The following is a 144,179-nucleotide window of genomic DNA, read 5'->3' as shown; positions in this document are numbered from 1 at the left end:
TTAGTAAGTGCTAAGGGATCCTACTTACCACAATTTCTTTATGCTTCAAATTTCAGGTTACGTTACTACTCTGTAGAAGTTTTATTTCTCCCTTTGTTTACTATAAGTAAACTTTACAATCTTTAACTAAGAATACAAGATATTCTCAAATCTGTCTGCAACCTATCTTCTGACAGTGCATTTTAGGGAACAGTATTTTTGCAAAACAGAGATTAGAGTCAGAGACCTCATTCCAAGTCACAATTATCCCTATGAATAAGTCTTGGTGATGTGTAGCATGGTAGAATAACATGAGTCCAAAGCAATGATTGCACAAACTTCAACATCTTCATCTGTAAACTGAAAGAGCTACATGCAACCTCAAAATATGTGAAGGTAAATTAGATAATGTAAGTCTTTATTCCAGTCCCTGGAACTTAATAATAATAATGATAACAACTACTACTATTGCCATGCCATTCTACTTATTGTATTTCTCTTACACTTCAGACAAATGAACGAGTGACCCAGAGGCTCTTGTTCCTTCTCATCATGAGTATAAATGGGCTCTTTCCCTGTCCTCTATCAAAATCAACTGTTCTTTGTAAGCTGAGCTCAATTTTCCTCACTTGAAGGTCTTCCCTGACCATCCCCTGGCCAAGACAATCAGTGCAACCTATTCTTTATACATTGCTGTTTCTTTCCTGGTGGTAATTATCACATATTTGTATGCACAAAATTACTGTTATAAAATAGTTTTTCTTCTTTTACTTCAACCTATTTATCCTAATGTACAATAATTTTCTCTTCATGTATGTTCTTAATGCTGTACCCTGCCTATTTGCTTAATCAGAGAAGGAAAACTCTGATTCCAAAAACCTCCGCTGCCTTGCGGCATACCTCTTCAGGGGAAAGGCTAAGGGAGTAAACCCCGACAGAAAATCTGGAGCCGGAGTCCCTAAGGCGGTTTGACGTTGTAGTCAACACCGGCAACTCCTGCGGCGCACCTGAAGCCAAGCTGTATTGACTCCGTCTTTCCCTTGGACCCTTCAGCTGCGAAGAGAGGGGGGGTCTGCTGCATGGGCAACAGCAGACCCTCCATATCACCCTGCCCAGGCTCTGTAGCTTCAGCTTCACTGGAGAGGACACTCCAGCGTCATCGCAAGATGTCGATTCAACACGGGAGGAGACAGATACCGTGTCACTCCCGAGTCGGACTGCACAGCCATTCTCGGCGGTGCAGATAGACTCTTAAGAAGCTACACCATCGTCTCTCGAGACGGACGGCTGCCGACGACCCTGCTCTCATCTCTGAGACTATTTGTTCCATGGGTAGGGATCATCATCTCACCACTGTATGACCTATATCCTAATCGAGTGACTCATGCATAATTACATCAGGCACTCAATAAACAATGAATACATAAATTTTAGGCTGTGTCTTACATTTTGTATCACTTGCAAAACTACCACAGAGAAAAGCATGTGACAGGCAAGATTATTCTTCTGCACACATACTCCAGTATGGAACAAAAATGTCAAAGAAAAACTCTGCAGTTAACAAGATACTTGTTTTGATAGGAGCACTGTATTATTTTCCTAGGGCTGCTATAACACAATACCACAATTGGGTGGCTAAAAAGATAAATATATTGTTTGAAAGTTCTGAAGGCTGGAAGTCTAAAATCAAGGTGTTGGCAGAGTTGGCTCCTTTTGAGGCTCTGAGAGAAGGATTTGTTCCATACCCCTACTCTACCTTCCAGTGACTTGTTGGCAATCATCAACATTCCCCAGCATGTAGAAGAATCACCCTGATCTTTGCATTCTTCTTCATAAGACATTCTCCTCTGTAAATATCAATGTCCACATGTCCCGTTTTTATAAGGCCACCAGTCATATTGGATTAGGGCTGACTCTAATAACCTTGTTTTAACTTGATTTCACCTGTAAAGACCCTCTCTCCAAATAAGGTCACATTCTGAAGAACTGGGGCAAGAACTTCAATATAAATTTAGAGGGCACACATTCAACATATAATAGGTACATAGAAGCATAGAAGTCACACTTTTTTAGTCACAGTCCAAATTTAAGAAAAGATTTGAGGTGGCTTACAAAAGATTCAGAAAGCACAACAGAGTGGAAAATATATAAGGACACAGAAAATATGTATTAAATTAGCCTGTTTTTCTAACATGATATAGAGCATAAAATGATTAACCAATAATAATTCTAAAATAATTCAAAGGAAGATACTAAATGCAGTTATATGAGAAGTTCCAGGTCATTCCTATTTTTGTCCAATGGGAGGAACTTTTTTATTTGAGATCTCCAAGAATAATATACTCTTTCTGTGAAGAGAACTAAATTTTACTATATTTATTAATCTTCTACACTTTTATAAAAGTTTACTTGAGCCAAACTGATGACATGCCAGGAAGCAAGTCTCAAATGATCCAAGAGAACTAAATTTTAAATAGTACAGGCAGAACAGTGTTCAACACACACAGGGAGAAACAGATACAGAGAAGAGAAAGATAGGTACACTGCACATACACATCAGGGTAACTATGATGCATTTTGAAAAGTATGGATGTACATGTATATGGTTAATTTCTTTTCAGTACAAGGGAATATCTGAATGAAGAAGCTTATGGTAAAGAAATAGACTATGAAGATATATAGAAGAGAATTTGCAGAGTTTAGGTCAAGCAATAAAGAAAAATACAACCAAACCAGAATAAAGATGAGTATCATAGCCACTATTGATTAAGGGATTACTAAAATAAAATTAAATATTTATACAAGGTAGGGCCCAAAGGCGATTGACTCCAGAGTGCACAATCCATATTGAGTACTATTCATGTAACAAGGGGAACTAAAATGTCTGGCTCTGACAGAATCCTGTCATTTATCATTGGTAATACATTGCTCTTAATGGCATTTAAATTAATAGTGTTAACAAACAAAAGAACTAAATAGAACAAAGAGCAGAATAGCAGTCAATAGGGGGGAGGGAGGAGGGAGAGAAGGGGGATAAGTAAGAGAAGGGTTTAGTCAAAGAACATGTATAAATGACTCATGGACACAGACAATGGGGAGGGATATGGTTGCAGGAGAAGGGGTGGACTGAGTGGGGGAGAGAAATGGGGGGAAATGGGGCAACTGTAATTGAAAAACCAAAAATAAAAAATTTAAAAAATTAATGGTGTTAAGAAGTACATAGGTTTTTTTTTTCCTTCAAAGGAAAGAAATTTTTAAATTAGTCTTGAGAAATCTTTGTGTTTCAAAGTCCTGAGTTATAGAACTCCATATTTGGGCTGTGACAACTCTTACTGTCAAAAATCTGGTACCCAGAATGTACAAACAAAAAGTAAGCAATACAAATAATAATAGCAGTGTCCTACCTGTTAAAATATGATCTAGCACAAACATCTATCCCACTTGCTTATTAATCCAAATTATTTTCCTGTGTGCAGGATTTTAATTGAATGATAAAGTTTACCTAGAATGACAAAATCCAGAAAGGGGTGTTTCTGTCAATAATACTCCATCTTCATGTAAAGAAATGTGTATTACCTCAATTCTTTTCAGTTGAAGGAAGGTTAAATAAAAACTTAAAAATGAGAAAACTACTCTGCCCTTTAAAATTTCTTGGATTCATAACACCATGTCCCCCCAGGACCACCTCTGAATGAAAGATATAACTCAGCTGTGTTACGTATCTAAATATACTGGTCTTGTAATGCCCAGGCTGTGGGTAGTACTTTTTTTTAGAAAAGATTTTACTTATTTATATTTAGAGAGAGGAGAAGGAGGGAGAAAGAGGGGGTGAGAAACATCAATCTGTGATTGCCTCTCTTATGCCCCCAACTGGGTACCTGGCCTGCAACCCATGAATGTGCCCTGACTGGGAATCGAACTGGCAACCCTTTGTTTCCCAGGCTGATGCTCGATCCACTGAGCCACACCAGCTCATTGGAAGTAAAACATCCAGCTGCTTAGACTTAAATGATAATAATAACAATAATAATAATAATAATGGCAGACTTCAACTGAATTATTGAATTTGACTATAAAAATTACATTTGTCTGGAATACTCTCTATTTATGCCTAAACACAAAGCACACTAATGATTGCATGTGTGGGAAAAGAACAAACTTTTCTCTACCCTCAAGTTTCTTCTGGCTGGTCTAATTAAGTAGACATGAGACAGATTAGCAACAGAAAAATAACCAAATGTAGTACATACATATATATGGGAATCCTGTTTACATGGAGAGTCAGAAACCCTCACATGCAGAAGTTCAGTGATAGAATGAAGGACTGAGGTATGTGAGACATCCTGAGCTAGGGATGAGGTAATGTACCTTGGGAGCTTCAAAGGGACATTGCAGGATGATAAGGCACATCTTTAGTAAATAGAACTGTCCCCTGCCCTATAGAGAAGTCAAAAGAAGTTATCTCTGATAATCTCTTATGGGTAAGGCCTATAATTCAAATTCTTCTAGATAACTTCTTGCCAAGATGGAGGCCTAAACAAACACACTGTGTCTCCTTCCACAACTAAGAAGGAATACAACCACCTCAAAACTAGAGACAACCAGAAGTTCCAGAAAATCAAGCTGCATGGAAGTCCAACAAACAAAGATATGAAGAAGAACTACTTGTCTAGACAGACCCCACCCCACATACAGTGCCACAATATAGTGAAACAGGTTGCCCTGTACTGATGAATACCTAAGGCTCCACCCCTTAGCTCTACCTAAGACACAGAGGCAAACAAACACAGAAGCATGTCAAGATGAGGAGACAGAGAAGTATGGCCCAAAAGAAGGAATGGATCAAGGTTCCAGTGAGAGAACTAAGCGATGTGGAGATAGCCAACCTAACAGATGTAGAGTTCAAAACACTGGTGATAAAGATGTTCACAGACTTGATAGATATGCTTAAGTATGACAAACACATAATGAAAGAAGTGAAGGCTATGCTAAGTGAAACAAAGGAATATCCACACAAAACCAATAGTGAAGGGAAGGAAACCAGGGTTCAACTCAATGATTTGGAACATAACAAAGGAAAAATCAGTCTACTAATACAGAATGAAGAAACAAGAATTGAAAAAAATAAGGAGAGGCTTAGGAACCTCTGGGACAACTTTAAACATGCCAACATCTGAATCATAGGGGTGCCAGAAGGAGAAGAGGAAGAGCAAGAAATTGAAAGCTTATGTGAAAAAATAATGAAGGGAAACTTCCCAAATTTGGTGAAGGAAATAGACATACAAGTCTAGGAAGCACAGAGAGTCCCAAACAAGCTAGACCCAAAAAGGACCACACTGAGACACATCATAGTTAAAACACCAAAGGTTAAAGATAAAGAGAGAATCTTATAAGCAGCAAGAGAAAAGCAGAGAGTTAACTACAAAGACTATCAGCTGATTTCTCAAAAGAAACTTTGCCAGCAGGAAGGGACTAACAAGAACTATTCAAAGTGATGAAAAGCAATGACTTGTACCTAAAATTACTCTATCCAGCAAAGCTGTCATTTAGAATGGAAGGGCAGATAAAGTGCTTCCCAGACAAGGCAAAGCTAAAGGAGTTCATCACCAAGCCATTACTATATGAAATGTGAAATGGACTTATTTAAGGAAAAGAAGATCAAAATTATGAACATTAAAATGACAACTCACAACTATCAACAACTGAATCTAAAAAGTAAAAACAAAATCCAATGAAGAAAACCAGAATAGGAACAGAATCATAGGTTTGGGGATCATTTGGAGGGTCACCAGCTCACCAGCTGGGAGGGGAAAAGGGAAGAAATGGGAAAATGGTGCAGAGATTAAGCAGCATAATTGGTTGGTACAAAATAGACAGGGGGAAGTTAAGAATTATATATGAAAAGGTGAAGCCGAAGAACTTATATGCACGACCCACGGACATGAACTAAGGGGGATGGGATTGCTGGAGGGAAGGTGGGTACTGGGCAGAGGGAAGCAAAGGAAAAAAATTGGGATTACTGTAACAACATAATCAATAAAATATACTTAAAATACAATAAAATAAAATACTAATAAACAAAACAATTTCTTCTAGGTAGTCAAAGGGGGTGGGGTGAGCAGAAGTTTCTCTTGAGCCTGCAGCTGAAGTTGCCTTTAGCTCAAAACAATCTGCATATCACTGAGGCACATCTTTGACTTTTTCTGGACCTCCACACATGTACACTATAACAGAGCAGGGGGACCCTCCCCAAAAGTCCCCACAGCTCCTGGTTTTGGGGATGGGGAAAGGAGATAATATAGCTTTTAAGGTACTTTGCATATCTATGGCAAGTTGGTAACTAGATAATAGCTGTGCTGCAGCCCAGGGAATATGGGCAGATGATAGGCTTAAAATACTAGCCTTTCCTGAAGGGAAGCTATGCTGCCCCTAGGTAAAAGAACAAATGATAGGCTTAAGATACTCTTCATAACAATGATGTATAGTGCTCAGGGTCAACATTTAAAATTAGGGAGAGCCATGAGGATAAAAGGAGAGAAGCCATGAAAAGGATGTAGACAGGAGTCAGCTAGGAGGCTGGTATGTACGAGAGGGAGCCATGATGTAGCAGCTAGGCAGCTTTGTAGGTCCACCATGGGACAGGGTCATGCAGGCAGAGTGAGTATAGAAGAGAAGAGGAGGAGTAGCCTTGAGGAAGGAGCCATGAGCCAGGAGGGTATTCAGCCATGCTGCTTGTGGAGAAGGAACATCTATGCAGTTTCTAGTCAGGATTTGGCCACACAGCCTGGGCTAGTAGGAAATTAGGCATGCTGCTGTTTTGATCTTGCCTGTTCCAGCTGACTTTGAAGCCACCAAGGACTCTCTGCCTTGCAGTCCAGGACTCTGTCTGAACTCTTGGATATACAGAGAGGATACTCTCTTAGGACTTGTTTCTTTCCTGGACTTCATTACAGTCCAGTGTAACATGGCACATTCTTTTCTGGACTATTATAAGGAGGCTGATGACAATGTACCCTAGATCCTGAAGGAGAGAGCTGATAGATAAGGAATGGGTAACTATTTGGCTTGGATGTGGTTTACAGCCTTTTGAGGATCGAGGAAAGTTCTGAGTCTCATGGGAAAACAGGGTTCTGAGCTGAAGTGCTCCAGCCCCGCCAAGGTTGGAATATTATAAATAAAGACCTGTTTCTTTCTACACTGATTGTTGGGTCATACACCAAGCCACCACGTGAATGAGCCTACTTTCCTCAGTAACAACACCACAGACAATTTTATTTTATATTTTGTTCTTTAACCAAACAAATTCTATTATATAAATCTACCCTCATAGTTTTTTGCTTACTTAATATTTCATTTATTTTCAACAGTCCATGTAAAGTATTTATCACAGTCCCAGACACATAGAAGATTCCTAATCTAGTGTACTTTTCATTAAACAGCAAAATCCAAGTAGAATAATATATGAGTAATACATGAAAAGACCCTGGCTGGTTTAGCTCAGTGGATTGAGCGTCGGCCTGCGAGCTAAGTGTCGCTGGTTCGATCTTCCAGTCAGGGTACATCAGAGAAGGAAAACTCTGACTCCAAAAAAAAAAACCTCCGCTGCCTTGCGGCATACCTCTTCAGGGGAAAGGCTAAGGGAGTAAACCCCGACAGAAAATCCGGAGCTGGAGTCCCTAAGGCGGTTTGACGTTGTAGTCAACACCGGCAACTCCTGCGGCGCACCTGAAGCCAAGCTGTATTGACTCCGTCTTTCCCTTGGACCCTTCAGCTGCGAAGAGAGGGGGGGCCTGCTGCATGGGCAACAGCAGACCCTCCATATCACCCTGCCCAGGCTCTGTAGCTTCAGCGTCATCGCAAGATGTCGATTCAACACAGGAGGAGACAGATACGATGTCACTCACGAGTCGGACTGCACAGCCATTCTCGGCGGTGCAGATAGACTCTTGGGAAGCTACACCATCGCCTCTCGAGACGGACGGCTGCCGACGACGACGAATACATGAAAAGAAGATAATACGTGTCAAATAACCAGACAGAAACACAGATGGAACTGGGCAGCTTTCCTAAGAAACAGGAATAAGAGTACAAAAGAAAAAGGAATGAGTTTCTAAGCAGAAGCTAAACTATGAAAGGGTATCTTGGCAGTCCATGGCACAAACCCATTGTCTTCTGGAAACTGAACTATGTTGCAACTATCATTTTTTCCTTACAGAGAGAGAGAGAGACTAAATCTGTCCCCTTCTGATTAGCAGCTGTTGGGAAATTTTTAGAATCATATCTCAAGGACTACGTTTTTTTGTTTATGGGCAGAAAGGTAAAGATTATTTTACAGAGAAACTCCTATCTTCGACTTCATAGCAACTTCCTTGTACTAGGCTTTCAAATAAGGATACTTCCCACTGGCTTGTTCCTTAGATATAAGCTGTTGTCTATTTACTTAGGCCTGAGATATCAAAACATTGCTTATTATGTCAGTCAAGCTGGAACAAAGCTGGAGTTTTTCTACCTAATTTATATTAAACAAGCATTTTTTTAAAAAGAAATAATTTAAAAACTGGAACAAAAAGACACAGAGAAAAAATTCTAATCCACATTTAACTCCATAATGTGTTTTGACGAGTTGGCATAATTCTTCAGAGTTTGTAGAGAATGTCACACCTTGAAACTCTCACTCTGAGGCTTTGTCATCCTTACCTCACAACTCTTTTCTCTCCTTTGACTTACCGCTATGAAGGGGAAGAAATGGAGCAAAAGAACAGATTAAGTCTGTCACCAGAAGGAGCAGTAAAAATGAACTGCATTATAAAGCCTATATGAATATCACTTCATATGCTTATGTCTGAGTCACAGGCAGACAGGCCAATCCTGAGGAACAGTGTCATTTTCCTACCTCTTCTGAAGGGTAAAGAAATCTTTCTCCCACAAACCTGTTCTAGCTAGTCACCTTATATTACACAAAGAGATTATTTGCATATTATTGGACAGTGGCTCACAAACCACCTTGTTTTAGTTCAGCTCTTAGAAGAAGAAAAGTTGGAAACTCATCAGAAATTTCTTAACCAAAATATTGGAAATAGACATAATCACAAAATAGGTGTTTCTGAGGAAAATAATAAAATATTCTAGAGCGGGACATCAAGTACCCCAATAAATCAGAAAATGTGTAATAGCTTACAAACAACCCTTTCTAATTGTCAAACAGTTGTTTAATAAACACCCACAACAAAAATCCTTATAAACCTAAATAAACAACTTGCATTAATAATATCTTTGGCAAGCAACCCTTTGGAAATACCCATTGGACTTGAAATAAAACCTAAAATCAGTCTAGATCAGGTCAAGATGGTGGCATAAGAAAACAAGGTTCACCTCCTCGCAAAACCACATCAAATTACAACTAAAATATAGAAAACCATCACTCAGAATCAACAGAAATCAAGTTAAATGGAAGCCTGACAACTATGGAATTAAAGAAACCACATCCATCCAGACTGATAGGAGGGGCAGAGATATGGAACAGGCTGGCCCCACATCCACGTGTGGTGGATAAAAAATTGGGGGGGGGGATATCTCAGGGGTAAGGAGTCTCAGCCCCACACTAGGCACCCAGCCAATGATTCCAGTGCCAGGAAGGGAACTCTCCACAACTTCAGGCTGCAAACCAGTGGGGCTTCAGTTGGTGGAAGAAACTTCTGGAGTCCCAAACAGTTCCTCTTGAAGAACCCGCATATAGACATACTCAGACTCACTATGAGCTCTAGCGCTGGCATAGCAGCTATAAATGTTCCAGTGGCATACAAAAAGAAACTGAAGTGTTTGGCATCAAGGTGAGAACTGGGGGAGAGCTTGCTCCCAGAAAGAAAGGTGGGCAGAGGCAATTGTCCTTTTCTGAACCCTACCCCAAAAGAGCCACAGAGCTGACAAGTTGGTGTCACATCAGAGAGACTCCATCACCTGGCTAAAACTGTTTGCCCATCCTGGAGAACCCCAGAGACTCCATCCCACCCAAGTTGCTTTTCCATATGAATGTCTGGTCTTGGCTCATGTTTCACAACTTCCTAAATTCTATCAAACAAGCAAAAGCCAGTTTCAGTGACCCCTGCCTCTCACACTGTACCTCTTGCTAAGTGGTCCCAGGCATGGCACTAGAAGCAGCCACTCTAGATTCACAGCTTGGCTTCACCTGGGAATCTCCAAGCCCAGCACAAGCAGCAGCCATCTCAGATTGTTTTATAGCTCATGCAGGGTGGACATGGGCAGAACACAGGTGAGGGCTGACCTTGGCCTACACCACCTGGGAAACACCAGATACTGCGCACCCAGTGGACAGCTACAGACCATATCATTACCTTGCCTATGCACAGCTAGTCCTCCATGGATGGTGGAAGTTGGTGGCCAGTGGACACTGCCAGTCCTTACAGCTGACTGGCCTGGGTAACTCCCTCCTATTGAGCTGCCAACAGCAATCAGCCCACACAAAGGGTGTACCTTGTGTACTCAGCTGGGATGATAGGGGAAGCTGTACATCTGGAACCTGCAGAACACCTACTACATTAGGCCACACTAACAAGATACAGAGTCAAAGCAGCTCTACCTAAAACATAGAAACAAACAGAGGGAGGCTGCCAAAATGAAGAGGCAAAGAAATATGGCCCAAGTGAAAGAACAGAACAAAACCCCAGAAGAAGAACTAAACAAAATGGAAATAAACAATCTATCAGATGCAGAGTTCAAAACATTGGTGATAAGGATGATCAAGGAACTTAGTGAGGATCTCAACAGCATAAATAAAATCCAGTCAGAAATGAAGGATGTACTTGAAATAAAAGTTTACAGGGAAACAGCAGTAGAGTGGATGAAGCTAAGACTCAAATCAATAATTGGGAACATAAGGAAGTAAAATACAATCAATCAGAACAATAAGAAGAAAAAAGAATCCAAACATTCCAACATTCCATCACTAGCATCATAAGGGTACCAGAAAGAGAAGAGAAAGAGCAAGAAATTGGAAGTCTATTTGAAAAAACAGTGAAAAAAAACTTCCCTAATTTGGTGAAGAAAATAGACATGCAAGTCCAAGAATCACAGAGAGTCCAAATTAAGATGGATGCAAAGAGGCCCACTCCAAGACAAATCATATTTAAAACGCCAAAGCTTAAAGATAAAGAGAAAAATTTAAAAGCAGCAAGAGAAAAGCAGCTAGTTACCTACAGGGGAATTTCCATAAGACTGTCAGCTGACATTTGAAAAGAAACTTTGTAGGCTAGAAGGGATTGGCAAGGAATGTTCAAAGTCATGAAAAGCAGGGGTCTACATCCAAGATTGTTCTATCCAGGAAAGCATCATTTAGAATTGAAGGGCAAGTAAAGCGCTTCCCAGAAAAGAAAAAACTAAAGAAGTTTGTCATCACCAAACTATTATTATATGAAATGTTAAAGGGATTTATTTAAGGAAAAGAAGAAGATGAAAACTATGAACAATAAAATGGCAATAAATACATATCTATCAACAATGAATCTACAAAACAAACTAAGCAAATAAGAAGAATGGAGACAGAATCACGGATATGGAGAGTGTTTTGATGGTTGCCAGATGAGAGAGGGTTGTAGGGAAAATGGTGAAGAGATGAGGAATTAAGAAGCACAAACAGGTAGTCACAAAATAGCCATGGGGATGTAAAGTACAGCATAGAAAATGGAGTAGCTAAAGAACTTAACTGTATGACTCATGGACATGAACAGTGGTGCGGAAATTGCGTGAGGGAGTAGGAGGTGCTAGGTGGAGAGAGAAAGGGGGGGAAGTTGGCACATGGTAATAGCATAATCAACAAAATATAATTAAAAAATAAAACAAATTCACAAACTGATAGATAAGCAGTGTTAAATAATTAAACCAGGAAGACATTAGAATAAGGTGGCCCTAATGTTATGGAAGTTTACATAAGCAAACCAAAATCTAAGCTTGTAAATGCCTTAAAGTTATGAAATCAAAATGATAGATACTCAATTACAAAAAGCCACCTATGCATTAAACTATGGCCAATCAATAATTTCCTTACTTTTCTTCCACCTTTTCTCTATAAATGCCTCTTCCCATGTTCCTGCCAGTGGACTATTCTTAACCACTTTCAGTTTTGTCCTTCTCAATTTGAATCAATTTTTTAATAGTTCAGATGTCAAAAGACGGAACCAAGAGAATTCCCCCACTACAACCCCCAGGAGCTAGGAGGATCCAAGCAAAGGTACCTGTTGAACCTCTTGACCCCATGGCTTTCTCACCACCTTCTGATAGGCGGTGAGTGAGTCCTTCTCAGATCCTAGCTCCACAGCTTTTGTGTTATAAGATGTCAGACTTTATTTGGGAATTAATTTTTCTGGATTGTGTCCAGAAACTGGTCAGAATTGGACTCACGTGGAAACCAGACTGGGTCTGTGGTTGAACTGGATCTGAAAACCAGATATCTGGTGTTCATACTGCTGTCACTACCAGAACCAATAAGTAGAGTCAAGGATTGAATCATTTTGGGCATTTTATTCAGTTGCTGGTGATCTCAGAAGACAGTGGGTTATGTACCCTCAAAAGCCATCTTAATATCTAATTTCAAGCTGACCTTTTTATAAGGAGAAGAAAGGGTGCTTAAGAGATTTGGATAAAGGTTAATTAAATAGAAGGGTAGTTAAGGAGTTTGAAATAAGGCTACCTGGATAAGAATTGCAGTCCTGCTGTGATTTCTCTAGTACTTCTTTATCTCTTCATTAACAATTCTTCATCTGCATCATGGGTGTTCCCTCCCTAAAACACAATGGGTCAAATACTTTCTCCATGGCTTGCAGACTTCCTAGGGTACAGAGGTTGAATTGCTTGTTATCCTCCTGGAGTCATGCATTCTAGTTCCTGGAATAACAGCTTTCCACATGCATTCATCTGTTAAGCCTATCAACTAAGACTAAAATTTTTAACTCTTGAGTTACAGATTTAATCACTTAAGTCTATCAATTGAAGCTAAAATCTTTCATTCTTGAATTCCCTTATCAGATTCATAGTCAAAGTGGGTTCATCATAGTTGGATTGGGTCCAGAGTGAGGCCTCCAGTGAACAAAATTTTGTTAAGACTGAATAAGCAGGTTAATATTACCAAAGATGATCTTGAAATGCAGTGGCCACTGTGAAGAAATTTAACCTAGATAAGCTTATTCATTTATGAGATGATCTAGAGAAAAAGGGGTCTCAGTCCAGCATTTACCATGAAGGGTAGAGGAAAAATTATTTTTTCTTCTCTATAGTTTTTGATGACTCAATGGGACCTGCTGCGACACTTTACTCATTCCAGAGTAGATGAAACCCTAAGAAATCTGGCAGAAGCTGGCAAAGGGTGAGAATTCTTACTAAAGTCAGCTCTCCCAGGTCTTTACCTGAGGTGCCTGGTCAAAAGAGGAAGTTAAATTTCACATTTTCTCTTCCTTTCCAGATTCATATTGGCAGGGGAAAATATTTGTAAAAATTAGGTCTTTGAGTTACTGAAATTGAGGGTCCTTCTGACTTTAAATTTAGCTTTTATTTATTTTTATTATTGTTTGTTTGTTTTTTAGGCAAAGTGGAAGGAAGGGAAAAAGAGAGAGAAACATTGATGTGAGAGAGAAAAACAGCCATCAGTTGCCTCTTGTACATGCCTGAACTGTGGATAGAACCCACAACCTAGGCAAGTGCCTCTCCCTCTCCCTCCCTCCCTTTTTCCATCTCTCTCTCTCCCCCTCATGGCCACCCCTTACACTCTCACCCTAATCTTTCCCCTTTCTACCTTCAGGCACGTACCTTTACTTTCTTTCTCCTAAGCTCCAAGGGCCCTTATTTTTCCTCTGTAACTTGTTTACTGAGTTCACACAGCCCGGGTGGCTCACTTCTTCTACTCCTGTGGCTGTTTAAATAAGCTTTAGCTTATATTTGAGATTTGGCTCTGAATTCTTAGCCAAACTCAAGGACTGGGGTTAATGTCTGGTGTCATTCACTGTTACTATACCAGATAGCTGGTAAAACATTATTTCTGGTTGCGTCTATGAACATGTCTCAGGAAGAGATTGGCACTGGATTCAGTAGACTGAATAAAGATCTGCCTTCACCAATGTGATTGGGACAGTAATAGAACAAAAAGATGAAGGGAAGGTGAATTCCTTCTCTCTCCTTGAGCTGGAATGTTCATCTCTTTCTGCCCTCTGATATTGGAGAAAGAGTTCTCAAAATTTGGGAATTTATACCAGAGAGTCCAAAATCCACATACATCCTTTCTCAGGTCTTTGGACTTGGACTAAATTATATCACTGGCTTTCCTAGTTCTTCAGCTTGCAGACAGTGGATTGTGAGACTTCTTGGGCTCCATAACCACCAATTCCTATACTACATCATATATATATAATTTCCAGTTGATTCTGTTTCTCTACAGGACCCGGACTAATACAGGTGAGTAACAGACTTCCAGGTGGAGAGCTCAATTAATAGTTCAGTATTTAATTCTGGATTTCAGGGGTGAAGTCTGGGCTGAGAGTAAACACACAAAAATGGAGGATTCTATCAAGAACAGTAATATTTAGTGACACTGTCTTCTATAACAAATAAATCCACTGGGTTAAAAATAGTTTATTTTTCACTTCTCTAAAATCCATCTGGGTGTTCTTGCTTACTGGTCACTCCTCCAAGCAATGATTCAGGAATTGATGTTCTTTCCATCTTGAGGCCATGCCATCCTCCAGGGCTTCTGATTCGTCTGCTAGATCCCATGCATTCAGCCAGTGATTGTGGTGAAAAGAAAGAGTGGAGGAAACAAAAAAATGTATTTGGTGAATTCCTAGCCAGTTTCTGCCAGAGATAGAATTTAAAATCTCTCAAACGATACTATAGAAAGAAGGAAGCACTGGGCCAAAGGAGAGCCTAGAGACATCCCATCATTTAAAGGACTAGTCAAGAAGGACCTGGCCAGGAGAATGAGAAGGAATGCCAGTCAGTATGAGAGGCATAGTATTGTGACAGAATAGTAAGAAGCAAGGAAAATACCCAGGCAAGTGGAATGGGAAACCAAGACAAAAAATTAAACAGAGCCAAACAGTTTGAGTAACTTACAGCCAGCTGGTGAATCACAACACCTTATCTCCCCTAACCTAGGACACTTGAGGGCAAATGGTTTAGACATTGCCTCCCTAAGGAGAGAATAGATAGCTTAGATCACCCTGGTCTGGGAACTTCCTTTGACACTTTTCCTTGCAGTTGGGAAATATCAGGGGTGTCTGGGGAAGATAGAAAGGCTAATGAAAATGGAGAGATAGCACCTGAACAGAGGGAGTGAGCTTGGGGAGAAGCTGTGCTACTCCCCATTCAGCTTTCTCACCCCTTACTCCCAAGCTGCCTCTAGGAATTTCCCCCTCCCAAATTCCCATGTGTCCTCTATATAAACTTGCTCTGGATGCTCAAGATAAGGTGGATATTAGGATTTTTACCCACCACATTCTCAGATTGCTGGTCTCTGATATTAATAAAAGGACAATTATAATACAATCCCTGTCTCTGCCTTTTGGTTAAATGGTGACAGACAGCACCAGTCCTAGTTTGGTTGCCCTCCAGTTTCAGTGTCATCTAGTCTAGAAGACAAAGTGTTAAGAGAAGAGTTATCTAATAAATATGCTAAATTCTCTGAATGTCTACATTGTGACACTTCTTTTTTTAAATGTCCTTGAATGTAGATTTTATTAGGAAAAACTATTCATGATTTTACTTTGATTTTTATAACCACTATTTGGTTGACTGACATTAGAATGTTAAATTATTCCTTAGCTTCTTTACCTTAGCATAGATATCTTATTCTATTTATAAATCTATCAAATTTTAACAATTACTATGGGAACTTTTATAATTTTGGTCTTATTTCACATTTAGTTAATTAAATACTGTTAAACATTTTAAACAGCACTTATACACTTAATTTATTCTATTAATTTTTAGGCACTTCAATTGGCTGTCTAACAAACCTTTTTAATATTTAAGATTAATTCTTATAAGTCTAATAAATTACTTGGAGGAAGATGGCGGAGGAGTGAGGGGAGGCTGCACTTTCAGGATTCCGAGACCCGTCTGCAGTTTGGGCTAATTGCAGACAGAACATCTCAGTGAGCAGCTGGACACTGGCAGGAGTCGAGCCTTGGCACTGCTGGATTACAGAAAATCCATCTGACAACAACCTGTTTAGTGAGGATAGCGGAGGAAAAGGGGACGAAATGGGATTCCTGACTGGGGCGGCTGCCCGAGCTGTGGCGGGAAGCACACAAAGGCTTTTTGGCGACCACAGGCTGCCCCGGAGAGGAGTCGGGAGGAGAGCGGATCTCTGCCCGCTGGCAGAGATGGGACTCGACCAAGTGGCATTGGCGCTAAAGGACAGGAGACAGCGTGCTGCCGGGCAAGTGAGAACATAGTTCTCCTTTATATTTTTCTCTAGTGGACGGTGGAGAGGAGAGGAAAGTTTGGGGGTGGTAGGCCGTTCTTGAGGAGCGCAGGCACAGAGGCGCGCTCGTCCACTCCCCAACCCTACCCTTGGGTCGTTGGGGCGCGCATAGGGAAGTGCTCTCATTCACTGGCCCAGGTGCGTGGGGCAGTGAATCCAGGCATCCCTCGGACACTCCCCAACGGACATAAGATCAGTGCCCCAATGGGCACAGGGAGGGCCCACTGAACACGCAGAGGACCATGCGCAGACACCCCTAGACAGCTCCCGTGGGCGCCGGGCCCCAGGCCGGAAAGCAGACCACTAGCGCAGACTGTTTGTGCCCACCCAGACGGGTGAGGGAAGGCGGGTGGCTGCTGCACGGGAACAGCGGGCGGCAGCGACTCACAGATGCTCACTTCCACTGTGCACAAGTGTCCTCAGCCCTGCCCTAAGAGGCGAGAGACCAACTCCTGGAGCTCGGCTCAGCGGGACTAAGGGCATGGACACGCGAGTGCGAAAACACCTCGGCCTGGCAACAATAGGCGCCAATCGCAGGGCAAGCTCTCGGGCCGCCCCGCCCGTGCAGGGGCGCATGCGCAAGGACACCTCAGCTGGCTCCAGCGGGCAGCAAGGGAGCGCGCAGTGCTGGCAACTGCGGGCGCACACCATTGCTGCAAGAAACAAGTACCTCTGAACCGCCACACTAGACCAGCTGTGGATGCAGAAAAAGAAGACGACACACCAAGGCTGAACTGAGTAAAAACATCCTTTTTTGTTTTTCACTTTTTTTTCTCTCTTTCTTCTTTCTTCTTTCTTTTCTTTCTTTCTTTCTTCTTTTCTTTCTTCTTTTTTCTTGTTGTTGTTGTCTTTCTTTTTTCCCCTTCCAAAAAGAAAAACAAACTATATCTCTAATGTGTTGCATATAACCTCTCCTTCTCATCCTTTCTCTTTAATAATTGTTTATTTGTTTGTGTGTCTAGTTTAGCCCCCCTATCACTCTAAATAATAGAATATAATTACTATATAAATCCAATACAATACAATCCCATTTTCTTACTATATTATGCACTTTTCCATCCTTTTCTTCTATTTTTATTAACATACAATGTAAATATTACCTACTGGCTTGCATAGTCTCAACTATTATTAATCTATCACCCCCTCTATCAAAAATTATATTTTTCCTCCCTAAAAACAACTCTTATCTATTCTTCTTATAGTATAAAAGCTCTAATCTCTTTACATTTATATTAATATGGGCTCGTTGGCTGACGATAGCGGGATAGAGGGTGGGGGATATTTTTTGAGAGTGTGGGTCTCCTGCCTGGGCTGTGCGTTTGTTTTTAACAGCATCTCCACAAAAGTACTCAAGACAAAGTGGATAGAGTGACTCTCAATCAACTGGCCAGAAGGAAGATCCTACCAAAGAACATCTGAAATATAACCAGACAGTATAAACAAACGACATAAAGGGTAACTCAAGAACATCAGGCTCAGGATATCAAAGAGACTGCATGACTGAAACCCCCAGATCTCCCATAAAGAATCTCACACCACAAAGGAGGGAAGTCAAAGCAGAACACCCCCCCCAAAAAAAACAAACAAATAAATAAATAAAAACAAACAAGAAGAATCCAACATGGTAAGATGCAAAAATAACCCCTCAATGAAAAGAAAAGAGGAGTCCTCAGAAAGAGAGATAGATGAAATAGACATAGCCCAAATGTCAGACATGGAATTCAAAACAATGGTGGTAAAGAAGATCAATATACTCTACATCCTTAAAAACAACTATGACAACCTCCAAGGAAGTTACCAGCAGCTCCAAGAAAATTACAGGGAACTTGCAGAGAACTACACCAGCATAAAAAAAGACATAGAAACTGTTAACAAGAACCAGGAAGAAATGAAGAATTCACTCTCTGAACTGAAAAACACAGTACAATCAGTCGAAAACAGACTAAACAAAGCAGAGGATCGGATTAGTGAGTTAGAAGATAATGTAGAGAAAAACTCCCAGACAATATAGCAAAATGAAAAAAAGATTAAAAAAATATGAACAAGATGTAAGGGAATTACAGGATGGCATAATAAGAAATAATATCAGGATCATCGGAATTAGAGAGGGAGAAGGAAAGGAGCATGGAATTGAAAAACTGATAAGAGAAATAGTGACAGAAAATTTTCCAAACCTGACGAGAGAAAAGGTTACACAAGTTCAGGAAGCACAGAGAGTTCCAATGAAGAGGAACCCCCCAAAACCCACTCCAAGGCACATCATAATTAAAATGGCAACATTTCAAGATGAAGAGAGAATCCTAAAAGCAGCAAGAGAAAAACAGCAAATAACATACAAGGGAGCTCCGATAAGGGTATCAACTGATTTCTCAGCAGAAACATTACAAGCCAGAAGGGGATGGTCAAAAATATTTCAAGCAATGAAAAACAAAGGCCTACAACCAAGAATACTCTACCCAGCAAGGCTCTCATTCAAAATGGAAGGTGAAATAAGGAGTTTCTCAGACAAAGGAAGACTAAAAGAATACATCTCCACCAAACCAGCATTGCAAGAGATGCTAAAGGGAGTGTTCTAAGAAAAAAGGAGGAAAAAAAAGAGAGAGAGAGGAGAGAAACAGAGGTACAAAGGGAAATGAATAAATACACGTCAATAATAACCTTAAATGTAAATGGATTAAATGCTCCAATTAAAAGACATAGGGTAACGGAATGGATAAGAAAACAGGACCCACATATTTGCTGTCTACAAGAAACACACCCCAAAACAAAAGATTTACACAGACTGAAAGTAAAGGGATATAAAAAAATCTTCCAAGCAAACAGATTGGGAAAAAAAAGCCGGGATAGCAGTCCTCATATCAGACAAAACGGATTTCAAAGCAAGGGCAATAAAAAGAGACGAAGAAGGATATTTCATAATACTTAAAGGAACAATCCATCAAGAAGATATGACATTGATAAACATATATGCACCCAACATAGGAGCACCCAAATACATAAAGCAAATACTAGAAGACCACAAGAAGGATATCAATAACAACACACTCATAGTAGGGGACTTCAACACTCCATTATCAACAATAGACAGATCATCAAAGCAAAGAAACACCAAGGATATACAGGCATTGAACAACACACTAAACCACATGGACTTAACTGATATATATAGAACTTTCCACCCCAAAGAAGCAAAATATACATTCTTTTCAAATGCACATGGGACATTTTCAAAGATAGACCACATGATAGGACACAAAACAAACCTCAACAAATTCAAGAAAATTTAAATCATATCAAGCATCTTTTCAGATCACAATACCTTGAAACTAGAAATCAATCTCAGAGAAAAAAATCAAAGACACCCAAATTCATGGAGATTGAATAGCATGCTATTAAATAATGAATGGATTAACAATGACATCAAAAAATAAATCTAGAAATTTCTAGAAATTAATGATAATGAGCACACAACAGCTCAAAACCTGTGGGACACAGCAAAAGCAGTTCCTGAGAGGGAAGTTCATAGCAATACAGGAATATCTGAAAAGGATAGAAGAATCTCAAATAAAAAACCTAACCATAAAGCTACAAGAACTAGAACAACAACAATAAACAAAGCCTAGGGCAAGAAGAAGGAACGAAATCATCAAGATCAGAGCAGAACTAAATGACATAGAGACTAAACAAACAATCCAAAAGATCAACAAAACTAGGAGCTGGTTCTTCAAAAAAATAAACAAAATCGGCAAGCCTCTAGCCAGTCTAATCAAGAAAAAAAGAGAGAAGACCCAAATAAATAAAATCAGAAATGAAAGAGGAGAAATCACGACTGATACCACAGAAATACAAATGATAGTTAGAAATTACTACAGACAACTGTATGGCAAGAAATTTGACAATCTAGAAAAAATGGACAAATTTCTAGAAACATACAACCTTCCAAAACTGAATCAAGATGAAGTAGAAAGTCTCAACAGACCAAAAACAAAGAAGGAAATTGAAACAGTAATCAAAAATCTCCCTGCACACAAAAGCCCCGGACTGGATGGCTTCACAGGCGAATTCTACAAAACATTCAGGTAAGAACTAACTCCTATCCTCCTCAAACTGTTCCGAAAAATCCAAGAAGAGGGAAAAATCCCAAACTCTTTCTATGAAGCCAGTATTATCCTAATCCCCAAACCAGGTCAAGACACAACAAAGAAAGAAAACTACAGGCCAATATCACTGATGAACATAGATGCTAAAATCCTCAATAAAATATTGGCAAACGGGATCCAGCAATACATCAAAAAGATCATACATCATGATCAAGTGGGCTTCATTCCAGGGATGCAAGGATGGTTTAATATTCGCAAATCAATAAATATAATACATCACCTAAACAAAATGAAAGGCAAAAATCACATGATCATATCAATAGATGTAGAAAAAGCATTTGATAAAGTACAACACCCATTTATGATGAAAACACTCAGCAAAATGGGAATAGAGGGAGCATACCTTAACATAATTAAGGTTATATATGAGAAGCCTGAAGCCAACATCATACTCAATGAACAAAAACTAAAAGCATTCCCCTTGAATTCAGGAACTAGACAAGGTTGTCCACTCTCTCCACTCCTATTCAACATAGTGTTGGAAGTCCTAGCCACAGCAATCAGACAAGAAAAAGAAATAAAAGGCACCCAAATTGGGAAAGAGGAAGTAAAACTATCATTATATGTAGAGGACATGATAGTATACCTAGAAAATCCTATAAACTCCACTAAAAGACTACTCGATATAATAAGTAAATTTGGCAAAATAGCAGGGTACAAAATAAATATACAGAAATCTAAGGCATTTCTGTACACCAACAATAAAATATCAGAGACAGAGGCAAAAAAGAAAATACCATTTACTATAGCAACAAGAAAAATAAAGTACCTAGGAGTAAACTTAACCAAAGAGATAAAAGACCTGTACTCTGAAAATTATGCAACATTGAAGAAAGAAATTAAGGAAGATACAAATTAATGGACGCAAATACCATGTTCTTGGATGGGAAGAATCAACATCATCAAAATGGCCATACTACCCAAAGCAATTTACAGATTCAATGCAATCCCTATTAAAATACCAATGACATATTTCACAGACCTAGAACAAATACTCCATAAATTCATATGGAACCAAAAAAGACCCTGAATAGCAAAAGCAATCTTGAAACATAAAGAACACAGCAGGAGGAATCACAACACCAGATATCAAACAATACTACAAAGCCACTGTGATCAAAACAGTATGGTACTGGCATAAGAACAGACATATAGATCAGTGGAACAGAATAGAGAGTCCAGAAATAAACCCAGGCCTCTATGGTCAACTAATATTTGATAAAGGAGGAAGGAACATAAAATGGAGTGAGAAGAGCCTCTTTAACAAATGGTGCTGGGAGAACTGGATAGGGACCTGCAAAAAAATGAAACTAGACCACCAACTTACACCACACACGAGAATAAACTCAAGATGGATCAAAGACTTAAATGTAAGCCATTACACCATAAAAGTCCTAGAGGAAAACATAGGCAAGAAAATATCAGATATCTCACGTACCAATTTCTTCACAGATACATCTCCTAAAGCAAGAGAAATAAAGGAAAAAATAAATAAATGGGATTACATCAAACTAAAGAGTTTCTGCTCAGCAAAAGAAAACATCAGCAAGATGAAAAGGAAACCAACCATATGGGAAAACATATTTGCCAATGACATCACAGACAGGGGACTGATTTCCAAAATATCGTCGGCAGCCTTCCGTCTCGAGAGACGATGGTGTAGCTTCTTAAGAGTCTATCTGCACCGCCGAGAATGGTTGTGCAGTCCGACTCGGGAGTGACACGGTATCTGTCTCCTCCCGTGTTGAATCGACATCTTGCGATGACACTCGTCCTCTCCAGTGAAGCTGAAGCTACAGAGCCTGGGCAGGGTGATATGGAGGGTCTGCTGTTGCCCATGCAGCAGACCCCCCCTCTCTTCGCAGCTGAAGGGTCCAAGGGAAAGACGGAGTCAATACAGCTTGGTTTCAGGTGCGCCGCAGGAGTTGCCGGTGTTGACTACAATGTCAAACCGCCTTAGGGACTCCGGCTCCGGATTTTCTGTCGGGGTTTACTCCCTTAGCCTTTCCCCTGAAGAGGTATGCCGCAAGGCAGCGGAGGGTTTTTTTTTTTTTGGAGTCAGAGTTTTCCTTCTCTGATGTGCCCTGACTGGAAGATCGAACCAGCGACACTTAGCTCGCAGGCCGACGCTCAATCCACTGAGCCAAACCAGTACAATTACCAAAATAAAGAGACTAACATTGGCACAATACTACTAAGGAAACTATAGCTTGTATGTGAATTTGACCATGTTTGCCGCTAATGGAGATACTATGTTTAGTTCTTTCTTGTATCTCCTTAGTCTCCTCCAATCAGTTAAAATTGCTCAAAATATATATATATATATATATATATATATATTTGGAATATATATATATATATTTGGAATATATATATATATATATATATTCCAAAATATATAAAGAGTTTATACCTCTCAACATCAAGAAAACAAACAACCCAATTAAAAAATGGACAAAGGACCTGACAAACACTTCTCCGAAGAGGACATACAGAAGGTCCATAGACACATGAAAAAATGCTCAACATCATTAGCCATCAGGGAGATGCAAATAAAAACCACAATGAGATACCATTTTACACCAGTCAGAATGGCCATCATCAACAAATCAACAAACAACAAGTGCTGGCGAGGATGTGGAGAAATGGGAACCCTGGTGCACTGTTGGTGGGAATGCAGACTGGTGCAGCCACTATGGAGAACAGTATGGAATTACCTCAAAAGATTAAAAATGGAACTGCCTTTTGAACCAGCGACTCCACTTCTAGGATTATACCTGAAGAATCTTGAAACACTAATTCAAAAGAACTTATGCACCCCTATGTTCATTGCAGCACTATTTACAATAGCTAAGTGCTGGAAACAACCTAAGTGCCCATCTGTAGATGAGTGGATCAAAAAACTGTGGTACATTTACACAATGGAATACTATGTAGCAGAAAGAAAGAAGGAACTCCTGCCATTTGCAACAACATGGATGGAACTAGAGAGAATTATGCTTAGTGAAATAAGCCAAGCAAAGAAAGAAAAATACCATATGATATCACCTAATACAGGAAACTAAAGAACAACACAAACAAAGGAACTAAATAGAACAAAGAGCATAATAGCAGTCAATAGGGGGGAGGGGAGAGGAAGAGAAAGGGGATAAGAAGGGAAGGATTTGGTCAAAGAACCTGTATAAATGACTCATGGACATGGACAACGGGGAGGGATATGATTGCGGGAGAGGGGGTGGGTTGGTTGGGAGAGAGAAATTGGGGGAAAAGGGGACAACTGTAATTGAAAAACCAAAAAATAAAAATAAATAAATAAATAAATAAATAAATAGATAGATAGATAGATAAATAAAATAAAAAATAAGTCTACTAAATTAAATTTATAATTATGGGGAACTTTACTTTTTTTACAAATTCCAGTCAAACTGTATATAAATACAGTAAGTAATTTCAATTTAAGACTCAAAAGATAAACTCAATTACTCAATTATACAGCTTACATTGGAGTAGAGCTACTTGAATAAGCTAAATTCTCCCAAGTATCAGACATTACATTTTTTGAAGTACTAACTATGCATAAATTTTTTACATTTAATGGATTCAGTTATCTATATATTTCTATGTTTAAATCTAAATATTCAATGATAAAAATATGCTTTCACACAAGGGAAACATTGGTGTCATCACAGAAATCTTCCAGGGCACTCTCTTAGATGTTTGAAATTTGTATTTTTACCTGAGATACTGACCAGGAATCCTGACAGTCATGCCTGTGACACAGTAACTATATCAACTCACTAAATAATCTTGTAGATTTTATAACCCATGTAGATTCCATGCTAGGGTTTAGAAACTACCTAATTTTCACAAGACTCTGCAGCCTTGCTCAGGTGGTTAGATCACTGGATTTGATTTTCTTTAGTTCTTATGTTATTTAAAATATCATCCTAGATTGGTCTAAATACTTCTGATCTTCATGGGAAATACACTTTCATCGTGTTTTTTTCTTTTTGGTAGGAATAGATGTTTTATGGGTCTAGATAACTCTCAAGGTTATACAATTTTATTAAGTTCAGTTATTTGAGAGAAAGAGAGAGAGAGAAAGAGAGAGCTAGCCACTGCCTTGAGAAGAAATTTCCTGTGGAGTATTAAAGATTATAAAAGTGGTAAAACTGAACAATGCACTTATAACTATGTATGTGAGTAACCGAGATAGATTTAAAACCAAGTATGTATGCTTTTAAAGTCACAACTTTGAGAAGATACACTTGTATATGTAAATCTTTATGTCTCTTCAATATTTGTTGTTGTTTGTTTTTATTAGGTGAATGCTCTCAATGAATCTAAGATTTAGCATTTTAGAAGCTAAATCTTTATTAATTTATTGTCTTGGTTATAATTTGTGGCTTTTAGGATCCTTTAGCTTTTAGAGTTGCAATCTACTCTTTTTATTGTAGTAAGAACATTTCATGTGAGAACTATTCTTTTAACAGATTTTTAAGTGTACAAAAAGTATTGTTATTTATACTGTATGATATTATCTATAGGCATAATGTATACCAGGTATCTAGAGTTTGTTTATCTTGCATAACTAAAATTTTATAGTCCTAATTAGCAACTCCCTGGTAACCACCATTCTATTCTTAGTTTCTGTGAGTTTGACTGTAAACTGAAGCCTGTAGTATATTTCCTCCTGTGACTGGCTTATTTCACTTAGCGTAATGTCCTCAAGGTTCATCTCGATGCTGTGTCACACATAGCAGGACTTCCTTCTTTTTTAAGGATAAACAATATTCCATTGGATGTATATACCACGTTGAGATGAACATTTAGTCTGTTCCCATATCCTGACTATTGTGGCCAGGGCTTCAATAAACATTGCAGTACTAATATCTCTTCGATATCCTGCTTTCAATTCTTTGGGATAAATAACTAGAAATGGAACTCCTGAATCATACGATAGTTCTTTTTAAGTCTTTGAGGTATCTTTACCATGTTTTTCATAGATGTTGTACCATTTTGCATTCCCCCAACAGTATACAAGGGTTCCAAATATTTTAAACAAACAACGATAGTCTAGCTTTCAGTTTCTAGTTTGAAGTAAACAATGAAAATGTCTTCAATTCATACTCCCCTTCCCCCGATAAAATTTATTTTATTGAAACTTCAGTTTACTGTTCTCTCAAGAGCTTTGAAGAAGATATTACTTTAGATATATTCCCTTCAGTTTAGTCCTTAATAGTATATTTTTCCTTCAATTCCCTTCAGTTTAGTTCTTAACAGTATATTTTTCTCAAAATTCCAATCAGGGACCTTCAAATCTATGACCTTTACTTATATTTTTTTCCACTCAGCTCTGGCTGAGTACTTACTTCTATAATGCAAACAAATCTCAACAGTTTTCACTTAACCCCTTACAAATCACAGCTGTCTTGCTTCTTACCACACTAAAATGATTAAAATTCTATGATTATTTTACTACATGGGGGATAAAAAGGCCCTTTCTGCTTCATCATGCCTTTTCATTTTTTAAGTTCTTAAGAGCCACTCTTTCCTTTTATATGTTTATTCATGACAAGATTTTCAGTGCTACTTTCCAGGACAGATTTCAGGTTTGCTTCAACATATTAAATTTTTCCCTGGCTGGTGTGGCTCAGTGGATTAAGAGTGCTGGCCTGCAAACCAGGGGGTTGCTGGTTCGGTTCCCAGCCAGGGCCCCTGCCTGGATTGCAGCCCAGGTCCCCAGTTGGGGGCGTGCAAGGGGCAACCACACATTGGTGTTTCTCTCTCTTTTTCCCTCCTTTCTCCTCTCTGTAAAAATAAATAAATAAAATCTTTAAAATTATGAAAATTCTATTTTTCACATTTATTCTTTAAAATACTTTACAGTAAAGCTACTAAAAATACTAAAGGTAATAACTTATGCAATGATATAAAGTCTTGATTATTGAGTAAACAAACACATTTTAAAATTTTAGGCATAAGTATATATGAAAATTTTTACAGAAATTAAAAAGCAGAATACACAGTTAAAAAATTGGACGAGACACTTGCACAGTCACTCTAAAAAAATAAAAGTAGAGACGGGCAGCAAACATGGGAAAATTTGCTCCATTTTACTGGCCATCAGAAAATAAAATTTAGTTGGCAAGAATATGAAGGAATTGGAATTTCACAAACACTGCTGGTAAGAGTGGTGCATAAAAAGTAGACCAGTGTTCTAAGGCTAAATATAAACATACTTGTGACTCCCAGATAAATACCCACAGAAAGAAATACACATCATCTCCAAGAGATATATGCACAAGAATCTTCACAGAAGCACGATTTCTAATAGCTAAGAATTGAAAACAATCTAGTTGTCTATCAAGAAGAGAATGTATAAATATTAATAAATTGTGGCATATTTGTACAATTGGTTAGTCCATAGTACTGAGAATAAATTGAATTATTGCTTCATGGAAAAATATGGTTCAGGGATTGAAGTGGGTGAGGCAGGAGAGAGCAACAGGGGGAAAATGGAACACCTGTAATAGAGCAACAATAAAAAAAAGAAATTAACTTAAAAAAAAGAAAGAAAACTATGGCCGAGTGGTATGTGGAAGCCTGCTCTACCAGGTTATAAGAGGCATCTATGGGCATCCCTTTCCAATGGCACATTCAGTTACATCATGTTGTTAGTCTGAAATCTGCCACAGTAAGAGTATTTGAATCATGGAAGTTAGGAAATGCTCTAAATGAGGGCTTTTCCCCTCCTTGGCAGAGTTGACTTATTAGCACACCACTGAAAGTATCTCACAAACATAATTCTGTGTGAACTAAGCCAAATACAAAAGTATGTGTACATATGTATACGTATACATATATATAGTTAATTTAACAATATAGTAATTGTTAATATAACAAGAACAGTTCATGTGACACCCACGTAACCTGGCAGCCAAGGTGAGTGGAGCGGAATTCCCATGCATGAACAATGACAACTTCAGTGTACTTGTCAGTGGGGGTGGTAGACGCCATTGAGTGAGCATGTGTCCTGTGTCGCCATTGCATTCAAAGTGACTGAGCGAGTAGAACAAATCTGCATCAAATTTTGTGTTAAGCATTCCTCTGTGAAAACTATTCAGATGACTCCAGTTTTCAGGGAAGATGCAATGAGGGCAGCACAAATAAAAGTGTGGCACAAACATTTCAAAGGTATTTGAGAATCTGTTGAAAGTGATGCATGTTCTGGTAAGCCTGGAACAAGCAGAATACCTGAGAATGTTGAACATACATGGGCTGCAATCAACAAAGATTGGCAACTGACAGTATGAGAACTAGAAGCTGATCTGAGGATTCCAAAACTGACTGTGTCCAAGATTTTAATGCAGGATCTTGGCATTAAACATGTCATGGCAAAATTCATTCAGTGGCTTCTGCTACCAGAGCAGAAGGAAAATCGTGCTCCAGTTGCTAATAACCACTACCAATGAACCAAATTTCCCAAAGAAGGTCATAACTGGAGCTGAATCATGGGTCTACGGCTATGAGTATGATACAGAAACAAAGGCCCAGTCATCCCGATGGAAGTCTCCTGCTCTCCATGCCTGAGGGAAGGCATGACAAAGTCACAGCAAGATCAAGACTATGTTATCTGTGTTTTAATTGGGAAGGTGCTGTCCATCATGAGTATGCCCCTCCAGGCCGAACAATTAATAAGGAATACTACTTCAATGTTCTTTGCCTGTTGAGAGATGCAATACAATGAAAACAGCCACAGCTATGGGCAACTGGTGACTGGCAGCTTCATTACAACAAGGCACCCACTCATGCATCACATCTCCCGCAGATTTTTTTTGGCAAAACATCAAATCACACAAGTGACTCAGCCCCTGTACAGCCCATATTTTGTGCCCTGCCACTTCTGGCTTTCCCAAAACTAAAATTACCTTTGCAAGGGAAGGGATTTCAGACTGTCAATGAGATTCAGGGAAAATATGACAGGACAGCTGATGGCAATTCCAACAAAGAATTTTGCAATGTTTTGAACAGTGGAAGAGACACTGGGAGAAGTGTGTGAGGTCCCAAAGTGCCTACTTTGAAGGAGACTGAGGCATCAATGTCCTAGGTACAGTGTTTCTTAGATCTTGTATCTTCTCCAATGTCTCTATTTTTCATAGCACATGGTTGGATACTTTCTGGACAGACCTCATATACTATATAATTCCATTTATAGAAATTTCAAAAATAGGCAAAACTAAACATTGGTGCTAGAATTCAGAAGAGGGGACTAGTTGGGATCCTGCATTGTGGAGGGCAGTAAAGTAAAGGGGATTGAGGAGGCCCTCTTGAGTTTGTGGTGATCTTTTGTTTCTTGATCTTGAAGCTAAATTACCAGTGTTTTCACTATGTAAAAATTTATCATGTTGTACAGTTATGACTTGTGTACTTTTCTGAATGTTTGTATATATTAATTAAAATCTTTCTTAAAAATAAACACATGGCATGATCTCATTTTGAGTTTTTTAAGTACTATATGTACTTAAAGATTAGTACCAAAATGTTTACTGTTCATACCTCTGGAGGGTGATATGGTGTGGCAAGGGAGACAGGGAAATAGAAGATTACCTGAGCTTCTTACTTCTTATACTTCTGTATACATTTATTAAAAATAATAAGTTTTATTTTAGTAATAAAAATTAACAGAAAAAATGCATTTTATTTAGAGATTACAAACATTTTTTTTCCATAAAAAATGTCCCTTTACTATCCTATTCCATGATTAGACTGGAAAGAATATTGCTAAGTTTTTTTACTTCTCAAAATTCCAAACAAACAGAAAAAGTTGTCTGCAAAGATTTCCCTAGTGTAGGTCAAGTTAACATAAGGAAAATGGGAATTAATTACTCTGAATGAATAGAATTTAAATAATCATTAAGAAATATTCTAACTTATGCCCCTATCTTATTATTTAAATCAGCTTTCTTGATTTATAATTTATATACAATAAAATGCACAGATTTTAAATGTATAGTCCAAAGAGTTTGACAAATGCATATGCTCATATAAACACCCTCCAATTTAAAGTAATTTAAAAATTTTTAAATATATATACATATATAATAACTTGGAGAACTTAGAATTCTTCTCTTCCTGCATATGCCATTTGGTGTATAATGTAGGGTTCAGGAAGGCTGTGTTCATACTTTAGGTAGAATTCTGGAAATATTAAAGTATTTTTCCTTGAGGAAGTATTTTTTAAAAGTATATATGCATTCAAGGCTGAGGATAAAAGTAGCTAAAATAATTTACCATATTTTTCACACTGTAAGATACACCTGACCATAAGACACACCTAGGTTTAGAGGAGGAAAACAAGAAAAAAAATATTTTGAACCAAATGGTGTACTAAAATATTTAATAAAATATACCAGAATAATATTTCAACCATGTAAAGTGAACAGCAGTCAACAGTGGTATTAAGAACCATCATCACTGGCATTAACAAATGAAGAGAGACTTTAAGGTTCAAGTACTCTTCTACTTTTCTGGGAACCCCAAGAACTCATCATCACTAGTGTCAGAATTTATGGGGGCCTTTAATAATAGGCATTGAGGGAGTGAAGAGGTATCACTGATTGTAACAGTCACTGAGAGTATCACTATCCTAGTTATAGGTTCTGAAGGACTACCCCTAGTGCCTGCTATTGCTAGTGATACCCCTTAATCTTCTCAGTGCCTGTGTTACTACTAGGACAGTGACCCCACCATAACTCCCTTTATATACTACAAACTTCAGCATTTGTGGCTGCTCACACAGTTACTGCTGGCCTCCTCACACAGAATCTGGTGTGCACTGGAGACAGTATGGAGATAGATGAGACAGCTGTAGCATCTAACAGAGCCAGTAGCCAGCCAAGAACATGTTACTTCAGCTCCACCCATCTGCCTCTCATGATGGCAAAGCTTAAGGCACAGTGATTGGTGATTGGAGGTAGTTCTACTGACACAGACCCCACCCAGTGACAAAGACAATTGGCAACTGGCACTGTGCCTCATACCCGTTATTAGCCTCAGCTGATTCAAGAGGCCAGTGGTTGTAGCTGGGAGTGTCAGGTGGCTCTCTGCACTCTCCCAGGTCCCAGGTGATGGGCAGAGGTGGACAGCAACTGACCAAATGCTCTGAGATTCAGCAGTAAAGTGGGACATCTAAGAATCCCCAGGGGTTTTGCGTGAGCCCACTGCTTCCTCTTCTAACAGCTGTCGCCACCGCTGACAAGTCAGGTAATACACATCATGGTCTGTGATGCAATATTTGCTCCATAAGACGTACAGACATTTCCCCACCCCCCACTTTTAAGGGGGAAAAGTGCATCTTATGGAGCGAAAAATATGGCATATTGTTCTCTTTTGAACAGATCCTAGGGATGAATATAATACTCATTAATTTTGTTATGTCTGTACAAAGACATGTTCATCTTATCCTCATTGTCATTTCTACTGACATGATCTCTTTCAACTTGTGAAAGATATCTTATTATTGTGCAGAGAGTACCTAAATTTTACTCCTTGGGATGTATTTATTTACTGTTTTTATAAGAATGGATTTTCTTTAACTTTAGGTAAGCATAATGATAATAATATTGGTTTTAAACACAGGAGATTTCTAGCTACATATATGAGGGCCCACTTAAAATGATATGATCAAATAAGAATGATTTTATATGATTTTTTTTGAAATATGGAATGACTGCATTTGTCACTCATTCAGTCATCTAAGTGCCAGACTTCTTTGTTAAACTTTTTAAATCACTATGTGCAAATGGAACTTCTATTATTTCTATTTTATAGATGGGTAAACAGAATTGGCAAGACTAAGTAAATTATATAAGTATATGACAGAGAAATTAATGGAGAATGCTGTTAAAAAACAATTCAAAAGTGTAGACAGCCTATGTTTAACAAATTCTTTGTTAAAGAATTTAGAATCATTATATAGTTCATTGTAATCCACGTATAGTTTCTGAGTTGGGAAATTAAAAATAGAGTAGAGACCTTAGAAACTTACTCTGGTAAGTGTCTGTTTCATCTCTCAAGCCTTCTTCCATCTGAGTTCATAGGAAAATACTGGGATTCTTGGTCAAAACTGTTTTTAAGTCATTTCATCCTAACAGGGTTAAATTATATACACTCTCTCCAAGGCCAATTAGCCTGCACAATTATTTTTTATGATTTACATATAGTTCTCCCTTATTTACAGGGGATGTCTTCCAAGACTCCCAATAGATGCCTGAAATCACAGATAGTACCAAACATTACAAATACTGTTTTTTCCTATACATACATTCCTATGATAAAGTTTAATTTATAAATTAGGCACAGTAAAAAATTAACAACTAGTAATAAAAGTACAATTATAACAATACACTGTAATAAGAGTTATGTGAATGTGATCTCTGTCTCTCAAAATATCTTATTGTGCTGTACTCACCCTTTTGTGATGGTGTTAGATGATACAATGCCTACGTGAGGAGATGAAGTAAGGTAATGACATAGCATGGTGACATAGAGTTAGGCAACTATTGACCTTCTGAAGATTCGTCAGGAGGATCATCGAGCCATAACAGACTATGTCTTGTCTCCTACCCACAAATTTAATCTTTTTCATCTTAAACAATCAATTACCATGCACTGTGGTTATAATTTTTGCAGTTTGAGGTGCAGAAGCAAAACTAGCATGAATTTCTTTTTCCTTCTTCACAACTTCACTAGTTGAAGATTCTGTGCTTACCGTGGAACTTAGCAAACTCAGCACAGAAATTTTCTTTCTTTTCTTATTAAGTCAAGAACTCTCACCTTTTTTCATAAAAGAAGCACTTTATGGCTTCTCTTTGTCATATTTGAATTGCCAGCATCACTATAACCTAGCCAGCTATTGTGTAGATACACTAAATAAAACAATGATTCACATCCGAGATGAGGCTGAGCGGGATGTCACGAGATATCATCATGCTATTCAGAACAGGAGCAATTTAATGAATTTTTTATTTCTGGAATTTTCCATACTGAAACTATGGAAAGTAAACCTGCAGAAAGCTAAACCATGAATAAGGGGCAGTAGGGGTGTGGGGTAGTTACTGCAGTCAATTCTAGCCAGGCGCAGGTGGGGGTCATAATAGCTACTACCTACTGAGCATCTGCTTTTCACCAAACGTTACAGTTTCAAGAATCAGGAATTCCAGCTTAAACAAAAAAGGTGTTTTTTTTTTTTAATTTCTATGACCCAGCCCAGTACTTGGGCCAAGGTGATAATTAAGAAATCCTTTCAGACTGGGTGAAATACTTACATGAGTACATATTAGCAAAGAACAAAAATATTCACTCTCGTTATTGAATTAAATACTGCCATTTTATACCATACATTCTATTGTTTAAAAAAATTGTGTAACTAGGTAATAACTTTCCACCATCTAATAGTTACTATACAATTCATTCATTTAAAAGTCGTCGGCAGCCGTCCGTCTCGAGAGACGATGGTGTAGCTTCTTAAGAGTCTATCTGCACCGCCGAGAATGGCTGTGCAGTCCGACTCGGGAGTGACACGGTATCTGTCTCCTCCCGTGTTGAATCGACATCTTGTGATGACGCTGGAGTGTCCTCTCCAGTGAAGCTGAAGCTACAGAGCCTGGGTAGGGTGATATGGAGTGTCTGCTGTTGCCCATGCAGCAGACCCCCCCTCTCTTCGCAGCTGAAGGGTCCAAGGGAAAGACGGAGTCAATACAGCTTGGTTTCAGGTGCGCCGCAGGAGTTGCCGGTGTTGACTACAACGTCAAACCGCCTTAGGGACTCCGGCTCCGGATTTTCTGTCGGGGTTTACTCCCTTAGCCTTTCCCCTGAAGAAGTATGCCGCAAGGCAGCGGAGGTTTTTTGGAGTCAGAGTTTTCCTTCTCTGATGTACCCTGACTGGAAGATCGAACCAGCGACACTTAGGTCGCAGGCCGACGCTCAATCCACTGAGCCAAACCAGCCAGGGTTACATTTAAAAGTATTTATTGCATAATTATTATGTGCCAAATTCTCTCTCAGGCACAATCTCTCCTCTATGGGAGCTTTCAGTCTAGAGATTCTGTAAAAGCTGATGGTTGGTAGAAGAGGCAAGTAAGTATATTACCTTTCCCTTATTTAATATTTCTATTCTGAATCTACCATTTCCTGCCCTCGGGGAGGAAGATGATGATCAGGTCATATTTTATCTTATCTATATACCTACAGAGTAGCTCCAGATGTTGTTTTGTATATGGATGGGCATATGGCACTATGAAATATTTCAGGATGTTCTTCCAGTAAGAACTATTGAGGTTAATATGAATCATTAGGTATGAACAATGAGCCCATAATGCTCTCCTGAACACAGCTGTTGCTCTTCTTTTGGTTCATAATCTCCACTTTCTGGTATTGCTACTTATCTTTTTATTTAGGCCCTGTCTTCCCACTTTGATTAAAGTTCTTCAATAACACCAATCATTTCTTATACCTCATACCTGCTTCATTGCTTAGAATATTATTCATCACTTCAAAGGACGTTTTTATATGATAGGCATTGTGTAACTCTGGAAAATAGGAACAAGATATGAGCCCTAGCACCAAGTAATTTAAAATCTGAAAGAAAATAAAAGAGTACATGTGTAAAAAATTCTAACAATTAAACTTAAAGAAAAGTAAAGATCAGTGTATTAGTATCAGAGAATGAATAAACACCTGTCAGATCTTATAAAAAGGATTCCTCCTTCCCTCATGGAACTTATAGTCTAATGGGAAAGACATACCTTTTATAACTAATTAATAATACTAGCACATTCTATATGGTAGGCAATATGGTATGTATTTTACATGAATTATTTCATGTAATTATCAAGATTTTCCCCAAAAGAATTAAAAATCTGTGATATGTGGTTATGCAAGCCACACTAGGTTTTTCTGTTGTCACTTCTATTACTTCTCTTTTATACTTGATTAATTCCCTGCCCCCCCCCAAAAAAAAACTGGCACATGTTTGCTTTGATAAGTATTAGAGCACATTATACTTCCTTCTTCAGCTACTGAGGAAAGATGGTAGATGACATTTCATATGAGGACTTGAAGAATAATGCAAAACCCAGTTGGATACTCTCTTGTATCTCTTGATTATAATATTTATTATACTTCATTGTAACTACATTCATGTGTGTGTCTTCCCAGATAGGGTAATCCTTTTTGAGGTGAAGGACTATTTTACACATATTTGTACCCAATATTCCTGGTACAGAATAACTATTTAATAAATATACTTTCAATGAACAAATGAATGATTGAACTGGAAAACTTGCCTTCAGCAAGTTCCACTATTATTTCTTTAAAAATGGTATAAAAGGTGGGGGGGGGTGATCCTCAAAAGTTTATTAAAATCAGTGATATTCATTAGGAGAAAGAGCACAGTGGCAATTCACATTAACACCACCTCCCTCCTCCTTGATTATCTAACAGTGTCAGAAAGAACACTTTTTTTCTATTTGACTTTATTCATTAAAGTGATGGGGGACTCAAATGTTGGAAAAATTTAAGTTTCAGATAATAGCTAATAAGCTTAATAATCAATGTATGTAAAAAGCTATTGTTTTAGGAACTGAAGGTATGATCTATCTTGATTCCAGGAGACCAAAAGCAGTCCCACCTTTGTGCCTCGGGAGGACTGCAGGCAATCAGGATGGTATCTGAGCCATTGTGCTCCAGGGTGAGAGTGCAGGACACAGATAACAACCACTGCCCAGGGCACAGATGAAAGAATGCTGCAGCTTTTATCTGATTAACATTTTCCCTGAATTCCAAACCCCTTACCTACACTTTCCTTCTCTTTATAAAAAGGGTTGGTTTAAAAATGGAATTTAAGACTAGTCTTTTAGGGTACAAACCCACCATCTTCTCAGATCGCCAACCATGTGAATAAAGCGCCCCTAAAGAGTCAATCCCTGCCTGGTCATTGGGTCTGGTAGGTGAAGGCAGCACCAACGCCGGCTTTTCCGGTTTCAGTAGTGCTATAAGGCATTTAATAGGATTTCAGAGCTGAAAATAAATAAAAGCACTTCAGAAATCATTTAATCTAGTCTACCAACTATCCTGGAGCTAGGTCCTGGCCATATTTTCCTAGATAGACAAAAGAGGAGCATTCTATTAAATTACACAGGCAATCCTTATTTTTCTTTCTGCAAATCATATTGTTATCTGGGAGTGAAGAGAGGAGACTAGCTCCTTCCTCCTTCTCTTCCTTCCTTATTCCCTTTTCATTTTAAAATAAACAACAACTTGACAAGATAAACCTTTTTAAAGCGTTTCTCCAACGGGGCAGGGTCTTCTTCTTCTGGCGACTGCTATTGCGTCCCTCTCGCTGGGATTGGTGGAAAGTAAGCCAGAAATAACTTCAGGGCGGAGAAACTAGACCCAGGGCTGAGAATAGACTCCCGCCCTCAGATCCCGGCAGACCTAGCTGGAGAGAGCCCTTGACCCTTGGCCGGGCGCAGCAGAGGTCCCAGGGGGCTCCCCTAACCCCGCCTCCCGAGATGTGGAGTCCCCTTCACGAAGCCGACTCGATATTTGTCGCTTGGCGCCGCCCGCGCTGGCTCTGCGTTGGGGCCCTGCTGGCCGTCGGACTCTTCATCTTCGGCTTCCTCCTCGGTAGGTGCGCGCTCGCCAAGCCCACCCCGGAGCCTGCCTACCCGGCAGTTCCGCGCTTTGCTGGACTCGCCGGCTGGCTGCGATGTGGGCTCCCGGGGAAGGTGGTTTAGTTTGGGGGAAGGTTGGGGTTGAGCAAAGTAGGTAGGGGTTCCTGGAGGTAGTGTAGGGTTGGGTTCTGGACAAGCTATTGTAGGACAGTCACACAGGGTAAGGAGTAGAAAGGGGAAACCTCTGGGAACTCGCTGACATTATTGTCAGCTCTCTGAAGAGATTGTTACCTACAGTTCTTTTGCGTTGCCGTCTCCAGTGAACGGATTTGCGACCTAACCCAACTCGTTAAGAAAACCAGGGGCAGCACAGACAAGCTCACACTCTTCCATTTTAATTTTGACTCCGCCACTTCTTCATGGCCTTGAACAAGTTACCCGGCCTGTCTTAGCCTGTTTTCCAATCTGTATGATGATGATAATATCTGCAATTTAGTGGAAGTAGTAAATAAAACAGCACTTAAAGTTCCCGTCACATTATTGGGGTATTGGCTCTTTTCTTTATTTCTTCTTGATAGAAGCTGCTTCTGATTGCACATTAATGCGCAGGACTAGCTTAAGGGATTCCCAGGTGGTTTGCCCGTGCCCTGAACTCTGAATTTCTTTTTCGGGATTTAGAAGACCAGTGCATGGACCTTAGGGCTATTACAAAAACTTCTGAGCCACATTATGCTCATGCTAACATGTGGATATGAGTAACTGCCTAGGGTTGTTGTGGGATTTAAATGAGATAGGTACTCAGTAAGGACGCACTTCAAATTAACTTTCAACTTTCTCAGCTCTAAAAATGTCAAGGTTGGCATGGGAATTAAAATCTGTAACTCTTCAGGGCATTTTATTCCTAATTTAGACTCAGCTAAATCCTCCTATTCACTGCTCAGTGGCTAACACAGAAGAGTTCCTTTATTAATGTTTGTTTGTTCTTCCCTAGAATTGTCTGCTCTCCCCTCCCCCACAGACCTCACTGCACTTCATCCAGTTCATTCTCCAGATCTCAATTCAAGCATTTAATCCTCAGTGTGTCCTTCCCAGGTCCCACAGCCTAATCCTTTGTTGTGTGTACAGGTGGAACTGTATTTCCATTTGCTGCCCATCATTTATTTCAGTATGCTTCTGTGTGTGTGTGCATGCATGCGCGCGCGTGTGTGTAATAACTGGAATGTTCCACAAAAGCTGGCCGGGCACTGATCATTCCTCTAAATAAGTCCTGTAATGATTACCAACTACAAGGGCTTACTTCTGTGTTATCTTGCTACCCATTGCCTCTGGCCTATGTGCACTAGGTGCCTTACAGAGATGTTGGGTGAATTATAGTTTCACTGTAGCTTTCTGAAGTTGAATTTATCAAGCCTACTTCAACTGGAAACATAAAATCTCAGCATTTTGTCTTTAATTTCAGAGCCAGAACAAATTACAGATCTGAGTTTCCTTCAACTCTTTGAAATAACTTGTGTATTTGAAATATATTAATAATGAATTCATTATAAACATTGACTAAATGCTTATTCTGGTTCACCAAAGAACAGTCACCAGGGATAAAAGCTTTAAGGAAAAAAGAGGTGTATCTCCTTTTTATCTTAATTTTTAAGAGAGATTATTCATCCCCTTTTTGAAACATTTAATCTTAGTGCACATTTTCTCATGAAACATTTCTTAGAGTAACAGCAATCTTATCATTGAACTCGGATAAAACATATGTTGCAATTGATTTTTAATATGAAGGTCTGTGTGCATGATTTTTTCCCAGTGGAAGTAGATAAGAGAATTAAATTTTAGAAAATTTCAGTGAATGCTGGAGGTCATTGGTAATTTATATTTTACATATGATAGATACAGCAACAAGAAAAATTAGGGCCTGCCCTGACTGGTGTTACTCAGTGAGTTTGGGCATTGTCCTGCAAACTGAAAGGTCACTGGTTCATTTCCTTGTCAGGGTATATGCCTGGGTGGTGGGCCAGGTCCCAGGCTGGGGGTGTGCGAGAGGCAACTGAGTGATGTTTCCCTTGCATTGATGTTTATCTCCCTCTCTTTCTCCCTCCCTTCCCTTCTCTCTAAAAATAAATACATAAGATTCTTAAAAAAAGAAGAATGAGGGCTTGTCTGTGAGCTCACTTCTCATTCCTATATTTGTATGTATTCTACAGGATGGTTTATAAAATCCTCCAATGAAGCTACTAATGTTGTTCCACAGCATAATGTGAAGAAGAAATTTTTGGATGAACTGAAAGCTGAGAACATCAAAAAGTTCTTATAGTAAGCATATACTTGAAAATTCATATGGACAATTTGTTGGAAAATTGTATTGTTTCAAAATTTTGATCCAATATTTCATATACGGGAACTTACTTTTTTAAAAAAGTTTTATTTGTTGAAGATCTTATATCACATTTTATATGGACAGGATAATATATTTTATCTGAACTTTACCAATAGGGATGTTTTAGAGCAGGGGTCAGCAAACTCTGCGAAGGGCTTGCTTTTATAGGCCAACTGATTTCTATCACAACTACTCAGCTCTGATATTGTAGCACAAAGGAATCCATTGAAAATGCATAAAGGAATAAGTGTGGCAGGTCTGATAAAACTTTATTTATAGGCACTGAAATTTGAATTTTATATAATTGTATAATAAAATATTCCTTTAGTTTTTCACCTGTTGAAATGTGATAACCATTCTTAACTGTGGGCTATAAAAACCAGGAAATGTGCTGGATTTGGTCAGTGGAATTTATTTTCCTGTCTCCTGTTTTGGAGGAAGATAGTATATTTTGGTCAAAAGAATAAACTTGGACTTTGGGGTCTGTCATACTTGAGTTTAAATTTCAACTTTGCCCATTGATAGCAAAGTAACTTTGAGTGAATACTTAAACTTCCCAAGCCCTCCTTTCTACATCTATGAAATAAGGACAATGATACTGCTATGATGAGGATGAACTTAGAGAACATATATGTGACATAGTTTACAATCTAGCTCCCTATTTCCTGAAATAGCTATCTCTAGTGTAGAGCCAAAGAAGTAAATGAGTAAATTTAAAAACTATTTGAAAAGCAACTGAAAAAAAAGAAGCCCTTGTATAAATGATTATATATAATCAATTAGAGTATTTAGCTTTTCAAAGCATAAGGCCCTTTTTTTAGAACAAATTTGCTTAGTGCATGTATTCAGAAATACTTAAAGTCCCTTATAGTGATTGAAAGATCCTTTAGTGAATACAAGTTATAATTTTATTTAAAAGACAGTTTTATATATACATACATATATGCATAGATGTGTACACATAAAATCATATAAACACATATATCTATATTCATTTTGATAGAATTAAAACTATGAACAAAAATTTTCTGTGATACCTCCCAGGTCTCTGGAAGGGCTGTTTGAAGCTTAAACTTTGGAAATCCCTCCCCTGCCACTTACTATTTCACTATAAATAGGTACAATAGATATCATAATGGAGGTCTGGCAAGATTTAATATTTGCTCTTAGAGCTGATGTTCCTGCTTCTTTCTTCCTTTCCTAACCTGTGGCATGGCCTGACCAGCAAAAACAAATGGCTTTTGTTTATTTCTTTTTGGACCCTAAGCAAGATTGAAGCAGTCAGCTTCTTGCTTATTCTCTATATCACTGATCAAGCTGCTCTAACTGTTCAGAATTCAAGGATGTTTATCTTTAACACACAAAAGAAAGAAATTAAGAGAACCCCCCACTCATCCCTGCAAGGACTGAAGAATCTCCAAAAACCTCCTGAACGCTCCAGATTTCTAATTTGCCATACAAGTTGTTAGCTATTTTGAATACTTTATAAATTATTACTATTTTTGAAAATAATTGATAATCTTGAAGCATCAACAAATAACTTGACATACTTCTCAATTAAGACAATAAAAAATGTCAAAACTGCTGTTTAATATCTGTTATCTAATTGAGCCTCAAATCTTTGAGAGCTAGTGGAGTGGCTATAGTCTCCACAAGTACAGGTGAGGAATTTCAGACATGGCCAGGTTTGTAAAAGTTACAGGCAAAACCTATAATACACCACTTGATCTGATTTTATGCTGATTAATTTATTTATCATGAAAAGTAGTCTTTTTCTACTTATCTTTTTTAGGATCAGCTTTGCTCCAAATGAGTGGGTTCAAACCTTATCATAGCACATGGTTGAATTCTAGTTGGTAATGACAAAACTGTTGCAACAAATTTCACTGGTTATAGCAAAGTCTGGTAAACTCAGTCTCAGTTTCTCTCTCTCTCCCCAATGTAAGCATGTTCAAAACTTCCTGTAACAATTCTTCCTGCTTGTAGGGACAGTTACATCTGTGACTTCAGGAGATACACATAATCTACATCCACTTCAGTTATATCACAGTCTGTAATCTATGTATTGTAATATAGAAGAAAATAGCTGCCTGTTAGCTCTTTGGCTGCAGGTAGGTCCACACTGATGAAGGAATAGATAGACTTCTCAGCTGCCCCTTAAAATTTTGTCCTTTTCCCAGAATAAGTAGAAGGAAGGAAATAGAAAAGATTAGAGCAAAAATAAATGACATAAAAACCAAAAAAAAAAAAAAAAAAATCAGTGAAACTGGGAACTGTTTCTTTGAAAGATAAACAAGATTGACAAACCCTTAACTAGACTCATTAAGAGAAAAGGAGAGAGGACCCAAATAAATAAAATCAGAAACAACAGAACAGTAAAACTGACACCATGGTGATACAAAGGTTGTAAGAAAATACTATGAACAACTATATGCCAACAAACTAGATAGACAACCTGAGAAAAATGGATAAATTCCTAGAAACATACAATCTTTCAAAACTAGTTCAAGAAGAATCAGAAAACCTGATTAGACTAATTACAACTAATGAAATCAAAGTAGTAGTCAAAAAAACTTCCAGCAAACAAAAGTCCTGAACCAGATGGTTTCACAGGCAAATTTTTTCAAACATTCAAAGAACTGATAGTTATCCTCAAACTATTCAAAAAAATTCAAGAAGACAATTTCAAAGCTCCTTTTATGAGGCCAGTATTATCCTAATTCCAAAATTAGATTAAGACACTACAAAGAAAGAAAATTATAGTTTAATATTCCTGATCAACATAGATGATAAAATCCTCAAAAAAATATTAGCAAAAAGGATCCAGCAATACTTTAAAAAGTTCATATACCATGATAAAGTGGGATTTATTCTGAGAATGCAAGGTTGGAACAAAATCCACAAATCAATAAACATGATAAATTACATCAACAAAATGAAGGATAAAAATCACATGATCATATCAATAGATATAGAAAAAAATTTGATAAAATCTAGCACCCATTTATGATAAAAGTGTTAAGCAAAGTAGGGATAGAAGGATCATAACAACATAATATAGGCCACATATGACAAACCCACAGCCAGCATAATACTCAGTGGGAAAAAACTAAATATTGTTTTTTTTAATATAGGGAACAATACAGGGATGTCTGCTTTCACCACTCTTATTCAACAGCAATCAGCCAGGAAGAATGAAAGGCATTCAAATTGGAATGAAAGAAGTAACACTGTTATATTATATTTTATATAAAAATTCCTAAAGATTCCACCAAAAATCTAATAAATAAATTTGCAAAGTAGAAGGATACAAAATAAATATTCAGAAACCAATTGCATTTTTTACACCAATAATGAACTATCACTTCCGGCCAAGATGGAGGCCTAGATTCACATGCTCCATCTCCCTCCACAACTAAGAAAGAATACAACTACTGCAAAGCCAGAAATAACCAGAAGTTCCAGAAAATAAAGCTACATGGAAGTCCAACATATGAACTTATAAAGAAGTGGTGCTCATTTGGACAAGTAGGAGTGAAGCCAGGGTGGAGAGGCCAAGCTGTGCCGGTGGTGGCAGCTGTGGCAATGGTGGTGGGACAGTGGTAAGCACAGACACCCATGTTTAAGGGGAGGCGAGAAGCACCTGGGGAGCACCCCCTGCTGCAGACCAAACTCATCAGCTCGTGATTCCAATGCCAGGAAAGGCAGACCCCCATTGCCTCGGACTGTGAGGGCCGGAGGGCATGGGGACAGAGGAGGAGGCTCCCAGTCTCAGCAGAGAGTGAATGGCAGGAATTCATGTTGGACCCCCGCCCCCACAGAAAACTCCACAGTGTGGTGAGAAGGGTTACCTGGTAGTGATGAGTGCACGGGGCTCTGCCATCTATAGCATAGGAGGTATGACAGCCCTTCCCAGGAAGCAAAGGTAAACACAGAACTGTCAGGATGGCACAGATCATGATGATAGAGATCCCAGTGATGCAGCTGACCAGACAGCAAATATCTAATCTAACAAAGCAGCAGATAGGAAATCTTTCTGAGGCACAATTCAGAGCTTTGCTTATAAAAATGCTTACAGACCTAACGGCAGATCTTAAACAAGATGGGGAAGGAATGAAGGCTAGTCCTGCTGAAATGAATGAAAACACATACAAAACTAGTGGTGAGGAAAAGAAAACCAGGGATCAAATCAACAAATCGAAACACAGGGAAGGAAGAGTCAACCAGTGCAGAAAGAGGAAATCAGAAGTGAGGAAAATGAGGAGAGACTCAGAAACCTATGGGACAGCTATAAGCGGGCCAACATCCAAAGCATAGGGTTGCCAGAAGGTGAAGAAGAAGAACTAGAAATTGAAAAATTATGTGAAAAAATAATGAAGCAGAACTTCCCGAACTTGGGGAAGGAAATAGACTTATAGGTCCAGGAAGCACACAAAGTTCCAGAAAAACTGGACCCAGAGAGAGGCACACCAAGACACATTATAATCAAAATGTCAAAAATTAAGGATAAAGAGAGAATCTTAAAAGCAGCAAGAGAGAAGAGAATTATGTACAAAGGGGTCCCAATAGGATTATCAGCTGATTTCTCAAAAGAAACTGCAGGCAAGAAGGGACTGGCATGAAATACTCAAAGTAATGAAAAGCAAAAACCTACAACCATGATTACTCTATCCAGTGAAGCTGTCATTCAGAATAGAAGGGCAGAGAAAGTGCTTCCAGGACAAAGTAAAAGGAGTTCATCAGATCCAAACCACTGTTATATGAAATGTTAAAGGGACTTTTTTAGGAGAAAGTAGGGTCAAAACTATGAACATTAAAATGTAAACTGTATCACAACAACCAACAACAGAAGCTAGGGAATCAAAACAAAGGCAAACTAAAAAGGCAACGAGAGTGGAAAAAGAATTATAGGTATGGGGACATTTTGGGGGGAAGTCAGCGGGGAGGGAGTGGGGGGAAAGGGAGGGAGGTGATACAAGAATTAAGAAGCATAGTAGGAGGGAGTGGAGGAGATAGGAAGATGTTAAGAAGAACTATATGCACAACCAATAGGCATGGACTAAGCGGGGGACAACTGGACAGAGGGGTGTCACTGGATGGAGGGGAAGAAAAGGAAAAGAAATTAGGACAACTGTGACAGCATAATTAATAAAGCATATTAAAAGAATAATAACTATCAGAAAGAAAAATTAAGACTACAATCACATTACTACTTTAGCAACAAAAATAACAAGGTACCTAGAAATTTAATGGCCCTGGCTGGTTTAGCTCAGTGGATTGAGCGTCGGCCTGCAAGCTAAGTGTCGCTGGTTCGATCTTCCAGTCAGGGCACATCAGAGAAGGAAAACTCTGACTCCAAAAAACCTCCACTGCCTTGCGGCATACCTCTTCAGGGGAAAGGCTAAGGGAGTAAACCCTGACAGAAAATCCGGAGCCGGAGTCCCTAAGGCGGTTTGACGTTGTAGTCAACACCAGTAACTCCTGCGGCGCACCTGAAGCCAAGCTGTATTGACTCCGTCTTTCCCTTGAACCCTTCGGCTGCGAAGAGAGGGGGGGTCTGCTGCATGGGCAACAGCAGACCCTCCATATCACCCTGCCCAGGCTCTGTAGCTTCAGCGTCATCGCAAGATGTCGATTCAACACGGGAGGAGACAGATACGATGTCACTCCCGAGTCGGACTGCACAGCCATTCTCGGCGGTGCAGATAGACTCTTAAGAAGCTACACCATCGTCTCTCGAGACGGACGGCTGCCGACGACGACGACCTAGAAATTTAACCAAAGAGGTAAAAGAACTATACTTGAAAAATTATAAGATACTGAGGAAGGAAAACGAGGATGATATAAATAAGTAGAAGCATTTACTGTGTTCATGGATAGGAAAAATTAACATTAAAATGTCCACATTACCCAAAGCAATCTATGGATTCAGTACAATTTCTATTAAAATACCAATGGCATATATCACAGATCTAGAACAAATAATCCAAAAATTTATATGGACAAAAGACTCCAAATAGCCTCAGCGATCTTGAGAAAGAAAAACAAATTTGAAGGTATTATACTACCTTTTATCAAACTATAATACAAGGCCATGGTAATAAAAATAGCATGATACTGGCACAAGAATGGGCATATAGATCAATGGAACAGAATAGAGAGCCCAGAAATAAACCCACACTTTTATGGTCAATATTTCTTAAAGGAGGCAAGAAATACAATAGGGTAAAGACAGTCTTTTCAATAAACAGTGTTGGGAAAATTGGAAAGATGTATGCAAAAAAAAAAAGAAGGAAATGAAACTAGACTACTAACTTATGCCATACACAAGAATCAACTCAAAATGTACGTCATAAAACCATAAAAATTCTAGAAGAAACCACAGGCAGTAAAGTTTCAGACATTTCTAGTAGCAATATTTTTGCAGATAAATCTTATCAGGCAAGGAAATGGAGGGAAAAAAAATTAAACCAATGTGACTACAACAAACTGAAAAGCTTTTGCACAGCAAAAGAAACCATCAACAAAATGAAAAGGCAACACACATAATGGAAGAACATATGTGCCAATGATGCATCTGATAAGGGGTTAATTTCCAAGATTTATAAAGAACTTGTATAACTCAACACTGAGAAGACAACCCAGTTAAAAAATGAGCAAAGGACTGAATTGACACTTTACCAAAGAGGTAATTAGCCATACAGATGGGTAATTGACGTATGAAAAATGCTCAATGTCACTAATCATCAGAGCGATGCATATTAAAATCATAATGAGGTACCATTTCATGCCTCAGAATATCTTTCTTCAATAAATCAACAAACAAGTGTTGGTGAGGATGTGGATAAAGGAGAACCCTTCTGCACTGCTGGTGTGAATATAGACTGATGCAGCCACTGTGGAAAGCAGTATGGAGTTTCCTCAAAAAATTAAAAATAAGAGGGCAAGGGGATGGAGGGAAGTAGAAGAGGATAAAGGGTGGATAAATGGTGATAGAAGACTTGACTTGGGGTGATGAACACACAATACAATATAGAGATGATGTATTATAGAACTGTATACCTGAAATCTATACAGTTTTATTAACCAATGTCACCCCAATAAATTCAATAAACAAAATGGGACTTCCTTTTGACTCATTGATCCCTCTTCTGGGAATATATGAAGAAACCTGAAATACTAATGTTCTCTGCAGCATTATTTACAATAGCCAAGACCTGGAAATAGCCCAAGTGCCCATCAGTCGATGAGTGGATTAAAAAGCTGTGTACATTTACACAGTGGAATACTATACCGTTTGCGACAGCATGGATGAACTTGGAGATTATTATGCTCAGTGAAGTAAGCCAGTCAGAAAAAGACAAATGCCATATGATCTTACTTATGTGTGAAATTTGATGAACAAAATAAACTGAGAAACAAAATGGAAATAGACATATGGATACAAGGAACAGACTGACAACTGTCAGAGGGAAGAAGGGTTGGGGGGCTGGATGAAAGAAGATGAAGGGATTAAACAAACAAAAAATTTAAAAAATCATATATCTGTAACACAGAGACACAGAGAAGAGTGTGGTGATAGCCAGATGGAGAGGTGGGAAAAAGGGAGGGAAAACAGAGATGGAAAGAGACTGCTTGGGGTGATGGGTGCATGATGCAGTGTGTAGATGATGTTTTGTTGAGTTGTATACTTGAAATCTATGTGGTTTTGTGAACCAATGTTACCCCAGTAAAGTCAATAAAAATTGTGTTCTTTTGTTACTATATTTTGAAAACATACATTAGAAATCCTATGTAAGGTGTTAAGCCCTTAAAAATGTATTGAATGATGATTTTAATACTATTTTTGTAAATACAACTTAAATTATTTTAACATAATTATTAAAAATAATCGCAGGAGCCCTGGCTGGTTGTGGATCAGTTGGTTGGAGATATGTCTCGTAAACCAAATGGTCATGGGTTCAAGTCAGGGCACGTGACTAGGTTGCAGGTTCAGTCCTCAGTGAGGATGCATGTGAGAGGCAACGATCAATGTTTCTCTTCCTCTGTCCTTCCCTTCCTCTCTCTCTAAAATCAATGAGCATGTCCTCAGGTGAGGATTTAAAAATTAATCACAGGAATTTTTTAAATTGAGAGTTATTTTTCTTGGCAATTGATTTTTTAAATAAAAAGTTTAGATAAACAGTAGAATTAAACATTTGAAATTGACATCATCATAATGTTTTCTATTAATTTTTAAAAAATAACCATAAAGACAGAAGTGTGTTGATTTTAGTAAAACTTCCATATTTAGAGCCAGAAATTAATGAAGTTAAGAAGTTCTTGAGTTTGAAATAAACAAATGTCTTTACATGATATATGATGCTTTGACATTAGAATTTTCCTTTTTCTTTTTAAGAAGTTTAAGTTGAAAATACCCAGGCAGGGTACACAGAAGAATCAACCCATGAATGCAAGAATAAGTGAAACAACAAATAGACTTTCCTCTCTTGCTCTGCCTTCTTCTCCCTCCCCATTCCTCTCTCTCTAAAAAAACAATAAATAAAAAGATATGTAGAAAATATTCCTGGTCAAACTAATTCTCATAATTGATTTTTAAGTGTACATATTACTATGCATGATGGGTAGAGTACATGAGATTCAGTCTAAGCTTGTATAAATATGTTCATATTATTCCTTAATGCCCCCTGGCTGGTTTGGCTCAGTGGATTGAGCGTCGGCCTGCGAGCTAAGTGTCACTGGTTCGATCTTCCAGTCAGGGCACATCAGAGAAGGAAAACTCTGACTCCAAAAAACCTCCGCTGCCTTGCGGCATACCTCTTCAGGGGAAAGGCTAAGGGAGTAAACCCCGACAGAAAATCTGGAGCCGGAGTCCCTAAGGCGGTTTGACGTTGTAGTCAACACCGGCAACTCCTGCGGCGCACCTGAAACCAAGCTGTATTGACTCCGTCTTTCCCTTGGACCCTTCAGCTGCGAAGAGAGGGGGGGTCTGCTGCATGGGCAACAGCAGACCCTCCATATCACCCTGCCCAGGCTCTGTAGCTTCAGCTTCAGCTTCACTGGAGAGGACACTCCAGCGTCATCGCAAGATGTCGATTCAACACGGGAGGAGACAGATACCGAGTCACTCCGGAGTCGGACTGCACAACCATTCTCGGCGGTGCAGATAGGCTCTTAAGAAGCTACACCATCGTCTCTCGAGACGGACGGCTGCCGACGACGACGATTCCTTAATGAAGACACTTTGATTTACAGATGGTTGCTAATCAAAAGGTTTCTCACTTGACTGTAACTTTCAATATTTAAAAATAAATATAATTATCAGTCATTCTTGGCATATCACAGCTGTACTTTGGATGAAAATATTTTTATCTTTCAAGTTATTTTGCACAGTTAAATAAAGACAGACAATTCCATGAAAGTTCTAAGAGTTGTGGTTCTGAAGAAAAGAATATGACATTTCCCTGATCTACTATTCAAGGATCTGTCCACAGAGTCGTACATAACAATCTCTACACTAACCAGTTTCTCCAGTTTTTCCCTTGAATGAGTATATATTACAGAATGAAACTTAAAAATGTACTTTACAAATCTATTTTTTAAAAAGATTTTATTTAGAACATATTTAGAACATCAAATGGAGTGAAAAGAGCCTCTTCAACAAATGGTGTTGGGAGAACTGGACAGGAACATGCAAAAAAATGAAACTAGACCAACTTACACCATACACCAGAATAAACTCAAGATGCATCAAAGACTTATATGTAAGCCGTGAAACCATAAAAATCCTAGAGGAAAAAATAGGCAGGAAAATTTCAGATATCCCATGTAGCAATATTTTCACTAATATATCTCCTAAGGAAAGGGAAATAAAGGAAAGAATAAACAAAAAACAAAAACAAAAAGCAGATTTTATTTATTTATTTTTAGAGAGAAGGGAAGGGAGGGAGAAAGAGAGGGAGAGAAACATCAATGTGTGGTTGCCTTTCACGTGTCCCCAACTGGGGACCTGGCCCGCAACCCAGGCATGTGCCCTGACTGGGAATTGAACTAGCGACCCTTTGGTTCACAGGCCAGCACTCAATCCACTGAGTCCCACCAGCCAGGATGAACTCTGATGCAATAATACTACCGTTTTCCTTTTATAATGTACCACATTTCAAAGTATTTTATGTAAATCTGCCTTAATTGGTTGTCGATTTGATATTTCTAACCACTTTCATTTTTTGTTCTCCAGTAATTTTACACGGATTCCACATTTAGCAGGAACAGAACAAAACTTTCAGCTTGCAAAGCAAATTCAATCCCAGTGGAAAGACTTTGGCCTGGATTCTGTTGAATTAGCCCATTATGATGTCCTTTTGTCCTATCCAAACAAGAGTCATCCCAACTACATCTCAATAATTGATGAAGATAGAAATGAGGTAAAAAAAAAAAAAAAAGATTAAAAAAGAACTCTCCTATTTATTCTTTTCAAACACTTCCTATGAAATAATGCACTATAACCTCTCCAATTATTGACAGAAATCAATATTATTGAAACTGCTGAATAATGCCTTTAAAATCTTATTACCAGTATCAACTTCCTTATGGTGCTTGAATTTAATGCAATATTGGAAACATTCTGAGAAATTAATGCTTGATAACTGTTGCTATTCTTTATTTTTTAGTAGTGTGGGTATTAATAAGCTTTCAAGCAACTAAAATAGATACATTTTTGATAAGTTCAGACTATAAAAGATACTGCATGGGCTTGGGGTTGCTAGGAAATCCAGAAACCCAGTGTGCAATTTTAGCCAGCATGTTTTTATTGCTTTCAATGATTATGTCTCATATGGTCGTTTGTTTAGCTCTGTACCCAGAGCTCAGTGTGAGCATTCGGAGGAAAAAATTTTTTGGAGAGAAAGTCTATATATAGAAAGATATTTAGTCTAAAATTTTTAAAAATATATTTTATTGATTATACTATTATAGTTGTCCCAATTTTCCTCCCTTGTCCCTTCCTCCCAGTACCCACCCACATTCCCTCCAAAATCTGCCCCCTTAGTTCATTTCCACCTGTCACACATATAAATTCATCAGTTTCTCCATTTCCTATGCTATTCTTAAGATCCTGCTATCTATTTTGTACCTGCAAATCATGCTTCTTAATCCCTGCACTTTTCCCTACATTATCCCTCTTCCCCTCCCAGCTGATAACCCTACACATGAGCTCCATACCTATGATTATGTTTTTGTTCTGGTTGTTTGCTTAGTTTTTAAAAAAAATTCATTTGTTAATAGTTGTGAATTTGTTGCCATTTTAATGTTCATAATTTTGAACGTCTTTTTCTTAAGTAAGTCCCTTTAACATTTCATATAACAATGGTCTGGTGATGCTGAATTCCTTTAGCTTTACTTTGCCTGGAAAGCATGTTATCTGCCCTTCTATTCTAAGTGATAGCTTTGCTGGATAGAGAAATCTAGGTTGTAAGTCCTTGCTTATCATCACTTTGAATACTTCTTGCCTGCAAAGTTTCTTTTGAGAAATCAGTTGATAATATTATGGGAACTTCTTTGCAGGTAACTCTCTGCTTATCTCTTGCTGCTTTTAAGGTTCTCTCTTTATCTTTAACCTTTGGTATTTTAATATGATGTGTCTTGGAGTGGTCCTTTTTGGGTCTAACTTGTTTGGGACTCTCTGTACTTCCTGGACTTGTATGTCTGTTTCCTTCTCCAAATTAGGGAAGTTTTCTTTTATTATTTTTTCAAATAGGTTTTCACTTTTTTGCTCTTCCTCCTCTTCTTGCATCCCTATGATTTGGATGTTGGTACATTTGGAGATGTCTCAGAGGCTCTTTATATGGTTCTCTTTTTTTTTTAATTCTTTTTTATTCTTACTCTTCTGGTTGAAAGCTTATTTCTTCCTTATGTTCAAAATCATTTATTTGAATCCTGGATTCATCCCCTCCACTGTTCATTCCCTGTAGATTTTTTTTATTTTACTTAGTGTAAACTTCATCTCTTCCTGGGTATTTTTTATGTTGTTGCCTTACTCAGTGAGTTCTTTGAGCATCCTGCTCACCAGCGTTTTGAACCCTGTGTCTGATAGGTTGGTTATTTCTGTTTTGTTTAATCCTTTTTCTGAGATTTTGTTCTGTTCTTTCATTTGAGCCATATTTCTTTGTCTCCTCAAGTTGGCAGCTTTGTTGTGGTTGTTTCTGTGTATTAGAGCTGCTTTGACTCCCTATTATAGTAGCATAGCCTATTGTAGAAAAGGCACCTGTAAATTGTGTGGGGCAGAGCCTTAGGTAATTACCAGGGTGGGGCACCTGCTTCACCACTCTATGGTTCTATGTTGGGGGAGGGCTCAGAGAAGGGATATTGCTGCTGCCTGGCTTCTAGAGGTTTGCCTGGCACTCACTCATTGTGACTGGCAGACTTACAGCTATTGTCCTGATGCTGAATCCCAGGGGGGTAGGTCTGCATATGTTTTAAGCCTATGTGGTCCTTTAACTGGAGTGTCCTGAAAATCCAGAAGTTTCTTCTGCTGCCACAATGCCCCTGGTTTTTACAGTCAGAAGTTATGGGGATTTATCTTCTGGGCACTAGAATCCTGAACTGTGAAGTCTGGTCTGGGGCTGGGATTGCTCGCTCCCAAGGTATCCCTCCCTATTTTTATTCACTACACATAAATGTGGGACTGCCCTTTCTGCCACCACTGCCTCTCTGCATGTTTCTGCTCTTCCTACCCATCTGGATGAATGTGGCTTCTTTAAATCCTGGTTGTCAGACTTCCAGACAGCTCAATTTTCTGAGAGTTCTAGGTGTTATTTGTTTTGAGGTCTAGTTGTAATTCTTTCTGTGGTTGCACAAGGAGGGAAGGTGTATCTACCTACACCTCAGTCTTGATCAGAAGTTCTAGTCTAAAAAACTTACCATCTTGTTTCCAAGATAGGGCACATACTTAAGGAGAAGACAATACAAGTAATTGAGGTATTTCTTAGTGTGAAATGTATTCAGTATGAAAACTCAGAACTCATTTTTATTGCTAGTTAGCAGATCTTATTTTTAGAGCTACCATACCTAAAACAGACTCCTTCTATCTAGATAGCTTCCTCTAGTCTTTTTCTTGGCTAGGGCCTCTAAATTGTGTATAGCTTCAAGTATGTCCATCCATATTTTTCAGTGGTCAAGCTTGATCAATACTGATAATGTTAAAAATATACACATGCTTAAACCTGTTTTGATCTACCAAATTTGGGGATTGTCTGTGTACACTCAGGAAAATAGAAAACTTTCAGTCTCTTTTTCCTTCTTAAACTCCCAATTTTGCCTGTATCTTTGCTTTTGTTACTCCATTTTGTTATTTTTGCTATTACAAGTATCTATGAAATTCCTAAAGCCTGTTACATAATATAAACATATCATGTAGAAGTTTCATTTTGGAGAGTTTCCTGAATGGTGTTAGTTGCCTAAAGCTTCTTAATATTTTTAAGTTACATCACTAGTTTATATTCATTTATATTTTAATCCAAGTTACACCTGTATATAAAGAATCATATGGCTCTCCAAAGTGTCTTGCCTCCTAACTAGTTTCCCCTTCCCTGAGGCAATCACTATTCAACTGTGAACTGTTCCTTTTGATATTTAGCTCTGTTTCCTTAAATAGCATGCTTAGTATTGCTTGTGTTTCAGATTTAGGCATCATTTTTTGACATTCTGACAGTCCAGCTCCATTCTGATCACTCTGTCCTAACTATTATACAAATGCTCTCTTACTGCCTCCTCATTTCCTAGTGCAGTTTAATTATTGTGACTATTCATAGCTGAAATATGTGGTAAACTGAAAACTTTTATTTTCCTGTGCAACACAGACAAGTTCCACCTCTCAAAGGCAACAGATATTAGTGTTTTATAGATTCCAGAAATATTTTAAATATATACAGACATGTGTTTTTACCTTTGTTTATGTAGAGATAACATGCTATATAGATTAAACTATATATTGAATTTTTTTTGTCATAACAAGCATGTAGAAATTTTTAAGCTAAAATTGGTTTATTTCTGCTCAGAATACCTAATTTGAATCTATATTAGTGAATTTGGAAAGTGAGTAATGTTCACTGGTATATAGCCTACCTCTGAAAAGTCATTCAAGAAAGTTATTTCCTTGACCTTAAAAAGCTTTTGCCAGTTGTTAGAATAACTCATAAACTCGCTTTAGAATCTACTTGCTCAGTCGTCGGCAGCCGTCCGTCTCGAGAGACGATGGTGTAGCTTCTTCAGAGTCTATCTGCACCGCCAAGAATGGCTGTGCAGTCCGACTCGGGAGTGACATGGTATCTGTCTCCTCCCGTGTTGAATCGACATCTTGCGATGACGCTGAAGCTACAGAGCCTGGGCAGGGTAATATGGAGGGTCTGCTGTTGCCCATGCAGCAGACCCCCCCTCTCTTCGCAGCTGAAGGGTCCAAGGGAAAGACGGAGTCGATACAGCTTGGGTTCAGGTGCGCCGCAGGAGTTGCCGGTGTTGACTACAACGTCAAACCGCCTTAGGGACTCCGGCTCCGGATTTTCTGTCGGGGTTTACTCCCTTAGCCTTTCCCCTGAAGAGGTATGCCGCAAGGCAGCGGAGGTTTTTTGGAGTCAGAGTTTTCCTTCTCTGATGTACCCTGACTGGAAGATCGAACCAGCGACACTTAGCTCGCAGGCCGACGCTCAATCCACTGAGCTAAACCAGCCAGGGCAACTTGCTCAGTAGTGCTATAAAATTGAAGATTAGTATAAAGGCAAATCAAGCAAGACAAGCTTGAATATTCCCTTGGCTGAAAGACTTGCTGATGTATTGACTTCATTTCTAGATGGATTTTTATGGCACTTTAGTACATTTAAAAATAATCTTTCCCAGTGATTCAGATGAGTTTGCACCCTGTGTGAATCTCAGAAAAATTATGGTAAATATGGAAGATGTGAGGATTTCTGGAGGGCAGTAGTTGATTTAGTTTCATGTTAGGTTCTGTCAGCCTCAGTTAGTATTATATAATGTCAGCCCAGATTCACTCTCCAACTCCCATCACCCTTCTACTACTGTACTGGCGTGATGTTGAGAAGTGGTGACAGCAGATATCCTTGACTTGAGGGGAATGTTTTTAATGTTTCATCATTACTTTTGATATTTGCTGTAACTTGGTTAAGTAGGAATCAAATTTTTTTTAGTTTCCAAACTTCCAAATGAAATAAAACTATAAAATTACCCAATCAAAAAAACAAAAAGAGGAGAAAAAGAACCTTTAAGGGAAGAAAAGAAAGAGTAAAAATTATTAATAAGAAGGTAAAGTAACCTAAGTACTGTATGCCAGTAATTACATAATTATAGAATTATGAATTCCCTGAGGTAATTTTTTCCCCTCTACCACAAGCCATCACTTTTTGTAAGACAGATTTATTTCTAGTTTGTTCTTAACCCTAAAGATTGTTGTTTTTGAAGACCCAGCTTTTACATAGAGTTCTGTTAGGCTCTGTTATGTGGATGGTCTCTGGACTTGTCTTTTAACCCCTTTGCCTCTCCCAGGGAGTCCCAGGCTTTGACAGCTCCAGCTAAAGGAAAGACAGACCTTAGTGCTCGTCTCAGAATTCCTGCTTTCATATTATTTTGGGGGATTCTGATACTTTCCTAACCTTTTGTTTTCCAGTTTAGTGATACACTTAAAAAGGTAATATTTCATATTTGGATTAGTGTTTTTAGTTTTTTTCAGAGTGACTGTTATTTATATCTCTATATTCTATCAGATATGGATTCCCCCAAAATACAATTTTTTATTAAAGTGAATTTAACATTTAATTTGTTCCTAAGTAATTATCTTTGCATTGTCGTAAATGACTATGATTATTGTACAATGTTACTTTTCATTTGTGGAGTAAAATTTTTCTCCTAAATCAAAAGCTGGTATTTATAGATCCTCTAAGGGTCTATAATTTATTCATCTCACAAAAGCCTCCTAGCTTCTAGCATAGTGCAAGGTATTTGGTATGTATTCTCAGAATACTGACAAAAAAGATAGTACAGTTTTCCTTATTTGATTTTAGTAATCAAACTTTATCTGATTTACTTTTGGTTTTTGTATTTTGTTTCTCTAGATTTACAACACATCATTATCTGAACCACCTCCTCTAGGATATGAAAACGTTTCAGATATTGTGCCACCTTTTAGTGCTTACTCTCCACAAGGAATACCAGAGGTAAAAATCCAATGCAATAAAGTAAAAATAACAATCGGAATCCCCTCATTCATCCAGGCAATAATTAAGCCTCATACATCCAGGTGATAATTAAGGGGATAGTAAAAGGTTTTTTTATACAAGTCAAATTCACCCTTTTTCACATTTAAGGAACTAGAATTTCTGAGTTAGAAAAAGAAATGTTTATTACTTTGTGTTTATAGTTTAAGATAGGATTTACTGCAATGAGATGCATAAATCCAAAATGTACATTTATTGACCTTTGACAAATGCATATATACCTGTGCAATTCAAACCCCATCAACATATGCTATTATTCAAATTCTTTGAAAATTAATCAGTGCTATACAATAGTAAGACATGCAGTATTTTCACACAATGGAAATTACTTGACAATAAAAATGAACACACTTCTGATAAAGGCTAAAACATGAATCTCATGGACTGCTTAGTAAAAGAAACTAGACACAAATGATTACATGCTATACAATCAATAGTGGCAAAACTACTCAATGATGGCAAAAAAAAAAATCAGAAGAATAGCTGTCTGGGATGTGTGGAACTGATTGAGAAGAGGCATAACGGTACTTTTGGAAGTAATGTTAATAGTCTATATGTTGTGTCTAGTTTCTTTTACTAAGCAGTCCATGCAATTCATGTTTTAGCCTTTATCAGAAGTGTGTTCATTTTTATTGTCAAGTAATTTCCATTGTGTGAAAATACTTCATGTCTTACTATTGTATAGCACTGATTAATTTTCAAAAAATTTGAATAATAGTATTGTTACCATTTTCAAATGAAGAAAATGAATGTCCATTTTAGAAAGTTTTATGTGATTTACTCAGTAAAGCACTGTGCATAACAATCATCTAACAATTTATAATCACTCCTGATTCTTGCACAGTATTTTGTTTTTTTAATAAGAAAACTAAATTTGAAAGTGTTGAATATAATTTATTAGTATCTTCTTACAAGTTCTCTCTCCTCCTATAATATTTAACAAGAAGTAAATTCATTTTGGACATATTGAGTTTGAGGTTCCTAGTCTATATTCACAAGAAGTTGATAACTGATAGTTGGGTATATTGAAGTATCACTCAATAGAGAAGTAAGGGCTTGGTCTATTACTGGAAACATCCTGGGTAAAAAAAAAATTGCATTTAAGATTAAATTGATATCATTAGGATTTATATTCAAATGATTTAATATCAGGCAATGCCATATTTTTTAGTAAGGTAAAACAATATATTATTTTTTATTTTCAAATGTGTTTGATTGATTAACTTATTTATAATTTTAAAGTGTCACAAATTTAGAAGATTATTTTTATTGGTTATATAAAATGAATAATTAACATTATACTTAATAATATTATATTAGAAAAACTCTCCCTAAAATTAGCACATAAAAATGTTTGCAGTTATTTAATAATTTTATAATTGAATGAGAAAGATATGAAGAATATAACAATCAGGAATATTGTTTCTTAAATTTTTTAGTTATTTTCTCATATTAGTTTAAATATTGCAAATATCCTGTAGGTTTTACCTATTTTTTCATTACCTATGTTGCCTTTTATTTAAAATTAATATTTAATTTTTATATTGTCTGATATCTTTATGATTATATACTTTGAATCTTCTTTATTAGTTCCCTCCTTCAGTATTTATAGCGATATGTCTATATAAGCAGAATACATATAGAAGAACACTAACACATCTTTATTATAAAAATAGCATTACTATTACCAGATTGGAGTCAAATATATGTGTGTGTGTATGTCTGTGTGTGTGTGTGTATGTACACACAAATAATATATAATAGCAGAGAAGATAAATTTAATTTAAAATAGACATAAAAATAAATTAAATAAAATAGCCATGAAGTATAAAATACACTTTACAAATTTTAGAGTTAAATGAATGTGAACTAGTGAAGAGCAATGAAATTTATTGAGCAGTGATAATATTATGTATAAAGAAACAGATTATATTTCTGGATGGGAAGATAGAATATAATAAGGAGAAAATTATACCCACATTTGTTTGGGAGTAAAAACTATTTGGGGAGTAAAATTCCCCAAATAGTTTTTGAACTTTGATAGAATTATTCTATTCTACTCATAACTTATATTTTTCAAGTGGACTTAATTTCAGATTAATGGGAAGATAGAAAAAGCATGTGATTCTGCATGGGACTTTTGTCTGTGTTCAAATATTAGATGAGTTTGCTGGTTGGCATGCTTCACTGGATCACCTGTAACCCAGCCAGTGGAGTGTTAATTTTCTTTAATTTTGCATGTCTGTATGTATGATTAAGGTATTTCACTGTAAGTAATTTTTCAGTCTTCATCTGAATCCTCTGGAGTGTGACATACTGGGTTTTGCTTTAACTTATTAGAAAATAGCAACTTGACAATGTCCATAAAATATAGTCTAATCTAGGGATCTCAAACTTCAGCATGTATCAAAATAATCTAGAGGTTTTGTAAAACCCAACTTCTAGTCCCTGCCCCCTGAGTTTCCATAGGTGATAAGTGAAGGCTGAGAGTTTTTTTCCAACAAGCTCCCAGGAGCTGTTGATTCTGAGGGTTCAAAAACTATGCTTTAATAACCATTGGTCTTGCCTCTCAATTCTGTCTCTATTGACAAGAGCAGGAAGATGGAAGCATGAAAGAAATAGAAAATTCTAGGCCAACAGTGCAAGATTGTATTAATTCCTAGTCAGAGAACAATGGACAGTATAAATTTTACAATGTCATTGTCTGAAAACAAAGCTTTTTTCTAATTCACAGTGACTTATGTATCCATCACATTTGTTTTCATTTTCAAAATTTAAAACTAATGTCTTCTTCAGTCCCTTTTCTATTATAATTATTTTTGTGAGGATTACAGATTTATCAAAAGATAGCTAAAATTTACAGACATTTAAAGTAGTCTCTCTGAAGTCAGTGATACTAAATAGGGATACATTTCAAGTAAGACACTTACACTAAAACAAAATTTACTGAGCCCTGACTGGTGTGGCTCAGTGGATTGAGCACCAGCCTGTGAACCAAAAGGTTGGAGGTTCGATTCCTGGTCAGGGCACATGCCTGGGTTGTGGGCCAGGTCCCCGGTTGGGGGTGTGTGAGAGACAACCACACATTGGTGTTTCTAACCTTCTCTCATTCCCTGCCACTCTCTATAAATAAATAAATAAAATCTTTTTTTTAAATTACTGAAATAAAATTGGTTAATTACTATGTATTCACAGTTACAGTAAGAGTGAACTCCAAAGTGGGTTAACAATTTTAAATAAGACATCCCTGACCAATTAACTCTGATGGTTAGAGCATTGTCTGGATTCGCCAAGGTTGCAGGTTTCATCCCTGGTCAGGGCACATACAAGAATCAGCCAATAAATGCATAAATAAGTGGAACAACAAATTCTCTTTCTCTCGCTCTCTTCCTCTCTCTCTCAAATCAATACACTAAAAAAAATGATAAATCAGACATACAGTACTACAATTAATAGTGCATTAACATTGCATTGGTTTTAGGAAGAGGTAAAACAGCTAAAAGTAATCCTTTCACTGAAGCAAATATTCAAATGTCACCTTCTCACTAGACTTTCATCTTCTTATTTAAAATTGTCCCATCTGAGTACCAGTTCACTGTTTGCCTACTCTATTTAATCTTTTAAAAAATTTTTCTACAGCACTTACCACCTTTTTAATATACTCTGTAATTTACTTAGTTATTAAATTTATTGCTTATTATCATGTCTCTGCTTTCCACATGAATATAAGTTTCTTCAAGGACAAGGATTTGGTATATTAATAATTCCTAGAACACTGCTGGAAACATAATAAAATAATATAACTTTAATAAATTTGTCAAATCTTAGAATCAGTTTGGAGACAACTTTATTTTAGTATCTGTTATAAATTTGTTGTGCACATGTTATGAGAAATGTAATTAAAGAAGGAAACAATAACCAAAATAAAACTATAGGATGTTAAAAATCATCCAGGATAGGGGCTTCAAGCTAGGATGTATGAAGACTTTTTAGAGGCAGGTATGACCAATTTAAAGAGATGAGTTGCATCATCTATTTCTCAGTGTCTTCTCTAATGGAACTGAGAACTAGCCTGTGGTGAGGCCCTGCTCGTAGTCTGTCCCCACCTCCTTATATATAGTCATTTTTTCTCTTACTTTATGAATGACAGGCATCACCCATCCACCCTCAAACAATATAAAGCTTATTTCTGAGTTGTAAAAAATCAAAGAGATGATAGTGAAAGATTCTAACAGCTGGGTAACAAATGATTTGGCAAATCAAGGGACTTCTGGCCAAGATGGCAACCTAGACAGACATGCTGCATCTCTCTCCACAGCTAAGAAGAAATATAACTACCTCAAAACTAGAGATGACCAGAAGTTCCAGGAAATCGAGCTGCATGGAAGTCCAACAAACAAAGATATGAAGAAGAAATACTCATCCAGACAGTGAAGAGGGGTGGAGCCGGGGCAGAGAGGATGAGATGTGGTGGTGGCAGCAGAAGTAGAAGTGGCAGTGGCAGTCCAGTGGAAAGCACAGTCACACATTTTAAAAAATTGGGAGAGACACCTGGGGAGCACTCCCAGCATCAGACCAGACCTCACAGCACACAGTCCCAGCACCGGGGAAAATAAAGCCTCATTGCTTCTGACTGTGCAAACCAGTGGGGATTGGGGTGGAGGAAGAAATTGCCAACCTCTCAGCAGACTCCGCTTGTTTAAAGGGCCCCCACAGACCTAGGACATCCACAGACCCACCCACGCTGGAAATGACGGCCAGGGCAACAGCTAGAAAGGCGCCAGTCCTTTACAGAAGTGGGAGAGGTGCCTGGAAAAGGGGCGAGTGCTGAGCAAGAGGCATTGTTCCCTCTCGGATCTGTCCCCCATATACAGCGCCACAACATGGTGAAATGGGTCACCCTGTACTGATGAATATCTAAGGCTCTGCCCCTTACAATGTAATAGGTGCAACAGCTCTACCTAAGACATAGAGGCAAACAAACACAGGAGCCTGTCAAGTTTAGGGGACAGAGAAGTATGGCTCAAAAGAGAAAATGGATCAAGGTTCCAGTGGGAGAACTAAGCAACGAGGGGATAGCCAACCTAACAAACAAGGAGATAGCCAACCTAACAGATGCAGAATTCAAAACACTGATGATAAAGATGCTCATGGACTTGAAAGATATGCTTAAGTATGGCAAACGCATAAGGGAAGAAGTGAAAGCTATGCTAAATGAAACAAAGGAAAATCCACACAAAACCAGTGGTGAAGGGAAGGAAACCAGGATTCAATTCAATGATTTGGAACATAAGGAAGAAAAAAACAGCCAATCAGTATAGAATGAGGAAACAAGAACTGAAAAAAATGAGGAGAGGCTTGGGAACTTCTGGGACAACTTGAAATGTGCAAACATCTGAACCATAGGGATGCCAGAAGGAGAAGAGGAAGAGCAAGAAATGGAAAACTTATGTGAGAAAATAATGAAGGAAAACCCCAAATTTGACAAAGGAAATAGACATAGAAGTTCAGGAGGCACAGAGAGTTCCAAACAAGCTAGACCCAAAGAGGACCACACCAAGACACATCATAATTAAAATGCCAAAGGTTAAAGAGAGAATCTTAAAAGCAGCAAGAGAAAAACAGAGAGTTACCTACAAAGGGGTGCCTATAAGACTATCAGCTGATTTCTCAAAAGAAGCTTTTCTGGCAAGAAGGGGCTGGCTGGCAAGAAGTATTCAAGGTGATGAAAAGCAAGGACTTACAATCAAGATTACTCTAGCCAGCAAAGCTATCATTTAGAATGGAAGAGCAGATAAAGTGCTTCCCAGACAAGGTAAAACTAAAGGAGCTTATCACCATCAAGCTATTATTACAGTCGTCGTCGGCAGCCGTCCGTCTCGAGAGACGATGGTGTAGCTTCTTAAGAGTCTATCTGCACCGCCGAGAATGGTTGTGCAGTCCGACTCGGGAGTGACACGGTATCTGTCTCCTCCCGTGTTGAATCGACATCTTGCGATGACGCTGGAGTGTCCTCTCCAGTGAAGCTGAAGCTACAGAGCCTGGGCAGGGTGATATGGAGGGTCTGCTGTTGCCCATGCAGCAGACCCCCCCTCTCTTCGCAGCTGAAGGGTCCAAGGGAAAGACGGAGTCAATACAGCTTGGCTTCAGGTGCGCCGCAGGAGTTGCCGGTGTTGACTACAACGTCAAACCGCCTTAGGGACTCCGGCTCCAGATTTTCTGTCGGGGTTTACTCCCTTAGCCTTTCCCCTGAAGAGGTATGCCGCAAGGCAGCGGAGGGTATTTTTTTTTTGGAGTCAGAGTTTTCCTTCTCTGATGTGCCCTGACTGGAAGATCGAACCAGCGACACTTAGCTCGCAGGCCGATGCTCAGTCCACTGAGCCAAACCAGCCAGGACGATATTATTACAGTATTCCCTCACTTATCGCGGTTATTACATTCTAGACCCCCCACCCCCCACCCCGTGATAGGTGAAAATCCGCAAAGTAGGAACCTTACATTTATTTTAGTATTTACAGTATATATATATATATATATATATATATATATATATATATATATATATATTTTTTTTAAGGCTTTATAAACCCTTCCCACACACTTATAAGCCATTCCCAGTCCCTTATGTTCTTAAACATATTCTACACTCTTAAACCTACGTAACTTTAACAACATACATATACAGTACCACAAAATCCTGTGTTATAGCGAAAAAATCCACAATTAATAATTAAATATAATATTTTTTAAAATACTGCTATACAGTGAGGCTGTGATAAATGAACCGCAATATAGAGAGGGACTACTGTATATGAAATGTCAAAGGGACTTACTTAAGAAAAAGAAGATCAAAATTATGAACATTAAAATGACAACAAACTCACAACTATCAACAACTGAATCTAAAAAATAAAAACAAAACTCAGCTAAGCAAACCAGAATAGGAACAGAATCATAGGTGTGGGGATCATTTGGAGGGTTATCAGCTGGAAGAGGGAAGGGGGGGGAAATGGGAAATAGTGAAGGGATTAAAAAGCACAATTGTTTGGTACAAAATACACATAGGGAAGTTATGAATAATATAGGAAAGGGTGAAGCTAAAGAACTTATATGCACAACCCATGGACATGAACTAAGGGGGGTGGGATTGCTGGAGGAAAGGGGAGTACTGGGCAGAGGGGATAAAGGTAAAAAATTGCAATACTGTAACAACATAATCAATAAAATATACTTAAAAAAAAGTGAACAGAACTGATGCTAAGTCCTGTCTCATTGTAGCAATAATCTATTCATTCACAAATCGATGACCTAATTTTTTAACATTTCATAGCATTAAGAGATATATTTCAAGTACAATTTTATGCTTAAGTATTATTTATAAAAATGTGTAATAAAGTTGTTAGACTCATATGGATCCTACCAATAATAATAGCTTACTTCTGAAGGATTTTCATAGCACATATAACCTGTCACAGAAAATGCATATTTTTGAAAGTTCAGTTTATATATTCTTAATCAAGGAGAGATTGACAGTGATTAATAAAAGACTGTCAAGCATACCCAGAAACTGAAATGGAATTTAATATGCTAGATGTCAATGAAGGAGTGTGTTCTTGGGATCTATATTTTCAGCAAGAAGGGGAACGAAGCTGGATTATGCAGAGGGAGAGGTTTTGTCTCAATGTCAGCTCAGGGACACCCTCAGCTGACCCAAGGGGCATCTCTGGAGTCAGAGTTGCCTGTCAGAATGGTGCTAGGTTAGACTAATCAGTCACTGAATGTGTGGCATCCTAAAAAGGGACATGACTTTGAGCAAGGGGCTGTCTGTAGCTGACCTTGAGCAAGGGGCTGCTGATGGAAGTCTGTCTACAGAGAGCCTTCCCTGCAGCTGCAGCAAGAGCCTCTCAGTGAAGGAAAATCTGAGCAGCAGTGTCCAGCACAAATATATTTTACTTTAGAGTAGAGTGTTTTGGGGAAAGAGGAACAGAATACAAGTTCAAGGGAAAAAAAGTAATGATAAAATTCTAACTAAAGAGAAGAGTGTATTCCTGTATTTTTTAAACGATGGTGTTGAATAGTAAATCATACTAGTATTCAAATTCCTTTGGACACATAAAAGGTGAAGTAAAATTGCTTCAAAAGCATTAATACTTATAATATGCTAGAAATTGCCTTATTTGCAGCTCCTTAAAGCTATGATAAAAATTTTTAGATTTCAACTTAAAAATAGTGCTTTCCAAAATCAGTTTAGGGAGTAGGTGAGCAAAAGATGTTTGAAGAATGTTGACCTAATCTAACAGGACATTTTACAAAGGAAAGTACAGTCATATGCCACTGGGGATAGGTTCTGAGAAGGGCATTATTAGGTGATTCCATCATTGTGTGAACATCATCAAGGCACTTGCACGAACCTAGACAGTAGAGCCTCCTACACACCTAGGCTGTATGGTATGCCTCTGTTGTATATGACATGCCTTGTGGACCGAAATGTCATTATGTGGCATGTGACTGTGTTGAAACTCAGAGATCTTATAAGACTTGCACATAATCATACTAATGATATGAAACCAGACCTGAAAAGCAGTGATATTTTCTGAACTTTCTTCTTTACCTAGTGGTTGGGAAGACCCAATTAGCTACTATTTATAAAGGTACTTCAAAGAGAATAAAGCTCTCCTCAGGGGCTTCTTACTCTAGGGCTCCTGGACCTCTTCAAATTTCATGCAGCAATGTATATATTTATATATATTTTCCCCCCTGGGCGTGCTTTTACAGCTTTATAGCCACCATAGAGACATAAATTCCTATGTGTCTAACCCAGCTAATTGCCTTGTGGATTAAAGTTTATTTCTCCCTGAATCCCTTATCTGAGGCTCATGCTTTTCTGACCCTGTTGTATGCTCTTGCCTCTTCCCTATTTCAAAGGCATAAACATTCCCCATGCAGAGAAATCTCCTTGTGTTCAGTTTTAGTTGTGCTAAATCATTTGTGATCTCAACAGGGTGATCTAGTGTATGTTAATTATGCACGAACTGAAGACTTCTTTAAACTGGAGCGGGATATGAAAATCAATTGCTATGGGAAGATTGTGATTGCCAGATATGGGAAAATTTTTAGAGGAAATAAGGTAAAAATCCTCTCTTTTTTTCTCCACAACTATAAAGTTACACTGTATCTTATATGTGTAAAATGATATCCTTAAAACTTTGTGAGGACTGTGAATGATCCTCTCATGTTCTGTAACTCGCCACCTTATAAGGAGGACACCTCTATTAGCTTATAGACAGGGGTTGTAAATTTGGTCATTGCCACATGGTCATTGCAATAGATCAGGGAGAATACAGCAGGTTTTTTCCATACCTACAAATTATGCCTGGGGTCTACAAAAAAACTATGCATTGAATTTGTTGTTAACCTTGATTCAGTAGATATTTTTTGAAATATTAACTTTGAAAATATTTACTACATTAAATTTTAATATGAATTGTTATAAGTAATGAGAAATCAATTTATACATATATAGCAGTTTTTAAAGTTTTTATCATTTGATTTGTTTATATTTACATATATACATATATATGTATATATATATATATATATATATATATGTATATATATATTTCTCCTTCATAGGAAATTAAACTTCAGAAATATTCCCTTTCAACCACAGAAAAAATGGGAATCTGGCCTGCTTATTATGCTTCTAGACTAGTGGAAGGAAACAGGAAGTGCTTGCTACCACTAATGTGTGCATTTTCCACATAGTGCTGCTCTGAGGACTGACTCTTTAGAGCTTGTAGCAGAAAAAAAAATGTCAGTTCTCTGTTGAGATATCATTTGTTGTAGGCCTAATGATAAAAGACTAAAGATAAAACATTTGATTACTTATTTAAGGATAATTTTGAGAATTGATATAACCAAATTTGAAACAACCAACCAACCTTAAGGAAGAGAGACATTGCATTTTACAGGTTAAAAATGCCCAGCTGGCGGGGGCCAAAGGAGTCATTCTGTACTCGGACCCTGCTGATTACTTTGCTCCTGGGGTGGCATCCTATCCAGATGGTTGGAATCTTCCTGGAGGTGGTGTCCAGCGTGGAAATATCTTAAATCTTAATGGGGCAGGAGACCCTCTCACACCTGGTTACCCAGCAAATGGTGAGTGATCAGGCCCTAATTATCACAGGAAACTTAACATTTTAAGTGATTTTTATTAAAGGACTTTTTATTGACAACAAAGTATGTCTTTTTCGTATTCTCTTCGCATCTAAGAAATAAAGAGTTCTCTTTTAAAAATAAAGAGTTTTGAACTCTGAAAATTATTGATTCAAGCCCCTTATCCCTTGTTTGGAACCCTGGGTCTGATGGGTTTTGTAATTTAGACATTTTCAGGTATTTAAAAGTAATATGGTGCATATACTATACCATACATTATGTAACACTCACATAGAGGCTAGGACAATACAGGAGAAAAGCATATAAATATCTTTGCAGCAAAACATATGAGTAATTATACTAAGCTGGGTTAAAGAAGTAGTATAAGTAGCCTTGTGTCTGCTTAAGTCAGATTTTGCTGTTAAATGAGTTTACATCAAATCAGGTTTTGTTGCCGAGTAAATGTCCTCTAAATTTGTGGTTTTCATGGTTTTGGAATTTCATGGCTGTGGATAAGAGATAGTAGAACAGAAGGTCTATCAAACCCTGAAATGGGACATTTAGAATATAGAGTCCAGAAAATGCTTATAGTATCTTTGCTATATAAAGACAATAGTGATAACTTTTAAGGAGTGTCTCCTAAATGCCAGCTCTTTAAACTAGGTAGTATTATTAACAATCCTTTAAACTAGGTAGTATTTTTATCTCTTTTTGACAGAGGTGGAAAATGAGGTTAGAAGTAAACAATCTGCCCCAGATTATCATACCACTAAATGAGGAGTTGAAATTCAAAGTCAGGCAGTCTGGCTCCAGAGTCCACATGCTTGTCTTACGCTGAAATAGTTCCCTGTTAAACTGTAGATCATTAACAAAGGGAGCTAATTTATTTGAATGTGCTTAGCTATTTGATGACATTTACAAAAATCTGTGATCATTTAGTTTGTGTTGGTTAAAACTAACTGAGGTGTATAACTTGGATGAAATAGGCTGCCAAATTATCTGTGACATTTCCATATTAATTCTTTATCTGGTTTTTTTTTTTTTTAATCAAATTGTGGATTCCTCCAAACTTATGTACTCTGGCCTTGTAAATCTTTTTGCAACATGGTACATTGTCATAGATTATTTTTTTAAGCAATACATATTACTCTACAATAATCACATAAATATACCTAGACTGACTTCTCCTCTTTTACTCCCAAGTTTTTATAAAATTATATTTTATTGATAATGCTATTACAATTGTCCTGATTTTTCCCACTTTGCCCCACCGCCCCCCACCCAGTACACCCCAATCCCTCAGGTAATACCCCACCATTGTTTGTGTCCATGGGTCACGCATATAAGTCTTTGGCTACTTCATTTCCTATACTGTACTTTACATCACCACGGCTATTCCATAACTACCTATTTGTACTTCTTAATCCCTTCATGTCTTCATCCATTCCCCCACAATCCCCTCCCATCTGGCAACCATCAAAATGCTCTCCATATCCATGATTCTGTCTCTTTTGGTTTCCTTATTTTGTTTTTTAGATTCAATTGTTGATAGATATGTGTTTCTTGCCATTTTCTTGTTCCTAGTTTTGATCTTCTTTTACTTAAATAAGTCCCTTCAACATTTCATATAACAATAATTTGGTGCTGATGAACTCCTTTAGATTTTTCTTGTCTGGGAAACACTTTATCTGCCCTTTGAGTCTAAATGATAGCTTTCCTGGGTAGAGCAATCTTGGCTGTAGGCCCCTGCTTTTCATGACTGAATATTTCTTGTCAGTCCCTTCTAGCCTGCAAAGTTTCTTTTGAGAAATCCGCTGACAGTCTTATGAGAAACTCCTTTGTAGGTAACTAATTGCTTGTCTCCTGCTGCTTTTAAGATTCTTTATCTTTAACCTTTGGCATTTTAATTATGATGTGTGTTGGAGTGGACCTCTTTGGGTCCAACTTGTTTGGGACTCTGTGCTTCCTGGATTTGCATGTCTGTTTTCTTCACCAAATTAGGGAAGTTTTCTTTCACTATTTTTTCAAATAAATTTCCAACTTCTTACTCTTTCTCTTCTTCTGGCACCCCTATAATGCAAATGTTGGGTGTCTTGAAGTTGTCCCAGAGGCTGCTCATGTTTTTGGATTCTTTTTTCTTCTTGTTATTCTGATCGGTTGTTTTTTGGTTCCTTATGTTCCAAATCATTGATTTGATTCTTGGGTTCACCCACTCTGCTGTTGTTTCTCTATAAATTGTTCTTTATTCCAATTAGTGTATCCTTCATTTCTGACTGGATCTTTTTTATACTGCTGAGGTCCTCGCTACTTCTTTGAGCATCCTTATAAGCGTTTTGAGTTCTGCATCTGATGGATTGCTTATCTTCATTTTGTTTCACTCTTTTTCTGGCGTTTTGATCTGTTCTTTTATTTGGGCCATGTTTTTTGTCTGCTGGTTTTGGCAGCCTCCCTGTGTTTGTTTCTATGTATTAGGTAGAGCTGCTTTGATTCCATGTCTTGGTACTGTGGCTTAAAGTAGTAGGCGTCCTATAGGTCCCAGTGGCACAGCCTCCTCTATCACCCAAGCTGGGTACTTGAGGTACATTCTTTGTGTGGGCTGAGTACACGTTCCTCTTGTAGTTGAGCCTTGGTTGCTGTTGGCAGATCAATGCGAGGGATTTACCCAGGCCCGTCAGCTGCAAGGACTAGCGGTGTCCACTGATCACCAGCTTCCACCCCCATGGATGATCAGCTGTGTAGGAACAGGGTGCTGGTGTTCTGATGTGATCTGTAGCTGCCCACTGGGTATGTAGGCTTTGGGGATTCCTGGGTGGTGCAGGCCAAGGTCAGCCCCTATATATGTTTTGCCTGGGGCACCCTGCCTGAGCTATAAAGCAATCTGAGGTGGCTGCTACTTGTGCTGGGCTTGGAGATTCCTAGGTGAAGTCAAATTGTGAATCTAAGCTGGCTACTGCTAGTGCCAGGCCTGGTGCTCACTGAAGCCAGCCGTTGCTTGTTTGGTAGGATTTAGAAAATTGTGGAGCATGAGCCAAGATTAGCAATTCAAATGGAAAAACAGCTTGGGTGGTCCTGTAATTTGGGTGGGACAGAGCCTCTGGGGATCTCCAAGGCAGGTCAAACAGTGTTAGCCAGGTTGATGGAGTCTCAGATATGGTACCAGCTTGCTGGCCCTGTGAGAGGAAGGTTTAGAAAAGGGGCAATGGCCTCTTCTCCCCTTGATGCCAGACACTTCAGTTTCTCCCCACTGGTGCTTTTCAAGCTGCTACCCTGGTGCTGGAGCTCAGAGGGAGTGAGTCTGAGTAGGTGAGGCCATGTGTGGGTTCTTTAAGAGGAACTGCTTAGGGCTCCAGCAATTTCTTCCACCGACTCATTTTCCACTGGTTTTTGCAACCAGAAGTTGTGGGGACTTATCTTCCTGGCACTGGAGCCCTGGGCTGGGGTGCCTGGTGTGGGGATGGGACTCCTTCATCTCAAAATATTCCTCCCAATTTTTAATCCACCGCATGTGGGTGTGGAACCAGCATGTTCCAAGTCTTCGCTCCTTCTGCTAGTCTGGATGGATGTGGTTTCTTTAATTCTGTTGTTGGACTTCCATTCAACTTGATTTCTGACAGTTTAAGTGATGGTTTTTCTACATTTTAGTTGTAATTTTGATGTGGCTGTGCAAGGAGGTGAGCCATGTCTACCTATGCCTCCATCTTGACAGGAAGTCCTCCCAAGTTTTTTTTTTAATGCAACTTCTCCCAAGCTCTGTTAGATATGCAAAGCTAAAATTATGAACATAAAATAAGATTAACTGGAATATTTCTGTTGATTAGCCTCTAATTTAAATGCTGGCATTTTAGGAAGAAAAATAATGTTATCCCTATGGGGCTTACATTTATTGAATTCCTTTTAGTGCCCTATTCTTTAATTTTTTTTTACTATTTATTATGGAACCGGTCAAACATACATAGTATATATATAATGTGTTATACATAGTATATGTAACATCACATAATGTATAATGCATGATAGAGACATTTTGTTAATCTTACTTCACTTGTTCATTCCTTATTTATTTTTTATTGTTATTACTCTAGAGAATTTTAAAACAAATTTTACCTAACATATCATTGTCATTTTGCCCATAAAAAGAAAGGGCTTTTGAAATCATTTGAGGTTCTTAGTAGATAATTTAAAAATTTTAAGAAAAAATACAAAATAATTGTTTCTTTTTTAATCTAAAAGAAATGACAGGATATATGTTTTTATTTTGAAGTTTACATGCACTAAAATTCACAGATCTTAAGGGTTCTGTTCAGTAAATATTTAAAGATGCATACAAGCCTTGACTGGTGTGGCTCAGTTGGTTGGATGTCGTATTGCAAAGCAAAAGGTCGCCATCAGTTCAATTCCAGGTCAGGTCACATGCCTGGGTTGCAGGTTTGGTCCCTAGTCAAGACATGTGTGTGCCCGGTCAGGATTTCTCTCCCTTTCTTTCTCCCTCCCTTCCATGTCTCTAAAAAAATAAATAAAACCTTTAAAAATTTTTGTTAAAAATGCATATATTTATGTTACTCAATATAAAATATAGGACATTTCCATGAGTTCAGAAAGTTCTCTTGTGCTCCTTTCTGACCTGGTTTCACCACCTGTCAGAAACAACTACTTTCTGGTGTCTGTCACCATAGATTAGTTTGCCTGGTTTTGAACTTAATATAAAATGCATCACACAGTATGTATTCTTTTGTGCCTTGCTTCTTCCACTCATTATAATGTTTTGAGCTTTATCCATGTTATTGTGTGTATTAACAATTTGTTCCTTTTAATTACTGAGTAGTATTCTATTGTGGGACTGTACTACAGATTATTCATTCTGTTGAAAGACACCTGGACTATGTATGTCCAGTATTTGACTAACACAAATAGGGCTGTTATGAGCAATATATATAGGTCTTTTTGTAGATGTTTTCATCTTTTGGGGATATAGACCGAGGAGCAGAATTGCTTGCCATAGTGTGCATTTCTGGTTAACATTGCTTTTCAAAAGAGTTATCCAAAGTGACTGTATAATCATACTCTCTCACAAGAAATGTAGGAGAGTTTCAGTCACTCCACATTCTTGCTAACATTTGAAATTGTCTATCTTTTTATTTTACCAATTCTAGTAGATATAATATGAAAATATGTTTAACATGACTTACAGAAAATATTTTGAAAAGGACCAAATTTTAGAAGAGTGTTTAACTTTTTTTCAGAATATGCTTATAGACGTGAAATCCCAGAGGCTGTTGGTATTCCAAGTATTCCTGTTCATCCGATTGGGTACCAAGATGCACAGAAGCTCCTGGAGTAAGTTTGTAAGAAACAGAGATGGCGTGATTCTCTTTATTGGCGGTCTGCAACTTTTATGTTTGTCTTTATTATTTGATATTGAAATTCTCTGAGGTGGGTGAAGCATCAAATTTTATCACCATCTTATAGAATAGTGGTTCTTTTCTAGAATTTACATATTGGTATGTAGTGTGTGACAGCCATGAAAATGAGCCTTTCAAATTCCCAAATGCAGGAAACACAATTGATTAATTGCTGCAGCCACTGCTTTGAAATGCATCACCTGTTTGTGTCAAGGCCACGCTTCCCACAGGTACTCCCAGTCAGTGACTGAGTATGTCAGGAATACTAAACCAAGCCAGTTATGGAAAGCACAGGACTCTTCTGATGGGAAATTTTGGCTCAGTGCTCTCTGACATCCTTGCTCAACTTGATGCTACCACCCAGCACTCTTTTCTTCCTTTCCTTTCTCTTTACCCCATACCAGACCTGCATGACAGTTTGGTGGCTTTCTCAGCCTGCCCTACATCTCTTGCTATTTTCCTCATGGGTATTTTTGCTAATGAATCTCTTACTCATCTAATCCTCTTACTTTTTTAAAAATAGGAGATCCTGGAATAACACACTGAGAGTGATTTTCATTTTCTTTTCATCTGTATTCCTTTTCCCCCTGTGCTTTCATTATCGAAATGGTTCCAAATGTGTTATTGCTTAATCTGGCATTAGAACTCTTTCCCTTTCTTGTCCTTTCTGCTATCAGCATGTCCCTTCTTCTTTCTTATCCTTTAGAACAGGAGAGAACACTGACTTCTCTAAAAGTAGAATTGCTAGGAACCATAGTGTCTGGCCAGTTAGCCCCTCTCCTTCTTTGAGTTCAAGACATTCCTGATTATTTTATTTTAGTGACTATAAAAAAACACTATACAGCCTAGAGCAGTGCCCTCATTTTTACAGGTGAAGAAGCTGATATGCGTCCACAGGAGCGGTCTCTTTAATTTAAGGGCATATTAAGGAGTAGTAGTACCCTGGTGTTTTTATCTTTGGGACTCTTAGCTTTACCACAAAGGTTAAGATTCAGAGTAAGGCACATATTTTTATGGCAGCATGATTATGCATTTGTCTAAACATGTTTATAAATAAAGTCAAAATATCATGATATTTAAAAGATGAAAGTGATCTTAACATTACTTCTAGTAATAGAAAACTATAATCTACACAAATCTTCAATAATTGATAAGTAGTCAAATACATTACTTCCTATGATAGTGCTTGAAGCCATTAAAGTACATGTTGTACAAGAATACTTAATGATATAGAAACCTGCATATGCTATGCTATTAAGTGAAAAAAGCAAATTTCAAAACATTGTATAATGTAATTACAGTTATGTAAAAAAAACTGCATTTACACAGTTCAAAATTCAAAGCAGTACACAGTAAAAAGTCTCCCTTTACACATTTCCACCCCAAAGGCATTCAGTGATATTAGTGTACAATATATCCTTGTAGAAATATTTTATGTATAATTAAGCATTATGTATATTTTTTTCACCTGCCTTCTATAACTTTTTTATATACTTAATTATTTGCCATTTTGACTACTGATTATGCTTTTTGCCAATGTAAAATGCCCATTCATGTTACTTGATGTTTTGTATGTGAAATTTTATTGTAAAGAAATAGATAAATTTGATAGTACATTACTTTAAATTATTTTTATTAGCCAAATTCCCTAGTGAGATAGGAAAAGGGAAAATATTTACCTGGTAGAGCATTTTAAAACAGAATATTATTTGTTAGTTTTCATGAAAAGAAAATCTTATCAATTATTTTAGTATTGGGTGTGCAATAAATTCTAGATCAAGTTGAGCTATTCATTCACATTTTCTCAAATATGTAGCTAGGCAACAAGTACTTGTGTGCAGGCACAGAAAAAGGAAGAAACTGATGTTTCCCACTCTCAAGTTTGTCTTGAATCATATTCTTTTATTGCTGCTTTTTAGGAAAGTTACATCGGGTTTCTGGGCTCACATTAAGAAAAAGTCAATCCCTGTTCTTAATATAGGACAGGTGGATATGTTGAAGTAGACCTGCATAAACCCCACCATTCCATAAACATGATCATATCTCTTTCTCAATCCCCTGCTAAGAGTCGACCAGGGCTGGTGGCATGTACTGGCTGGTCTGTTTGAATCTTTCTATCTTTCTGAATTTAAAAAAAAAAAAAGTGTGAAACTCTTAGGGACTTCTGGTTGAAGTGAAATCTTTCCTTTGCTCTTCCTCTCTCCCTAATATATGTGTATGAAAATACTTTTGTAAAGGATGATCATATACATATTGTAAACGTATTCATCAATGTGAAATATAACATAATGAGCAGAAAATCCCAAAAAGTTTGACATCAGACTGAATCTTCAGAGCATGTACTGGAAAGCACTTTTCACATGGTTTACTATTGGAAACCAGTAACACAGAGTTTGAATTCTTAACAAATATTTGAATCTCAGCTATACCACCTATTGCTGCATGACTTTGCTGTGTTACCTAGTCTCACTGAGCATCATCTCCTCATCTGCGAAGTGGCGGTGATAGTGCTGGCTTCCTAAGAGTAGTAGTAAGGATTTAAATGGCATATCATATGCAAAGCACTTTGCACTATTTCTGACTCATAGAAGCTATTGTGAACAGACACTCAAGAAAGCAAGTTCACTGACATTTTAACTTGTAACTTCATGATTTCCTTCAGCTAATAATACTTTCCATGTTCAACAGAAAAATGGGTGGAACAGCACCACCAGATAGCAGCTGGAAAGGAGGTCTCAAAGTGCCCTACAATGTTGGACCTGGCTTCACTGGAAATTTTTCTACACAGTAAGAGACTTTAGTTTAATTCTTTTTAAGGGGAGTAAACCTTTTTAAAATTTAAATTAGAAAGCAATTATAGAGGATGACTGAAAAAGTAAAACCTACCTAGTACCGGCAGGAAATAAAGTCACAGGTTGAAGAGGAGATTATAGTTCCATTATTATAATTGGACAGTTGGCCAATGTAATTTTTGCCTGTGTACCTTTAGAAATCTTTTAAACAATGACGTAAGATTTAAAAATTGTGGATAGTGATCTGTTAACCAGTATTTTTTTTAATGTGTTCATTATGTGTGCATTAGAAAAGTCAAGATGCACATCTATTCCAACAATAAAGTGACAAGAATTTACAATGTGATTGGAACTCTCAGAGGGGCAGTGGAACCAGGTAAGCTCAACAACAATATCTAACGAACAACTCTTCTGTGCCAGGTACTGTTCTGAGCTCCGGGGCTATCAGATGAACAAAGCAAAGCAACTTTTTGCCCTAATGGAACTTACATAAAGACAAAATACGTAAATATGAGGTAATTTTATATTGTGATATATGTTGTAAAAGAAAGAAAGAATGAGAGAAAGAGAGAAAGAGAGAAAGAAAGAAGAAAGAAAGAAAGAGAAAGAAAGAAAGAAAGAAGAAGAGAAAGAAAGAAAGAAAGAGAAGAGAAAGAAAGGAAAGAGAAAGAGAAAGAAAGAAAGAAAGAGAAAGAAAGAAAGAAAGAAAGAGAAAGAAAGAAAGAAAGAAGAAAAGAAAGAAAGGAAAGAAAGAAAGAAAGAAAGAAAGAGAAAGAAAGAAGAGAAAGAAAGAGAAAGAGAAAGAAAGAAAGAAAGAGAAAGAAAGAAAGAAAGAAAGAGAAAGAGAAAGAAAGAAGAAAGAAAGAAGGAAGGAAGAAAGAAAGAAAGAAAGAAAAGAAAGAGAAAGAAAGAAAGAAAGAAAGAAAGAGAAAGAAAGAAAGAAAGAAAGAGAAAGAAAGAAAGAGAGAAAGAGAGAAGAAAGAAAGAGAAAGAAAGAAGAAAGAAAGAGAAAGAAAGAAAGAAAGAAAGAAAGAAAGAAAGAGAAAGAGAAAGAAAGAAAGAAAGAAGAAAGAAGGAAGAAAGAAAGAAAGAAAGAAAGAAAGAAAGAGAAAGAAAGAAAGAAAGAAAGAAAGAAAGAAAGAAGAAAGAGAAAGAAAGAAAGAAAAGAAAGAGAAAGAAAGAAAGAAAGAGAAGAAAAGAGAAAGAAAGAAAGAGAAAGAAAGAAAGAAAGAAAGAGAAAGAAAGAAAGAAAGAAAGAAAAGAAAGAAGAGAAAGAAAGAAAGAAAAGAAGAAAGAAAGAAAGAAGAAAGAAGAAAGAAGAAAGAGAAGAAAGAAAGAAAGAAAGAAAGAAGAAAGAAAGAAAGAAAGAGAAAAGAAAGAAAGAAAGAAAAGAGAAAGAAAGAAAGAAAAGAAAGAAAGAAGGAAGAAGAAAGAAAGAAAGAAAGAAAGAGAAAGAAAGAAAGAAAGAAAGAAGAGAGAAGAAAGAAAGAAAGAAAGAAAGAAAGAAGAAAGAAAGAAAGAAAGAAAGAAAGAAAGAAAGAAAGAAAGAAAGAAGAAAGAAAAGAAAGAAAGAAAGAAAGAAAGAAGAGAAAGAAGAAGAAAGAAGAAAGAAGAGAAAGAAAGAGGAAAGAAAGAAAGAAAGAGAAAGGAAAGAAAGAAAGAGAAGAAAGAAAGAAAGAAAGAAAGAAAGAAGGGAAGGAAGAAAGAAAGAAAGAAAGAAAGAAAGAAAGAGAAGAGAAAGAAAGAAAGAAAGAAAGAAAGAAAGAGAAAGAAGAAAGAAAGAAAGAAGAAGAAGGAAAGAAAGAAAGAAGAGAAGAAAGAAGAGAAAGAAAGAAAGAAAGAAAGAAAGAGAAAGAAAGAAAGAAAGAAGAAAGAAAGAAAGAAAGAAGAAGAAAAGAAAGAAGAAAAGAAAGAAAGAAAGAAAGAGAAAGAAAGAAAGAAAGAAAGAAAGAAAGAAAGAAAGAAAGAAAGAGAAAGAAAGAAAGAAAGAAAGAAAGAAAGAGAAAGAAAGAAAAAGAAAGAGAAAGAAAGAAAGAAAGAAAGAAAAAAAGAAAGAAAGAAAGAAAGAAAGAAAGAAAGAAAGAAAGAAAGAAAGAAAGAAGGAAGAAAGAAAGAAAGAGAAAGAAAGAAAGAAAGAAGAAGGAAAGAAAGAAAGAAAGAAGCAAAGGTAAATAAATGGTGAGACTACATTGGTCAGATGGCCAAGGCTGGTGATCAAATATACACACTTTACTTAGGATTTTAGTTATTTTCTCAAGTTTTGCTGGATTTCTTTACTACATAGTTTTGCATGGGGAACTATCTTCATGATAACAATAAATATCTATATAAAAGACAGCACTCAGAAAATTAAAGTAAGCTTGAATTAATACATTTTTACATAGCCTTTTTTACTGAAGTTGATACAATATATAGACACGTGATTTCCATAAGATTTCAGGTGACCTGGAAATTAATACATCTTATTTTGTTGTTTGTTTGTTTATTTGTTTTCTGGATTAAAACATTTTATAAAAAGTCTTACTTCATTATGGTCCAGTTCCTTAGAAATTATTTGGTTATGTATTTTTACCAAAACAGATCCAATTAAATTGTCTATCTTTCTTACAAACAGTCAGTGCTTTCCTTTAGCAAGCAAGTATGTTGATATGCTTCCAATGAAAACAGAACAATATATAACTGGCTATTTGTTGAATCATCTAAGTACCTATTATGTACCAGCTCTTTGCTAAGCATTGGGAATGCCAGGATCAAAAAAGACTCCATCTGGGGATAAGGAGCTCATGATTGGGAAGGATGACATACATCTAAGTGTGGTAAATGCTTTTTCAGATATGAAAGTATTGCCCTGAGTGCTGGGTAGGGAAGCAATTCCCTCTCCCTGTGGGAATAGGAGTGGTTTATAAAGGGGGGAAATCCTTGACCTGTATCTTGAAAATAAATAGAAAGAATAGGAAGTGAAGAATTTGGTGTGTGGCCACTGTGTTCTCTTAATCTGAAAATTCTGGAAACAGTGCGAAGTAGGGAGGAGAGGGATAATAGAGAATCACATAAAGATGTGAATAAGATAATTTTATACTTAATTATCATTGTGTGTATACTTATAATTACTGTAATACTACTCATTGCTTATCACTTTTTTATTGTCTTCATACATCAAAATCAGAATGAAATACATAATGTATTTACACAAGTCTTCAGGAACCTTGCTGTGTTCCTTTGAGTCTTTTTAAAAATTTATTTGATAGAGACAGAGAAAGAGAGGGAGAGAAATATCAGTTTGTTGTGTCACTTATTTATGCATTCATTGGCTGATTCTTGTATGTGCCCTGACAGGGGATCAGACCTACAAGCGTGTCATATCAGGACAACGCTCTAACCAACTGAGCTACCTAGTCAGGGCTTCCTTTGAGTTTCATGCTTTGTATTTAGATGCTCTTGAGTCATTTGCAATATGCTATGTTTTTGACCTGGAATGACAAGTAATCTTACAATGTTGCTTTCTAGACAGATATGTCATTCTTGGAGGTCACCGTGACTCATGGGTGTTTGGTGGCATTGACCCTCAGAGTGGAGCAGCTGTTGTTCATGAAATTGTGAGGAGTTTTGGAATTCTGAAAAAAGAAGGTAATTTAAACAAAGAGTAGAAAGACCTACTTCTCTGAGTCTCAGTTTAGTTCTCTCTTAAGTGAGTGTAAAAATGCCACCTCATAGGTTTGTGTGAAGGGTGAACTGAGAGGATACATGCAAACTATATCATCTGAGCAGCATGAAGTACTTAGTAATAGTATAGAGCAGCTTTCAATAAACTGTGGCTGTATTACTTATGTTGGTTAGTTATATTGCTCATTCATTTTTTGCACTTATATAGTAATATTTACTTTATTAATGTTTATATGTTAAACTATAATCTGAAATAAAGGAATTACAATGTTACTGGTCATGCTTAGCAACTACGAATATGGAAACGAGCTTACTCACTGAAGAGTACACATCAGAATTAGGTCCTTAAGCCAAAGCTTCGTGGTCTGAGGACTGTGAGCAGAAGTTCCCCAGGCTCTTCCAGCCTCATATGTTAGGTCAAGTGTACTAAGTAATGGAACAAATCAAAGCTTATTGAGAAAAATACTGGTCATCTTTCCTAATAGGTTACTGTAAAAAATTTAACATCTGCATTCTCAAACCCCCAACTTTTTATTGCTCTGCAGAATTTAGGTTTATGCTCTTAGCATCATTATTTCAGTCATTTTAGAATCTTCACATAAAACCAAAATAAAATTTAGTTCAAACAGTTGCTTTTCAAAGTAATTATTATGCAATGAGAGCAGAAAGTCAACTCTGTTTACTGACCCTGCAAACAAAGTGTCTAGGGGCTGTGAATGTGGTTCATATTATTTTAGCAACAATAAAAACAATGGTAAAAAATATGTTAAGTTTGCATGGTACTTACTTTCTCAAAGAGATGGTGTTTTCACATGTGCTATCTATTTTGAACTCATAGCAACCTAGATATTTCTGTTCTCATTTTACAAATAAGCTAACCAAGGTTTACAGAATCAAATAAGTCATTCAAGATTATGTAGCTAGTGTGTGGCAGAGTCAGAGACCTAGGGCTTAAACTCAAATTTCTGGCTACCAGTCCACAAAACCACAATGTCTCTCTTTAAATAGAGTGTAAAGATGACTTATTTTTTCCCACACAGCTATGTTATATTTTTTAGAAAACAAAACGATGGAGACCTGAATTTACATAATTTATGAATTCAGTAGTATAATATTATTACAAAAATGTTCATGATTTTGTGAGGAGATTCCCTGTGGTGAGTACAAACCGTCACTGGGACAGTTCCGGAGCATGCCAAAGAATACAAAGATGGGGAATGAAAATTAAAGGAAATTTGAATAATACTGTTAACAAACCTGACAAAAATGAAACACTGGACTCAAAAGGTATAGGGATACACATTCTTAATAAGCACAGATGTAATAATTACTAAAATAAAGGCAACTTACACTTTTAGAAGCACTTATTAAGTGCTGTATTTATAAATATTCCACTTAATCCTTCAGTCAAGTAGTATCTTTACTTTGTTATTCCTGGTGTACAGATGAGGAAACAGAGGCTTCAGAAGTCTGAATAACTTTCCTTTGGACACTCCACTAGTAAGTGAAAGAACCAGCGTTTGAAATGAGATCTTTCTTTAACTTCAAGGTCTGTGTTCATGACTCCGAGCCATACTCCCTCACTATTGAATCATGTCGTGTTCAGTAACCACAGACCTTAACTGAGCCTCTGTTGACTAACCCTGGCAAAGAGTTGAGTGAAATCATACAACCAGCTGACTGAACAATTATGTGATGCCAGAACAACATGGAAGAGTTGTCAAGGATTTTCTCTGTTTTATCTGCTTTCATAACACAGACCACATCTAGCACTCTCTTCCACTCTAGGCAGCTGCGGGTCCCAGATGGTTTCCTAAGCATAAGCAATCATTATAGACCTAAACAACCCATAATTTTGTTTGCTGTTGTTGTTCCAGTCAGGCTTGGCAATGTCTTGGATATATTGTGCATTTTTCCAGTATTTACATGTATATACGTATATTTTAGGATGGAGGCCTAGAAGAACAATTTTGTTTGCAAGCTGGGATGCAGAAGAATTTGGTCTTCTTGGTTCTACTGAGTGGGCAGAGGTTAGTTGATCATTTGCTTATATATATGTTTTAGGATAAGAAAGCAGTTCGGACTTAATTCTCAAGGATGTAGAAATAATAAGTGAATCCAGTGAGAAAATACTCAAACATTTTTTCAGATAATCTGAAGCAATATATCTTTGTTCAAAAATCAACAGTAAAAATCCCTCTGTCACTAAAGAACAAATTCTGTTTGAACATTTTAGAGCCAATTAATGTCAACTGTCAAATTAACTTCATTTTCTGAGAGTGTGATAGGAAATAATTAAACTCACTAGAAACCAAACAGCAAAATAAGATATGTTTTTATTACCTTTTCCAAATTGGTGTCTACAGCTAACTACATTTATTTAAATACCCCCTAAGCTTGTGCAGTAAGGTATACTTTTCACAATTATCTTCCTTATATCATAATAACCTAGTCTAAATTAAATTGTGCTAATAGTGAGGCACAAAGTCCCACAACAGAATATTTACTGAGCCCCTTGGAAAGTAATCTTACCTGCATGTACTGTTGGCTTTGTGTAATAGAGGCATTAGCTGTAAAGTAAATATATTTGAAATTGATGCCTGTTCCATTAACTTCCAGTCATGCAGCAAATATTTATTTAGCTATTATAATTCAGATATTATGAGAAGCCCTGTAACCTTCAATTCTCTTTAGAAAACTTTTTTAAAAAGCAGTACTTCTGTAAACAGGAAAGGTTTATGCTGGCATCAGGAAGAGCCTAAATATGTTGAGGTTGTGATTTGTCTCTTTCAAACTGTTTTCATCACCTAGCGTGGCTTTTTTTTTTTTTTTCTATTATCTTTCTTATAGTCATGATGCTTAGGAAATTGCATGTTTGAGATTCAGAATACACTTGATGTCTCAAAAAAAACTTTGCTACACTTCCTTTTGTTTTAAAATTGCAATGATTAATGTCGACCAGTAGGTGGTGGCATCCTACAGGAAAAAAACTTCATGTTTCAGGGTATACAGACAGTATTGGAATTCACTTATTTTTAAACCGGTGTATTTGAAATAATTCATTCCCTGTGAATCAGGCAAGATTCTGTACTTAAATATTGAGATAAACATGAGATGACTTCCACTGAAAGGATCCCTTAGGTCGTTCATGTTTGTTAAGAGACAGATAAACTATAATTTGGTTAAGTAAACTTCCTTTCCTTCTAGCAAATTAAAAATGCGGAAAGTTTTATTTCACATTTTAGTCTCAAAAATGTCTTACTTGTGCCCCGGTTGGTATGGCTCATGGATTGAGCCCCGGCCTGTGAACCGAAAGGTCACCGGTTTGATTCCCAGCCAGGGCACAGGCCTGGGTTGCAGACCAGGTTCCCCAGTGTGAGAGGCAAACACACATTGGTGTTTCTCTCCCTCTCTTTCTCCCTTCCTTCCCTTCTCTATGAACATAAATAAATAAAATCTTTAAAATTAAAATTAAAAAAATGTCTTACTTGTTATTCTTACCAAGTTTTTAAAAATTCTTTCAAATAATTTTGATAATTTATATGTCAAATTTGTGGTTAATCTGGGTCACCTTAATTCACAAATATGCACACAATTAATGTAGATGTGCATTTTTTAGGGAGATGTTATGGCTGTATATTTATGCTTTTATTTCTTTCATATTATAGGAGAATTCCAGACTCCTTCAGGAGCGCGGTGTGGCGTATATTAATGCCGATTCTTCTGTAGAAGGTGAATATCGTTGGTCCCATAGGAAAAGATGTGATCGTGGTAGCTGGAGCAGTTTAGTTCATAAACCATGCACTAGAAGGAAGGCAAATTGATTGGCCTGTGGTTGAGAACTGGCTTCTGCTTTGTCAGGCCCGGCCCCTGACTCACAGCAGCTGTGGGCCCCAGAATGCTAATTGGGGAAAGCTGCACTCTGCCTTATTTCACCCGGCAGAGCGCCTTGTATATGGTAGAGATTCTGTAAATAATCTGTTCAATGAATAAGTAACTCATGGAGCTAAAGTTTTAATTATTTTAAAATGGGGTAGCAAAAAAAAATTTTTTTTTTTTGTTCCCAGACTAATGGATGTTTATTTAAATTTAGTTTCAGGTGTACAACATAGTTATTAGACATTTATATAACTTGCTAAGTTCCCCACCCCCAATAAATCTAGTATCCACCTGACACCATACACAATTATTACAATATTATTGATTATATTCCCATTGCCTCCTAAATTAGTTTATGCAGTACATTTCAGTTATTCTCCTTATCTTAGGACCCTGGCTAAGGGCCTGGCCTTATTCCTGGCACTGCCACTTTCTAGTTGTGTCATGTGACCTCAGCTTGTTACTTTCTGTGTCTTAGTTTTCTCACCTCTAAATGGAGTTATTAAGAACAACTCAAAGGCTCTTGTAAGGGCAAAAGTAGTTAATATCTGCAAAACTCCCAGACCTGTGCCTTGCACAGAGTGAGTGTTCAAAAATGTTAGCTTGTATTATTATTACTGTTATTTAAAAATGCATAATAAGATGAGACACTTTGCCACATGAAATAAATACTCCATTGTTCTTCAAAAGTAGAATAATATTCTCTTTATTGCTAGGTTTTTTTAAGATTTGATTTTTAATCTTTTTTCATTTTTATTTTGTATCATCTCATCTTTCCTTTTTAACATGTTTTTAAATCATTGGTTTTCGCTGATTACGTCATTCCCCACTTTAAAATGCTCCAGTATCTCCCTACCGTGTTCAGGATCAAGAACAAATGACACAAATGTATGCAGAATTTAGCTCTCACATATCAACAGTGTAGCTGTCGGAAGTGCATTACATATCAAAGTGTATTTAATATATGCTCACAATAACCCTGCGAGGTAAGTATTATTATCTCTCTTGTATAGAGGAGGGAACTGAGATTCAGAGGAGTTAAGTGACTTTCCCAAGATCACCCAGATTGTAAAGGGTACAGCTAAGACTCAAATCAAACTGACCTGTTTCAACTTTATTCTTCTAAACAGTGCATTCTGTTGTCTATCACTACTATGTAATGATACCATATTATAGCTAAATGGTTCTGCATCTTGCCTTTTTCATTCAGAGGAAACCTTTCAGAAAACATCACATTAGACTAGAGGTCTAAGTGAAGTGGGAGAGTAAGTCACACAGCTATGATGCAGGACGCTGTTCCAGGATGAGGGAACAGTACGTACAAAGACCCTGAGAAGGAGTCTGGCAGAGCGGGAGGCGAAAATTTGGAAAGGTGACTGAAGGTGCTTTCATCTATAGCACTGAGTTGCCATGGTGAGGACGATGAGTTGGACAGTTTTGATCGGACTCAGGTTTTAAAAGGATCATTCTGGCTAAAGAGTTAACAGTGGTCTTTGAACGAAAGAGTAAAATAAAGAAATTAAATCAAAAATAACCTATCCTCTCTTTATCTTTCAGGAAACTACACTCTGAGAGTTGATTGCACCCCACTGATGTATAGCTTGGTATACAGCCTAACAAAGGAGGTACAAATAAGCACATAATTTTAGAAAATCTGAGTTCTGCAAATACTGTTATTTGAGATACCATTATTATGCTAAGCATCTGTGTTGTTTTGTAACTTGTCTTTTTTTCACATAGCAAGTATCTATGCCATAGAACATTGCATCTAATAAAATGTTTGCACACATTATCCTGTATCTGCCCACACCACCCTGAGGCAGCGTGTTGCCATCCCCACTTGAAAATGAGAAAACTGCAACTTAAAATTCAGTAGCCACCAAAGCTACACAACTTTTCCAGTAGCTAAACCAGGACTTAGTCCTGTGCCTTAATTCCTTCATTTTAAAACTGGTTTATATTCCTTAATATAATGAATGATACCAAGTAACTCAGGATGTAGGAAGACAAAGTTTCTAACTGATTGAGAAAGGGTATGTGGTTAAAAATCCACCAAGCGCTGGCTGCTAGGGGCAGAGGCTAGGTGAGACCCGCTTTCCTGACTTCCTGACCTGGGCTCAAATCCACTGAGCTCTGCTGGGCTGCGCTGACAGCTGAAGTTATCGATTCTGATAGCAGCTCAAGGTACTCAAGTTGGTGGAGAGGTGATGCCTGAATTCCTAAAGGAGTCACAGACAGCTCTTCACTTCAGTTCTGCCCCATAAATCCACTGTTCCTAAAGTTAGTCATAATGTACAAGCTTTTGGTGTGACAGATTTTTCTTGTTACTGCTAATTACCTGATTTGCATTGGAAAGAAAAAAAGACTTGCCTATTAGAGTTACCAACTGAAATGTAATCAGGAAGGAAAACATAATATTTCCCTCCAGATAGGGATTTTAAGTAAGAAAAATATTGAGGCTGTCCTACCTCCAATGCCCTGGCTCAGCTGGATACTCCCTGTCCAGCAGAGGTTTCAGGACCACGGCGGAACAAATTTATCCAGGACACTGTATGAGTGGTCCCCTACAAAATATCATTAAGCTTTGGTTTCAGAAGCATGGAATTTAGTCTTATAACTTAACTTGTCCTATAGGAATAGACAAAATTAATTTGAAAAGTATTTAGACATGTCGTTACTTAAGAGCTCCATCATTTGCTTACAGTGTTACCAATTTCCATGAAATGTATAAAAATTTAAATATCTGAAAGAGGGCATTACAGAGAATCCCCACTATACGTGTAACTTAAGGTAAATGCTAACGAAACCTGGCAGCTGTGTTAGTTTACTGGACAGGTGGCACCCGGGGGCAATTGCAGAAAACTGCTCTCTAGGTCAGGTCTGAAATTATGTGATGCTTCACATTTTTGGTTTTGTTTTATTCTGTTTTGTTTCTTCTGAAAGAGTGAATTGCATCATATCAATTTTTAGTGATAAACTGAGAATTTAGTTATATATTTTTACACTATTCCAAATTCGCACTTCTTAGAATAAATGGAGTGATACTTTCCCTTATACCAAAGTTTTGTGTAAATTTGTGAGCTTGAGTAAAATTATTTTTTTGCTGTATTTATTCATATTTTACTAGTTAAGATGTTAGCATAACTTCTTTCTCCCCACACTTAATGTGAGTCTGTGTCCCCACAGACCTTTGCTCATACGCCTCTGTTATGCCACCAATCACACTGAATTCCACATTTTTAATTACAGTTCCCACTAGCACAGAGAATGAAATGCATCGTACTGAACTTTGTATCCTTGGCATTCAGAAAGGTCTTTAAAAGCATAGGTGCTTGATAAACTTTTTAAAATTTAATTTGTTAAAAAATAGAACATAGGACTTTTTCATTTATTTTATAAATAAATAAATGGTTAATTATTTTAACAATAAAAAATAGCAATCCCTCCCTCTCAGACTTAAAACCCTTTATAATCTTATAAAGGACAATGGGCGAAGGTCTCGAGCTCCTCTAGCTGCTTCAAGCTGGACATGGTCGTTGTCCTACCTACTCTTGGGTTCAGAAATCCCTAATAAGAGTGGGGGTGTGGAGGGGAGGGTGGCCTTCCCACAGGGGAAGGATCGTGCAGACTCCAGGTCGGTTGGCTGTCCCCGGACAATGGTGTGCTTGGTTTAACAGGCTGGCATCCTTGTTGTATTCCAGCCACTTAGTTCAACCAAACTGTTGAGTCTCAGGAGGCAGCGCTGCAGACAGGATTAAGTGAGGCCTATAAGTACAATCACTCAGGCAATGAGATCATAGGCTTATGCCCTCTGGTTCAATTTTGCTCATTTGTTCGTGTTGTTCATCAGTTTCCTGTAATAGGTGACAGCATAAGGTATTTTTCTTTCATTGCCTGGCTTATTTTGCTAAGCATAATTCTCTCTAATTCCATCCATGTTGTTGCAAATGATAGAAGTTCCTTCTTTCTTTCTGCTACATAGAACTCCATTGTGCAAATGTACCACAGTTTTTTGATCCACTCATCTACAGATGGGCACTTAGGTTGTTTCCAGCACTTGGCTATTGTAAATAGTGCTGCTATGAACATAGGGATGCATAGGTTCTTTTGAATTGGTGTTTCAGGATTTTTCGAATATAATCCTAGCAATGGAATTGCTGGTTCAAAAGGCAGTTCCATTTTTAGTTTTTTGAGGAAATTCCAAACTGTTTTCCATAGTGGCTGCACCAGTCTGCATTCCCACCAGCAATGCACCATGGTTCCCATTTCTTTGAATTCTCTCCAGCACAAGTTATTTGTCGATTTGTTGATGATGGCCATTCTGACTGGTGTGAGGTGGTATCTCATTGTGGTTTTTATTTGCATCTCTCTCATGGCTAGTGATGTTGAGCATTCTTTCATATGTCTATGGACCCTCTGTATGTCCTCTTTAGAGAAGTGTTTGTCAGGTCCTTTGCCCATTTTTTAATTAGGTTGTCTGTCTTCTTGGTGTTGAGTCGTATAAGTTCTTTAAATATTTTGGAGATCAATCCCTTGTCTGAGATATCATTGGCGAATATATTTTCCCATATGGTTGGTTCCCTTTTCATCTTGCTGATGTTTTCTTTAGCTGAGCAGAAACTCTTTAGTTTGATGTAGTCCCATTTGTTTATTCTTTCCTTTATTTCCCTTGCCTTAGGAGATATATCAGTGAAAATGTTGCTATGTGGGATATCTGCAATTTTCCCGCCTATTTTTTCCTCTAGGACTTTTATGGTGTCACAGCTTACATTTAATCTTTGATCCATTTTGACTTTATTCTGGTGTGTGGTGTAAGTTGGTGGTCTAGTTTCATTTTTTTGCATGTCCCTGTCCAGTTCCCCCAACACCATTTGTTGAAGAGGCTCTTTTCACTCCCATTTGATGTTCCTTCCCCCTTTGTCAAATATTAGTTGACCATATAGACCTGGGTTTATTTCTGGGCTCTCTATTCTGTTCCATTGATCTATATGCCTGTTCTTATGCCACTACCAGACTGTTTTGATTACTGATGCCTTGTAGTATAGTTTGATATCAGGTATTGTGGTTCCTCCTACTGTGTTCTTCCTCAAAATTTCTGTTACTATTCAGGCTCTTTTTTGGTTCCATATATTTTTGAAGTATTTGTTCTAGGTCTGTGAAAAATGTCATTGGTATTTTAATAGGGATTGCATTGAATCTATAAATTGCTTTGGGTACGATGAACATTTTAATGATGTTGATTCTTCCCATCCATGAGCATGGTATATGCTTCCATTTATTTGTATCTTCCTTAATTTCTTTCTTCAGTATTATGTAGTTTTCTGAGTACAGGTCTTTTACCTCATTGGTTAAGTTTATTCTTAGGTACTTTATTTTTCTTGTTGCTATGGTAAATGGGATTTTTCTTTTAGTTTCTATCTCTGAGATTTTATTGTTGGTGTATATAAATGCCTTCAACTTCTGAATATTGACTTTCTACCGTGCTATTTTGCCGAATTCACTAATTAGGTCGAGTAGTTTTTTTGTGGAGTCTCTATGGTTTTCTATGTACACTATCATGTCATCTGCAAATGATGACAGTTTTACTTCCTCTTTTCCAATTTGGATGCCTTTTATTTCTCTTTCTTGTCTGATTGCAGTGGCTAGAACTTCCAAGACTATGTTGAATAGGAGCGGAGAGAGTGGACATCCTTGTCTTATTCCTGACCTCAGGGGGAATGCTCTCAGTTTTTGCCCATTGAGTATGATGTTGGCTTCAGGTTTCTCGTATATGGCCTTTATTATGTTGAGGTATGCCCCCTCTATTCCCATTTTGCTGAGAGTTTTCATCATAAATGGGTGTTGTACTTTATCAAATGCTTTTTCTGCATCTATTTATATGATCATGTGGTTTTTGTCTTTCATTTTGTTTATGTGGTGTATTACATTTATTGATTTGCGAGTATTAAACCATCCTTGCATCCCTGGGATGAATCCCACTTGATTGTGGTGTATGATCTTTCTAATGTGTTGCTGGATCTGGTTTGCCAATATTTTGTTGAGGATTTTAGCATCTATGTTCATCAGCGATATTGGCCTATGGTTTTCTTTCTTTGTTGTGTCTTGACCTGGTTTTGGAATTAGGGTAATACTGGCTTCATAGAAAGAGTTTGGGATTTTTCCCTCTTCTTGGATCTTGTGGAATAGTCTGAGGAGGATAGGAGTTAGTTCTTTCCTAAATGTTTTGTAGAATTCACCTGTGAAGCCATTAGGTCCAGGGCTTTTGTGTGCCGGGAGTTTTATGATTACTGCTTCAATTTCACTAGTTGTTATTGGTCTATTCAGGCTTTCTGCTTCTTCTTGATTCAGTTTTGGAAGACTATATATTTCCAGGAATTTGTCCATTTCCTCTAGGTTGTCAAATTTCTTGCCATACAGTTGTTTGTAATAATTTTTTACAATCCTTTGTATTTCTGTCGTATCTGTTGTGATTTCTCCTCTTTCATTTCTGATTTTATTTCTTTGGGTCCTCTCTCTTTTTTTCTTGATGAGCCTGGTTAAAGGCTTGTCAATTTTGTTTATCTTTTCAAAGAACCAGCTCCTACTTATGTTGATCTTTTGAATTGTTAGTTTAATCTCTATGTCATTTAATTCTGCTCTGATCTTGATGATTTTCTTCCTTCTACTCGCTCTGGGCTTTGCTTGTTGTTCTTCCTTTAGTTCTTAGGACTTTTATTAATTATAAAGTAAAAACATTCTATACCATATATTGTTCAATAACCTATGAGTAATTATGGAACATTAGTTAAAGTTTATTTGCTAAATGTTTTTGGCATAACATCTAATGCTCTGAGTGTAGAATTCAACAAGTCATATTTTACTCTCTTAGTTTTCTCATCTATAAAACTAGAAGATATATTTAATGTCCAATACTTAATACTACAGTAAATATTCAGTTAATTAAAATATTAATCCAAACTTACTGGCAATGAACAATATTAAAAAGAATACCTTCCCTTAACTAGCTTGCTTCTTTTACAACTTTTTATAAGAGGAAAAGAAATAATGTTTTTGAAAGCGGTCTCCCTTAACTACGAAAATTAGATCAAAAAAAAGTTTTTGTAATATAACCATTCCTTTGACCATAATGGCTTAGTATGATTTGGTGTAGCCTCTTTTCCATTCATTCCATGTATTTTTTATAGTAGTTACACTTATACATAATAGATAACATGAGTATTTTTCCATATTGTCAGACATTCATTACTATAAATCTTAATGACTGCTAATGTATGAATTGCTTCCCTTGTTTCGCTGAATATAGTTTAGCTATTCGTTCCTTAGTTAATGGACATTTAAATTTTAAAATATCTGATTTATAAGTATTCTCTCTCTCTCTCTTTCTTTCTCTCTCTCTCTCTCTTTCCCTCCCCTCTTTCTTCCCCCCACCCCCAACTTGTGTAGCTCCGAAGTCCTGATGAAGGCTTTGAAGGCAAATCTCTCTATGAGAGCTGGAATAAAAGAAGTCCTTCACCAGAGTTCATTGGCATGCCCAGGTAAACAAACGAACAAGCAAACAGACAAAACTCTCTACTGAATTTAGTATGGGATTGTGTTGAAAATAAAAGGGTATTTTTTAAAATCATTAGTGATAAAAATTTGCTTTTTCAAAATTCTCTAACATCTGAAAAAGGAAAAGTGATGTTGAGCTTTACAAATAAAATGTTACTATGTATGTGGAAGTTAAATCTGTAGGACATCACAAAATGCTTCTTTTTTGAATAGGTAATGTACACACATGGTGAAAAGTAATTCCCCCTTATAGTTCTGTCCTCTAGTCACTATAAATTTTCTTTTTTTTTTCTGAACATCATACAAATATTTCAGCTACTCTAAGAAAAATATAGACACTATTTCAGTTGTGGTTGTGTAAGTCAAAATTAATTTTAGACTGTAATAGAAAACAAAAAGCATTTATTTGAATAAAAAAGACCCATAGCCCAGGAGACACAGATCAGGAAGTAACCTAAATTGTGTCTAGACCACTCTCAACCCCCTTAAAGGGAAGCCACCTTTTAAAATAAAAGTTCCACCCAGTTTCTCAATTAAGTCTCTTTTGTGTAAATGAGGTATCCAGCTATGCAATTCTGATTGGATAGAGTTGATCTCAATCATATGTAAAAGAGAAACTGAGGGTTTCCCTTCAGCGTTTGACACAAAGTAAACAAGACCAGCATGGTGCAGGAAACAAGAGTTCAGTCTGAGGTTCTTCCAGGTGTACAGAATACATGAAGAGCCTCTGTCAGCAAATGGCTGGCAGGCTCTAAGTTACAAAATTCAGGCCCTGGGTGGACCATGGGGAGTCTATCTCACCAGATAAATTTCTTCTTCTCAGAGTTCACAGGAAATGAAGATTTCTTCTCTGAGTCCACAAACAAAGGAAGAGGAATACATGTCTCAGTAGTTTAAGAGTCTAGTTAGCACGATATGAATAATTTAAAATTTTAAGAAAACGATTTACATCTGATTTATTTGAAAAATCTCTGCTTCTTTTAACTGTGTCATATACAGCAAATATAGAAAGTTAATGAAGGAAACTATGTTTATTATAACTACTAGTTATAATATAACAATTGTTATATTGTTATTTATAATGATATATCCTCTCTTCTGGCACTTAGCTCCTAAAGCCCATGTACTTCCTAAGAGAAGAGGGCCCTGTCGGTGTTTCTTGTTATGTTACTTAATGCCCTTTGGAAAGCACTTAGGAAGAGGGGGCTGGTTGCCTAGGGAACAACCACATGATCAGAGCGTTGAAACTTTCAGTCCTGCTTCCCACATTCAGGGACCGAAGAGAAGCTGGAGGTTGAATTAATCACCAATGGCCAATGACTTAATCAATTATGCCTATGTAATGAAGCCTCCATATAATCCTGAAAGGACAGGGTTCAGAGGGCTACAGGTAGTTGAACATGCAGAGATTCAGGGAAGGTGCCTGGAACTTCTGTGTCCTGTCCTAATACCTTGCCTTATGCATCTCTTCCCTCTGGCTATTTCTGAGTTTCATATATATATCCTTCTATGATTACCTAGGGATCTAGTCTGTGAAATATTTCTCTGAGTTCTGTCAACCACTCTGGCAAACAAATTGAGCTCAGGGAGGGGGTTATGGGCATCTCCAATCTGTAGCTGGTAGGTGGGAAGCACAGGTAACAACTTGGGTTTACAACTGGATTCTGAAGTGGGAGAAGTTGTGAGAATGAGGCCTTAACCTATGGAATCCAATGCTGTCTCCAGGTATTGAGTTGAATTGTAGGACACCTAATTGGTTTCCTAAATAATTGCTTGTTGTTGGTGTGGGGATAATCCCCCTCCACTCATTGTAATTTGGTTTAGGAACTCAAAAAAAAACAATGGTCACCATACCCAAAATATTCTTATAGTAGATATTTTGTGATCAGAACTGATATTTTTCTCGATTTTTTTCTGCTTGTCTAAGGTGATACATCTAAAATTTCTATTTATAATAGTAAGAATGGAGTTTAATTTATCTTTAATCTGTACTGGATGAAGAAATTACTCAAATAATCCTCAATTTTATTCCTAAAAGGATTAGCAAGTTGGGATCTGGTAATGATTTTGAGGTGTTCTTCCAAAGACTCGGGATTGCTTCAGGTAGAGCACGGTATACTAAAAATTGGGTAAGTCCATCCATAAGTACGCCAAGATTTTATATGAATATATTTTAGCTAAACAAATGATTCTGAATCAAGAAAAGTGACTGAAGGACTAGAGGAATAGAGGAATTTGAAGCAGACAGGAGAAGTCTCAATGGTGGAGATGTTGCTACGCTGGGGACAGTTCCTGCATCTGATATCCTTAGCCTTGTAACTTGAACTTCCGCTTACTCCCTTAAATATATTTTCTGTGTCATTTAGTGGTATTGCATTTACCCAGTTATTTAAACTAGAAATGCAGGAATATTCTTTGACTCTTCTCTACCCATTGTCATTCAAAATTAGTCTCTTATCAAGACCTGCAAACACTGAAATTTATCTGATTATATCTCCAATCATTAAACATGAAAGTTATAATAACAAATGGTATAATAAACAATTAACATATACAAGTCATTTTTTATTGTTTCTGATGATAATGACAATTTTATAGTTTTTACTTCTATCCAAGTAACAGAGGTATATAGTTCACAAAATGTCACATGGTACTAGAATTTATAATGAAGAAAAGCAGACCCTTATCCCACTTCCATGTTCTTTCTACCTTTGATTCTGTTCAGCAAATTAAAATTCTTTCAACTAATCGGTTTTATGTATTTGTTTACTTCTTACTAGAGAAGATAGGCATTCAGTTTTCTTATATTGCTTTGTCTCTCAACCCCCAAATGCTTAACCCTCATCACATTTTCTCAGTACATAGTTGTACTTCATTTGGTGATTGGAACACTTTTTTTTTTTTTTTTTTTGGTCCATGTATCTGTAACTAATTTACCATCAACTCGTCATCTATTCAAACACATCAGGTGTTGTGGCAGATTTCATTGTCCCCATGGGGACTCTTCTCTGGCTTCTCTGGGTTCTCTGGTTGTTCTCCCTGCCTGTGGTACAGCTCTGGCCTGTGAAGTATTTCTTCACTGAGAAACCTAAGAATACCTTCATTTCTCTCCTGTACTGAATCTTCTGTTTTCTGGATTTTGTGTCTTCCTGTTGCCTATAAACTCTCTACTTTTTTTGGAGCACATCCTTCAGGAACTTCTTAAAAATGGTGTATGAAAGCTAAAGACCTTGCATGTCTGAGAATGTTATTTATTCCACACACAAATCTTAGTTTGGTGGGGCACAAACTTTTGGTTGAAAATCCTGTACCCTCAGAATTTTGATCACATGGATTTATTGTTTTTCACTCTTCAGGGATTGCTGCTAATATTTTGGAACTATTTGATTCCAGTTTCTTTGTCTCTGATATTTTAAAAAAGATTTTAGTATCTTCCTTTTAGGACTCAGTTGTCCTTGGTGTGCACGTGTGCCTTGCTTGTGCCATTTTTTCATACGCCAGGCTGTGTACATAATTGGCCCTTTGGTCTGGAAAACTATATCTTGTAGTTAGAAAAAATGTCTTTTCTTGTATTATATCTTCCTTTTTTTCTTATTTTTAAACTATTATTAGTTTAGCATTTGAGGATCTTTTTTGATGTATTTATCTTTTCTCTTTTGTTTCTATCTGTGTCTTTTTCTGCTTTCTGGAATATTTTTCTCAGTTCTGTCATTCATTTTTATTGAAATTTAAAAAATTTTTCCCCCTTTGCCCCCTTCCACCCAGCACTCCCCACTCGTCAGGCAATCCCCCCCACCATTGTTCATGTCCAGGGTCATGCATATAAGTTCTTTCACTACTCCATTTCCTACACTGTACTTTACATCCCCAAGGCTATTCTGTAACTACCTGTTTGTACTTCTTAATCCCCTCACCTCTTCACCCATTCTCCCATATCTCCTCCCATCTGGCAACTATCAAAACCCTCTCCATATCTATGATTCTACCTCTGTTCTTCTTGTTTGCTTAGTTTGTTTTTTAGAGTCAATTGTTGATAAATACGTATTTATTGCCATTTTATTGTTCATAGTTTTGATCTTTTTTCCTTAAATAAGTCCCTTTAACATTTCATATAATAATGGTTTAGTGGCAATGAACTCCTTTAGTTTCCTCTTGTCTGGGAAGCTCTTTATCTGCCCTTCAATTCAAATGATATCTTTGTTGGGCAGAGCAATCTTAGCTATAGGATCCCCTCTATATTTCCTTCAGTATCTCCTTACTCTGAGTTGATTTTATTTTAGTTTGTGTGCTTGGTCTTTATCCTTCAAGTTAACTTTACATGTTTGGTCATGTTTAGCAATCTGTGTTGTTTAGGAGTGAGACCATAAAAAGCTGAATGAAGCCCTATGTGCAAGGGTGGCAGTTGCAAGTGGGAGTGACCAAGAATGCCTGTTCCAGTTGCTTCACTGGGAAGAAACCACTACTGAGAATTTTATAAGTCTTTTCTCTTATGCTAATTGTTCTTTCCAGAAAAGAAATCTTTAATCTCCTATCCTTGGGGTAGGAAATTAGGCAAGGTTAGGGTAGTAATGAGGGTAGATTTTAATATTATCTACATTTTACCTTCCATAAAACTGTAGCAAAGGAAGATGAATAACCTTTGGGTTACTAACTACTTAAATTTATTTGGTAGTAAGTCCGGCCCTGGCTGGTTTGGCTCAGTGGATTGAGCGTCGGCCTGCGAGCTAAGTGTCGCTGGTTCGATCTTCCAGTCAGGGTACATCAGAGAAGGAAAACTCTGACTCCAAAAAACCTCCGCTGCCTTGCGGCATACCTCTTTAGGGGAAAGGCTAAGGGAGTAAACCCCGACAGAAAATCCGGAGCCGGAGTCCCTAAGGCGGTTTGACGTTGTAGTCAACACCGGCAACTCCTGCGGCGCACCTGAACCCAAGCTGTATCGACTCCGTCTTTCCCTTGGACCCTTCAGCTGCGAAGAGAGGGGGGTCTGCTGCATGGGCAACAGCAGACCCTCCATATTACCCTGCCCAGGCTCTGTAGCTTCAGTTTCACTGGAGAGGGCACTCCAGCGTCATCGCAAGATGTCGATTCAACACGGGAGGAGACAGATACCGTGTCACTCCCAAGTCGGACTGCACAGCCATTCTCGGCGGTGCAGATAGACTCTTAAGAAGCTACACCATCGTCTCTCGAGACGGACGGCTGCCAACGAGTAAGTCCTAAACTTGGATTCAAACTCTGACAGGCTGATTCCAATCATAGTTTTTTTAGCATACATATATAAAGTGTTCTTTTATAGCAATAAAAAAATAAGCAGCTAAAACATGGGGAAAAGCATGAATCAGCAAGTCACAATTTGAAAAAAGTCTTTGCCTCTTGCCTTTTGTGTGTGTTCTTGGTTTCTTAAATGGTCCTAACATTCCTTCTCTCTCCTTAGTGAGATTTCAGGTCCACTTCTGAAACTCTTTCCCCTCAGACTCTAGCTCTTCAGCACACTGCTTGTTATGGAATCATTCATTCATGGAATTTCAGTCATTAAATAATTTGCAACATTACCCTTTATAATATTACATAATGCTTATTTTCCTCTACCCAGTCTGTCTTCTTACATTTTTACTCAAATGCAACATATTCTTTCTTTGTTTCAGAAACATTTCCACATGTCCTGTGCTCTTAAAGGCAAGACTGTTAGGTCTTTCCAAGATACTTTTTACAGTATCATTGATGTTACATACATGAATTTTTTAGTTAGTAAAAACTTGGAGGAGATTTTAATATTATATTAACCCTTTAGTAAGTGGCTTATTGAGATACTTAAATACTCTCCTTTATTCATTACTGACCAAAATAGTCTCACCAATATTAATAGTAAATATGGAACTATGAACAGTATTCCCTCACTTATCACTGGTATTACGTTCTAGACACCCCCCTCCCCATGATAGGTGAAAATCCGTGAAGTAGGAACCTTACATTTATTTTAATAGTTATATATATTTTAAGGCTTTATAAAGCCTTCCCATACACTTATAAACCATTCCCAGTCCCTTATTAACCTTTCCCACTCCCTTATTAACCTTTTCCACACTTTTATAAACACTACTTATGTTCTTAAACATATTCTACACTCTTAAACCTACATAACTTTAACATACATATACAGTACCACAAAATCCTGTGATATAGTGAAAAATCCACAATAAATAATTAAATATAATATTTTTAAAATACTGCTATACAGTGAGGCTGTGATAAGTGAACCACAATATAGAGAGGGACTACTGTATTTTATTATAAGCTATCTTACAAGAGATACATTTTGTTCTTTGCTTTTTTTGTAGGAAATAAACAAATTCAGCAGCTACCCACTGTATCACAGTGTTTATGAAACATATGAATTGGTGGAAAAGTTTTATGATCCAGCTTTTAAATATCACCATGCTGTGGCCCAGGTTCGAGGAGGGATGGTATTTGAACTAGCCAATTCCATAGTGCTCCCTTTTGACTGTCGAGATTATGCTGTAGTTTTAAGAAAGTATGCTGACAATATCTACAATATTTCAATGAAACATCCACAAGAAATGAAAACATACAGTGTGTCATTTGGTATGCTACACTTTCTCTTTCAGAATTTATTCTCTGTAGGTCCTACTTAGGTCCATTTATTATTTATTGCTGTCCCATGTGATTAATATTTTGTTTATATCTACAAATGTATTTTTCATTTCATTCGTGCTTATCTTGTAATATACAAAATATAAATACCTTGTAAAATATAAAGAAGAACAGCTTCCTATATCATTCCCTTTGCTTAAGCAATGGAACAATGTCATTTAGATCCTGATTTTTCTTTCAGATTCACTATTTTCTGCAGTGAAGAACTTTACAGAAATTGCTTCTAAGTTCACTGAGAGACTCCAAGACTTGGACAAAGACAAGTATGTTCTACATATAGAAGTTGGGTGTATAATATATATAAGTAAAAAGAGATGCAAACTGACATCTTTATTGAACTATCTTGGCAAGGTTTTTGCTCCTTCTGTCCCTGCACTCTAACACATACAGGACTACCATATCTCGTAAAGACCCATTTCTGACATTCTGAGTGGGAACCGCGCTGCTGAGAAAGGCTGGTGCCTCCTTTCGTACCAATTCCTTAGTACAAAATCTTCACCTTAACACTGAAGGTCCACCACTGCATGACTGAAGCGTCCTCTAGCTTGACCTCCTTTTCTTTCAGTGTCTGCCCATCATACTTCAACCAAACTCTCCTATTCCCAGAACATGCCTCTTCCTCCCTCTTCTTAATGTCATTACCTCCACAAAGAATTCTTTTTTCTACTTCCACCTGGCAAAATTCTATTTAGCAGGAATAACAAATATTATTATAAAGCCATTATTTTAAGATTAATTCTCTATAAAGTCACAAAAACAAAACATAATTTGAACAAATTTTTAAGATGGGAGATAATTAATATGAGAATATTAAGGAATTTTTTTAAGTAAAATTTTGAGGGTGAACAACTACTTTATATTGAATATATTATGATAATACAAATATCAAATCCTTGGGGACTGATTCAAGAATACATAAAAAGATAAGAGCAGACAGTCCAAAAATAAGTTAGTGATATATAAGGATGTGTTTGTAATGAAGAATATATAAAATCAATGGGGAAAGAAAGGTGTATTAAAAGATATTGTTGTATAAACTTTTTTAGCAACTAATAAAACAGTGAATTCAGAGCCTCACTTCACATTGTACACAAAACATAAGCAACAGATGTGGAAGAATTCTTCACTAAAAATTGAAATTTCTTGGAAGTGAAATTCTAAGTTTAGAAGGAACAGGAAAATGACAATGCAATCAGATTTGAGAATATTGCAGTGGTTAATAATATGGAAATTAATTATCAATAACAAAGATGAAAGAGTGGGAAACCTCTTCCCTGGTCCCTGAGAGATGGGGCAGCCTGTCTCCTAATTAATGCCCAGAGGCCTGGTAGGGACGGGCTCAGAGGTCTCGGCATCCTCATGAAGACTTCTATTCCTCCCACAGACTAAAGCCTGGGAAGCCTCTTTCCCGCCAAATTTGGAAAGGGGGCAATATACACATTATAAAAAAATGTTTTTGAAAGTTAGTAAGAAAATCCAGAAGAACAAAATTGGACAATGGACAAAATAAACAAATCTAAAAGAGGATACTACCTGCACAGAAACAAATATAAGAAATATTCAAATTCATTTATAATTCAAAAATACAAATGAAAATTTTGTTATATCATTTGCATATCGAATTAGTAACTAACATTTGGCTGTACCCATTGCTACAGGCTGTTCACTGAAACATTGGGACTTGTTTTAACCTTCTGAAAAATAAAAATACACAATGTTAAAGTTTTAAGAGCCATCACATAGTTTTTACACTTTGCTGTAATATTTCTGTTTCTTGAATCTTTTTATTAAGAGTCTCAAGTTTGTAAGGGGAATAAAAAACTTCTAGAGAAAAATATGATTTATAATACTCAATAATTAAAAATAATCTTAATACCTGAGAAAAGAAATTACTAAAAAAAAATTAGGTGCCCACCAATTTAAATATTTTGTAAGCATTAAAACTGATGATTATAAAGGAACTACAATAAGATCTTTATAATAAAATGTGAAGTAAACAAAAAGACATAAAATTGTAAATATAGTTGATTACATTTCTTTGAACACAGAGAAAAAGTAAACTGATATGTATAATAATTGTGTTATGCTGTGATGAATATGGAGTTTTTTATGCTTTATAATCCTTTCCAAGTTTCTTATGTGCAAAAATGTCAACAATGAGAAATAAACTTTAAAGGGATCCCAAACAGCTGATTTTCTAGTCTTAAAATAATGATATTTTCTCCCTCTGGCAAACTACCTGCAGCTCAGATTATGACTTTCAATTTCCTTGAGTATTTCTGTATTTGTTTTATTTGCTCTAAATGCTACTTAAGGTACAGTTTGTGACTCTGAGTTATTGTTTACAAATTCTGAACCTAGAGCAGTGCAATGCAGGACAATAGTAAATGCAGCTAAAGTAAACTAAACTGGATGCTGAATTTCTGAATTAAAACTGAAATCTGAGGAGCAGACAGTTCTTTAATCAATTCCTTGACCTATGAAAAGATATAGTGTTGACTCCTTGATACTTTCATGTTCACATCGTATTCAATCTGAACACCTCTAGTTAGTTCTCCACTCTCCCTACGGAGGCCAGCATGTTTCCGGAGTGAAAAGGTCCTATTTATGTAACTCTGGTGCTCTGAGCATGACCTTCCAGGGTTACTTCAAATTGAATCTCTCTGTATAAGGAATGTCCAATGGTTTTCAGTGGTAGCCACAAGATCAGAAAGAGCAGGGGGCAGGAATGTGTGTGTCTGTATTGAAATTACTTCCATGAGCAGATTAAAAAGATACCTACGATGAAGAAAGTCTTGCCTATGTTTAAGTACCCGGGTTTATCAATTAATTTTTTTTTAAATAATAATTTATTTGTTTGTTTGTTTATTTATTTGTAGAGAGAGGGGAAAGGAGAAAGAGAGGGAGAGAAACATCACTGTGTGGTTGCCTCTCACTCGCGCCCCCAACTGGGGACCTGATATGCAACCTAGTAATGTGCCCTGACTGGGAATCGAACCAATGACACTTGGCTCACAGGCCAACACTCAATCCACTGAACGACAGCAGCCAGGGCTCAATTAATTATTATTTCAATATAAATAAAAGTTACTATCATTTTTTTCATTGGCACACATAACTATTTCTATGGTTTTATAAGCCTCAGCAGAACAGTATTTTATAGAATTTTATAAATGTAACTATATTATTTTTCTTAATTTGAAAGTATAGGAATTTAAAATATACTAGTATTGTTTAGTTTTGTTCTAAATTTTTTGTTTTCTAAGTAGTGCACATATTTTCATAAGGTTATAACTCTATTTATTTCCTTTTTAGCCTAATATTATTGAGAATTATGAATGATCAACTGATGTTTCTGGAACGAGCATTTATTGATCCTTTAGGGTTACCAGACAGGCCCTTCTATAGGTAAGGGGAAAAAAATGACTCATTATAATAGCATTTCTGTTTTTCTCACTGTAGAAAAAAAATCATAACTAATTTCTTGCAAGAAATAGAAAATGTTAAAATACATGTTGTATATGAAATATTATCTTTTTCTTGATAGAATGTAATATGATTGCTATGTATCTTTCTTTTTGGTATTTTCTTTCTGATTCTAAAAGAATATATGTTCATCGTAAGAAATTTAGAAGATTCGGAAAGTCACAAGGAGAAAATAAAGATCTTCCCAATCCCATCGGTCATGTATAAAATAATGTTCATATTTTAATGTGTATAATTTTAGCTCTTCTCTCATTCTATGTTTCTGTATATACATAAGACATAATGAATATATGCAGGGGTGGGAAAAAATAGGTTTACAGTGTTAATAAAAATAAAAAATACAATAATTAATAAACAATAATATAATAAGCTGTGTTTCGCATACACACAACTGCAAACCTAAGTTTTCCCACCCCTATATTTATATGTAAATATATACAATAAATAATATAATAATTTACTCACTCTCCTAATGCTGACATTAGATATTTTTTCTCTTTTTGACAGATGTAATTATTTCTGTTCCCAGATTGATCTTACTAAGTATTGCAGAATGAATTAATCATTGACCATCAGGGGTCAATGTATAGGGATTCTCAAAGAATTGGAATTGGGAGTAAGGGCATTATTCAGACAGGGTGACTGGTTTGCCAATGGTGGCATGATTATGCCTCTTTTCTTCTTTACTTCTTACTTTGGAACTTGTTCTTCCCTGCCAGGGCTGTAACAGAAACTAACGTAACACTCTCAATAAAACACCTCCTTCTGCTTAAGTCATATTAACGTTAGAATTGTTTCTAATGATTCTTCATGGTTTAAGCTAGGCATTCTAACATGTTTGCATGTTTTAAAGAGGAGGGAAAACAAAATAATCTATTGGCTGGTCACAGATAGGACATTAATAAGCAATTTTGCCACATTTCAAAGTATAAAGTGGTGCTACCGCGAAAAGTCAGCACATATTTGCACTGTTCCTTGAGACTAATCACTTAATCACTTAATCTCTCAGGCCTCAATTTCCTCTTCTTTGAAGTACTAATATTAACCAGTTTTTTAAAGTTTATTTTTAAGGATTATAAAAATTATAGGTAAAATCTGTCGAGCATGGTTCACAGCAGATGACAAGCTGTTTTTGCTATCATTGTTATTTTCGTTGCTCAAAACCACTTTAAGTCATCTGTTTAAAGTCAAAACATAACTAATTAATACATATTCCATAGGCTAGTCTTTTTGAGGTGATTGAATGTTGGGGATCTCCAACCCGCAGAGATTCCCTGGCGTGGATGAAATGAAGACTTCCCAGGCTGCTTTGCTAGGGGAGAGAAGGCTGGCAAATGTCAGAGAGACAAATGTCTCAATTGCCTTCCTCCAAAGTCTTTTATTGAGTGCAGTAAGCTTAAAAGGGCATATAGCATGCATGTAAAGCTCATCAATCAATGTTAAACAGTGCTGATTACAGAAAACAGTATTGTTCAGGGATAACAATTGAAGGAACATTGAGATCTCCCTCAGGTCAGGGTGTGTTGGACACAAAGACTTCAGATGGCCATAAAATAGGGAGGGTGAGTTCATTCTGAGTTAAAGTTAAAACCTCTCCTGCTGGTACAATAAAGCAATCAAGCGAGGTGAAAGAACAAGGCAAGCTTCAAAGGACATAAAGCATTTTCTCATGACCCGATTCCCACCAGGGCCCACTGGCTATAGCATTGAGGCACTCAGCTTTCCCAGTTTTCTGGTCAGGTCTTACAGGCTTCATTTCCTTTGCCTGGCTTGCGTGGGGCTTCAAGTCTCAATACTTTCCCAGGGGGACCCCGACAACTGAACTTGGAAGTTGAATTGAGAAGTGACTCATTGAAATCATAAATTTTTAATTATGTGAGGGACTTGTACTGTGCTCCTGTTTTTCACTTGTATGTCTTGTTGGACACTAATAGACAGCAAACTACTATTTTTTATCAACAGGCATGTCATCTATGCGCCAAGCAACCACAACAAGTATGCAGGGGAGTCATTCCCAGGAATTTTTGATGCCTTGTTTGATATTGAAAGCAAAGTGGATCCTTCCAAGGCCTGGGGAGAAGTGAAGAGACAGATTTCTATTGCAGCCTTCACGGTGCAGGCTGCAGCAGGGACTCTGAGAGAAGTAGCCTAAGACTACTTCTACAGAAAAGCCATAATGAATGGGTACATCCTATCATTCAGAAAGAACCACCCTGGATGTATTGACAAGCTAAAAATTAAAGTTGTGTGCATCTTAATTTTTTTTTGCCTTCTCCTTATGGATCAAAAAGGAGGTAGATGATTTTTATCCTATAATTACAGAAGGTTATTCTGAAGCTGAACTGTGTGTTAAAATTAAGGAAAAAAGCCTAATATGTTAAAACTCTTATGTGGTGTTATCAGGGAATCAAGTCTAATTCAGCACTTCCAAACCTACTCCTATCATTGCAAAGGCCATGCTAGTTTGTATAAGAGCCCAAGGGACAATGCACAAACTTGCTCCCAACCAGAGGCCCAAGGCCTGCCTAGCTTTGGAGGCTGAGAGGATACTGTCTTATCAGACTAGTTAGACAATATGTATAGTGAAAAATAATAAATAAAATAGCATTTGTAAACCTCCCCAACCCCAATAACCAAATGAAGAAAAGGAACTTTACCATTATTCTTGGTTCTCCCCACGAACTGTTGATCAGCGTGCCTTCCTCCTCTGCCAGAGGTACTCACATTCTTGAATTTTATGTTGCTCTTTCTTATTATTTAGAATTTTACTACACATGGCTAGATCCCCTATGTGTTTTTTGGCTTTGTGTATTTTTGACATTTTTATAAATAAAATTATACCATGTATATTATTTTAGGACTTGATTTTTTCACTAACTTTGAAGGTAGCTCCATGCATTATTGTGACTGTAGTTCACAAGATTTCACTGACATAGAGCATTCACTTGCATGAATGTGACATTTATGATTCAAGGTCCAGCCAAGGCAGAGAAACCACACAGAAACATAAATAGGGAGACTTAATATAAAGAATATTGATTATAACAACCTTGAAGCAGTCAGGTACTGTCTAGGAAAAGGTACAGAAAATGCTAAAGAAGAGAATAACAGAAACAAGAAGCAGTCACTGTCCCTAGGTCTGAGATGAAGCAGCCAATGAAGAGTCTTCCCCACCCCATGGGCCTCACTGAATATCAGCAAAGCAGTTGTGCCACTGAACTATCAGAACTTGCTGAAATTTATACCCCAAAATGCCCCCAAACCTTGCAATTTAGACCCTTGTGGGAAGCTCTTTATAAGGAAGTGTCTTGCCAGAGGCACTCACCCTACTACAAAACCAGCCAAAGTCAGCGTTGGAAGAAGCTCCTGCTGCTGGTATTGCTGGCCACCTTGAACCGCAAGAATCAGGTAGGTGCTGTAGCAGGAACACGTACTACAGGATGGGGGCACTGGTGAAGCCCTGTCCACTGCAGAGGCCAGGGGCTGGAGGAGGCATTTGCAAGCCAGAGGCTGCCAAGGGAGCACAGGGGAACCAGGAGGGAAAACCCCTCCTTTCAATGTCTCTCCAATGCCTTCTACGCAAAGTTTGACATCATGCCTCTTGGCAGGGAAACATATTTAAAGGGTCCAGATCCATGTACAAAGGGGAGGCAATGAGGAGCAAATTTGGAAGTTATAAGTTGGTTAACTGGCACATAACAGAATGTAATTGTTCATTTTTCTGCTGGTGGGCATTTGGAATGTTTCCTGTATTTTTCTCCTGTGAACACGTTTGCCAATACATTTATAATAACAAAAGATCAAATAGAAATCATATAAGAAGAAAAATAACTGATTATATGTATTGAGGTTACTTTTCTATCTTGGAAAGCACTGCGTGTCGTCATCTTATTCAGTAGGCTACTCAGCAGTTCCCAACTTTTTTGACACCAGGGACCAGCTTGGTTGAAAACAGTTTTTCCATGGACAGTGGGGGTTAGAGGGCAGGGAGAGTGGCTTTATAGCCTGCCACCAGATGCAGCTTAATTGTCACTTGCCACTTACAAATAAGGTTTTGATATGTCTTCAAGCAATTGATTTATTATGGTCTCTGTGCAGTCAAACCTCTCTGCTAATGATAATCGGTATCTGCAGCCTGGAAGAGCTGAGATCGCTCAGCCCCTTGCCTGGCTGTTTCTGGGAGGCCCCTCCCCCAGTCTGGCTTTGGGAGTAGAAGTGACAGGAGGGGTCCCTGGAGATTAGAGAGTTGTGTGCTCCCAGGAGCAGTAGAAGGAGTCCCTGTCTGTCTGGAAGGAGGGACTGAAGGGTCACCTGTGGATCCATAGCGCCCATGACCTCCCGCATCCTTCCTTCTTCTCAGGTCCCCTCTCCAGAGAGCAGCACAGACCCCAATGTGGAGACAACAGCCACTAGAGCATTTTAGCACAAAACCATCTTTATTTGTAATCGACATGCAATGCCCCATGGTGCTGCTCCTACCCCAGGCCCACCCCACGCTCATGGTCCCTCCATGTCCCCTCCATGTCAGTAGAACAGCCAGGAGCAGCCCTCTGGGGGCAGCCAGGTCACATCTAGGCTGGGCCCCCCGGGGGTCTGGCAGCGGGAGCCACGCACCGCTGCTCTGCACTGGCTGCAGTGCCGCTTCCTCCCACTCCCTGTGGCAGATTGGTCACAGTTTCTCTTTTGAGGCTGGGACTGCACAGCTCCCCAGGGCCCCCGACCACCAGGGCAGGCAAGGCCCGAGGCAGGGACAGGACTCAGAGAGAGTGCAGAGGGCAGCAGGCTGTTAGGGGAGGCCCAGAGGAAGGGCAGGCGGGGGAGGTCCTCCTCATGCTCACTGGACCTGCCCGCTGGCCTGAAAACCTCCCCAGAAGGACAGATCTCTCTGGGAATGGAGGCATCCCTGGGCCCCCGTCCAGAGGAAGTGCGCCTGTGACCTTGGGGAGCAAAGAGGGGGCACTGAGCCCGCGGTGGTGGGTACTCCTGACATCCCGGAGAGACAGCAAAGGCTTTGGGCTGGGACAGGTGGGTGTCTGCTTGACTGCACCCTTGGTAGCCCTTGAAGTCAGTCTCTGGTGGGCAGGCTTTGTCATTGACCCCCAGCTGGGGGCCATGGTCATGCCTCTGGGTGTCTTGGCCAGCCACAGACCCAGAAGGACTTGAGTCCAGTTGGGGTGCACCGTGACTCAGGGGTGCCTGCACACCCTCCTCCTCCTTCAAGGCCAGGAATTGTTTCTCCACCAGCTGGGAGGAAGAGGGGGACAGTGATTGGTTCTGCACACGTGTGTGAGAGAAGGAGATGCATGGGTGATGGAACAATGGCATTGGGGGAAGAGGGCAAATTCAAAACAGACATGTGGCTCTCTGTCGTCCTCCTGTGACATATTCCCAGATTTGTGTTCTTTCCTCCCCATCCTCTCCTCCTCTCCTTGTACTTTTCTCCTCCTCTCCTACACTGTCCCCACCCCAGAGAAGTCCCTCAGCATGCCATGCCTACAGACAGGGGTGGGCTGGACAGTCATATGCGCCCTGTTCTGGCTTGCTCCTTGCTATGGTTTACCTGGGTGCTCCCTCCCTTGGCTCACCTGGGATCCCACATCCCAAATCTACCTAGAGTCCCTCCCTCCCTCCTAACCTAGGGAACCTGTCTCCTCTAACTCACCTGTGGTCTGTACCTCACATCTTCCTAAGTTCCCTCCAACCCCTGGCTCACCTGGACAGCAGTGAGTCCTTTCTCCTGCTCCAACAAGTCCTCAGTGAGGGCCAAGAAATCCAACTGTGCTTCTGGGGAAAGCACATGCGCCAGAAATCGGGGGTGGATCACCTCCTCCATCTGGGACAGAAGGAAGAGGCTGTGAGCACCCTGGCAGAGAGTAACCCATGAGTCAGTAGGACCAGGAGGAAAACTGGAAGAGCAAAGACCCACCCCATCCTGTTATACAGGGTGAGTGTTTTACAACTCATGGTTGTCAGCTACAGGAACATATACACATACAAACACAAGGGCATACCCACATGTACACACAGACAGCACACACCACACACAAAACATTCACACAGAGACACACACACCCACACACACACCCAGCTCAGGAACCAAGGACAGAGCTTAATCAATTCTCTTTGGACAGAACTCAGGTCTGGGTCCTGGAGTGCCACCCTCTAGAATCTCATAGACCCCAGAACTCTGAGCCAGTCCACCTTGATGACAAAGTCTTCCTGGGAACACAGCATGTCAATGTAGCTCAGAGACCCGGGTCCAGGTGGGTCTGATCCTCTTCATGCTGTGACTCCTGTCTGTCCTCTTCCTGTTCTCCACCTGATGCCCCCGTGGCTGAAAGGTCCAGCCGCACCAGCTTGTCCATGATGTCCACGTACTCTGTCAGGGCCCCAGGGGTCATATCCTTGGGTTCCTTGGTCTCTGGGGGCCGCTGGAGTCTGCGGGTGCCCTGAGCCTTGGGTACAGCCTTCCTGGGAATGCAAGCTGGGACAGAGAGGGAAGAGGAGGGAGTGTGAGGGGCTCCAGTTCCACCTCCTGAGCATGCGATGGTGAGGGCAGTGTTGGGGGGACATTAACAAGGGTGCAGCCTGGTCAGGGCCTCTGAGGCCATGTGACCATAGGAGGGGAGAGGGAAGCATCTGAAAGAGTCAACTGTGAGGACGTGCAGAACCGCCAGTTCTCCAAACCACCCCCACCCCTCCCAACCAGCTTCTTAGCAGACTTTATGTTGGGTCCTTTGACAGGGAGGTGGGAGCAGGGTTGAAAATGTTGACCAAGTTTCCCTAATTACTCAGGACAGGTGTCCTTGGATGTCTGCTAATGATATGGAAGATCGTCTTCCTGTTTCTGTGCCCCTTTTTAAAAAGAATCTGCCTTTACAGACATCCCAGTGGAAAAGCAACCACACTCCACATCTGTTTCTGTCTACGAAGCAGTGATTGGAGTATGAGCAAACCCTTCATCTCAAAGGAAAAAGCAGGGCAGGGGGCACGCCCTGAGACAGATACAGGATGAGAGGAAGCAGGTCTGAAGAACTGAGTTTCCATGGAGGGGGAACAATTCAGGACAAGTTAGGGGACCAAACCCTATCCTGGTGGAAGTTACCGGGCTGCCCTGCCCCTGTGGAATCCAAGACAACAAGCAGCTCTCTGGACTCGGGAGCAGTGAGCTCTGGACTAAAGGAGCGAAGCCCTGGGCTGCAGCAGTTGGAGTACCTCCCCGCCTAGCTCTCGGGGATGACACTTCACTGTAGACCCGGCCACAGTCAGCCCCACTGGGCAACTTATGGCTCAGACCACGTCTCCACTGCCCCCATCAGGACTAGTATAGTCAGTTTGTATCCCTTAGAAAGATATTGTGGGGTGAGCACTGGGTGCCTAAAGAACAGGAGACAGGACAAGGCTGTCCCGTAACCCTCCCCCACATGCCACCCCCAAGACATAGCCCACTGCTCCCCACCCACACACGTTGAAGTGCTTGTCTCCCCTCTAGAAAGAATCAGAGTGCCTGCTGCCATCCTCTCTGTACCCCCAGGCACTTCCCCTGAGTCATCCTGATCCACCTCTCAGTGCTGTCACAGGTTTCCACTGGCTCCCAGCCTTCCCAGGTGACAGGTCCATGGAGGTCAAGGGCTCTGTCCTTCCTCTACCTCAGTCCAAACTATGTTTCCCCCGTGGAAGTGTCACATTTTAATCCCAAGTTTTGAGGGACAGCACTGTCTCTAAAACACCCTCCCCCTTCAACCTGCAGGCTTACCTCCTTCAGAAGCCATCCCCGCAGGCTGGGGCACTGACCACCACTGCCCAGTAGCCTCCACAATGAGAAAGTTCAAGTCCAGAGCCAAAGAGTGACCTGCTCCAACAGATGCTCAGCATCCAGTGGAGAGAGGTGTTTGAATTTAAACAGCAGAATGTAGGACTGCAGACATTCCGCAGCGGGGGAGGGGTGCAGGGCAGGTGGCATGGGTGGGGGTGGGAGTGGGAGACACTCCATGGAGGGCTCTGCAGTAGGCAGGAACCAGAAGTTCCTTTCAAAGTTTAAGTAGTAACAAAATTGGTGTGTGCCTCTTTATGTAATTTATGCATTGATTTTTTAAAATTCACATACGAAGACTTGACTTGATGTTCCCTTTATTTCAGTTCTTGATCCAACAACCTAATATTGAATTGGGTCTTTCAACCTGCTTCCTATCTGACTCTTGGCTTACTTCAACTCAGGCTACACTTCCTGTACAAAACTCAAACATATCACCTGAAGCAATAATGGAGACTTAGTGCCACGCAGAACCCAGTGTTTGAAACTAGGATTGACCTAGCAGACCCAGCCTGTTCAGTATCTGTGTGCACCTCATTCTTTAGGACGCAGTCCTGTGGCCCCAAGTACCGACCCAGGCTAACAGTCTCCTCTGCTCCAGTCCATCAGAGGAGCCTACATGGCTAAGACCAGAAATCACGACTTTTTTGTTTCTCAGAGTATTATGTTTTTCAATGTTTACTTGTTTTTGCTTTTTGAATGATTTTAATGTAATATTTTAAACAAGCAATGGCGTTGCTTAGTTCACAGTCAAATTGTGCAAAACGGGAACTGCAGTGATGAGTCTTCTCCCGCCTCCTCCCCGGGCAGCACAGGCTTCTGACCCGCAGAGCCGGTGTCGTCTGCCTCCTGTACGTCCTTCCAGGCGGCCGCCTTTAACAAATAACGGACACCCGACTGAATTTAAATTTCAGATACACAATGAATTAGTTTTTAGAATAATTGTGTTCCATGCAATATATGGAACATACCTTTACTGTAAATTTGTTCACTCTTTTCTAAAATTTACATTTAACTGACATCTTGTATTTTATCTGGGAACTCTACAAAACAAGTAACTTATTAAGCTATTATTGACTACTCTCCTCATAAGAAAGATCACTTGGAGTAAAGAGACTCCAGCATGTATCTTGGCTTCACCACAAAACACAATTGCACACTCACATAAACTATGTATGCTCTTTGGAGGATATGGAATTTGTGAGAGCTGTCATACAGCGCTGAATGTCTAGGCTCAGTGGGGGTAAGGAAAGAAGGGACAGGAAGACACAGAATCTACTTCCATGCATTAACGGGGCTTAATATCCCAAGGTCCTGGTTTTCCTAGGTGTTAAAATTGCACTGCACGTAAGATGAATGTGCACTTTGAGACAAAGCTAGAATTCTATCCACCATGCCCAACCCCCATGCACAGAAACCTGCCTCCACCGAAGTCCTAGCTTGCCAGTCTGAGCCTGGAAGCCCTGCTCATTGGCTTCCAAATTTCCTGTCTGCATCATACGTACAGCCTTGCTCTTTGGAATCTAAGCTCATCACTGCATGAGGTTCCATCTGCATGTGAATCATGGCAGCAACGCTTTAAAAAACTTGTTTGATTCTTATTTTCATGTTGTACTTAAATGTCAGTTTGTCACTGTCAAAATGATATGAATGAGCATTTGTGTTTTGTGCTGTGAGAGGAGAAGATTGTTAGGAAATTGTTCAAGGGAGATGAGGGGCGACAGCTTTGGAGGATTGCAACAACATCACTTGGGAGACGAGCTTCACTTCCTGCTGTAGCAGCAGAATTCTTGCTGATGAATGTTCCATACTGTGAACATTCACTGAAAAAGACTCTGATATAACACAAATTCTGAAATATAATACAATAATAAGAGGGAGGAGAGGGTGAAATTATTCCCATACTACCTGCTATGTGAACAGAAACTGGCCCAGACAGTCAAGTCTTGATCAATATTATAAGAGCAAATTTGCAATGGAAATATCTGTGAATCAACATGCATTGACAACCTTCATGTACTAAATACATACACTAAGAAAAATATTCTAACACAGTTAGTGCTTGGGAAAAACTCTAGGAATGGAGTGAGAGGAAAGTATCTCTTCAAATGTTTCCCAGGTCTAAATTTCTTTGCCAGAATTTGTTTTTCTCTTGCCAAAATTGTTTAATGACAATTCTGGAGGAAGGACATACTATTTTTAGAAACCATGGAAATGCAGTCCAAAGTGCACGAAGGCACTTGCTCCACTTTGAGGATATGCGCTTTAGGTAGACCTCTCCCACACTCTTTCAGGAGGGTGGGTTGTATCTAAGTCCATGCATTGCACAGTTGCAACTTGAAAATCCTAACTGCACATTTCATATGTCATGGTCTGTACCAGGGGCCACCACAAGGAGGCCTTGCTGGAGAAGCCTTGCAGGAAGCAGCCCCCTCCCCACCTCCATTTCTTTCCTTCCCTGCTTAGGAAGGCGGAGCCAGGCTTGCCTCGCACGAGGACACACGCGCACGCGCACTGGGATCGTGACTCTGTCCTGCACGGATCCCACTGGCTGCAACGGCTCCCTAGTGTCGGTTATGGCCAGTAAGCTTTTGTGGGCGCACATGCACTAGCCGCAGGGTGGGGGGATGGGGGGCAACGGCCCTCCTCCTGGCACGGGGCCAGGCGTGGCAGCCTGTAGAGTGGGTACGGGATGCTTGGACTCTTCACCTCTTAGGTATCTTCCCACTCCACTGTTGTTCACACTGTGGGCTATTTGCGCCTTGAGTCTTTGTTCATGCCCCCCCCACCCCCCGCCCGCACACACAGCTCACTTCGGGTGGTGTTTACACCGGGGAACTGGCACCACTGGGAACTGGTTGTACAGAGGGGTTCAGTGATTGCCAGGCCTACACTGGGGTCTAATGCATGTGAACTGTTGAACTCTGAGGGTCATTCTGTGTCTTCTGCATTGTGAATAATGCACAAGCTCTGGGGCAGTTCCCTTCTGAATTTGAAAATCGCTCACCCATTCAGCAAGAAGTAGCTCACCTCATTGAACATGAGTGGAAAGCAGTGAAGCTTTTACATACACCCTGATAGTTTTACGTGAAAATCTCAACCAACAGTTACATTCAAACTGCATTCTTGCCAATGAAGTGAGTGACTTTGCTGGTTCTAATAGCAATGAAGTCTATTGTCAAATCATGGAGGGGCAAGCATAGGTGGGGTTTGTGCATATTTAATTGGTTGGTGGGAATCTGATGTGCGTGTCAGATGTGTGAATTGGTTTTGTCTGTGGATATTTGTGATTAAGGGGAGGTCCTGCCTGTTTTTTGTGAGAGTGTGTAAGACTGAGTGTTGTATTGGGAGGGTGTTGAGATATAATGCATGTATATATGAGGAATTGACGGTTAGGTGTTTGTATTTTGTGTTTGAGGGTGGGGCATATTTACCCACCTCCCAGTGTATTTGGGGATTTCTCTAATGGCTGATTTGAAAGGATTATCTGCATTTGCAGAAAGTGCTTATGTTCACTAGCTTGGGTGTATGATCTTGCTGTTTTGTTTGGGGGGGATGTAGAAGGGTCATTATGTATTCAGGGCATGTTGTATGGTTATGTGTATTTCTTTTTGTGATTTTCAGGAAGTGTCTATGCTGGTGGATGTTGAATATGCTGGTATTATGTGGTGTTTGTATGACTCGATATGGTGTTTGTGTGATTGTGTATTCTGTGAGAGGAAAGAGTTAATTCTGCATGAGAATTTGGAAGTGTGGGGTTATGTATATGCAGGTAGTGTGACATTATACGTGTATTTGGGTCATAGAGAATAGGGTGATATACTTGCATATTTGTATTTTACTGAGTAGTTATGGGATATTTAGGCTTGTGGAGAGTTGTATGTGTCTTGAGTTTGTGTGTATATTCAAGGGCCATGGGCATTTGGAGGACTGCTGGAGTTTTGTGTTTATATTTTTCAGGAGGGGGCTTTTAGGCTTATATATTTGGGGAAGTTAGTATGTGTGTATTTGATGGAGAGATAGGTTTCTGTGTTTATAGAGGAAAGTGGGAGAATAGTATTTATATGTATCTGAGGTGTGTGAGATGGTTATTTGCTAGTATTTGTGGATGTGGCTCATTAGCTAGGGATAATTTTATATTTTGAAGTTGTTTCATACATGTTTTGCTGGAGATACTTCTTTGGGTTTTGCACATGTATATTGGTTTGTGTGTATGTTTATTCCCATGCGCATGAATCATGGGGTTGTTAGGAGTACTCAAAGTGTATTTCTTTGGAAAATGCTAGAGTGTTTGGTAGTAGGTAGTAAGAAGTGGCTTGTCTGTATATTCAGGGTGAGGGTAAAAGAAAATATTGATATCTTGGCTATTGAAAACAATGCTTCCTGTTTGAATTAGTGTTTTAGATTTCTTTGGCTAAATACCCAGAAGTGGAATTACTGCATCCTTCATTGTCTCTCGTTATAGCCTTTCTTTTAAAGTCTGTTTTGTCTGATATAAATATTGCTACCTCAGCTTTTAGTTTGTTTGTTTCTATTTGCATGAAATACCACCTCATCCCTTTACTTTCTATCTGTGTCTTTCAGTCTGAAGGGGTTCTCTTGTATGCAGCATAGGTATGGGTCTTGTATTCTTTCTATTCAGCCACCCTATGTCTTTTAAGTGGCTCATTTAATCCACTCACATTTAAAGAAATTATTGATATATATTTATTGCCACTTTATTATTCACATTTTTCTTATGATTATTAAAGAAGTCCATTTAACATTTCTCATAACACTGGTTTGGTGGTGATGAACTCCTTCAGCTTTTTCTTGTCTGGGAAGTTCTCTATCTCTCCTTTGATTTTAAGTGATAGCTTTGCTGGGCAGAGTAATCTTGATTATAGGTCCTTGCTTTCTGTCACTCAGAATATTTGGTGCTGATTTCTTCTGTTGAGAAATCAGCTGACCATTTTATGGGAGCTCCCTTGTACATAACTGTTTTTCTTAAACCCACATAGCCCTGTGAACACTAAACCTCTTGTCTGTCTCTTCAGGTTCACTACCTGAGAACAAAGGCATGAGGCTAAACAAGCACCACAGAGTGGCTGTGTTAAAGACCTTGGTTAAGTGATCATTTGGGACAACCCCTGTGGGCTCATGGGCTCAGCTGACACCACTGGCCCCACTGAGGTTGGACAGGGTGGTGGTTGATGCCTCTAGTGGGGCAGATTTCAGGATCAGTTTGAATCCCTGCAAAGTAACGGAGTGCTGATATAGGGATCATGGCCTTCTTGGCTTTTCTCTCACCATGAGGATATGTGGGAGGCCATGCCTCCAACTGATCCCTTTGTTCTTCTAAAATGAACTCAGAAGTCTTAGCCTTGGAGAAGGGGAACCCTCCAGGCCTGCCAGTGGTCCGGTGGGGCCTCACCAAACGTGGCTTCCTCTGTAGGTGTTGGTGATGGCCAGTTGACTTTCAGGATAGTTACACAATTCCTTTCAGATTCCTCAAGGCCTGCAGATGTCTGGATTTCTCCACTCCCCTCAGGACTGTCTCGATGACCAAAGTTCCCCACCATATTGACACTGGAGGAATAAGGAAGGACTCCGCCCTCCACATCGATCCCACCCCAACCCACAGTGTGAGACCACCACTCCAGTCATCCCCTCACCTCCAGGGATTTGTTCGCTAGTAGTAACGAGTAGTCAAGATACAATCTTATGGCATTTTGCTTCCTCCCTCTGTCCTTCAAGGGTGGCTCCCTTTCTTTAGTCATTTCTGAAGTCCCAAACCTTGCACTTTGACTTGCAGGTAATACGTGTGTATACTGGAGCTGTCTTGAGGTCTTTAGTCCCAGATATGAATTCTTTGTTTCATCTAGAAAAGTAATAAGCCCTTTTGAGAGCTGGGTGTGATCTACAGTTAGGAATTAGATGACGTGTGCCCTATATGTATTCTGTCCATCTCTAATGGATTCTCAGAAAAGTTTATTGTTAAGTCAGACAAAATAATTTGTAAATGGCTTATTGGGAGGAAAAACCACAGGGACTAGAGGAGGTATGAGAAGGAAAGGATCATGAAACACTGCAGGAAGTGACCTTCAGAAACAGCTAGAGGTGACCAGGCACAGTGGTGGAGTTAGATCCAGGAAAGTATGGCTGGGGTGCTATGGAGCTGAGGGCCTGAGAGGTACAGGGTTGAGAGACTATGGGGATGACAGGCTGTGGGCCTGTAAGGTTGAGCGGTTGTAGGGATGATAGGCTGAGGGACTTTGGACTGAGGGGCCGAGGAGCTGGGGGGCTGAGGGAAGGAATTGGAGATGACCTCTCACAGCCATGTTCTCCCCACACAGGAACACAAGGCTACGAATAATGTAAACCTGGCACTAGGGTTCTTCTAGGAACTGTCTCTAAAGGCCACTTTGTGAACAGTCATATCAAGGTCTATTACTTTTGAAAGGTACTTTTTTTCCTTTGGACTCTCTCTAAATATGAAGTAAAAACATGCCCTATTAATGGTATTTATATGCAATTAGTCTTTCTGGAAACATAAGCTGTGGGGTCTGGTCTGGTGAGGAGCTGGGAATGCTCCCCAGGTGTCCCTCCTGACTTTTAAAAATGTGTAACTGTGCTTTCCGCTGACCTGCTGCTGCCGCATCTGCTGCTGCCACCACACCGCGTCCTCTCCGCCCGGGATCCACCCTTCCTCCCTGTCTGGATGAGTATTTTTTCTTTATATCTTTGTTTGTTGGATCTACATGCAACTTAATTTTTTGGAACTTCTGGTTGTTTCTAGTTTTGAGGTAGTTGCATTCCTTCTTAGTTGTGGAGGGAGACGCAGTGTGTCTGTCTACACCTCCATCTTGGCTGGAAGTCTCTTCATTGTCTTCTTGATGAGGTGGGTACATGTATTTCCTCTGTAGCTATTTTCCATTTTCTTTTCACCAAAACAAACAAACAAACAAACAAACAAACCCTGAAGCATTCTGGTCTCAGAAGTTTCCTTCTTATGTGGCTGAATTCAAATATATCTAAAAACCATCTGACCTTCTGGGCTTGTTCTAGCCACTCACCCTCACCCTCTGCAGAATTACCACAACAAACAGTACTGCAGGGAATTTTGTAAGGTATTACAGAGTTGGAAGGTGAAAAAAACAGGAAGAGGGAGCTCTCCTATGAGTGGGATGAAGAGGAAAGGAGTTGTTTTTGTTCCCAGGAGTAGCAATAACTCAGCCTGTTCCATCACTGTATGTCCCCTCTTACAGGCAGCACGTCAGGGGGGAATGACCTCCTGGTGCCCTTAGGAATTGAGATCTTCAGGAACAGGGCTGCCAGGGTGGAGTTTTTCCCCTTGCTTGGCAAAAAAAAAAAAAAAAGAGCAAAGCTGTCTCTCTCTGTGGATTCTTCCCTTTTAGGCACTGAATGTTTCATTGGTAACTACTTGCAAACTCAAGTCCCAAAGGCTTTTCCTGAATTATCTGCTCTCAAGATACCCAGGAGTCTTGCATTCCCTAAGATGGAGAAGAGGGAGGAAATGATTCTAAATTTTAGATGGAATAATATCTGGGAAAAAAACATGCGGAAATTGAATTTTGATATAATTTAAAGTTAGGAAATAAGTAACATTTTTTTATATGCCCAAGGGAGTAAAATACAATGTATACTCAACTAACCCAAAATGGGAAGATTCTCGTGAAATATTTTGGATTAAAAGCTGTGATTTTTATAATGGTTGTGTGATTAACCTTTGGCCCCAAATGCCACTGCTGTCATTCTTTGCAGGGCAAAATTGGTGCAGATGCAAAAGCCTCAGCCAGTGAATCTAGTGCTCAGTTTATGGCGCTTCACTGGAATTCTAGATATGCTGAACAACTTCAGAAGTAGGAGTCAGCCCTTTGGCATCAGATCTCAATTTCTGCAGCAATTCTTAAGACTGAATCTTCTTCTATTTTAGTTATATATACTTTTTCTGACATGAAGGTAGTACATGACTTTCCAAAATTGCTATCTTTCTCCTGTATAGCCATATCACATTGACCAAGGCTAAACTTTGGAACTTAATAGTGTATTGAAAATACAATGCAAGATACCTGTTTAAATTACAAATTGGATATACATAGATGAAGAGAAGAGCAATGAGATTGGTCATGTGTTTATGAAGAGATAGAATATTTAGTTCTCAGAGTAGCAATTGATATTGTAAATTTACTCAGTCTCACCCACTCTTGAAAGTTTAAATATGGCATTGAGGGTTTTTAATCTGTTGTATATGGCAAATGCACTTATCATTCATTGCACAAAAAAAAATCTATTATTTATAAAATTACAAAGTCCAAAATATAACTGAAATTGTCATAAGCAGAATTATGTCATTAGATCAATTTCAAAAATACTAACAGGAGAAGGATCTATGAGCATGGCCGCACCATATCAAGCCCATCCTAAACAGCAGGTCTAGACTTTGAGGGCTGAAATTGAAATCAGACTGAATGTGAGATCTGAACAGATCATGTAAAGCCAGAACATTCCCTTTAGAAACTTCTAATTTATGCATAATGTGAATTTCTATCAAATATTTTGATTCTTGAAAATGTAACAGGTGCAGCTGATCTTCTAATAATTACCCATACAATAGCAAACTGTTGTCTATTTAATAAATAATATCAAGGACAATCAATACAAGAATAAATTTCTAAAGTAAAGAAAAAGTTTTAGGTGTGACTGTAACCAAACATCTAGAGATTGAGATTAAATTACTGCTTTACACAGTTCATAATATACGCAGACTTTTCTTGTTTTCTTTTTCTGTGTAATTTAAAGGATTTCTGTGTGCTATAGAGGTAGCGGTAATTTTACTCTTTGTAGAGGAGCCAGTCTGAACTCTCTTTACTGCCTTTATTTTATATTTCCTTAGAGGAGGGGCAAATGAAGAGACTTCCTCAAGGCATGGGAATTCCACTCACTGAACTGATTATTTGCCTCTTTTTGCAGTGGATAATGTTCTGAGTTAGGAAACCATCAGTTGTCATAGAAGCCTTTCTAAGGATGTTAGTGTGATGTTTGGAGCTGACCATGACAGCATGTCCAGAGAGCCCCAGAGAGTGCAGAGTTTTGCAGCATGGGAAGCTCATGCCTTCACCTCTGGTAGGAATTACTAGGAGGTGGATGAATTGTACTACTCAGTGTGAATTCCGGAAGTCTGTAAAAATTCCCTTATAAGCGATATTGATGTCGTTATTGATTTTGATGAAGCATCTCTTCTATTTTCTATGAAAATGAATGATCATGATTGTCCATGCACTAACTACCCACCCTTAATTCAGTATGTGAAAAGGTCTCTGGATAAGATTGGAGTGTTTCTGGATCATGACAATGGAACTGTGAAGTTCTGTGATGTCAAAAAAGGTTCTCTCATAAGCAGTTTAGTTTCTCCCTCCTTCTATTCCCCGCTGAAGCCTTTCCTATGTTTTGATTCTCCATGAAAAGTTAAGTTTTGACTATTTACGTGATGATCTTCCATGTCTGAGGAAACTATTTTTATGAAATGTCCTGTGAGGCAGCAGGTTGGTACCTGCTTGTCTTGGAGCATATTGTAATTGATGGAAATGTAATTATTGTATGTTTATAAAAGAGCATAATCACATTGAATGTATAAATGTGTTTATTAAATTTTTAAATAAAAATTGCTTAAAATGGGCACTTCCTAGGGTATAATCAATGGTTCAATGGCTTTTTTAAAAACTAACTGCTGTATTATGAAAAGTTATGTACCATAAAAGTCAACCATCACATCTCAGCTCAAATAATAGTTTTTAAAGGATGTCCTCTCTGACCCCACAGACCAGTGTAGTTCCTCTTAATCCAAACTTTCTGAACATACTATACTATCTCTTTATAATAGTCAACAAACTTTCATCAAATTGATAGATGCTTATTACCATTAGACTGAAAATTGTAAGAGTAAGGACAGTATTTGTATGTTACTACTATTTCCACTATCCAATGCAGTACTTAGAACATAAATCACAATAAATATAAGGTGAACAAGTGAATAAATTTGTAATGTCCTCATTCCTGTGTTACTGAGAAAGTTTTTCTAAGTGGGGCACATAAGCTACTAAACATGAAGGAAAATACATTGGAATGCATTAAAATTAATAACTTCTGCTCATTGAAACACCATTGAAATGTACATCAAACCTTGGCTGGATGGCTCAGTTGGTTAGAGCATTGTCCTGATACACCAAAATTTCAGGTTCAATCCTTGGTCAAAATACATACAAGAATCAATCAATGATTGCATACAACAAATCGATGTTTCTCTCTCTCCCGCTCTTTCTGAAATCAATAAATAAAGAAATGAATAAATAAATAAATATTTTATTATTTGAATTTAATTTCTTCACAAATAGCCCCAAACCATTTATCGAAAACCCAGAAAGATGAGATTTACTCAAGTAAATGTAGTGGATAGTATATAAATTGAAATGTAAAAAATCATAGTAATATGCCCTAATAAACAAAGGTGAGATTCCATTTCTATTAGTCTCTATAAGACAAATAAGTAACAAGCATCACAGTCAGTTTTTTAGATATTCAATTTCATTGAAATACATTAATTCTAAGACCCAATCAATATGATTAATCTCTTTTCTTTATAAATCAAGTGGTTAACTTACTAAGGCAACAAAGCCCTAGGATTGTAATTATCTGTTTAGTGCCTATCTCTTAAAATATTATGTGAGAAAGGGAATATTAGGGACTACATATATCTAGGGTACAGCAATTTATTTTATGCACAATACAGGCATTTCATAAACATCTACTCTGTGAAAAATAAGTTATGGTTACTGATATAGTTTAAAATAAAGGCATTTAAACACAAATATAAGGGCCTACATGAACTTTGTTATATTGGATTCTATTAGCCACCTACTGAATATAAGTAACAAGATGATTTGGGGTAGCTGCTGTTAGCAAGAAAAGTCTAAATCAGCCATTGATAGAATCGAATGAGGAAAATTACTGGAAAACCGAAGTAAATATTATTTCTGCACTAATATTAATAATATTTTTAAACATTGGCAGTACATATTTATTTAGGATTTATTCTATGTTAAGTTCTAGAACAAACTCTTTCCTTGCATTAGGTAATCTGACTCTCACCAACAGATATTGGGAGGTTGCTCCATTTCCTACATTATTTTGCCTGAGAGATTCGTATTTTTGAGACGCAACACATAACAAAGGTAAGAGCACAGACATTGGTTACTTATTACCTTAGTTCTAATCATTAAATTTCTCATCAGTTTCTTCACAGAAATATTGGATCAAGATTCTATATATAATATAGAGAAAACACCTTTATAGGAAAATCACATGGTAAAATCTCAATGAATGTAAGCTCTTATTACTAATAACCATAAATGAAGAGATTGGCAAAGTAAACTTAGGTGACCTGTTCCATGCCACACAGCCAACTGCAATGTCTACTGATCCTGAGTGTCATTTTAGTTTAAGTAATCACCTTGATTTAATTAATCAACATTGATCAATTTCTAACAATATATTCAAGAAATGGTAGAGAAAATGCAGTGGTGAATTCACAATTCAGTGTAGGACAAGAACAATAAAAACAAAAACCAACACAATACTGTACTATGGTATGAGAGACAGAGAGTAGGAAGCTTATATCTGCATTTTGTTCTTCTGTCTCCCGTTCCATCACTCATGGCCCAGATGATGATCTTAAATAAATTAAGATCAGCTTCTGTGCCCTGAAGGGCAGACTGAAGGTCACCCTAAAGATTCCTTGTGTAAGTTCCAGCAAAGCAAACGTAAAGATCATATGTGATCATGTGCTGCTCTTGTTGTGTTTATGCAAATGAATAGGATAAATTAAAACTAGACAATGTGGTCCCTTTAATGACAAGGAGAGTAATCTTAAGGAGAAAAATCACAATTCAAGGAAAACCACAATGCTCAGTGGTAGACTTATAAAGTAGTGCAGCTAACTGTCTTTAACGTTTATTTTCATTTAAAGTTTGTTTTCATTTGAAAGTTAAACCAGGTCTGTGACATTATCAAAGATGCTTAATTTACAGGCAAGAAAAAAAAAAAGAACAATGTTGTATGACCACCATGATTGAATGCACACACACACGCACACACACACACACCAGAGAAAAATCAATGAGGTTTAAATTCAACTTGTGTAATTAAATCAGTTTTTAATATCAACCTTTAAACCCTGAAATTTTATAGCAAAACTCCTTTCAAGTAAGGTAATTTTCTCAGCCATTTATTAATTTATTTCTTCAAAGATTTGCTAAACACCCCTGATGTCCTGGCCAATGTGTTAGCTGCTAAGAGTGCAACTGTGACTACAAGGCACTTTCTCCCTTTATCTCTTATCATTTATACTGTTAAAAAAGAAAAGGACCAGCTATTCTAGGTTCTCTAAAATGAAGTCCTATCCTAGTTCTGAAAGTTTGTGGGAACTGCCTTGTCAGAGGGTGAGTGGATTTATAGGATTGACTAGACAAAGAGGCAGGAATAGAAAGCTGCATACTGACATGACATAATAGATAACCAGGCACGTCCAGGATGTACAAATCCTGCATTCCTGGACTTCAACCATGAATAGTAATTGCACAGTGATATATATATTTTGGTGACTCCACTAAGCTCACAAAACAAATGAAGAACCACAGCATATATTCAAGATAAAAGGCCATAAGACATGATTTTAATGTCAAAAAAATGAAACCAACAAAATTTTGCATTTCATACAACCTTTATATTGAATAACAACAAAAGCAAGTTACATTAAAATAGAAAAAGCATAAAAGACAATAAAGTATTATTGATAGGCTTCACCTAAGAAAGGCTTTCCCAGAATAGAAATCTCAGGCACACAGTCAGGTTCCTGACTTAGCCCTACTCACGTGTGGCCGGTGTAAATGAAAGGCCTAAAAGGAAAATTGAACATGTCCTCTAGACACCTCTGAAGTGGGGAAGGTGTAATGAGGGAATGCTTTATGAGAGAACACTTCGCAACATCAACAAAACTTACACTTCCACTGTCAACATCAAGAAATATACCAATGCTGCCCAGAGGTTTCTCTATGTACTGACGAGTCATTGGGGCAGTGGTCCAGAGAGTGTGATGATTATCTTCCTTCACACATAAAAGAAGAAACGTGTCCTGAGAATCAATCAGTGTGCCATTCTTCCTCAGCCAGGACTCCTTACAAACCCCTACAGCCCAGTCCCAAGACTTGTCCACATGCAGCTCCCAGTAGTGTTGGCCAGAGGTGAAGACCTGGGCTCCCCATGCAGCAAAAGAGTTTGATGTTCCGGGATCCAGAGACAGATATAGATTGTCATGCATAAACCTTAGACTTCTCACATCATCAAACAGCCTGATATTGTGATTGGTTATTTCACTAGTGAAGGAAATTTGCACTGTGAAAAAAAGCAAATATTCCAGTCAAAATCAATGTTAAAAATAAGATTGTCTATGAGAGAAAACATCTCCCTACTGTCTCACTGGAAAAAGAACATTCCAACATTATTAGAAGGGCAGTTCTAAATGGAAACTACTGGATTCAAATGATGCCAACATATCTTCTGAAGAAACAAGTATCTAATTACAATGGAGAAAAAACTTCTTAAAACTCAGAGGTCATAAAGGAGGAGGAGGTCATGTCTACTTCTGGCTGGTTACTTTTCATGACACCTGAAAAGCTGGACACCTGGGCAGTACCACCAAGTCCATAACAGTAAAACTTACCTCTATTACCTTTTCTCGGAGGACAAAAATAATTTTAGACTAAATAAATAGAGATTACTTTACCAGGATATGATGATAATCCAGTTGACAATATTCCAGTTAAGTAAGCAAGTTGACACTGATGAAGAAACCTGAAGGCCTTCTTAGAAGTGATTTCCTACAAAGAATTGTCTGCCTTTGATAACTGGTTCCACTTGACAATTTATGCTTCCTCTTTCTGATACATTAACCCTCGAGTTTTAGGTTTACCATGGAGCACTATGTACGGCCACATTGACCAACTTTCTTTATTGTTATTATTCATAAAATTTTGGTTACTGCATTTAGTTTTCGTTTTTTACATTTATGATTATTTTTATTACATCCATTGAAACACATTATAAATACAATTACTAAAAATATTTAAAGCAAAAATATTTAAAATCTAGTGCACTGTTTTTATTTCAAATTGGAATATCTTGAACTGATACAGTTTTCTGTGACTCAATGAAGAACTGACATTTTACGTGACGATATTTCTAGGACTCAAGCTCTTTTTTGATATTATATATTATGTATGTCTTTTTTCTTATTACATAAGTAACTTCTCATATTTATGCATAACTTATAAAGCCTGAGTCATATCTATCATTACAGCAGCTTTGATTTTATCTTTTCCCATATTATAGTGACTCCATGACTAAGTAGCACTATACATGCCACTTAGCAGGCTGTTCTCCTGTGCAAGAAAGAGGAAAAGATCATCCATGAGAAATCACAATTGAAGGACTCTGTCAGGTGATTCCACCAATGGGGCGACACTCACCTCAGAAGCGGTTGAGCCTGTCCATCAGTCCAGTAATGGGTCGTGCAGGGAGTTCTGGCTGCAGAGGCTGAGGCATATGCAGCTGCACCTGCTCACTCCTGTAAAGAGTAGGATGCAACTAATCTTTCAGTGCTTTCATCATTCAACTGAATGTTCTTCATCAAAATCCTTTTGTTCACAATTGTTAGATAGAATTGTGCTATTCTTAGGGAATCTCTCTTACTTTTCTTTGCCTGCTTCCACTCCCATTTCTCAGAGGTCTTTGCTTCTCTTACTTAATTCTGGGAAAACCTAGTCTTTGTACTTTCAGTTCTTACTGATCGTGAAATATAAATGACCAGTCTTCTACAAAGGTTTTCACTGAGCCTGACAACACATACCTCCCTCAGCCACAGGTGGGAAAACTACTAACTTCTGATCAAGAGGAGCAGGAAATCATATACTGCAAAACACGTACAAACAGATGCACACAAAAACAGTTGAGACTACTCTGAGAAATCATGACTCCGCTTGTTAGAAGGAGCTGGTCTCTTTCATGGCTCTCATGAACCCCAGTTAGCATTGGAGAACAAACTTACCTCCTTAGTTTGTCTCCTAATTCCTGTTAAGAAAGAATAGAGAAGCTTAGAGTTCTTCAGAAGTAAGATATTTCACCAACCAGTCTGGGTTTGGGGAAGTTTAGAAAAGTACTAATCACTTCCAGCTGCAAATTGTCTTGAAATTTTTTTTTTTTTTTACCTCCCTAAAGATATCCTGACAATATAACTGTCAGGATCTAAATTAATTTTTAAATAATTGTTTAAATTTATTTTTTTATTTAAGTATAGCTGATGTACAATTATATGTTGGTTATATTAATTTAAGGTGTATAATATTAGTGAGTCAACATTTTTATAGCTTACAAAGTGATCACTCCACTAATTCTAGTAGTCATCTGTCCCCATGTATACCTATCACAATATTATTGACTATATTCCCTTTCTCCTTTTCATTCATTCCCCCTGCCGTCCACTTTTGGTAACCATGTCTGTGGTCTGTTTTTACGGTCTTGATGAGTTCATAACACAGTGTGAAAAGAGAGAACATAAGGGTAGTGACTGTGCATTGCTGTCACTCTCAGCTCTGAGCATAGGGGTCTTTCCTAAGGCTTTTCCTGAAAGGGTGATGTGCCCCAAATTAATATCATATAAAACCAATGATATCACAACAGAAGCAGGAAATACATAGGAGCTTTTGCCCAATGTTTCTACATTGCCCAGTTGCAGATCAGAATTAAAAGTTCTTGAATAAATTTAATTTTTCCTTTCTGGTGTTTAGTGAAGCAAGAAACAAAAAGAGATTCTGAGAAGAAAAATATTCCTTAGGGAATCTTCATAATCACAGTTCCATAAGGTCTGCTTGTTTACAGTAAGGTCAAGAGCAGACTTTCTATATTATTCTCAGTTGGGTACCATTCTCCACCATGGATGCAGGAGATAAAGAAATATATATTTGATACCAAATAAATAAGGGAAATCAAAGGTGTGGGCTTCTGATGATATAAAATATTCGGAAGCACACACTCCACTCCTACCATAAGCAACTCTACATCTGGTTTCAGACTCATTTTCATGAGCTCATCATACGTTGCTCTTAGGTTGATCTTCTTTTCAAGAATTTCAGCTTCAAGTTTCTCAAGTTGCTCAAAGATTTTTGACCCTTCCTCAATGAGACTATCTAAATGTCGTTCTTCTTCCTCGTGGAAAACCAGTTGCAGTGTCTCATAAAAAGCCCTGGTTTCATTTTGGCGTCCACAGAGATACGTCTGCAGAGAGATGAATTTCCTAGATTATATACTCCAGCCAAACTTACCTGCTTCCACTTAAACATCCAACATACTGATTCATGTTCTCTACTAATAAGCTTCATGTATCCTAAATTCAGGTGCCCCCACTTGTCAGAAACCATATATTCATTCCTCTTTCCTTCCTTTATTTTTCATTCTTTAAAACTATACCAACAGCCAATTATGTACTTTCCTCAAACTACCTCCACCCACTTGGTGAGCTCCTGAAAGAACTGGAAGAAAACTTCTCACTGATAATTTCCTTCACACCCATCCTCTCAACTCTAAAAAACTACATGCAAGCAATCAAAATTCATTGTTGATTAATCAATTATTGCATGCAATATTCTGATCTCTGTGTTAGTAAATTTGTCTCCAGTGTCAAACTCTCTCTACTCCACTGCCTGGCCTCTCCCTCTTAGAGGTAATATTGCATTTTACTCTCAGGATTAGAAGCCACCAGAAAAGATCTTCTTGAAATTCTCAACGCCTTTCCTCAAACTGATATCCATCATCCCAGCTTTTTTCTAATCCCTTCTTTTCTCTATGGACAGGTTTCTGTCCTCCCTCTAAGGCTGCAGGCTCCCATATGGTTTGAAGAACATCGATCCTTATTCCATGGCATATTCCCTCCCAAAATTCGTGGATTCATTCTCTCACTCTCCAATCTCAGTTTTTTCTTCTTTTTCTCAGTTTCCTTTATTTTTAAGACATTACATTTTCTTTTACTTGAAGCAATATCATTCTTGCACTCCTGCACTTCTCACCGGCACAGGCACACTTCTTGCTGTTCACAATGCCTTTTCCCATCATGTCTGGGTCAGCCTGATCCAGAGGGGAACACAAACTTATACTTACCATCCAATAGACAGATATTCTGCCATCTTTATTGAGATTTCTTTGAATTTCTTGAATCTTTTCCCATAAAGTTCTCATTTGGTTTGAGAGCTTTGCCTGTTTAAAAAAAAAAAAAATTAGCACCAGAAAAGCAAATACATTTAGGTTTTAGACCATTAATGATGGAGATAATCAAGTGATATTATATAAATGCATTTTAGAGAGAGAAGAGGGAGCATGATGTTTCCCTATTTGTCCTCACTAATGATAAATTTTGGAAGATTTAAAATGTATAACCACACAATGCAATGTAGTCATCTGTCTAGGGAAACTGATCAGTATTTTACTCAGCATGGCTACTTTTCAAGTAGTGAGGCATCTTGCACCAGAATTTGGAGCTAGCGATACTTGTCCCCTGTCAATTCCAATATACTTTAACCTACACTACTTTGTCCCATGTTAACAAATGTGTATCCCATAGAAAATTCTTTCTGCATTCGTAGTTTTTTTTCTTCTCAAAATGAGGGCTTTCCAGTACCTTGAGCACAATGCTGTGTCATCAAAATAATGATGACCATTAACTTAATTACTCTCCCATTAAGTACAACCACCATGAAGGCAGGTATACAACTGTGTTTTCCTCACAGCTCCATCACTGGTACGTAAGTTGGTATTTGACACCCAGTAAGGAGAGGATTTAATCATAATGATGATTCTTAGGTCCTTCCATTGTCTTCACTGCACTATCCTCCTGCTATCAGTGTGCTCTTAGAGGCAGCCCTTACCCTGTGCTCCTCAGCAGTCTCTTCTATGGGGTGGTGCCTGTGAGCCTCGTGCCCCTGAGCACGAGAGCAGTGCACACAGAGCAGGCTCCCATCATCTTCGCAGAAGATCTGCTTCATCTCCTTGTGTAGCCCACACCTATAGTGCTCAGAGCTCAGGAACTGCCGCAGACTGGCTTTTCTGGCAATGGACACCAGATTTTTCAGAAGAACGTTGGTTTTGAAGTTTGTCTGCTCTGATGGTTCCCTGCACACAGGGCAGTGAGCCGAGCTCTTGGCTTTCTCCCAGGACACACAGAGACATGACCAGCAGCAGCTGTGCCCACAGCCCATTGTAACTGGGTCTGTAAGGTAATTCAAGCAGACGAGACAGGTGAGCTCTTCTTGAAAGGCTTGTGACATGTCCGAGTCCATTTTTCTGAGGGAAGAAAATCAGGAGTTTATTCCTCTGCCCAGGAGACACAAAGGTCTAAGCAAAATGTGACTTAGGTTGTGACTCAATAACAGTGTGTCTGGAGCAGAACAGGCTTAATAGGGCATGCGACACTAATGGAAAGCAGAGACACAGGAAATCTCTCACAATCTGTAGAGACCAGTCCTAGGTCACTAACCAACACTATCTACCTCTGCCCCCTTTTCTCCTGCATAAAAAATAACCCCAATTTTGTTGAGGTCTTAACTTCTCCAACTTGCATGAGTTCCAAGCATTTGACCCAAATTTATAGCTCCAGGTGCTGGATCCTCAATGCTCCAAAAGTCCACCTAACACTCAATGTCAGTCATTAACTTAGCTCAAGATATTTGACTTCTGTTTTTATTATTTCATGAAATTGTCAGTCATTTTTCCTTGGATGTCCTTTTTCATCTCCATCAGATCCCAAAGCCTTTTTTTAATGTGATTATGTTGAGTTAATGAGGAGGAAAGTAAACATTGTCAAAAGGATCAGATTCTAACCAGAATCTACTTATATGATTAATAACCAATGTGCTTTCATTTGACCTCCTTTCTTTATTACCTATATTACTTAACCAAAGAAATCAAAAATTAGAGAATTGTTCTAGTTTTCAAGTCTTCAAAGCAATTATCAAGCACTTCTTTGCATTGTGGTAAGATAGAATTTGGATACAATCATAACTGTAGTCGTCGTCGGCAGCCGTCCGTCTCGAGAGACGATGGTGTAGCTTCTTAAGAGTCTATCTGCACCGCCGAGAATGGCTGTGCAGTCCGACTCGGGAGTGACACGGTATCTGTCTCCTCCCGTGTTGAATCGACATCTTGCGATGACGCTGGAGTGTCCTCTCCAGTGAAGCTGAAGCTACAGAGCCTGGGCAGGGTGATATGGAGGGTCTGCTGTTGCCCATGCAGCAGACCCCCCCTCTCTTCGCAGCTGAAGGGTCCAAGGGAAAGACGGAGTCAATACAGCTTGGCTTCAGGTGCGCCGCAGGAGTTGCCGGTGTTGACTACAACGTCAAACCGCCTTAGGGACTCCGGCTCCGGATTTTCTGTCGGGGTTTACTCCCTTAGCCTTTCCCCTGAAGAGGTATGCCGCAAGGCAGCGGAGGTTTTTTGGAGTCAGAGTTTTCCTTCTCTGATAACTGTAGTATGCAGTTAGATAAGCATAAGTAGAATAGGAAAGATAAGCAAGACGCCTAGCTACAGGCAAAACAACAAGGCCTTGCACGACCACACCCTTAAGTATTAATCACTGAAGATGACATCTAGGCCTCAGCTGTGTTTCAGCTCCAGGCCCAGAAAAGAAGCAACATCAGACAAGTGATGCCATGGCTGATGTTAGTACCAACTATAATGACTAATGACCAGCTGGTACCAACCAATCAGTGGAGACCAGGAGGGGGCACACCTGGAAAGTCAATGAATGTTCTATTGAGCTCCTACATGGAGACCTCAGATAAAAGTCCTCAGAATGGAGGATCCAGTATGGCTCACTCTATGGAGCACACCCATGCCTTTCCCCACTCCCTTCTTTCCCCAGGGCCCAGGGCGCTCTCTCTCCTTTCCTCTCTTTCTCTCTCTCTCTCCCTCACTCTCTTTGTCTTTCTCTCTCATAATTTGAATCTCAGTTCTGAATTCTTCTCTGAGCCAGAATTCAAGAACTGAGGTTGCTGAACCAGGGCTTACATCTGGTGCTGCTTTTCCACTGAGAACAATTATAACCAGCACCAAAAACTAAAGCATGCTTTTAAAAATGTATTTTGCTTAAAATTGGGTCCTCCTGTCCATTCCAGTTAAATAGAGACATCCCTCAAACTTCTCATATTTTTATATGTGCACCAGTGTCACTTTTCTGCTTGCCCAATCATTTCCTACCTTCTTTAAAATATAAGTCAGAAAACTTGTGTTTCTTCAGAGACATTTACTTCACATTTAAAACATATTCTCCTCAAATCACTGAGTGTGTGATCTAGTTATATTATAAACGTCATCTCTCTCATGCAGACAGGCATGTACTACATTTAAAGTAGATTGTCATGTACACTATATATAAAATCAAGTGTTCCAGAAAATGTTTTTAATCTATGTCAAGTACAAGTCTAAAAGATACCTGGGTACTACTTTCTGCATCCTTATAATACACAGGAACCACTAAGGGATATGTAAAAACTAACATTAATCATTATATTAATTCCAACACCCTGACTTACCAAGACAAGATGCCAAAACAGGAATGGAATCATGTCACAAAATTGTCAAACAATATCATTTGATAGAAACAACCTCAGTTTGGTGATAAATTAAAATTAGGAATTTTTTTTGTTTTCCTTTAGGAAAGTTGCAGCAACTCCAATATGATCAATTGTGCACTCACCTAAGGAGCATGTCCATGGTCTTCAGTGCTTTCTATAGAAGGAAAACTAGGAAGAGGACAGCTCAGGAATCAAGCCTTCCAAGTGTGTTGGTGGTATCTTTCAGCAGTCCCCCAGCCAGGTGAGTTCCAAACACACTGTCTGGTCTGGAGAAATTGAGATCGGTTCCCTGAATATCCTTATATTGAGTCTGAAGGGACACACCTATTTCTTTTAAGGATTACATTCCAGAGGTCTTTAGATAGATGTTAATAATGAATAAATTTCTTCAAACCGGAGGATAGGATTAATTTAAAACCTTTGCTAATCTCCCTAAATAAAACCCTATAAACATAATCTAATCAAGAGTCACTGGTTTTACAGCAAACCAGCCCTTAAATGCTGGCTTTATATCTAAATTTCTGGACATCGGGACTTTTATTTTTAACTTACAAAAGGGAGAAAGGATTATTTGATCAGTTAGTGATTTTAGCAAATGTCTTTGAAAATTTGGAAATATGTTTTCTGAGGTTTGTTTAAATATCTGCTATGGAGGAGTGTTTTCTTTGACTGATTGATTGGCTTGTCATTTTTAAGGCAATATTTTAAGAATTTCTTTGATTAACCACTCCAGTCACCTGATACAGATTGGTCTTTAAAACTTCTAAAACTTTTTAACTTTGGGGTGCTCTGAAATCTACAAGCATGCCCTTGTTTTAAAGGGAAAACTTAAATTAATCCTTTCTATAGTTGATAAAAATAAGATAGGAAATACCTTTATGAAAAGATATGCAGAAAGTCTAGAGAAAGCTGAAAGAGGAAGGGCATGTGATTATGATGTGGAAAGGAGATCAGTAGCAACTCTTTCCTTCAATCCAATCTTAGGGAAAAGATTATTCATTCACTTTGTGTTTCTTTATCCTCAGCTACTTGGAATTCATCCTTTGTGAGGGTTTCACATCATCTATAGTTCTTCCCCAAAGGTGTCTGGGAAACACCCACAACTAACACTGACTGCATTAGCCTAATCCTTTTAAGAAGAAAAATCACACTTAAGGAAAGGAAGCCACATTCAAGAATCAAAAAAGGGCTATCAAGAAAAATTCATGTTAGAAGAGCAACAGTTCCTGGAGAGCTAGATTGGTTCAGGGAAGCTTCTTCTATGGAATGATGGACACATTGCTTCAGCAAAAGATCTGATTAATCTGACATTCTTTCTCAATAAATTTACCAGTGTTCAAACACCAGGTAAGAACATACTGTAGAGGCTATTATTTTTTCTAATATTCTCTTTAAATGCCTATCTGTAATTCTGTATCTATCAAAATGTGTCTTTTTTTCCCCTAGGAAATGAGTGGCTGATCTACAATTTGTTTGTATTTTTCTGTATTATTATTACTGATTCTCTGTTATGCTTACATTTTGATAAGCAGGTTTTCTGTCTTCTGTGTTTATTGCCTTACATGTTCTAGATTGTAAGATTTTTTTAAAGGTTTTATTTATTTATTTTTAGAGAGAGGGGAAGGGAGGGAGAATGAAAGAGAGAGAAACATCAATGTGTGGTTGTCTCTCAGGTGCCCCCAGCTGGAGATCTGGCCCACAACCCAGGCATGTGCCCTGACTGGGAATCGAAATGGTGACCCTTTGGTTCGCAGGCCAGCACTCAATCCACTGAGACATGCCAGCCAGGGCTAAATTGTAAGATTTTAAAAACCAGTTATAATGTTGTTGGGGCAGAGAGCCCCAAATAGCGAGGTGGGCTCTGGTCTGATGGTGGATAAAAACTTCCATGGAGCCTTCGGGAGCTTTTGCATGCTTTATTGGTGTGGCTGGCTAAGAGTGCTGGCGGTATACTCTCGAGCCTGCTATACAGTGCAATGGGTTTATATATACTTGTTATACAAAGGTGGCTTCTAGCCAAGTGGTTACATCGCCAGTTGAACCTACCGGAAGTGGTTACACAACACCTACTGAATCAGTTACCAGAACTCACATGCTGAATCGGCTAACCGGAAGTCATGATCCAGAAGTAGGCCCAACTCTATTTTGAAACCTTGGCCTCATATAAACAGGGCCTTCCCTCGACACATGTCTAAATTATTTTAAGGATCTTATCTGTCTCTCATTTATTTTTTTTCTAGTAACTAGTGTAGTAGTTTCAACTAGGGGTGATATTTTTCCTTTCAGAGAATATTTATTGATGTCTGAAAATATTTTTAGTTGTCACTACTGGAATTAAGAAAAACCATGGATTCTGCTAAACATTTTATAAGACAAATGACAACCCCTTCCCTGAAATGTCAATATTTTTTCCAATGATTTGTTGGTATATAGATTTTTCTATAATATAATCATACCCTACAGATATTCTAACATGAACAGCATTATTTTTTCTTTCTTTCTTTCAATTATTTTTGTAAATAGTGCCATCTAGAATTTCCAGGATAATATTGTACAGAAACAGTGGTAATAATTGTCTTTGCCCTTTGATTTTAAAGAGAATTCTCCTAAGAATTCCCCATTTACAATGGCATAAGTTATATTTCTTTTATAATTGTACTTTCTCAACTTTAAAACATTCCCTTTTACTTATAACTTTCTAAATGTTCTTATTGTGACAATATGTTGCATCATTTTAGACTTCTTTAGGTCATAGAAAATGATCAACATATATGTTTGAGAACAGTGTGTTCTGCAACTACAGTAGTCCTCCTTTATCCAAAGGGAACATGTCCTGAGACCCCTAGGGGATGCCTGAGACCTTGAAAAGTACCAAATTCCTATATATCCTATAATTTTTTCCTGTATGTACATACCTTTTAACTTAAAGGAAGCACTTTATGGCTTTATTTTGGCATATATGAATTGCTATCATAACTATGCTTAGGCTTTGGGGACATTATTAAAATAAAATAAGGGTTACTTGAACACAAACACTGTGATACCAGGAGAGTTGATCTGATAGCATAGCCCAGATGTCTAAGTGACTAATGGGTGGGTATGGTACATAGCACAGATTTTGGCCATGCTAATAGATGTGTAGTGGTATTTCACTGTTGTTTTAAAGTCCTTTACTTTGGAGCATTTTTTTTAATATATATTTTTAACTCCACCATCCTGTTTTTGTTTTCATTTTTTAAATTCTATGCTTGTTAAATGAATTGTTAGTAATTTATTTTGTTCATTTGTAGTTAAGACAAGCTGTGGTGCAATTGATGGAAGGCATGCTAAGGTGGAGTTTTAGGACTTTTATTATTTTTTTCTTTTTTCTTTTTTGAGCTTGAGGATATTTAATAGTGCAAATGAAGCATCTTAAAGCTCATCTCAATCTCACCTCAAAGTTGGGCTAGTTTTCATTTGTATTCTTAAGAGTAAATTATAGAAAGGACATAGCCCAAGTGGGGTGTGATGATCTCATTTATCACATACAAGAGTAACTTTTCTTTCTCCACAGAAACCTAGAATCACACACCCTGCAAGACAGCCAGAAATAATTCACCAGCTGAGTGTTGAAAGTGAAGAAGTTTGAGATCTTGCTGAGGTGTATAAACTGCTGGGACAATATAAGTGACTCAAAGACGTAGAAATGGCATTGCCTAATAGCCAAGACAATTGGTGTAAAGAAGACATTGTAAAGCTAGTGGAACGCATGGAGAATAACCTTCCACCCAGTGACAACTGCACATTCAAAACAACCCAGTCACAGATGGACTGGGAAAAAGTAGCTTTTAAACATTATTCTGGAGAGATGTGCAAACTCAAATGGTTAGAGATTTCTAAGAAGATAAGAAAGTTTCGTACTCTGACAGAATTAGTCCTGGAAGCTAAGGAACATGTTAAAAACCCTTACAAAAGAAAAAATATCAAGAAACATGCTGACTTGCCCAAGAAACCCCAGACTGCTTACCTGCACTTTTTCACGGAGAAGAGGCTCCAGTACTCCCAAAAGCATCCTGAGCTCAACAACCTGGAGCTGACCAAGGTTCTGTCTAAGAAATACAAGGAACTCCCAGAGCAGATGAAGCTGAATTATATTCAAGATTTCCAGAAGGAGAAACAGGAGTTTGAGCAGAAACTGGATCAATTTAGGAAGGACCACCCTGAGATAGTCCAGAACTCCAAGACCTCTGTTGCCCCCAAAAGGAGCCCAACCAAAGCCCAAAAGAAGTTTCAGGAAAATGTGAAAGAAGTGAGATCTCCCTCAGAAAACTATTTTTATGAAAAGATAGAGTTGTGTGGAGAGCCCCAGAAGCCCCCAATGAACGAATATCACAAGTTCCACCAGGATTTGTGGTCGAGTAGGGAGCTGCAAGACCTGCCCCCGAGGGAGCGCATGGTGGAGATTGGCAGACGCTGGCAGCGCATCCCACAGAGCCAGAAGCAGCTTTACAGGAAGCAGGCCGAGGAGCTGCAGAAACAGTACCGGGTGGACCTGGATCGCTGGCTCAGGACTCTGTCTCCTGAAGAATACGCTGCTTACACAGCGAGAACCTATACTAAGCATAAGCACAAGAGCATGAATGGAGGCCCGGAGCCCAAGGTCATCAGGACAGATGTGCACTGTCCTTCAGCAAGGACTCTGCAAGAAGGGCTGGCACAGGAGCAGGAGCTGCAGGCTCCAGAGACAGAATCCTCAGAGGCCGTTGGGGGCCATTCCCATGCCTCACCGAGATCAGAAGAAAATAAGGAAGATGGGGAAAAGGCAGAAGGCAATAGCTCCTCAGACTCCAGCAGTGAGGATGAAGATGAGGACTGTGAGTCCAGCAGCTGCAGCTCCTCTTCCTCAGGGGACACCTCTGACTCAGACTCCAGCTGAGCTTTGTCCATTCCCTAAATGGTGGGACAGAGAACTTCCCAACAAAAGTCCTTGGCAATGACATTAAATTGAAGGGCTCTTCTCCATCTCTTTTATTTTCCTCCTTCTTTCCTTCCCTCCTCAAAAGAAAATGTGACTTGTTAGAAAAAGGAGATCTGTGTAGGACCTTCTGGCTCTCCTATTCCCCAAATCCACCCCCCAGAGAAACCCCTTGAAATTAAGGCTCTTGGAATAAATAATGAGATGATTAGGCTATGGAAGGCACACTGGAGTGGACTGAGTAATCTGAGATAGAAAGTTTTGCTAACCTCATCTTGTCTGCCCGAAGTAGTAGGGACACCCCTGAGCCATGACCTGTACTTTCTCCATGGAACCTTCTCTCAGAACTCTTGCACTGGGAATGGGAAGGGGAAGATTGGACTAATCAGAGGTAGGATAGTTGCCTTTAAGAAAATTATTGGGGTTTTTACAGCAGTTGCTATTGTGGATGAAATCATTTGTTAGATTATTTTTAAAAGTTGGCCAAATAAAAAAATGTCAAGCCCCACATAGTGTCTCCCCCTACTCTCTGATGTAAAAAGTTGGTCTTGCCTATCTTGTGAGTGGGCAGGGCTTGTGGGCAGCAGCATTTCTATGTATATTTATCTCAGCATCAATGAGATTTTTCTTACTGATTTCAAAAATTAGAAAAAATTGTGAAACTCCCCTTTTTCATTTAAATTGGCTGTTCTTCAATCATTCCCCTTTGACTCTTGGCACCAATTTTCCAGGCCATGTCTGAATTTATTCTAGTTTCCATTGCAACCATTTCCTAACACTCTTTATGCAAATAAATCACATTTTACCGTACCCCCAATTTCTATGTATTACATTACACACATGTGTGTATATGTATATAACTATTTTATTACACTGATTTGTCTGTGAGTTCATGTACTGGTACCACAGTGCTTTAATTATTTTGGTTTAGCAACATATTGAAAGTCTGTTTAAAGCCAGTGCCACCTTCTTTTCACTTTATGTTCTCGAGGACATTAGCATTGAATAAGCACTTGGATTCTTTACATATGAAAACAGTTGGGACTTCAGAGTTTATCTTCTTTATTGATGCCTTAGTAAAATACTTCATCATTTTTAAGTGTTTTATAAGTGTACAATTACAGTATCAGAAAAATGACAATATTTACAATTTTTATACCTGTGTCAGTGAATCATGCTTTTAAATCATACATTTTTAAATTCATTCAGCATCTACTGTTCTGTAAGCCTTTTCCTAGTTGTATGGGACAGAGGTGAAAGTTACAATTCCTGACTGTCACAATCACAGTCTAGCAGGGAGGAAGGACCAGCAAGTGTAATTAGTAAAAGGCAGGAAAGCACAAATACCAGACAAATGCAGGCTAAAATTCTGAATTTTCTATTACAATAAGATGGCATTGGTTAAAATAATAACCTCTTTACTTATCCATGTCCTCATAATAAATCATGAACTAGGAATAAAATTATAATCATATAAGATGTAGGTAAAGATTTAGTGCTTATAAAAACGCCTGGCTCACAGCTGATTCACTAACAAAAAAGGTAAGTTGATTTCCTCGTTTCTGCCAAGTGCCGTTGCCACCTTTCTCATCACCCCTTAGGATTCTCACTCTCTCCCTTCCTTGCTCACAGCTCCTCCGTCAATCAAGTGCAGAGGTTCACTAGCTCTTCCAGGAGCCAGCCTTCCCAAGTGCTCTGTCCAGGAGCGCAGCCACCTGGGGTCCCCTCAGGTGCAGCGGGAGAGAAACCTCCCTGGGACCAGCCGGTCTCTCCCTCCGGGACTTCTGGTCTGCGCTGGGCTCCCTCCTTGTGTCCCCCCCCCCCCCCACGCCCACTGACTTGAGGAGACCTCTGGGTCCCACTGATGGAGCAAAAGCTAACTCCCTAGAAAAGCACGGAGGGCTGTCAAATATGGGCGTAGGCGGAGCCACGGGCAGGGACAGTAGTTCGCACGGCAGCAGCAGAAGTTCACGGGGTTCCCGAGGATCCCCGCAGGCCACCCGCCCTTGAATCAGGTCCTGAGCCTCCAGGGATCCCGCCGACTCCGTGAGCAGGTCTGGTCTTTGTGCGGACACTTGTACCATCTCCCTCCTGAGTGCAGTCTCTGAAAGAGCCCTGAGGATTCCTTGGTTACCTCCAGACCCTTCTGCACACCCGGAGTTTTGAAAGCTGGAGAACCGCTCATTTTACTCCCTAAAGTCTCTCCTGGTCCCTGCGCGTGACTACTCCCGGAAATTTTCCAGGGCTAGTGGAGACTAAGGCTTTTCCTCCGCCCTTCTTGAGATCCAGCCCTTGGGCGATGGGAGTTCTCTCCCCGCACAAGTCCTTGGGAGCTAGTGTCTGACTTTCTGCCCCTGGAAGAGCTGGGTTCTCTGACCCTCTGGCCCCACCCGCCCGTAAGTAACTGGAGCTCAGGACCGCCTCAGGGAAATGGGGATTCCTCTGGTTTGCTCGAAGACACCAGCCACCTGGGGGCCTTTACCCATTTAGGCCTTGAGCTGGATTTGTTGGAGCAGGGCTCCCTCTAGTAAGCTGGATCCTGGAACCAGGGACAGTACGTAACTTGACTGCTACCTGCCTTGGACCACAGGCTCATTGCCCCTGAGCCAGATTTCAGAGACGCATGTTTCCTTGAATGATTCGCACGGGATCCAGGAACCGACTCTTCCTTCATACACTTAAGTGTTTTCCAGTAGATAGACTTGTACATATAATTGAAAATTTTTCCCCAGAAAAACAATTAAATGAAACAATGTGATTTACATTTTACAAAGATAACAAAAATAGTAACAGTGAAATTTATGTGTCTAAATTTTAACATGAAATTTAAAAAGTGATAATAAAATACAACATTTAACACACTTTGACCCTGCATACTTGACTATAAATTTCTAAAAAGTATTGGAAGTATTTTGACTCAGGCCACATAATCTGTTTTTTAAAATCTCTTATTTTCTTTCTTCTTAAAAAGAAAATGGATACACATGAATTAGGGAGGCTCCCTGAGTTTACCCTGATAGGTCACAGAGAAGGGAAAAGTAGAACCACTCAGGCTAAAACTTTGGTATCATGTAGCTGGATTCCCTTTTCCTCTACTTAATAAAAGCCACATTATATTTCTCAAAAAAAAATGGATACAGAAATCAGTTCCTGTTAAGCAGCTAAATGACAGTTTTCTCACTGATAAATTCTAATCCATTTTTTGAGGAGTCAAGTTTTTATGCCAAAGAAAAACAACTTGAAGTATTATCAGTCTTATTAGATACCTAGAAAAAAGTTAACTTTATTCCACAAAAACTACATAATAATAATAGAATGATACAGATCAATATTTCTGAACTGAAAGTTTGTTTACATGCTATTTGCAAATACTCCCAATAACCATCAAAACTCTCCAGCCACAGATAATTCCATCCCCTGAACATCTTTTCAGTAACCTCCAGGTGGTCTGTATAAGTTACGGTCGGAGGACCCTAAACTATGGATGGGATGAGCAGCAGATGACAATGCTGGAAATTCTGGGCCACAAACCAGGTCACAGAAAACCAAGACCCTGCAGGTTGCTTAGCCCCTGGCTCCTCACTTGTGCAGCAACAAGGAAAGAAATCTGGAATCTAAGCCACAGGAGAGCTGCTGTGTGTACATGTATGTGTCTGTGGAGGGGGACATTGGGATAGACAAGTTGGAATCTCTCCCTCCCCACCATTCCCATCCTACTTAGGACTTTGTCTCCTTTTCTAAATGTTTTAATAAAACTAAAAGATAGCCCATAGACAGGGAGAAAATATTTTCAAAACATATATCTGATAAAAGATTCATTTCAAAAGAACTCTTACAATTCAGTAATAAGACAAAAAATCCAATGATCATTGTACAATATACAAGATTTGAGTAGGCACTTCACTGAAGAAGGTATCTGGATAGTGAATGAAGACATTGTCTTAGTCTATTTGGCTTCTAACAAAAATATCATAGACTGGGTGGTTTATAAACAACAGAAATTTATTTCTTACAGTCTAGTGGCTGAAAATTCCAAGGTCAAGATGCTGGTGTATTCAGTTCCTGGTGAAGACCTATTTTCTGGTTTATAGACAGCTGTCTTCTCCATACCCTTGCATGAGGGAGTTTTCTGGAGTCTCATAAGGGCACTAATCTTATTCATGATGGCTCCACCCTCATAAACTAATCTCCTCCCAAAGGCCTGACCCCCAAATGCCATCACACTAATGATTAGATTTCAACACATGAAAAGATGCTCAATGTCATTTGTAGTATATGTACAAATTAAAACTTTAATGAGGTCTATAAATTGTATGATTACATTTATATGATGTTTCTAAAAAGGCAGAACTGTGGAGACAGAAAGCAGCTCAGTAGGTACCTAGGGGTGGGGATTGGAGTAGGGATTGTGAAAGGTCATAAGGAATCTTTTAGGGAGACTGCAAGTATTCTAAAAGTGGATGTGATGATAGTTGCACAAAATAAATTTACTAAAAATGTATTAAAGTCATCAAACTATACATATGAAGTGGGTGAATTTTATATCATGTAATTTTACCTTAATTAAGCTGGCAAAATTATTAGGGACTCCAAAAAGCTTTTTGTTTGTTTATGGGGTTATGTCAAGCTATTCCACATGACAAATTAAATTGAAAAATAATAAAATATTATTTATTAAATAACTTAAAATAACATAAAACCATCTAGACCAAAGGGCAAATCATGTCTAAATACTTCATAAAAATGATTTTGACTGAACAGACCCCCCCCCCCCCCAGGGCTCTCAGGACCACAGGTCGAGAATCCTTGTAGTAAGGACACAAGTTCTGATCACCTACTTATTGGCTGTGGGGATGGGATAAGGAAGGAAATGGTCCAAAGGTGGGGCTGCCTGGGCCCCTGGACATCAGGCCTCTACCTTGTTGCTTGATGTCCTGGGCCCTGAAAACCAAGGGTCTTGCAGAGTAGCCATCCCGCAGCCATACCACAGCCCTCCCAAGGCACTGAAGCTGTCTGGGCCAAAGGACTGCAAATCTCCCACTCCCTTCTTTCTCCCCACTACCGGCTTTCATCCTTGTGCTATCAAATATTTTTTCTAATTTTTCATCCTTGTACAACCTAAAACATCACTTTAAGTGAATATTGAGCTAAGTCAGAGATTTTCCAAGTATGGTCCAGGAACCGGCAGCAGCAGCATTTTATAATTTGATAGATAGGCAAACTCTCCCGCCCCACCCCAGACCTATTGAATCAAGAATCTCTGTGGTTGAGGTTTAGCCATCTGTGTTCTAACAAGACCTGCAGGTGATTCTGACGCACCTACTGGGCTAAGTCAGTGTTGATGTTAATCTCTGAAAAGAATCCCTTCTCAGAAAGGAAACACAGCGCAGCTGGGAAGGGAAGCCTCCTTCTTCTTCCTCCATCTCCACCCCTTTCTGTATCTGGACCATGTAGATGGAGAAACGGAGAATCACTTTTGGGTGCTGGGGGCAAACGGGATCAGGCAACGGAGGTTCTTTGAGGACAGACACCAACTGGAAGGTAAGGAAAGGGATAAAACAAGATTACTTTGCTTCTTGTGCCTGTTTGCTTTTCTTTCCCTGTAGTTTTCCCGAAACCTTCGATAAAGCTCTTAATCGGTTCCAGCCTCATCTCTTGACCTATGTTTGAAAAGAAATAGGATCAGGGTACAAGCATATTAATGTGGACCAGCCTTACCTGAGGTTACCTCCATGGTGACAGTAGTTATTCAGAAAGGCTTCAGAAAAGCAGAGCTGGACTAAGAACAGCCCTCTATATCCAGTAACTCCCCTCCAGAGCACCGCGCAGGTTCTGACCTTTACTTCTGATAATGGAAAGAGGCTTCATTATTATTCATTCAAAGGTCTGCAATTACCACAGCGACAGCAGTCTACCTCTGCTCTCCTAATACAGCCATACACATAGAGTTTTGCTACTCGCAAAATTTTTTAAAATACAAAATAACAAAAAAAAATGTATGAAATTATTTAACCTATAATACAGTTTTTGTTAATAATTTAAATATCTGTTAATATATTTGGTATTGTTTTTAAAAATTTTACGTTCCAATGGAGGAAATGTTATTAAGAATATTAGCCCCCCCTCCCCCAAAATGGGATTGACTGGTAAGGATACTTTTATATATACTGATAGAGGGATTGAGGGCGAAGAGAGCCAGAGGATTCCCAGGTAATGAAATCAGTTGCACTTATCCTACTTGGGAAAAATGCAGAATGAGCAAAAGTTCTAGGGATGAAATGATGTTTTAAAATGTATTTCACTAATAAGTAATCACAGCAACTTCTTTTCTCGGAAAGCCCTGTGTCTGAGTGAGTGCTTGCACATACAGGTGAGTATGAGAAGAGGCAAGAAGAAAGTCAGATAGTCCCCTCCTTCCCAAAGACTCTGCAATCTTTGAGGGGATCTTGTCTCTGGAAAAAAGTAGCAAGAAAAGAGGCCATGTTTTTTCAAGGATGAATGATGTTCAGGATTTTTTAAATTGTGTCTTTACCTTTTTTCTTCATTTAGTTATTGTGAGAAACTGGTATGGGCTAGACTAGGCAGAGGTAAATATCGGAAAAAGGTTTTGCTTAATGGCCTTGAGAGGAAAAGTACAGATGGTTATTTTAACTGTAGTCTTTCATTGAATCGACAATTTTATCCAATTTGTTTTGTGGTTATTCCTTCTCTGTTTCTGGGAGGGTATTACTTATTTCTGAGGAACAGAGGGGAGGAGAATCCCATCTAGAACCTCTGACCCCAGGAGGCTGCTTAAGTGACTATTTTCAAGAAACTCAGGACAAGGCTTGGGGGTGAGTGATTAGTGACCCTAAGATGTGGCTCCTGATGCTGCGGTAGCCACATCTTCCATAGAGTGAGGAATGAGGGAAGGCTGTGAGAAGCTACGCCCTGTCTGATAATGGGGTGCTTGTTCTCAGAACTAAAATGAGGTCTAAGATCCATGCCTCTCTAATCCAAGGGAGCTGTATTCAGGGACACCTGACAGGCTATGGCATGATTGAACAAAGGGAAAGTTGCATCCTAGATGAGTGTCCAGTTGGGTGTTTGGAAAAAAGAGGATCCCAGGACTCAAACTCACTTGTCCCTACTATACCATGGCTAGAGTCCTCACACAACTTTATTAAGTCTCCCATCCTTTTGTGGCTCCACAATGAATCTGAAGCAGTGCCTGACCTCACCTACGTCTACAGCAGCTGAGACTCTCCAGGCACGAGACATTCTTATTAAAAGCCACCGCAAGGTTTCAGAGCATGGCGGCACCGCCTCTGGATTCAATTTGAAGGTAGTGGGAGCTGAGAAGTAACAGCATCAAACCCCAATCCTACAAGTTGAGAATGAGATGAAGGAAGATGCAACTGACTAAAGCCCAACTCCTGAAACTTTTGGCCATTTTCTTCTGTCTTCTGAGCCTGTCCAGTGAGCTCCAGGTAGTGGTATTGAGATGTTCCTATTGTGGGTCATGACCATGGGGCTCTTGAAACCTCCAGTGTGAGAAACATGAAATCACCCTGAATTACGTTCCAATGTGTCTGTTTCCTCTATCATTCTTCCATTAGATTTTCCAGGTTTGAAAAGCTTTTAAAGTCTCCCTGGCTCTTTCACCTATCACTGTCTCAAATTTGATTTTTCTCTCACTCTTGTTTTATTTTTATCTCCTCCTCCTTAAGTCTCTCTACTTTTTCTTCCATCCCTATCCTTTTGCCTTTCTTATGTATGTGCTCCTTCTCTCCTTTGTTGTCATTTTGTTAATGTACTTATTAATGGTAGTAATTAAAATTGTGCCAGTTGATCCATTTGTGTCCCTTTGAGACAAGTACTTTGCTTTGCAATTAAAGAAACAGGCACCTTCAGCTGACTGGGCTAGGAAGCAGTGGGTCTGGGGATCAAACCCAACAGTTCAGCTTTGAGGCCTATGCTCTTAGCGACAATGCCATGTTTCTCACCCACTCTCTTCCACTTTGGGTGTTCATGAACAGCAGAAACTTCATGCTAATTCCTTGCAATGCAATTCCTTACCACTCATACCACCAGAAAGTAATCTTGAAATGTACAGTTTGCCTGTCATCTCCTTTATCAGTATTCCATATTCTCTACAACTTGGTTGCTGTTCCCCAAGGGATGATCTTTCTCTTGGATTCATTGACTTATTCACTTAAAGTTAGGAAATTTTACTTTGTGCCAACAGGCACTGTTTGAACCTCTTTTATTCTATATCTGCTCACAGAGTTGCTATAAGCCTTTCCCTGCCCCAAATTTCTTTATAACAACGTCTCTTTTTTGCACTGCTTTCTCTAAGTTCCTCTTTACTCCTGGTGTCTCTTTTGTCCTACTCTCATCCCTGTTCCTTTACTTGGACTTCACTTTCTCCTTCCTCCCTTTCTATTACATAACCCCAAACACCCCATGTGCTGTTAGACATGACTTCCTCACATGTCTGTGGGATCAGTCAGGACAGGAGAACCTTTCTTCCAGCTCTAGGGAATGGATTCACATCACAGGGGTAGAACCAAACATTTTTGGGAAACTTCACTTTTTGCTGCCTCGTCCCTTAGAAGCCTGGATCCTTATTGCTGGAATTTGGGCAACAACAGGCCATACCCATTTCTCATTCTGGGATACTTCAGTGATTAGCTCATCTCATATTGTGAAAGTGAAGAGCAAGAGCAGAACCCTGAGACGTGGGTAGACATTCCAGACCTTTGTACTGAGATCTGGGCCAGAGAGAGGACTGAAGGAGAATGATTTCAGAGTGATTCTGGTAGACCTCATGGTTCAGTAGGGTGGGGGTAGAGAGGTCTATAGGCACACAGTCAGAAGCCTATGGAAAGGATAGAATCTATTCCTTCAAAGCAGAATGTTAATAGAAATACTAGATTTTATCAAAGAGATAACGTGTCTCTGAGCCAGTATCAAATACCTTCACAATCCAAAGACTGGGAGATCACAGGAGCTAGGTTGGCTGTCCCTTCTAAGTATGGGAGGCACAGGATTCATGAGAACAGAATATCCTCTGTCTGAGGTTAGGGCCAACGTTTCTCTCTCTTCAGGCCACACTTACTGGTAAGGTCCAGTAGATGATTTCATCACCCTCTCTTCATATGACCACAGACCCAGTTCCTGGCCCTTACAATCAAGAAGTCATAGGAAGCACAGGACATCCACAAGGTCTATAATAATGAGACTTTGTAGTCAAATATGGAGACATCTGTAGGGCTTTCCTGCCAAGGATAGGTACTGACCTATGGAGATGGACAACTCTCCATCCCTCTATTCCAGTATTGTGTATCTCTGTGTCAACACTGTTTCACCATGTTATATTCAGAATGATTGTCCAGTTGCTATCAAAGCCTTGAAGGGCCTGCCAAAAGGATGAATATTTGCTGGACCAATTATCCAGAGGATTAGAAGTCCCTTTGATAGGAATCTGGAGCTTGAATGGTGGATCTATAAGAGGCTCATTAAATCCTACTATCTCCAGGACCCTCACTCTCTGAATCCAGATCCCTGTGGTTGGTTTATAAACAGAATAGATGTAGCAGGTCTTATTCCTCCACTCTCTCCCCCAAAAGGTACAATATTTTCCATCCTCATTCTCTTCCTATAATGTGATTTTAGTACTGCTCCCATCTCCTTGAATCTGAGTAGGTTTGTGATAATAATAGATGAGATGCTCTGTGTAGCATTAAAGGTAGAATAACTTCCACCTGGCTTTGTTGGGATTCTTGCTGTATACAGTGAGGAAGCCCAAGCAGCTACATGAAGAGGCTACATGAAGACATTCTAGGTAATAGCCCCAGCTGAGATAACCCAGACACCATCATCTGCCTGAATTGTGATTAGGTAAATTTTTTGTCCCCACTATATATTCAGTTACCAAGAGAATAATCACTAGATAGGTTTATAGACCCAACAGGCTTATTATACCTTGAATTTTGACCAATACTGCATTTGTACTTGATTCTCATTTGTTTCCAGTCTAACATGAGGTGATGATAATGCTTCAAGTCTCCGTGTGTATTCATTAAAAATTCATACCCTGTGTGAATTTGAACAGTATGCATATTCCTATATTTCTAATAAATATAGGTCCCTTTGGATAAGGACTGGGCAATCATTATGGAATATAATTGTCATGGTATCACCAGGGATTTACTACTAGGAATATAACTACCCTATCAATCAAGAAATACTGAATATGAAAATGGTCTTAATCCTGGGAACTGCAAATAGAATCATTACTTTAATTGAAAAAACAACCCTCAGCATCCTGCTCATTCTTTCTTGCTTTCTTCTGATGACATCATAAAGTAGTTCCCTTGGCTTCCCTTCTATTTGTTTTGCCTCTGGGATATTGTTTATTAACCATCCCCACAGTTCTAGCTCTCTTGGTTCCTGCTCAGTCCTCTCTAGTCATTACAAAAATTACAATCTGCTGCCATCTTATAACTCAGTTTTCTAATACCTAGTTGCTATCAAAGCCAAGGTTTGTAAACACTTTTATCATTCTCCCAAGCTGGGAGTGGATAGCTACTGAGGCTAGTTTCCTCTCATCAGCATATTCCTGAGGACTTTGGAGAAGAGTGTATCCTCTTGGCTTTCTTTTTTTTTTTTAAGTATATTTTATTGATTATGCTGTTACAGTTGTCCCAATTTTTTTTCCCTTTGCTCTCCTCTGCCCAGTACCCTCCTTCCCTCCAGCAATCCCATCTGGGTCATGTATGTAAGTATTTGGCTTTACCCTTTTCTATACTGTTCTTAACATCCTCCTGTCTATTTTGTACCAACTAATTACACTTTTTAATTCCTGCACCATTTCCCCAACTCTCCCCTTTCCCCTTCCCAGCTGATAACCCTCCAAATGAACCCCATATCTATGATTCTGTTCCTATTCTGGTTGTTTGCTTAGTTTGTTTTTGTTTTTATATGTTTAGGTTCTATTGCTGATAATTGTGAGTTTGTTGTCATTATAATGTTCATAGTTTTGATCCTCTTTTTCTTAAATAAGTCCCTTTAACATTTCATGTAATAATGGCTTGGTGATGATGAACTCCTTTAGCTTTATCTTGTCTGGGAAGCACTTTATCTGCCCTTCCATTCTAAATAATAGCTTTGCTGGATAGAGTAATCTTGGTTGTGGATCCTTGCTTTTCATCACTTTGAATACTTCTTGCCTGCAAGGTTTTTTTTTGAGAAATCAGCTGATAATCTTATAGGAACCTATTTGTAGGTAACTCTCTGCTTTTCTCTTGCTGCTTTTAAGAGTCTCTCTTTATCTTCCACCTTTGGCAGTTTAATTATGATGTGTCTTGGTGTGGTCCTCTTTGGGTCTAGCTTTTTTGAGACTCTCTGTGCTTCCTGGATTTGTATGTATATTTCCTTTGCCAAATTTGGGAAGTTTTCCTTCATTATTTTTTTCACTAAGTTTTCAATTTCTTGCTCTTCCTCTTCTCCTTCTGGCACCCCTGTGATTCAGATGCTGGCATGCTTAAAGTTGTCCCAGATGTTCTTAAGCCTCTCCTCATTATTTTAAATTTTTGTTTCTTCATTTTGTACTGGTTGACCATTTATTTCTTCCCTTTGTTCCAAATCCTTGATTTGAACCTTATTTTCCTTTCCTTCACCATTGGTTTCATATAGATTTTCCTTTGTTTCACTCTGCATAGCCTTCACTCCTTCATGTCTGCATTTGCCATACTCAAGCATATCTGTCAAGTCTCTTAGAATCTTTATCACCAGCATTTTGAACTCTGTGTATGTTAGGTTGGCTATCTCCTTGTCACTTAGTTCTCCCACTGGAAGTTTGATCTGTTCCCTCTTTTGACCATACTCCTCTATCTCCTCAACTTGACAGACTCCTGTGTTTGCCTCTGTGTCTTAGGTAGCGCTGTTGCACCTTTATGTTGTAAAGGGTGACGCCTTAGGTAATCGTCAGTATGGGACAACCCGTTTCACCACGTTGTGACACTGTATGTGGAGAAGGGGTCCAAGATGGAACAATGCTACTTGCTCAGCACTCACCTCTTTTCCAGGCACTTCTCCTAATTCCCATATAGGACTGGTGCCTCTCTAGCTGTTGCCTTGG

The 144,179-nt window shown here is 38.5% G+C and overlaps 3 protein-coding genes across 3 annotated transcripts; 2 read left to right on the top strand and 1 right to left on the bottom strand.

Annotated features, from left to right (window-relative positions):
• The first annotated feature begins 36,107 nt into the window (after window positions 1-36,107).
• On the top strand, window positions 36,108-101,408 carry FOLH1 (folate hydrolase 1). The gene is made up of 19 exons (XM_090267799.1): window positions 36,108-36,315; window positions 38,507-38,615; window positions 48,917-49,103; window positions 54,798-54,899; window positions 63,961-64,086; window positions 64,931-65,117; window positions 70,355-70,448; window positions 73,202-73,300; window positions 73,596-73,681; window positions 76,813-76,932; window positions 78,916-78,998; window positions 80,637-80,700; window positions 82,405-82,472; window positions 88,291-88,382; window positions 90,437-90,527; window positions 94,737-95,001; window positions 95,252-95,333; window positions 98,386-98,478; window positions 100,519-101,408. Exons 1-19 carry the CDS (start codon window positions 36,201-36,203, stop codon window positions 100,706-100,708), a joined length of 2,253 nt encoding a protein of 750 aa, XP_090123925.1. The 5' UTR covers window positions 36,108-36,200; the 3' UTR covers window positions 100,709-101,408.
• Window positions 101,409-119,294: 17,886 nt separating this feature from the next.
• On the bottom strand, window positions 119,295-124,809 carry LOC150018612 (tripartite motif-containing protein 43-like). The gene is given in 6 exon segments (XM_090267313.1): window positions 119,295-119,818; window positions 120,952-121,049; window positions 121,530-121,552; window positions 122,525-122,755; window positions 123,635-123,730; window positions 124,399-124,809. Coding segments are annotated over 6 exon segments (1,383 nt in total).
• A 5,971-nt stretch (window positions 124,810-130,780) lies between these two features.
• LOC150018611 (upstream-binding factor 1-like protein 1) lies at window positions 130,781-132,016 on the top strand. Its single transcript, XM_090267312.1, has one exon. It carries the CDS (start codon window positions 130,787-130,789, stop codon window positions 132,014-132,016), a length of 1,230 nt encoding a protein of 409 aa, XP_090123438.1. The 5' UTR covers window positions 130,781-130,786.
• The last annotated feature ends 12,163 nt before the right edge of the window (window positions 132,017-144,179 follow it).

This window comes from Furipterus horrens, unplaced genomic scaffold (assembly GCF_987537825.1).
Source record: "Furipterus horrens unplaced genomic scaffold, mFurHor1.1.pri manual_scaffold_2, whole genome shotgun sequence".
In the NCBI taxonomy this organism is placed as follows: Eukaryota; Metazoa; Chordata; class Mammalia; order Chiroptera; family Furipteridae; genus Furipterus; species Furipterus horrens.
This window is presented reverse-complemented; position numbering and strand designations above follow the sequence as displayed.

Coding starts and splice junctions, on each gene's coding strand:
- FOLH1 (XM_090267799.1), top strand. CDS start 36,201: ATGTGGAGTCCCCTTCACGAAGCCGACTCGATATTTGTCGCTTGGCGC. Junction 73,682..76,812: donor CAGAGGGGCAGTGGAACCAG/GTAAGCTCAACA, acceptor GTTGCTTTCTAG/ACAGATATGTCATTCTTGGA. Junction 76,933..78,915: donor TGGAATTCTGAAAAAAGAAG/GTAATTTAAACA, acceptor CGTATATTTTAG/GATGGAGGCCTAGAAGAACA.
- LOC150018611 (XM_090267312.1), top strand. CDS start 130,787: ATGGCATTGCCTAATAGCCAAGACAATTGGTGTAAAGAAGACATTGTA.